The sequence below is a fragment of the Bombina bombina genome, chromosome 1, assembly GCF_027579735.1.
Source record: "Bombina bombina isolate aBomBom1 chromosome 1, aBomBom1.pri, whole genome shotgun sequence".
NCBI lineage: Eukaryota > Metazoa > Chordata > Amphibia > Anura > Bombinatoridae > Bombina > Bombina bombina.
Genome location: NC_069499.1, coordinates 1,408,489,708 through 1,408,633,886, shown reverse-complemented (window position 1 = coordinate 1,408,633,886; position 144,179 = coordinate 1,408,489,708). Strand labels below are relative to the sequence as shown.

At 37.5% G+C, this 144,179-nt stretch overlaps 1 protein-coding gene across 1 annotated transcript; it reads left to right on the top strand.

The window, feature by feature from the left end:
- Nucleotides 1–35,897: 35,897 nt before the first annotated feature.
- On the top strand, nt 35,898–137,111 carry RHBG (Rh family B glycoprotein). Its single transcript, XM_053705234.1, has 10 exons — nt 35,898–36,184; nt 97,198–97,384; nt 103,071–103,221; nt 106,018–106,165; nt 108,018–108,184; nt 109,341–109,478; nt 110,852–110,985; nt 111,112–111,233; nt 126,490–126,563; nt 127,797–137,111. Exons 1-10 carry the CDS (start codon nt 35,992–35,994, stop codon nt 127,866–127,868), a joined length of 1,386 nt encoding a protein of 461 aa, XP_053561209.1. The 5' UTR covers nt 35,898–35,991; the 3' UTR covers nt 127,869–137,111.
- Nucleotides 137,112–144,179: the final 7,068 nt, after the last annotated feature.

Sequence of the window (144,179 nt, the reverse complement as noted above, 5' to 3'; positions counted from 1 at the left end):
CGATCCGTCCTGGCTCCAAGATCTTCATCCAACCCAAGCGGGGGCTAGACATCCACTGAAGAAGTCCAGAAGAGGGTCCAAAGTCTTCCTCCTATCCGGCAAGAAGAGGACATCCGGACCGGCAAACATCTTCTCCAAGCGGCATCTTCTATGTTCTTCCATCCGATGACGACCGGCTCCATCTTGAAGACCTCCAGCGCGGATCCATCCTCTTCTTCCGACGACTAGACGACGAATGACGGTTCCTTTAAGGGACGTCATCCAAGATGGCGTCCCTCGAATTCCGATTGGCTGATAGGATTCTATCAGCCAATCGGAATTAAGGTAGGAATTTTCTGATTGGCTGATGGAATCAGCCAATCAGAATCAAGTTCAATCCGATTGGCTGATCCAATCAGCCAATCAGATTGAGCTCGCATTGTATTGGCTGATCGGAACAGCCAATAGAATGCGAGCTCAATCTGATTGGCTGATTGGATCAGCCAATCGGATTGAACTTGATTCTGATTGGCTGATTCCATCAGCCAATCAGAAAATTCCTACCTTAATTCCGATTGGCTGATAGAATCCTATCAGCCAATCGGAATTCGAGGGACGCCATCTTGGATGACGTCCCTTAAAGGAACCGTCATTCGTCGTCTAGTCGTCGGAAGAAGAGGATGGATCCGCGCTGGAGGTCTTCAAGATGGAGCCGGTCGTCATCGGATGGAAGAACATAGAAGATGCCGCTTGGAGAAGATGTTTGCCGGTCCGGATGTCCTCTTCTTGCCGGATAGGAGGAAGACTTTGGACCCTCTTCTGGACTTCTTCAGTGGATGTCTAGCCCCCGCTTGGGTTGGATGAAGATCTTGGAGCCAGGACGGATCGGTGAACCTGGCATGGTGAAGACAAGGTAGGAAGATCATCAGGGGGGTAGTGTTAGGTTTATTTAAGGGGGGTTTGGGTTAGATTAGGGGTATGTGGGTGGTGGGTTGTAATGTTGGGGGGGGGGTATTGTATGTTTTTTTTTACAGGCAAAAGAGCTGAAATTCTTGGGGCATGCCCCGCAAAGGGCCCTGTTCAGGGCTGGTAAGGTAAAAGAGCTTGTAATATTTGTATTTTAGAATAGGGTAGGGAATTTTTTATTTTGGGGGGCTTTGTTATTTTATTAGGGGGCTTAGAGTAGGTGTAATTAGTTTAAAATTGTTGTAATATTTTTCTTATGTTTGTAAATATTTTATTATTTTCTGTAACTTAGTTCTTTTTTATTTTTTGTACTTTAGATAGTTTATTTAATTTTATTTATTTGTAGCAATTGTGTTTAATTAATTTATTGATAGTGTAGTGTTAGGTTAATTGTAGGTAATTGTAGGTAGTTTATTTAATTATTTTATTGATAGGGTAGTGTTAGGTTTAATTATATCTTAGGTTAGGATTTATTTTACAGGTAAGTATTTAGCTTTAAATAGGAATTATTTATTTAATAAGAGTTAATTTATTTCGTTAGATAAAAATTATATTTAACTTAGGGGGGTGTTAGTGTTAGGGTTAGACTTAGCTTTAGGGGTTAATACATTTATTAGAATAGCGGTGAGCTCCGGTCGGCAGATTAGGGGTTAATAATTGAAGGTAGGTGTCGGCGATGTTAGGGAGGGCAGATTAGGGGTTAATACTATTTATGATAGGGTTAGTGAGGCGGATTAGGGGTTAATAACTTTATTATAGTAGCGCTCAGGTCCGCTCGGCAGATTAGGGGTTAATAAGTGTAGGTAGGTGTCGGCGACGTTGTGGGGGGCAGATTAGGGGTTAATAAATATAACATAGGGGTCGGCGATGTTAGGGGTAGCAGATTAGGGGTACATAGGGATAACGTAGGTGGCGGCGATTTGCGGTCGGAAGATTAGGGGTTAATTATTTTAAGTAGCTTGCGGCGACGTTGTGGGGGGCAAGTTAGGGGTTAATAGATATAATACAGGGGTCGGCGGTGTTAGGGGCAGCAGATTAGGGGTACATAAGTATAACGTAGGTGGCGGTCGGCAGATTAGGGGTTAAAAATTTTAATCGAGTGGCGGCGATGTGGGGGGACCTCGGTTTAGGGGTACATAGGTAGTTTATGGGTGTTAGTGTACTTTAGGGTACAGTAGTTAAGAGCTTTATAAACCGGCGTTAGCCAGAAAGCTCTTAACTCCTGCTATTTTCAGGCGGCTGGAATCTTGTCGTTAGAGCTCTAACGCTCACTGCAGAAACGACTCTAAATACCAGCGTTAGAAAGATCCCATTGAAAAGATAGGCTACGCAAATGGCGTAGGGGGATCTGCGGTATGGAAAAGTCGCGGCTGAAAAGTGAGCGTTAGACCCTTTAATCACTGACTCCAAATACCAGCGGGCGCCCAAAACCAGCGTTAGGAGCCTCTAACGCTGGTTTTGACGGCTACCGCCGAACTCTAAATCTGGGCCTTAGAATTTTGAGAAGTTATTTTAATCTTTTTACTACCCATGTTGGCTGGAGTGGGTGTGGAAGTCCGATAAGTAAACCAGTGTCAAGTTGTTGGTAAGTGGTTCGTACCTGCATATTCCTGTTCTGGCAATCTGACCCCATAGGTGTTATGACTTATTTGGTTTATTGATGAAGGTGTTTTGGTTGTATTCTCCAGCATCCACCCAATTTAGAGAAGGAGGGAAAGAGGAGCAAGAAAGGAAGAAGAAGATGAGAAAGGCGAAACCTTTACTGTAACTGTAGGATTTCTGTAATAACAAAAAAAACATTTTAAGATAAACAACAAAAACTTAACAAGCATTGGAAAACAATTTATGCATTAAAGGACCATTATGCACTCATATATATGTAGACTGTATGAATAGATGGCATGTTGTTTTATTAATGTGGTCCAATGCAGTGTCTAAACGTAAGTTCAATCGTTGTAAACTTTTAAAATGTTACTCACATTTTGAGTTTGTCCGTCGTCATAACTCTCCGCCCTCATGGAATGAGAGAGCTAAGTAGGAGGTTTTTACTCTGACGCATCAGCCAGAGACCAATCCGGATGTTTATTCAAATTGGTTAGTTGAAGCTTCCCCCTGCAATTGCGCATGCTTTATTTCTTACGTGCACGCCTCTAGTGTGCATGGCATACTTTTGTGCATGCGCATTCTCATAGACAGTCTGACACGCTCGTGCACTGTTCCGCGATATGCACTAACGAATGTTACACAGTCATATTGATATTTATATGTACAAAGTCATATAGATATTTCTTTTCGATACACATATATGAACTACAAGAATGATAACATAATTTGTAATCTGTAATCCTACTTTTGTGATATCAAAGTGGAATGAGCTGATTCATTTTATTTACATATATACAAAGCTCATTTATTGCACTAATAATGATCCAAAAAAGACTGGGTAAAAAGTGATTGGAGAGGAGGTCAAGAATTTTTTCCTCTACATGCACGAACGAAGGTGAATTCCAAGTGCCAAAAATAAAAGCCTCTGTGTGTGCAGAATTGTAGATCGACTGACACGATGTGACAGAAGCAGTGGGTGTAATGCATGTAAATGAAGTGCAGCTTTTAATATATACACCTACCTTTCACTACTTATATATAAAAAGTATGTGTACATATAAAAACGCTGCACTTCATTTACATGCATTACACCCACTGCTTCTGTCACATCGTGTCAGTCGATCTACAATTCTGCACACACAGAGGCTTTTTTTTTTGGCACTTGGCATTCACATTCGTTCGTGCATGTAGAGGAAAAAAAATATTGACCTCCTCTCTCCAATCACTTTTCACTCAGTCTTTCTTTGATCATTATTAGCGCAATAAATGAGCTTTGTATATATGTAAATAAAATGAATCAGCTCATTCCACTTTTATATCACAAAAGTAGGATTACACATTACAAATTATGTTATCATTCTTGTGGTATATATATATGTGTATCGAAAATAAAAATCTATATGACTGTGTACATGTATGTCTGAATAAAAAATAAACACACATTACACAGTAAAATGAGTACATGCTTGTGGCATCTGTAACTATCCACCAATAGCATGCTACCTCCCAATTTCCCTATGAGTTGTTCCTGTTCCACCCAACCCATAAAATAATTGTGTCCCTCTGTATCTTGTGGCCCTGCCCCCAATAGCCTCTCTTTGTCATTGTTAGTGCCATGAATTTTTAAAGTGCCATTGTGTGTGCGTGTATGTATGTGTGTGTGTGTTTTTGTGTATTTTGATGTGTTTATAAGTGTGTGTCTGTTTGTGTATGTATGTATGTATGTATGTATATAGATGAGTGTATGTATGAGTGTATGTATGCTTGTATAATTACATGTGTGTATGAGTTTGTGTGTGTGTGTGTGTGGATTTCCCCAATGAGTTGTTCCTGTTCCACCCAACTCATGAAATAATCATGTCCCTCTGTATCTTGTGGCCCTGCCCCCTATAGCCTCTCTTTTGAACATCAAATAGGGATGAGCACCCTCCAAAAAGTTCAATACCCTCTCCATTCCTGAAAACCCTCATGAAAAAGTTATGTTCTTTGCAGCCAGTGAGCAGCGGGAATGTCATTATTAGTGCCATGAATGTTTAAAGTGCCATTGTGTGTGCGTGTATGTATGTGTGTGTGTGTTTTTGTGTATTTTGATGTGTTTATAAGTGTGTGTCTGTTTGTGTATGTATGTATGTATGTAGATGAGTGTATGTATGAGTGTATGTATGCTTGTATAATTACATGTGTGTATGAGTTTGTGTGTGTGTGTGGATTTCCCCAATGAGTTGTTCCTGTTCCACCCAACTCATGAAATAATCATGTCCCTCTGTATCTTGTGGCCCTGCCCCCTATAGCCTCTCTTTTGAACATCAAATAGGGATGAGCACCCTCCAAAAAGTTCAATACCCTCTCCATTCCTGAAAACCCTCATGAAAAAGTTATGTTCTTTGCAGCCAGTGAGGGGTAAATAAGTGTAGGTAGGTGGCGGCGACATTGTGGGGGGCAGATTAGGGGTTAATAAATATAATATAGGGGTCGGCGGTGTTAGGGGCAGCAGATTAGGGGTACAGAAGGATAACGTAGGTGGCGGCGCTTTGCGGTCGGCAGATTAGGGGTTAATTATTGTAGGTAGCTGGCTGCGATGTTGTGGGGGGCAGATTAGAGGTTAATAAATATAATATAGGGGTCAGCGGTGTTAGGGGCAGCAGATTAGGGGTACATAAGTATAACGTAGGTGGCGGTCGGCAGATTAGGGGTTAAAAAAATTTAATCGAGTGGTGGCGATGTGGGGGGACCTCGGTTTAGGGGTACATAGGTAGTTTATGGGTGTTAGTGTACTGTAGAGCACAGTAGTTAAGAGCTTTATGAACCGGCGTTAGCCCAAAAAGCTCTTAACTACTGACTTTTTTCTGCGGCTGGAGTTTGGTCGTTAGATTTCTAACGCTCACTTCAGCCACGACTCTAAATACCGGCGTTAGAAAGATCCCATTGAAAAGATAGGATACGCAATTGACGTAAGGGGATCTGCGGTATGGAAAAGTCGCGGCTGGAAAGTGAGCGTTAGACCCTTTCCTGACTGACTCCAAATACCAGAGGGCATTAAAAACCAGTGTTAGGAGCCTCTAACGCTGGTTTTCACGGCTACCGCCCAACTCTAAATCTAGGCGTTAGGAAATTGTGAGATCACAAAAGTCAAACCAAAGGCAGAGAAGTATGTGATTTACTGACGGGAAAAAAGCCGCTATTAAAGCTTGAGCATATGACGGGTATCGGAGATCGTAATAGACACCAGAGGTGACGCACCACCCATAGGCCAAGGTGAATTGTTTGCTGCAGACGCCCAGAAAACTTCTCTGCTGTTCCAACAGAGACCGAGGATACAGTGAGCTGACTGCTGTTAAAAGTCAGCCTGCCTGTTTGCACCTTTTTTTGCTAAAGGTGCCTGAACACTTTTGAGTACCTGTTCATCTTTTGTTCCACATTGTTCCATATGGATTGAAATTACAACACCATGAAGCGCTGTCTCTCTGTTTTCCATTTTTAGATGTACTGACACATGATCGCTTTCAAGAGGAGCTGCCTTCTTTCCGATTGACCATTTTCTTCTAAGGACAATATCCTATATACAGTATATATTTTTTATATATTTTTCTGTTATATTTTCTGTCAATCCACACATCATTGTTATATACACATTACCATTACATTTATTTGTTTATTTATTTTTTTGTTTGGGTATAGTCTGAAGACATCCCTTATACTTAACACATTCCCTTACTATTTATTATATAATTAAGCACCCCCTATTGTATGATTATTTAATAATCATTTACTTCATATTTAGCTGTACACTTTGTAAATTGCAAAAATTACCATACACCAACTGAACTTTTCTGAAAATATTTTTTCCTAGACATTAAAAGTGTTTTTTTTTTACCACATGCAACACTAATTTTATTTTAAAGGGACAGTCAATACCAGAATTTTTGTTGTTTAAAAAGAAAGATAATCCCTTTATTACCCATTCCCCAGTTTTGCATAACCAACACAGTTATAATAATACACGTTTTACCTCTATAATTATCTTGTATCTATGCTTCTGCTGACTGCCCCCTTATTTCAGTTATTTTGACAGACATGCAGTTTAGCCAATCAGTGCTCACTCCTAGGTCACTTTACGTGCATGAGCTCAATGTTATCTATATGAAACATGTGAACTAATGCCCTCTAGTGGTCAAAATGTATTCAGATTAGAGGCAGTCTTCAAGGTCTAAGAAATTAGCATATGAACCTCCTAGGTTTAGCTTTCAACTAAGAATACCAAGAGAACAAAGCAAAATTGGTGATAAAAGTAAATTGGGAAGTTGTTTAAAATTGCATGCCCTATTTAAATCATGAAAAAAAAATTTGGACTTGACTATCCCTTTAAGTTCTACTGTGATTCTAAAATGTATGCTAGAAAGAATAGGAATCCCACTTCTGTTTAATTTACATCATGAACAAATTAACAAATGAACCATAAACCCACCTCACAGGTGCTGAAAACTCAACAGCAGTCTTCAGAGTATCAGGGCAGGTGCAAACTGAACTTGAGTGACTCTACATTATTGAAGCAGAAAAACAAGTTAGTTTAGAGAGAAAAAAAAACATGCACAAAGGGAAAGGAATAATTTACCTGAACAGACCCTCTAAAATTTTACTGAAATGCATTATTACACAGTAATTAAAAGTTACTATTTTCTTCTGTGCAAATGATCTACCAATACCCACCAACTACTGCACCTCATTTAGTAGATACTGTAGTAAGCCCTGTGAACTTAAAGCGACAGTCAAGTCCAAAAAAAACCTTTCATGATTTAAATAGGAAATATCATTTTAAACAACTTTCCAATTGGCTTTTATCAGCAATTTTCCTTTGTTCTCTTGGTATTCATAGTTGAAAGCTAAACCTTGAAGGTTTCAAATGCAAATTTCTTAGACCTTGAAGACTGCCTCTAATCTGAATGCGTTTCATATAGATAACATTGGGCTCATGCATGTGAAGTTACCTAGGAGTGAGCACTGATTAGCTAAATTTCAAGTCTGTCAAAAGAACTGAAATAAGGGGGCAGTTTGCAAAGGCTTAGATACAAGGTAATTACAGAGGTAAAAAAAATATTATTACAACTGTGTTAGTTATGCAAAACTTGGGAATGGGTAATAAAGGGATTATCTTTCTTTTTGAACAACAAAAATTCTGGTGTTGACTGTAACTTTAAGTTTGGCTCCTTGTGTATGAGCAGTCAGTGCTGGTGGTGTTAGTGTAGGGGTTAAATGTGCTTTGTGCAGGTATAAAGCTTACTAGATAATGCACTGATGATTTTACAGTATTAAAGGGACACTGAACCCAAATGTTTTCTTTTGTAATTCAGATAGAGCACGCAATTTTAAGCAACTTTCTAATTTACTCCTATTATCAATTTTTCTTCGTTCTCTTGCTATCTTTATTTGAAAAATAAGGCATCTAAGCTATTTTGTTTTTCAGAACACTGGACAGACGTTGTTTATTGGTGGGTTTATTTATTTACCAATCAGCAAGAACAACCCAGGTTGTTCACCAAAAATGGGCCAGCATCTAAGCTTACATTCTTGCTTTCCAAATAAAGATACCAAGAGAATGAAAGAAATTTGATCTATTTGCTCTATCTGAATCACGAAAGAAAAAAATTTGGTTCAGTGTCCCTTTAAGAAAAAGAGCCTGATGATCTAAAGCTCTCCGCTCAGATGAGATATTATAAATGATCCTCCAGCACTGCGAGATACCTCACAAGATTCCAAAAAGGCATACGGCTAGATTTAGAGTTTGGCGGTAGCCGTCAAAACCAGCGTTAGAGGCTCCTAACGCTGGTTTTGGGCTACCGCTGATATTTAGAGTCAGTCAGGAAAGGGTCTAGCGCTCACTTTGCAGCCGCGACTTTTCCATACCGCAGATCCCCCTACGCCAATTGCGTATCCTATCTTTTCAATGGGATCTTTCTAACGCCGGTATTTAGAGTCGTGGCTGAGGTGAGCGTTAGAAATCTAACAACAAAACTCCAGCCGCAGAAAAAAGTCAGTAGTTAAGAGCTTTCTGGGTTAACGACGGTTTATAAAGCTCTTAACTACTGTGCTCTAAAATTCACTAACACCCATAAATTACCTATGTACCCCTAAACTGAGGTCCCCCCACATCGCCGCCACTCTATTAAAAATGTTTAACCCCTAATCTGCCGCTCCGTACACTGCCGCCACCTACGTTATCCCTATGTACCCCTAATCTGCTACCCCTAATACCGCCGACACCTACGTAATATTTATTAACCCCTAATCTGCCGCCCCCGCTATCGCTGACACCTGCATATTTTTTTTAACCCCTAATCTGCCGCTCCGTACACCACTGCAACCTACATTATACCTATGTACCCCTAATCTGCTGCCCCTAACACAGCCGACCCCTATATTATATTTATTAACCCCTAATCTGCCGCCCCCAACGTCGCCTCCACCTACCTACAATTATTAACCCCTAATCTGCTGACCGGACCACACCGCTACTATAATAAATGTATTAACCCCTAAAGCTAAGTCTAACCCTAACACTAACACCCCCCTAACTTAAATATAATTTAAATCTAACGAAATAAATTAACTCTTATTAAATAAATTATTCCTATTTAAAGCTAAATACTTACCTGTCAAATAAATCCTAATATAGCTACAATATAAATTATAATTATATTGTAGCTATTTTAGGATTAATATTTATTTTACAGGCAACTTTGTATTTATTTTAACCAGGTACAATAGCTATTAAATAGTTATTTACTATTTAATAGCTACCTAGTTAAATTAATTACAAAATTACCTGTAAAATAAATCCTAACCTAAGTTACAATTAAACCTAACACTACACTATCAATAAATTAATTAAATACAATACCTACAAATAAATAAAATTAAATAAACTAACTAAAGTACAAAAAATAAAAAATAACTAAGTTACAAAAAATAAAAAAATATTTACAAACATGAGAAAAATATTACAACAATTTTAAACTAATTACACCTACTCTAAGCCCCCTAATAAAATAACAAATCCCCCCAAAATAAAAAAATGCCCTACCCTATTCTAAATTAAAAAAGTTCAAAGCTCTTTTACCTTACCAGCCCTTAAAAGGGCCCTTTGTGGGGCATGCCCCAAAGAATTCAGCTCTTTTGCCTGTAAAAGAAAAATCCAACCCTCCCCCAACATTAAAACCCACCACCCACATACCCCTAATCTAACCCAAACCCCCCTTAAAATAACCTAACACTAATCCCCTGAAGATCATCCTACCTTGAGTCGTCTTCACTCAGCCGAGCAGCGATGTAACCGAAGTGGACATCCGGAGCAGCATAAGTTATCCTCCAAGGGGCGCTGAAGAAATCTTCCATCCGATGAAGTGATCCTCCAGTCGGCGCTGAAGAAGTCTTCCATCCGGGCGATGTCATCTTCCAAGAGGCGCTGAAGAAGTCTTCTATCTGGGCGATGTCATCTTCCAAGCGGGGTCTTCAATCTTCATCCCGCCGACACGGAACATCCTTCTTTACCGACGGACTACCAACGAATGAAGGCTCCTTTAAGGGACGTCATCCAAGATAGCGTCCCTTCAATTCCGATTGGCTGATAGGATTCTATCAGCCAATCGGAATTAAGGTAGGAAATTTCTGATTGGCTGATGGAATCAGCCAATCAAATTCAAGTTCAATCCGATTGGCTGATCCAATCAGCCAATCAAATTGAGCTTGCATTCTATTGGCTGTTCCAATAGAATGCGAGCTCAATCTGATTGACTGATAGAATCCTATCAGCCAATCGGAATTGAAGGGACGCCATCTTGGATGACGTCCCTTAAAGGAGCCTTCATTCGTCGGTAGTCCGTCGGTAAAAAAGGATGTTCCGCGTCGGCGGGATGAAGATTGAAGACCCCGCTTGGAAGATGACATCGCCCAGATAGAAGACTTCTTCAGCGCCTCTTGGAAGATTACATCGCCCGGATGGAAGACTTCTTCAGCGCCGACTGGAGGATCACTTCATCGGATGGAAGATTTCTTCAGCGCCCCTTGGAGGATAACTTCTGCCGCTCCAGATGTCCACTTCAGTTCCATCGCTGCTCGGCTGAGTGAAGAAGACTCGAGGTAGGATGATCTTCAGGGGATTAGTGTTAGGTTATTTTAAGGGGGGTTTGGGTTAGATTAGGGGTTCAAAGCACTATTGTGGAGGGCTCATATGATATGGTGGTTCCTTTTTTGTCCCCTGTTACTTTTTCTAACACATGATATCAGTGTAGTTACCTATTTTTGACACCCATAGGAGCCCTCCACAATAGTGCTTTTATATATTCTGATCCACGTTATACAAGACATATGATAAATATGTCCTTTAGATCTATGTAGTACCCCCCAACAGAATAGGTAAGTAGGGAGGTTACATATTGATACGACTTTGCGCCAGAGAGAATTCCCAATTATTAGGATCTATTTTTATATACAAAACATAGAATATATTTTTTCTCTAGTTTGCCTTTTGTAGGTTTTTGGTCTATGACCTAATACAAGTAACAAATACTACACGAGACACATATTATTAGAGTACAATCGTTTCCACTCTTCTTGCAATCTGTGATTGTTATCCTTTGCATACATGTTTTAAACGTTCTACAATAATACTAAATCAGTTACTTTTTATATTGCTCCTAGTCTTAGTCTACTCATACATAGATCACAATACACCCATAGAAAAATCTGAATTCCATCTGTTAGAACGACAAATGCACTTTTTATCATTTTTTTAGGATAATTTATTATTTATTGAGGCGACATTTGGATTTACTTCTCAGATCAAACGCATTTTAGTTAGGATCGAATACTCTTTGTTATATGTATATAGATACATTAGATATTTCATGTTTTCTATTTGTATCGTCAATTTTATACTATGTCTAAACAATGTTACTTTTTGATTGACATTATCTTGGTATTGGTCTGACATTGACCAATCACACATCTTGGCAGGCTTTTTAAATGTGTTTTGCAACCGCATGTGTAATATATTTTGCTTGATGAAACGGCCAGGAGCTTGTGGCCAAGAAACGCGTCTAAAGCTCTTGTAATAAATTGTTTTTATTCTATTACACTATAGCATCATTTTCGTCAGCTTTTTATTTTGCCTGCCAAGTCTATCCTGTCATTTGTAGACAGTTTTACTTTTTCGATCGTTTTGAGGACTGCTCTTTCAAACACACTTGTCTTTAGTGTTTGTTACACGCAGAGATTAGCCGCTCGCTGTTTTCCCATACAGCACGGCACCAGAGGATCCTGACTCTACCCACGGAGGAGAGCCCACAGCCGCCCGCCTGGGAACCTGGATACCATCCGCTACAGCGTACTGACTGCTGAATTAAATGTCAGTCTGCATATTCGCACTTCTTTCAATAAGGGTGCCAATACTCTTGTGAGTATACTACCATCTGTAATTGTCTTATTGTGACTCTTTTTGTCTGGAACCTACTTGCACTATGAGGCGCTGTCTTTCTCTTCACAATTTATTAACCCCTAACCCTAAGTCTAACCCTAACACCCACTAACTTTAATGTAATTAAAATAAATCTAAATAAAACCTACTATTAATAACTAAATAATTCCTATTTAAAACTAAATACCTGTAAAATAAACCCTAAGCTTGCTACAATATAACTAATAGTTACATTGTATCTAGCTTAGGTTTTATTTTTATTTCACAGGCAAGTTTGTATTTATTTTAACTATGTAGACTTATTAGTAAATAGTTCTTAAAGTGTCAGTAAACCTAAAAAATAATGTTATATAATTCTGCACATAAAAAAAACTTAACACTAACCCCCGACAATCCACTTAGTTGTTGAAGTCCCGCTTGCAGGATCTTCATCCAGCCGGCGAAGTCATCATCCATGCGGCAAGAAGTCTTCATCCAGGCGGCCTCTTCTATCTTTTTTTTTTTTTTTTTTTAATTTCAAATTTTTATTCATTTTTAAAAGGTTAAAAGTAACAATTGGGGACACGCAGGACCCCTGATCTGATAAACACAAACGGGAAATTTGATTACACATGCCTAGGAATAATGAACATAAATTTAGCACAAATAGGTGTAACCATATGCAGAATCAAAAACATCCACTCAAAAGGTAAATAAGATAATTCTAGCAATGGGAAGATTATGTTCCTGCGAAGTAAAAGGGTTTGTGGCGAAAGATAGTCCGCCTAATTTGAGCCCTGGTGTGGGCTCTATAAATGTGTGGGGGGGGAGGTAACTAGTACAGAATATCCAATGTAGCTGAACAGAAAGGGTGAATAGGCAAACCATAGTATAGGAGTTAACAATAAACGTTACTTAATCTACTTACAGTATCATTACCTTAGTTGACCTTCATGTATATCATGACCTAGTGAATTATGGGTAACGTTGCTATGGGCATCTTACAGAGTTAAGGACCCAACTACCATGCTATGGGGTCTTGTCGTGTTCTCCTCGCTATATGTGAGAGTTTATATTAGCTGATCCTTGGTTGGCGTGCTTGTGGGCTATACTACCTTTATGCGGGATCCCTCCAGACCCTGGCCACTGGTCCAGAAGGGGGAACGCATATAATGCAAGAAATGCTTCGAGTGATAGTGAAAGGAAAATGATACATAAAGCTGTAATGGCAAAATATACCTGTCCCATTTGAGGGCCCCCACAAACCCCCAAACTGGGCATACACGTATACATGATTTATCAGCATCATTGAAGGTATGTCAGAAACCCATGTATGACACGGTTATTACGCAATCACTGCGGCAGTCGTTTCACGTACACTTGTACAAGTGTCTCTCCCGGGGCTCCCCTCTTAACCCGCAGGAGAGGTGTAAAGACTAGATGTCCGCAGCAGTTAACATATAAAACGTCAGCCAACCACATGATAAAAACATATAGCAAGTTAAAATAACATTAGGGACCCACAGCATTATTAAACAGGGTTGTCTTTAAACATCTCTTACATGCATCTCCTTGGAACTACAGACATTAAGGTAGTGGTGTGGCCTAGAATATAGATTTTAAAAGGCGTGGTGCCTGATTTTGTGCGCTTTATATTGGCAACCTACAATATATAAAAATGTACACATTGGCCCATGTACTTTGTGTAATAATACAAAGGAACACTAACTGTAGGTGTGAAACATCCTAAACCCAGGTTAACAAGAAATAGCTAGGAGAAAGAAAAAAAAAACAGGGGTTGCAAACGTTCCATTCAGCAAAGGAATGTCCTTATGGTGTAGGGTTCAGTTTACTCTGGGGTATACGTGGAACTTTCAAATAGAGTACCTTGAAGGGTATGTCATTGAATAGAAGGCCGAATTGTCCTTTTCAAAAACAGTAATGGGATAGTAAAGTCTAGGCCTCAGAACAATCCCCTTCTTCTATGTAAATTAAATCTTAACCCACTCCGGCCCTGATTTTTATTGCGAGCTGTGGGCTAAGCTTAGGCATGGACAAGGAGCAGAATTTGCTTGAGAGAGAATTATGAGAAAGGCAAGAGCAGAGTCTCATATCAGTAAAGGTGTATATGCTCACCGGACCAGACTGCAGGCCTGAATCTGCATAGTGAACTACAAGTGCCATGTGATTCAATGCAGCGGCATGCACCCGCCGCCGGTCCGACCTCCGTACACCCAGGAGTGAGATCCCGACATCCAGCAGCGCCATCTCAAGAGCCTGGACCTCCGCCGCCCGCTCTGATGCACAGAATATGTCCCGATTTTGGGTAAGTTCGAAGATGAGATCCCTGTATGTCTTCGGTGGCCGGCTCTTCAGGTGAGTTGGGACCTGCCGCCCCGATGCCATTTTTGTTGGTGCTAAGGGTATCCCGGCCCTCGGGTGTGACCCCTCATTGGGTCTCTGCATAAGCGTTTGTGCTTCACCTCCGAAAATGCACCCAGAAGGAGCTAAAGGGTCATCAGCAACCCACAGCGCATCAGGAGCCAATTCTTGCTGGGTCAGCTGTGAGTTTGTAACACTCCACTCCGGGTCGATCGTATCCCTCAGGTTCCCCCATTCTGTCTGAATCACCGTGCAAAGCTGTTGAAAGTGGTGTTTCAGAATGTCTTCCACAACCCTTAGGAGGAGCCGGGTGGCGTCCGCCATCTTGGCGGGGGGGCAGTCTGTAGAAAACATTTAATTGCAGGTAAAATCCTGCAGAGAGAATGTTAGTGGGTTGCAGAAATATTACCAGCTGCTGGGTAGCGGTTGCGGCTTGTCTTAGATCAGTGCAGCAGTAAGCTCAATCTCCAAACAGCTCTTGTTGTTCGCCCACTGCAGTACTATGCAAAGTATCGTGGCGCACTATATTGGGCCTCCGTGTTAAGGTCTTGTCCCCCCTCACTCAGTCTGAGCGGCAATGACCCTGAAATTTAGATTCCTCGAGTTTGATGGTTACCAGGGTCAGTTATGAGTGTTAACTCCATGGTAAACCTCTTCAAAAATGCCTTTTTGGTGCTATTTTAAGCAGAGCTCATGGTGTATGCGACCATTCTGTTCAGCGGTTGGCTCCGCCCCCCGGCCTCTTCTATCTTCATCCAGCCGGCGAAGTCCTCATCCAGGCGGAAAGAAGTCTTAAATCAAGGCGGCTTCTTTGATCTTCATCCAGCCGGCGCGGGTCCATCCTGAAGACATCCGGCACAGAGCATCCTCTTCATATGGTCCCCGCCGTACGTATTAGCCAATAGAATGAGAGCTGCTTAAATCCTATTGGCTGATATGAACAGCCAATAGGATTTTAGCAGCCCTAATTCCTATTGGCTGATTCAAATTTTTCAGCCAGTAGGAATGCAAGGGACACCATCTTGAATCGTGTCCCTTTGCATTGAAGATTTAGTGTACAGAGGCGACTGTATGAAGAGGATGTCTTCAGGGTGGACCCGCTCAGCGCCTCCGGGATCAAGAAAGAAGATGCCGTCTGGATGAAGATTGAAGAGGCTGCCTGGATGAAGACTTTTCACCGCTTGGATCAGGACGCCACTGCCAGGATGAAGATTGAAGTGGCAGCCTGGATGAAGACTTTTCCGGGGTGAAGATCGTTCAAGCGGGACTTCAAAAACTGTAAGTGGATCATCAGGGGGTTAGTGTTAGGCTTTTTTAAGGGTTTACTGGGTGGGTTGTGTTTTTTAGTTTAGGGTCTGGGCAGTAAAAGAGCTAAATGCCCTTTGAAGGACAATGCCCATACAAATGCCTTTTCTAGCGCAATAGGTAGCTTAGATTTTTCATACAATAGGAATGCAAGGGACACCATCTTGAATCGTGTCCCTTTGCATTGAAGATTTAGTGTACAGAGGCGACGGTATGAAGAGGATGTCTTCAGGGTGGACCCGCTCCGCGCCTCCGGGATCAAGAAAGAAGATGCCACCTGGATGAAGATTGAAGAGGCTGCCTGGATGAAGACTTTTCGCCGCTTGGATCAGGACGTCACTGCCAGGATGAAAATTGAAGAGGGAGCCTGGATGAAGACTTTGCCGAGGTGAAGATCGTTCAAGCGGGACTTCAAAAACTGTAAGTGGATCATCAGGGGGTTAGTGTTAGGCTTTTTTAAGGGTTTACTGGGTGGGTTTTTTTTTAGTTTAGGGTCTGGGCAGTAAAAGAGCTAAATGCCCTTTTAAGGACAATGCCCATACAAATGCCCTTTCCAGGGCAATAGGTAGCTTAGGTTTTTTAAGATAAGTTTTTTTTTTTTTTGTGGGTTTGGGGGGGTGGGGATTTGTAATGTTAGTGGGTCTTTGTAATATTTTTTTTCCAATAAAAGAGCCGATATCTTTAGGGCAATGCTCTACAAAAAGTCCTTTTAAGGGCCATTGGTATTTTATTCTAGATTAGGCTTTTTATTTTGGCGTGTTTTTTTTATGGGTATTAGAATAGCAATATTTTTTTTATTTTTGATAATTTGTTTGTTATTTTGTGTAATGTATATTTTTAGGGGGGTTAGCTAAAGAGCTGTTTATCTCAGGGCAATGCCCTACAAAAGGCCCTTTTAAGGGCCCCCCAAAAGGCGCTTTTAAGGGCCCTTGGTAGTTGGGGGGTGGGGGTTTGTTTAGTGTTAGGGGGTGTTTGTATTTTGTTTGGAGCAAAAGAGATGTTTAATGTTTATCTCAGGGCAATGCCGTACAAAAGGCCCTTTTAAGGGCCCTTGGTAGTTTATTCTAGAGTAGGGTTTTTTATTTTGGGGTAGTTTTTTTTAAGGGTATTAGAATAGGATTAATCTTTATTTTTTGGATAATTTTGTTTTTGTTTTTTTGTAATGATAGGTTTTTTTTGTAATGGTAATTTTTTTTATTGTTTGTAATGTTAGGTTTTAGTGTAAGGCAGGTTAGATTTTATTTCACAGGTAAGTTTGTATTTATTTTAACTAGGCAGTTAGTAAATAGTTAATAACTATTTACTAACTAGGCTACCTAGTTAAAATAAATACAAACTTACCTGTGAAATAAAAGTAAAACCTAAGCTAGCTACATCATAACTATTAGTTATATTGTAGCTAGCTTAGGTTTTATTTCACAGGTAAGTATGTATTTAGTTTTGAATAGGTATTATTTAGTTAATAATTGTAAATTTAATTTAATTATGTTAGTTAGGGGGGTTAGGGCTAGGTTTTGGGGTTAATATAGTTTAATTTAGCTTCTTGCGATGTGGGGATGGCGGGCAGTTTTTGGGGTTAATAGGTTAATTTAGTTAATAATTGTAAATTTAACTTAGCTATATTTTCATTATGTTAAAGTTAGGGGGTGTTAGGGTTAGGTTTAGGGTTACGTTAGGGTTACATTAAGGGGTTAATAACTTTAGTATAGTGGCAGTGATATCGGGAGTGGCAGATTAGGGGTTAATAATTTTATTTAGGTAGCGGCGATATCGGGAGAGGCAGATTAGGGGTGTTTAGACTCGGGGTTTATGTTAGGGTCTAAGGTTTAAACTGTATTTTTATTTCCCCATAGACATCAATGGGGCTGCATTACGGAACTTTTGTTTCTGCAATCGCAGGTGTTAGTTTTTTTTTGCCGGCCCTCCCCATTGATGTCTATGGGGAAATCGTGCACGAGCACGTCAAACACAGCGCTTGTTTTGGGTGCGGTATGGAGCTCAACGCAACCATATCACACACAAAAGGCGTATGTTTGAAAACTTGTATTGGCAGCGTTATAGGAAATTAAATAACGCTTAAAACTCATAATCTAGGTGATAGTTATTTATAACAATGTTGCCAATACAGCTTTTAATATGGAGCAACTTTACCATCACTTTAAATGAGATTGTGCCTTTGTGACCAGGCTTTTATAGGGGATGGGCCTCCATGCACACTAAGTCCAAACTCATTCATGAGAGTGCCTATCAAAGTGCTTAAGTTATACCTACTTTATTGAACTCATGGTCACAAATGCTTGTTCCAGTTTACAAGTTCAATAATGTAGACTGGGTCACTAGCGCTAAAATCACATGCTCTAACAAATTGGAATGTGTCATTTTTCAACTATAATGATCCTTTAAATCATTGTTTCTACTTCCTCAAAAAAAAAAATACAAATCAAAAAGATAAGTTGAAAACATTCGGCTAGATTACGAGTTGTGCGTTAGCCTTTAAAAGCAGCTTTGGCGGGTCCCAACTGGTATTACGCCCGCTGGTATTACGAGTCTTGCAGGTACAGGTGTACCGCTCACTTTTTTGGCCAGACGCGGAAATACGGCAAATCCACTTACGTCAATTGCGTATCCTATATTTTCAATGGGACTTGCATAGCGCCGGTATTACGAGTCTGACCAAAAGTGAGCGGTAAACCCTCTCTTGTTAAGACTGGTACCGCATTTAAAAGTCAGTAGTTAAGAGTTTTACACTACAACGCCGTAGCATAAAACTCTTAACTAAAGTGCTAAAAAGTACACTAACACCCATAAACTACCTATTAACCCCTAAACCGAGCCCCCCCCCACATCGCAAACACTAAAATAAAAATTTTAACCCCTAATCTGCTGAACCGGACATCGCCGCCACTATAATAAACATTTTAACCCCTAAACCGCCACACTCCCGCATCGCAAACACTAGTTAAATATTATTAACCCCTAATCTGCCGTCCCTAGCATCGCCGCCACCTACCTACATTTATTAACCCCTAATCTGCCGCCCCCCAACGCCGCCGTCACTATAATAAAGTTATTAACCCCTAAACATAAGTCTAACCCTAACACCCCCTAACTTAAATATAATTTAAATAAATCTAAATAAAATTACTACAATTAACTAAATAATTCCTATTTAAAACTAAATACTTACCTATAAAATAAACCATAAGCTAGCTACAATATAACTAATAGTTACATTGTAGCTAGCTTAGGGTTTATTTTTATTTTACAGGCAACTTTGTATTTATTTTAACTAGGTATAATAGTTATTAAATAGTTATTAACTATTTAATAACTCCCTAGTTAAAATAAAGACACATTTACCTGTAAAATAAAGCCTAACCTAAGTTACAATTACGATAGAAGATAAGTATCTCACAGCGCCCTCCCCATAAAAAATCTTTATAGCTTCTTAGAGTAAGGATACCTAGTATATCCTGAAAAAATACATTTTAGGAGTAAAGAATCTAAGGAGCGCCTCAGGTTGGGCAAAGGATTCAATTTATAGTATATGTGTACACTAAAACATTTATTATACAATAAAACAATTTAAACAATTTAAAATATTATTATTCGCTAATCATAAAATCAATCATGGATCCATGTGATGTATAACCTGTCATGTAAGACAATTTAAAACCAAATAAAACAAATATAACAAATATAAGAGTAAATTCAGTCAGGTCTTGATTAAATATAATATATCCTGTTGTATGCAAAAGATATCTGTATAATTGTCTCTCAGTCCAAAATAATGTTTCTGATGATTGTATGTAGATCCTCAAAAATAAAGTAAAACCTTACTTAAATAGTGCAAAAAGGTGTCAATAGTGATAGTCCAAAGTCCTGTGAATTGGCCAAATCCAAATGTCAAAGATAAAATGTCAAATAAATCTCAAAAATTTCCTCCAAAAATCCAAATGTGAGTGTGAATGAAAAAAATGTGTTTGCAAACTTCAAAAATACCAAAAATATCAAAAATATAAAAATATGAAAAATATAAAAAATATAGAAAATGTTAAAAATATATAAAATACAAAATAAAAAATATATGAAAAATAAACTATATGGTGCTCCTGATTGGGTGAGTTCTAGTGGAATATGTGATCCAAAAAGAAGGTAGCAATTATCCAAAGTTCTTGATTATTCAAAAATAGATACATTTTTCTCCAGTCAAATCCTGTGAAATGAAAAACACAACATAGTGCAAAATTGCTAAATGATAACAAAATGTGATTGAAATGAGGCTTACCATAAATTGCCAGTCTTGATAAAGGCCTAAGGAAGGGCCGAAACGCATTGGCAATTTATGGTAAGCCTCATTTCAATCACATTCTGTTATCATTTAGCAATTTTGCACTATGTTGTGTTTTCCATTTCACAGGATTTGACTGGGGAAAACTTTATCTATTTTTGAATAATCAAGAACTTTGGATTATTGCTACCTTCTTTTAGGATCACATATTCCACTAGAACTCACCCAATCAGGAGCACCATATAGTTTATTTTTCATATATTTTTTATTTTGTATTTTATATATTTTTTATATTTTATATATTTTTTATATTTTTCATATTTTTATATTTTTCATATTTTTGGTATTTTTGAAGTTTGCAAACACATTTTTTTCATTCACACTCACATTTGGATTTTTGGAGGTAATTTTTGAGATTTATTTGACATTTTATCTTTGACATTTGGATTTGGCCACTTCACAGGGCTTTGGACTATCACCATTGACACCTTTTTGCACTATTTAAGTAAGGTTTTACTTTATTTTTGAGGATCTACATACAATCATCATTAGAGGTTCCAACACTGCTTTTTAATGCCCACTGGTATTACGAGTCTGACAGGTACAGGTATACCGCTCACTTTTCTTCCACGACTCCAGGCTACCGCAAATCCCTTTACGTCAATTGGGTATCCTATCTTTTTAATGGGACTTGCCTAACACTGGAATTACGAGTCTTGGAAGAAGTGAGCGGTAGACCCTCTGCCGTCTAGACTCCTACCGCATTTAAAAGTCAGTAGTTAAGAGTTTTATGGGCTAACGCCGGAACATAAAACTCTTAACTAAAGTGCTAAAGAGCCAATAGGATTGAGCTTGTTCCAATCAGCCAATAGAATGCAAGCTCAATCCTATTGGCTGATCCAATCAGCCAATAGGATTTTTCCTACCTTAATTCCGATTAACTGATAGAATCCTATAAGCCAATCGGAATTCAAGGGATGCCATCTTGGATGATGTCATTTAAAGGAACCTTCATTCTTTGTTAGGACGTTGTTTGAAGAGGATGGCTCCGCGTAGGCTGGATTGAAGATGGACCCACTCCGCTCTGGATGGATGAAGATAGAAGATGCCACTTGGATGAAGACTTCTGCCGCTTGGAGGACCTCTTCTGCCCGGATCGGATGAAGATTTCTGCCCCTCTGGAGGTCCACTTGTGCCCGGCTGGGTGAAGACGGCTCAAGGTAGGGAGATCTTCAGGGGGTAGTGATAGTTTTTTTTTTAAGGGGGGATTGGGTGGTTATTAGAGTAGGGTTGGGTGTGTAGGTGGTGGGTTTTAATATTGGGGGGTATTGTATTTTTTTTTTACAGGTTAAAGAGCTGATTACTTTGGAGCAATACCCCGCAAAAGGCCCTTTTAAGGGCTATTTGTAATTTAGTATAGGGTAGGGAATTTTATTATTTTGGGGGGATTTTTTATTTTATTAGGGGGATTAGATTAGGTGTAATTAGTTTAAAATTCTTGTAATTTACATTTTTTTTCTGTAATTTAGTGTTTGTTTGTTTTTCGTAATTTAGTTTATTTAATTTAATTGTATTTAATTGTAGGTAGTTTAGGTAATTAGTTTAATGATAGCGTAGTGTTAGGTGTAATTGTAATTTAGGTTAGGATTTATTTTACAGGTAATTTTGTACTTATTTTAGCTAGGTAGTTATTAAATAGTTAATAACTATTTAATAACTATTGTACCTAGTTAAATAAATACATAGTTGCCTGTAAGATAAATATAAATCCTAAACTAGCTACAATGTAAATATTAGTTATATTGTAGCTAGCTTAGGATTTATTTTATAGGTAAGTATTTAGTTTTAAATATGATTAATTTATTTAATTATGTTAAATTTATTTCGTTTAATTTAAATTATATTTAAGTTTAGGGGTTAGATTTAGGATTAGACTTAGGTTTAGGGGTTAATAAATTTAATATAGTTGCGGCAACGTTGGGGGAAGCAGATTAGGGGTTAATAACTATAATGTAGGTTTCGGCGATGTTGAGGGCAGCAGATTAGGGGTTCATAAGTATAATGTAGGTGGCGGTGGTGTCCGGAGCGCCAGATTAGGGGTTAATAATATAATGTAGGTGTCAGTGATAGCGGGGGCGGCAGATTAGGGGTTTATAAGTGTAAGATTAGGGGTGTTTAGACTCGGGGTTCATGTTAGGGTGTTAGGTGTAGATATAGATTTATTTTACCCATAGGAAACAATGGGGCTGCGTTAGAAGCTGGACGCTGCTTTTTTGCAGGTGTTAGTTTTTTTTTTAGCCAGCTTAGCCCCATTGTTTCCTATGGGGAAATCGTGCACGAGCACGTTTAGCCAGCTTACCGCTATCGTAAGCAACGCTGGTATTGAGGTGAGATGTGGAGCTAAATTTTGCTCTACGCTCACCTTTTTGTGGCTAACGCCGGGTTTAAAAAAACCTGTAATACCAGCGTTGTCTTAAGGGAGCGGTAAGAAAAAAAGGAGCGTTAGCCCCGCAAGCCTAACTGACAAAAACTCGTGATCTAGCCAATTATTTTGGACTGAGACAATTATACGGATATCTTTTGCATAAGACAGGATATATTATATTATTTAGTCAAGACCTGACTGAATTTACTCTTATATTTGTTATATTTGTTTTATTTCGTTTTAAATTGTCTTACATGACAGGTTATACATCACATGGATCCATGATTGATTTTATGATTAGCGAATAATAGTATTTTAAATTGTTTAAATTGTTTTATTGTATAGTAAATGTTTTAGTGTACACATATACTATAAATTGAATCCTTTGCCCACCCTGAGGCGCTCCTTAGATTCTTTACTCCTAAATTACAATTACACCTAACACTACACTATAATTAAATTAATTACCTAAATTAAATACAATTAATTACAATTAAATAAAATTATCTAAAGTACGGAAAAAAAACACTAAATTACAGAAAATAATAAAGAAATTACAAGATTTTTAAACTAATTACACCTGCTCTAATCCCCCTAACAAAATAAAAAGACCCCCCAAAATAAAAAAGCCCTACCCTATACTAAATTACAAATAGCCCTTAAAAGGGCCTTTTGCGGGGCATTGCCCCAAAGTAATCAGCTCTTTTACCTGTAAAAAAAATTACAAACCCCCCAACATTAAAACCCACCATCCACACAACCAACCCTACTCTAAAACACACCTAATCCCCCTTAAAAAAAAAACTAACACTAACCCCGACATAGGGGGCGGCAGATTTGGGGTTAATAAATAAAATGTAGGTGTCAGCGATGTTGGGGGCAGCAGATTAGTGGTTCATAAGTATAATGTAGGTGGCGGCGGTGTCCGGAGCGGCAGATTAGGGGTTAATAATATAATGCAGATGTCGGTGATGTTGGGGGCGGCAGATTAGGGGTTAATAAGTGTAAGATTAGGGGTGTTTAGACTCGGGTTCATGTTAGGGTGTTAGGTGTAGACATAACTTTTATTGGAATCAATGGGGCTGCGTTACGAGCTTTACGCTGCTTTTTTGCAGGTGTTAGATTTTTTTCAGCCGGCTCACCCCCATTGATTCCTGCTCACCGCTAATGTAAGCAGCACTGGTATTGAGGTGAGATGTGGAGCAAAATTTTGTTCTTCGCTCACTTTTTTGCGGCTAACGCTGGGTTTGTAAAAACCCATAATACCAGCGTTGTCTGTAAGTGAGCGGTGAACATAAACTGCTCGTTAGCACCGCACAGCCTCTAACGCAAAACTCGTAATCTAGGTGATTGTTAGTACTTCTGATAATAATGTTAATGGCTTCCAGAAAGTTTATCCCTTCTTCTGCTTTCTATCTTCTCACCCCATTTGGACACAGCATAACTTTGTTATCTTCTAAAATAATTTAGCAAATTTTTTTATCTATCAGAAATTCCTATGGTATTGTGGTATGTGGAAGCCATCACCTTTCCGTATGGAAATTTAAACAAAGCCTTGAGTAAGAGGTTTTTTTTCCTGAAATGCATTCAAATTATTTTTTATTTGACTGTGAGAAAGAAATTACGTTATCCAATGTTTTTGAACATTACTACTCCAGAAATGTTATTGTTTAAAAAAGATATCCCTTTATTAACCATTCCCCAGTTTTGCATAATCAACACGGTTATATGAATATACTTTTTACCTCTATGATTACCATGGGCTGATCACATATGCAGCGTCGGTCGCAAAAGCCGGCATCGCCTATTTTTAGTCGGATCTAGTGATCACATATATGGCCCCGCATACAAGTTACACACGTATATATTTTACCTGTCGCCCACTGTTTTTACTCCCATAAACTAACATAGAACCTGCGTCGCAAGTCAGTATCACATATTCATCGCATTCACCTCGCCACACATAGGCAGGCGCAGCAAGCCTTGCACTGACTATGAAAGTACCGTAACTCCATAGAAGCCTTAACAAACACCTAACGCATGCGCAATATCCACCCCTAATCCGCCATCCCCCACCACAATAACTACTTAAATGTATTAACCCCTAATCCGCCAATCCCCACATCGCAAAGTACCTAATAAAGTTATTAACCTCTAGTATGCCAACCCCCCACAAAGCAAAGTACCTAATTACACTATTAACCCCTAATTCGCCAACCCCCACAATGCAAAGTACCTAATTACACTTTTAACCCCTAATCCGCCAACCCCCCACAATGCAAACTACCTATTTACACTACTAACCCCTAAACCGCTACCCCACAATGCAAAAAATACTAACGTTTACAAAATAAAAAAAATTAAATTAAAAATAATAATAAATTACTTTAAAACCCCTAAAATTACTGAAAATAAAAAACCTAACAGTACGCTTAAAAAAACCTAAAATTACAAAAAATAACAAACTAAATTATACAAAATCAAAAAGTTATTCCTGTTCTAATACCAACTTAAAAACAAAAAAGCCACCGTAAAATAAAAACACCCCCTAATCTAACAATAAACTACCAAAAGACCTTTAAAGGGCCTTTTGTAGGGCATTGCCCTAAAGAAATCAGCCCTCTTTGAAAAAAAATAATACAAAGTCCGCCAAAACAGTACAACCCCCTACCCATCCAATTCCACAAAATAAAAGACCTAACTAAAAAAAAAAAAAAACTAATCTACACAAAGGGGCATTTGTATGGACAATCAGCTCTTTTAGTGCCCATGAAAATAAAAAAAAAATCCTTAACCTAAAAAAAAAAACACCCCCCCAAAAAAAACAAAAAACTAAGACTAACCCCAAAAAATGTACTCACCATTCCTGAAGTCCGGACATCCATCTTTTTCCAGGAGATTTAGGGGTTAAATAGTGCAATTAGCTAGATTGTGTTGTGGGGGGTTGGCAGATTAAGGGTTAATCGTGTAATTAGGTACTTTGTGTTGTGCGAGGTTGGCGAATTAGGGGTTAATAGTGTAATTAGGTACTTTGCGTTGTGTGGGGTTGGTGGATTAGGGGTTAATAGTGTAATGGGGTACTTCGTGTTTTGGGGGGTTGGCGGATTAGGGGTCAAGAACTTTATTAGGTAGATTGCGATGTGAGGGTTGGCAGATTAGCGGTTAATAACTGTAATGTAGGTGGCAGCGATGTTAGGGGAGGCAGATTAGGGGTTAATAACTTTAATGAAGGTTGCAGTGATTTTAGGGGCGGCAAATTAGGGGTTAATAATAACTAATGTAGGTGGCGGCGATGTTAGGGGCAGCAGATTAGGTGTTAATAACTGTAATGTAGGTGGCGGCGATGTGAGGGGCAGCAGATTAGGGGTTAATAACTTTAATGAAGGTTGCAGCGATTTTAGGGGTGGCAAATTAGGGGTTAATAACTAATGTAGGTGGCGGCGATGTTAGGGGCAGCAGATTAGGTGTTAATAACTGTAATGTAGGTGGCGGCGATGTGAGGGGCAGCAGATTAGGGGTTAATAACTTTAATGAAGGTTGCAGCGATTTTAGGGGTGGCAAATTAGGGGTTAATAACTGTAATGTAGGTGGCGGCGATGCTAGGGGCAGCAGATTAGGGGTGTTTAGACGTGGTTTTTATGTTAGGGTGTTAGGTTTAAACTTTTTCTTTCCCCATAGAGATCACTAGGGCTGCGTTACAGAGCTTTTGTTTCCGCGATCGAAGGTGTTAGGCTTCTTTTTTTGCTGGCTCTCCCCATTGATGTCTATGGGGAAATCGTGCACGAGCAGGTCTAAGCAGCACTTGTATTTCGGTGAGGTATGGAGCTCAACGCCACCATATCGCCTGCACAAGCCTGCTTTATACAAACTTGTAATAGCAGCACTATAGGGAGGTGAATTAATGCTGCTTTTGTGGAGGTCGTTAATTTCCCTATAGCGCTGAAAACTCGTAATCTAGCTGTATATTAGGTAGATTGTGATTTGGGGGGTTGGCGGTTTAGGGGTTAATACTTTTATTAGTAGTTGCGAAGTGGGGGGGGTGACGGATATAGGGGTTTTGACGTGTTGGCTACATTGTTTTGAGGCAAGTTAGATTTTTACGTGCGATTTAAACTTTTTTTGTTTTTTACTTAGGCGCCAGCAGATCATATACTGCTGTAAGTCACTGGCGACACCAGATATATCTATATCCGCACGTTTCTGAACGTCGCTGGTTTATTCGACTTAAGGAAGTATATCATCTTTGCGGTTTATGTGATTCACCCGATGTGCAAGGTGAACTTACTAGTGATGGGGGTTTCAGCATTTGCTCTGAAATTTACGCTGTATATGTAATCTTGCCCCTTGTATCTAAGCCTCTGTAGACTGGCCCCTTATTTCAGTGATTTTGACAGACTTGCATTTTAGCCAATCAGTGCCCTCTCATAAGTAACTCCACGGGCGTGAGCACAATGTTATCTATATGGCACACATGAACTAATGCCATCTAGCTGTGAAAAACTGTCAAATGCATTCATATAAGAGGCAGCTTTCAAGAGCTTAGAAATTTGCATATGAGCCTACCTAGATTTAGCTTTCAACAATGAATACCAAGAGAACAAAGCAAATTTGATGATAAAAGTAAATTGGAAAGTTGTTTAAAATTACATGCCCTATCTGAATCATGAAAGTGTAATTTTGACTAGACTGTCCTTTTAAAAAAAATCTGTATCATGCTTCTTAAAAAAACTCAGGATACATTTTTTTTAAAGTCTATGCGGATTTCTGTAGTTAAATTATTTGCTAAGCTTTTCTAAAGAATAGTGATTGATCCCATAATGGACCATTTTATACAGTAGCACAATCAATAAATACATAATAAAAAAACAGTGCAAAATTTCTTGTTTACAATTGTGTGCTCTATCTGAATTTTTAAAGTTTAATTCTGACTTAGTGTTCATTTAAATCCTGGAAAAAAAGAAGTTCTTCATCAAAGAAAAATGTCAGTTGAAAGTTTAGATTCATTTTTGGACTTTACATAAACATTATAAAAAGTGATGTCGCGAAAAGTTCCCGGCGAACATAGCATGTTCGTGTTTGCCACGGACGGCGAACATATGCGATGTTCGGTCCGCCCCCTATTCTTTATCATTGAGTAAACTTTGACCCTGTACCTCACAGTCAGAAGACACATTACAGCCAATCAGCAGCAGACCCTCCCTCCCAGACCCTCCCACCTCCTGGACAGCATCCATTTTAGATTCATTTGGAAGCTGCATTCTTAGTGAGAGGAGGGACAGTGTAGCTGCTGCTGATTTAATAGGGAAATCGATAGCTAGGCTAGTTTATTCAGTGTCTACTACAGTCCTGAAGGACTCATCTGATCTCTGCTATAAAGACAGCACCCCAAAAAGCCCTTTTTAGGGCTAGAACATCAGTCTGCTTTTTTTTTTTTTTCCTGTGTAATCTAATTGCAGTTGCCTGCCTGCCAGCGTGTGTGTCAGGCTTGCAGCGTATACTGTGCCCACTTGCCCAATGCCACCACTCATATCTGGTGTAACAGTAGTGTACATTTAAAAAAAACAACACTTTTTTAACTGTGAAATAATAGTAGACAGCTGCCAGTACCCAAGATGGCCGCCAATAAGGCAGATGGGGAGGGTTAGAGAGCTGTTTTGGGGGGGATCAGGGAGGTTGGAGGCTACACCACAGCATATGTAAATATGCTAAAAAAATATTTAAAAACCTTTTATTTTAGTACTGGCAGACTTTCTGCCAGTACTTAAGATGGCGGGGACAATTGTGGGGTGGGGGAGGGAAGGGAGGTGTTTGGGAGGGATCAGGGGGTCTGATGTGTCAGGTGGGAGGCTGATCTCTACACTAAAGCTAAAATTAACCCTGCAAGCTCCCTACAAACTACCTAATTAACCCCTTCACTGCTAGCCATAAGACACGTGTGATGCGCAGCAGCATTTAGCGGCCTTCTAATTACCAGAAAGCAACGCCAAAGTCATATATGTCTGCTATTTCTGAACAAAGGGGATCCCAGAGAAGCATTTACAACCATTTGTGCCATAATTGCACAAGCTGTTTGTAAATAATTTCAGTGAGAAACCTAAAATTGCGAAAAAAATTGTTTTTTTTTTAATTTGATCGCATTCGGCGGTGAAATGGTGGCATGAAATATACCAAAATGGGCCTAGATCAATACTTTGGGTTGTCTACTACACTATACTTAAGCTAAAATTAACTCTACAAGCTCCCTACATGCTCACTAATTAACCCCTTCACTGCTGGGCATAAAACACGTGTGGTGCGCAGTGGCATTTAGCAGCCTTCTAATTACCAAAAAGCAATGCCAAAGCCATATAAGTCTGCTATTTCTGAACAAAGGGGATCCCAGAGAAGCATTTACAACCATTTATGCCATAATTGCATAAGTTGTTTGTAAATAATTTCTGTGAGAAACCTAAAGTTTGTGAAAAAGTGAAAAATTGTTTTTTTTATTTGATCGCATTTGGCGGTGAAATGGTGGCATTAAATATTCCAAAATGGGCCTAGATCAATACTTTGGGTTGTCTACTACACTACACTAAAGCTAAAATTAACTCTACAAGCTGCCTACATGCTCCCTAATTAACCCCTTCACTGCTGGGCATAAAACACGTGTGGTGCGCAGTGGCATTTAGCAGCCTTCTAATTACCAAAAAGCAACGCCAAAGCCATATAAGTCTGCTATAATGGCATGTCTGGCACACAGTGTTGGGGCAAGGGTCCATCTGACCACTAATACCTGTTCTGCAAAGCATGGTCAGGGCAATTTATATCACCTACACTGCGCACTGTGAAGCGGGCGTAACCCTTACACTACCTGATCGATACAACATCATACCTGATGTTTTAAAGCACGTTATTCCAAACAATTAAGGAATGTTAGGTGATTTATGCCCTTTATGGATTAAAACCAGACTCTGCATCAACTATGTAATTTTCCATGGGAGTTTTGCCATGGATCCCCCTCCGGCATGCCACAGTCCAGGTGTTAGTCCCCTTGAAACAACTTTTCCATCACTATTGTGGCCAGAAAGAGTCCCTGTGGGTTTTAAAATTCGCCTGCCTATTGAAGTCTATGACGGTTCGCCCGGTTCGCGAACAGTTGTGGAAGTTCGCGTTCGCCGCTCGCGAACCCAAATTTTTATGTTCGCAACATCACTAATTATAACTTTTTTATTATATAGTCTGTGTTTCGTTAAACCTTTTGAGATGCTTTCTCTTGATATACATTGGCTCTGAGGGACCTTTCTTCTCACTGTTTCAAAAACTTTTAACATCTCAGTACTTAGAATTGTAAAGTGCACATTATTCTATGGTACTTTTGTAATATCACATGGTTTTATGCTATACCAAATGGGAAATCAAGTTAATCATTCTAGAATGTAGAATCAAATCAAGCCAAAGGTACAGCTACAGTTACATTTACAAGAGAAGGGGGGGAATTATTTTTGAAAACAAATGCCCAATATGTATTAGCGTCTTATTGAAACCAATAGTATGTTCTCTTTTCTGAAAAAGGTCCGTCTGTGGCATACAAAAAAGTTTCTCCTTTACCCTAAAACTAAGGACAAGTTAAACTGCACATTAACAAATATTATTGCACTATTTGCTGTGGAGTTCTGTGTTTTTAATCCCCACAACATGCATAAACACATAGATAAAGTCCCACTTGGGAGTTGCTGGTCTAAATCAAGACACAGTCAGTGAGCCAATTGACAGCAGCAGTCAAGTAACCCTATAATAACAGCTGTGTTCAGCTTGGGAGTTGCAAAACTTGTAGCTCCCAAGCAAAGTTTTACCTATGTGTGTAACATCTTGGCGGGCATTAAACATCTATAATTGCCAGTAAAACAAAAATGACATGTTTTATTAGATTAGAGCATGTAATTTCTAGTAATGAAACTGTGTCTAAACTGTACACACAAACTGTGGATCTCTTTGTCTGAGGATGTAGGGACTGGCAATACAATAGACAACTTTGAAAGGGGCTTAGATATATTTGCTTCTATGATTAGAATCCAAGGTTATGATGGCTTATGTTAAAGGGTCAGTCAACTTGTTTAATATTAAAAAGATAGATAATCCATTTATTTCCCATTCCACAGTTTTGCATAACAAACACTGTTATATAAATATACTTTTTACATATATGTTTACCTGTATTTAAACCTCTCAGTGCTTTTTACAATCTTGCATTTTAGCCAATCAGTACTGGTTCTTGTATAACCATTATAATTCTCCACGGGAGTGAGCACAATGTTATCTATATGGCACACATGAACTATCACTGTCTGACTGTTGTACAAGATTTAAAAAGCTAAAGAAAAGCACTGAGATAAGGGGCTGCCTGCAGGGGCTTAGATACAGGTAATCCTGTAAGCAAACTTAGAGGTTTTAAAGTATATTAATGTAACAATGTTGAATGTGCAAAGCTGGGAAATGGACAATAAAGGCATTATCTATCTTTTTAAACAATGAAAAATGCATCAATAGACTGTCCCTTTAAATGGCTAGGTTTTTTAATGTATTAATGTCAATTTATCTGGTGTTTTTTTGTTTTATTATTATAAATAAAAAGAGGGATCAATGAAGATCTTTAAAGGTTGAACACAATTACTTTTTGTCTTTTTTTAAAACTACCTGAACTATACCCACAATTAACCCCCAGATCCAATATGCCCATCTGAATCACTAACCCACCAAAAAACCCTGACATTATTTGCCACTTAAAGGGACATGAAACCCAAACATTTTCTTCCATGATTTAGGTAGAGCATACAATTTTAAACAACTTTCCAGTTTACTTTTATTTTAAAATTTGTTTAATTCTCCTCGTATTATTTGTTGAAGGAGCAGCAATGCACTACTGGTTTCTAACTGAACACATGGGTGAGACAATGACAATCAGTATATATATATGCAGCCACCAATCAGCAGCTAGAACCTAGGTTCTTTGCTGCTCCTGAGTTTACCTAGATTAACCTTTCAGCAAAGGATAACAAGAGCAGGAAGCAATTAAACAATTGAAGTACATTGGAGAGTTGGTTAAAATTGTATGCTCTGTCTAAATCATGAATGTCTCATTATGACTTTTGCTGTCCCTTTAAGTCACAGCTGTTTTGTATGCTGCTCCCACTCTAAGAAGCATGTTCTTATTGCAAGATCCACAATATATCAAACAAATTGTCCAGCACCAGTATGTGATAAGATGTGCAACTCTGTGGTCACAACCTGTAAAAACACAAAGGAGAGATGGACCATCCAATTGTCATTCAACTTAATCCATTTTTATTCCATAAGGACAAGACTCAAAAGACTGCTTACATGATTTAATTAGCAAAAATGCTTCTGGTAAAAGTTACTGGTATTTCAGTGGCATACGCACATATGCTGGGAGGACCCGTGCACCAGTACTCAAACACCACAACATTTCAGATAGTAAGCAGTGACTTGTATGACACAAATTATGTCTTCAGAAGCAATACACAGCACCACCAGCTTTTTGAGCAGACATGTGGTGTTTGAACACTGATACACGGGCCCTCACAGGATATGTGCATATGCCACAGAAAAACAGTAATATCTTTTACGAAAAGCATTTTTGCTATTGAAAGTACATTGCAAAAAATGCTTCTATTTCAAACTGAAATGTACCCATGCACATTTCCTTTTTGACCACTCTATCCCTTTATGGGCTGTGTCCAGAAACTTTGCAGTCTTTTACTTCATGTCCTTATGAAATGAAAATGGATTAAGCTAATGGTCCGTCTCTCCTTTGTGTATCAATTAATTACAAGATCCCCTCTCTCAATTAATCCAACAAATAACATCCACACTGTTATTTATCATCAATAACAAAAAGACCATAGCCAAAAGTAAATGAGATGTGCAATACATGAAGAGTTAAAAAAAATCTGAATGTCACTGATGTGAGATATGCAGGATTCATAAATGTGATATTTGGGGTATTATCTGTTGAGTGAGAAGTGCACTAGCAGCTGATGTTGGGGTGGGGAGGTGTCACACTGGGGAGCTCTTAAGTTAGGGAGTTATAGTTGGGGTTCCTTTTAAGGTACAGCTGGTCAAAGTCACATATTGGGTTACCAAGGGCTAAGAGAAGAGTTAGTGCATGAGGAAAAACAGGAAAACAGGATTTATGGGTGTCAAGGGTTATTTTCGGGGGGAGGGGCAGAAATAAAATGTCCTGAGCACAATTAAGTGAAGCAACTTAAAGGGACATAAAATCCATTATAGAGCATACCATTTAAACAACTTTGCAATGTACTTTTAGTATCTAATTTGCTTCATTCTCTTGGTATTATTTGTTAAAAAAGCAGCAAAACACTACTGGGATCTAGTTAACAGTTAGTTAACACAATGGATGCTCCAATAATATGAGGCAAGTATGTGCAGCTACCAGTCAGCAACTCCTGAGCCTACCTAGGTATTATTTTCAACAAGGGTTAACAAGGCAATTTAACAAATTAGATAATAGAAGTAAAATGGGAAGTTGTTTAAAATCACATGCTCTATCTCAATCATGAAATAAAAAAATGGTGGTTTTATGGCCCATTAATGTACAATTTAGATACACATTATTTTAAAGGGACATTAAATAATTTGAGATGGTAATATAAAATAACAAACAGTATAAATTAAAAAAAAAACTCTGCAATATAATTTCATTATTTATTTTGTACCCTTTTCCTGTCATTCTAATCTGAAATATTGAGCTTTTCAGTTCCTGTTAGAAATGGAAGTGCAGAACACTGTTATATTACACACAGCCATTGGCTGCACACTCTAGTGACCTATTTATAACTGTCCTTAATTGGCCACAGCAGAGAAGGTAACTTAAGTTACAACATGGCAGCTGCCATTGTTTAATAGACGCTAAAACTTTACACTTATTTTGTCAAAACAGCTATTGAAATACAGCTACATGATATTCTTTGACATCTTTTCTTTGAATGCATTATTCTATCCAGCATTTATTTGGTGTTTAATGTCCCTTTAAATCTGATAGTTTGGCATCAAAACAGTGAATCATGTAGGCGCTTACATTTGGATCCAAAGAGCGAAATTTAAGGAGGGCATTTGCCCCTCCTACCCCCCCCCCCCCCTATTACTGTCATTATTTGAGGAGTGTGATTTTTTTAGAGGCTTGGTTAGTAAGGAGTTAAGTGTACTATGAGATCATTGTGAAGTGGGACTAGTTGCAGTTGATAGATCTAATGATTTAGGGATCTGTAATGAAAGAGAGGAATAGAAACGTCAAGATTCAAATACTTATAAATGCAATTTAAAAAGCAGTATGCTCCCATTAGCAAAAATACTAGTAAAGGGTATTACTGTTTCAGCTGCATACACACATATGCAATCACAACATACTTGCTCAGAAAGCTGGTCAGTAAAGACTTATTTTGCATCAGTGAAGACTAATTTTGTGCCATACACAACAGACGTGGCACTCACAACATATGTGTGTTTACCAGTAAAAAAACAACCATAACTAACTTCAAAATACGTTTAGTAATGGAAGAATATTGCAAAATCTATTCTTTTTAAAATTTAAAGGGACATGAAACCCACATTTTTTATTTCATGATTCAGAAAGATCATACAATTTTAATCAACTTCTCAATTTACTTCTATTATTTAATTTGCTTCTTTCTTTTGTTGTCCTTTGCTGAAAGGTTTATCTATGTAAGCTCAAGAGCAGCAAAGAACCTAGGTTCTAGCTGGTGATTGGTAGCTTCATATATATGCTGATTGTCATTGGCTCACCCATGTAATCAATTAGAAACCAGTAGTGCATTCCTGCTCCTCCAACAAATGATACCAAGAGAATGAAGAAAATTTGATAATAGAAATAAACTGGAAAGATGTTTACAATTGTATGTTTTACCTACATCATGAAAGATAAAGTTTGGGTTTCATGTCCCTTTAAATGCAACCATGCACATTTCAATATGGAGCTTTCTATCCCTTTAATGCAGCATGGGGTTCCGGGAGATCAGAGGTTACCCCTATATATAAGTTTTAGTAGCTACCTAGGCTTATTGGTACCAATGTTACATCAAGTCCAGCAGATGTTACAGCCATTGTATTTACATTGACTTCCCTGAATTATGCCAGATTTATGTCTGATATGAGATCATTTTAATTATAGGGAGTGAAGAATATTTTGAAGTCAATCATAGGATTAGGGTCTTTTGTGCACATTGATTTTGACTGGATACAAGTTACTATTACAAGCAATGATACATATATATTAATAACAGAACAAGAAATAGTATCATTTTAATTTGCACGCGTCTTGTTTCACTTCTATTATATATTATTGTTTTAAAAGACCAAGATTCCCTAAGATTTTTGAGGGAGTATCAAGTAAGACTTAATCATTTCATGCAACTAACTTGCTACTGATTTATAAACGGATTGAGCTCTTCACTTTTAGTGAATAATTGAAACAACCTAAAGCAGAAATTGGAAATATTTGTGTTCAATGTAAATTTAACGGAGGTCACTTTGCTAATTTATTTGATTGACATTTAGGTGACAATTTGTGTATGAGCAAATAAAAAAGGCATTCTATGCAGTTCCAAAGCTCACTGCCTCAGGGCAGAATTTACAAGCGTTAAACACATAGCTATGCTCTAATACATTTTTTTGCATCAGAATGTCCCTTTAAGTACTACATTGCAAAAATCTCAGTACAAAGCAAATATTTGAAAAGCATATAAACCTGTCATTTTGTTAGCACAATTTGTCCATGGGGCATATATGTAAATCCTTTGTTTATCTTATCTTTGGTGTGTCCAGTTAGATACTGATACAAATAAGCTTCTGGGCTGATCAAGTAATCACTGTCATATATGTTGCAGCCTGTAGGGCCACCTTTGTAATAATGTAGGATGCCACTGACAGCAACAGGAAAACATACATTTTCAAAGCCAAATTTAAAAAAAATAATAATAATAATAATAATAATAATAATAATAATAATAATAATAATAATAATAATAAAGTGCATTGTTATTTTTTTTATTGTCTTGTTTGTTTCTTCATAATTTTCTTTGGCATTAAATACATGTAGACATGTCACCTGGATGATACCTCTAAATTCATTTATCGTTATTTACAGTTTTGAGAAGTAAATAAATCATTTATCCCATCTATAATCTCCCCTAAACTTTCATTTGTCCCTCCACTTTGTGTGTCACAAATATGTTTACAAGTTGGAACTACATTTAGTATTTAACGTTTTGTGGCTGTGAAATTCTATGACATATGGATAATAAACAGATTGCTACATCTGTCAGGGAGACCTTTGGAGCTATGAATGTGCCAGTACACGTTCAGTCAGGTGGGTGTGATACTAAAGGACAGGGAAGTCTTTATTGCAGGAGGGCGGGATCTGTGTCTGCAATTACATTAAGTATCAGCTAAAATACAGCTTAGAAATTTACAGCTCACACTTTAGTTCCTCAGTAGCCAGTCTAGTCCTTTCTTATCTCTGGCTCCCTTCTTCTTTCGCTCTCACAGCCACTAACCATGAGTGGCTCTGTGTCTACCAATATGAGGGTCAAACTCCCTGTTTTCTGCTTTCTCCTGCAAGGTATCACTATTCTGCTATTTGCTGTCTTTGTAAGATATGACACTGAGACTGATGCCAGCGCCTGGCACGAAGAAATGAAGAATCACAACTTGACCAATGCAGACAATGACTTTTATTTTCGTTACGCAAGTGAGTATAGCCATCAAAATGTCCCTATTTATTCAATGCCAAGCAACTTCTGATCCTCAACAGGTTGTCATTTTGCATAGTCAGTGGCTATTCTTACAAGGACAGAATACTTAGCACAGAAAGGGATTAATCTTTTCAACATCTCTCCTCCAGCTTCATGTATCAGCACTGGATTGTAAGCTCTTGGAGCAAGAATCTGTATGCACCTGTGAATATTTGCAATTGCTCAATTAATTTGCTAGCTACATTAGTCACTCCCTAAAGTGTTGAAGTTTATTATATATTGCTGAAGCATGATTTTATATATTTATATATATATATAAATTATATGTATTGTATATTGCTGAAGCATGATTTTATATATTTATATATATATATAAATTATATGTATTGTATATTGCTGAAGCATGATTTTATATATTTATATATATATAAATTATATGTATTGTATATTGCTGAAGCATGATTTTATATATTTATATATATATAAATTATATGTATTGTATATTGCTGAAGCATGATTTTATATATTTATATATATATATATATATATATATATATAAATTATATGTATTGTATATTGCTGAAGCATGATTTTATATATTTATATATATATAAATTATATGTATTGTATATTGCTGAAGCATGATTTTATATATGTATATATATATATAAGTTATATGTATTGTATATTGCTGAAGCATGATTTTATATATGTATATATATATAAATTATATGTATTGTATATTGCTGAAGCATGATTTATATTTCTGTACTGTATTACAGAATAAAAGGCAATTCTGTTTTGCTGTTTTACACGTTATATGTATGACCTCTGCTGCAAGCTAAGCTGAATGAGTAGAAATAAAATATTTAAGAAAATGTTGTTTTTTTTGTTTGTTTGTTTTATTGGACTGATTATGTGGCTCTCTAGTGCTTATTAAATCAGTACCTTAGGATAAAATAAGGAAGATTATTCTTGCATGAGAATTCTTTTAACTGAATCCAGGAAATGAACTTTTATGAATGTTTTCGTTGTTTTGCAGATACTAAGTTTAGTCTAAATATATTTTGCTGAATTGTGAATGAAAGGGAGAGATTTGGTAATAATGAAGCAGTTCTTGTCCATGGTCCTTAAAATATAATATTAAATATAATAAAAACAATATCCCTTTGTATAATGATAATCGAATCCCATATGTAATGGTAACTAACATAGGCAAATCATAGTATATTAATCTCTCTCATTAATAAGGTTGCTTATCTGATATGGGTTTATAATGGAGAAAGTAAATGGAGATGCCTCTTCAGAAGGTCACAGTATTGTATTCATTATTCAGAGTATTTGGCAGATTTAGTGGAAATTCTTGTGTTAGATGTGACCTAATTCCCAGATAAAGTGGGATGCTATCTGAGTCTGAATTGTTGCACAGTGTCTGTGAAGTTGCGTGATCTGTGATTTAGTAGAGGCGTGTCAGCAATGTATGTGTGTGTAAATAAATTAAACTGTCCAGTAACATGAGTTACTGTGGTTATGTCTCCTTGTTTTGAGCGTTAGAAGAATCTTGCAATAATTACTTTAACAAACACTAACTCTGATAAAGTTAGTTTTCCTCTGCCATTTTTCAGTCATGGAGGGCTAGATATATAATTTTTTGTTAATTAATTGTCCTCTTTATCTGGTTATGTCAATTAAAATATACATTATTAGCAATAAAATGATATACATATTAAGGAGCCCAGCCCATATATAATAGCTATTGTTGTGTTTTAGTTTCTTAAAGGAACCTTACATTCAACTTTCCCATAAATGTTTATATTATGGCTCTGAGGCTGCAGACATCAATCCTATACGATCGGGCTGATTGACACCCCCTGCTAGCGGCCGATTGCCCGCTAATCTGCAGGGAGCGGCATTGCACAAGCAGTTCACAAGAGCATTTTCTTTTTGCACTTTTATGTTCCTTTAAGTACATTTTGTGTTTGCATACGCATGTCTATGTCATACCTCCCAACATTTTCCAGAGGCTTAACAGGACAGGGAGGTGAGGGAAATTTGTGGGCGTTGGGCTGTAGGTGTTTTGTTGGCAAAGCTATATATATATATATACATATATATATATATATATATATATATATATATTGCTTGCATTAACTACAAATCAAGAATGATTTACTGCTTTAGTTGAATATATATTTACTATGGTTTACACAAGTACAGAAGTGCAAATATTTGCCTGGAAATGTTGAGCATAGATGTGCTGAAATGTAAAAAATTACTAACATCCTGCTAGATTACGCTGCTTTTTAACGCCAGCTGGTATTGCGAGTCTTGCAGGTACAGGTGTACCGTTCACTTTTTCGGCCAGATTCGAAAATACCGCAAATCCACTTACGTCAATTGTGTATCCTATTTTTTCAATGGGACTTGCATATCGCCGGTATTACATGTCTTCCAAAAAGTGAGTGGTACACCCTCTCCCGTCAAGCCTGGTACCGTATTTTAAAGTCAGTAGTTAAGAGCTTTATGGGCTAACGCCGTAGCATAAAACTCTTAACTAAAGTGCTAAAAAGTTCACTAACACCCATAAACTACCTATTAACCCCTAAACCGAGGCCCCCCACCCACATCGCAAATGTAAAAAAAAAAATAACTCCTAATCTGCCGAATCTGCCTCTATAATAAATATATTAACCCCTAAACCACCGCACTCCCGCATCACAAACACTAGTTAAATTTTATTAACCCCTAATCTGCCGTCCCTAAAATCGCCGACACCTACCTACATTTATTAACCCCTAATCTGCCGTCCCCAACGTCGCCGCCACTATATTAAAGTTATTAACCCCTAAATCTAAGTCTAACCCTAACCCTAACACCCCCTAACTTAAATATAATTTAAATAAATCTAAATAAAATAACTATCTTTAAAGGGACAGTTTACTCAAAAAAAATTCTCCCATTTAATTTGTTCCCAATGATCCACTTTACCTGCTGGAGTGTATTAAATTGTTTACAAGTAGCTCCTTTACCCTTATATTGGCATTTGAAATTGTTAATTTAGCATGTGGTATCCCCACCTATTCTGAAAGTTTGTGGCCGCGCGTACCAGCTATAGATAAGCTTTGTAAACACAGCCAGCAGAAGAAATTACACTCCCAGTGTGATAAAGCAGAGATAAGGTAATAAAATGTTGATTTTCCATTGTTCTCTCAAAGCATTGGTGATTGTTTTAAGGACAGATATAAGATAAAGAAGCAGGTATATGTGCACAATGTGATACAGTAATGAGATCGGATAATACCTACAAGCTCAACCCATTTTATTAGGCTGTGGCTTCAAAACACAAAATCAGAGCTTTAATATACAGAAATAAACCTTAAAAAGTTAATTTTCGGGGGCGGAGCCGGTAGCGACTAAGATGGTCGCATAAAATCCGAGCTCCGTGCAAGCCACTATCACCTCGAGGCATAAATGCCATCACACTCAGGCTAATTATCTAAATTTTATTGGAAGAAGTAAGGCTCAACATATACCAGCTATATTGAGCAAGCTCTTCGGCATTGGGGCTAACGGAGGACATTGAGAAGGCAAAAAACACGCAGTGACACGTGGCTCTCATAGCGGCCTAACATGAATCCAGCTCCGACATAAGTGCAGATCTGTTGGCTATGGAATAAAGACAACGGCCTGGATTACACAGAATAACGAGGCACATAACAAGGAAGCGGATCGTAAGTTTAGAGGCCTATAACGGAGCGGTAATCAACCCACATGACATATATAAAATAAACGCAGACTATAGCACAATAAGCTGGTGCAACATTAATGATAGTGTGGATATTCATGGGACAAGACATCATTTATTACTGTCAATACTCAGAGAAGCAGGCGCATAGGAAAATAACAGACATTTATTGGGATGTAAGAAAAATAGGCGCTCAATACACGCTTCTGAAAGCCCAGCAGTGGGATACATTTTTTTTTTACGCACTATTCAGTGACATAAAACTATATAACTTACACGCTGTTTTACCGTGGCATACACCATAGCCACGTTTAAGAGCGCTCTTATTACATTGACTTACGCGATATAGTTACAGCAACTCTACCAAGTCAAATGGCCTCTAGACGGAACACTAAACCAGACAAAATGTCAAAGCCACAACTAAACAAGAATTCCACAGTGGCCTCGTACTTTAACCCCACTGAACATCCTAACGTTCAGACAAATGGCACACCTCAATCAACAATGGCGTCTCCACAATCACAGTCTACGCAAGTAGACACACAACAGTCAAATTTACTACAGATCCCCTCAGATGTATTGGCAACACTCCCATCTAAACAAGATATAGCGGACATAGTCCGGGCATGTGTCCGTGAAGAACTAGCGGACCTAAAGCAAGACATCAATGCTATCGGGTTTAGAGTGGAAGCCCTTGAGGAAAACAATGATACCATGAGGGAAGATATAGACGGTCTACAGAATCAAACAGATAATATTACTTCAACCATTGAAGCCTTGCACTCAAAAATTGAGGACCTTGAGAACAGAAGCAGAAGGAAAAACCTCAGGATCAGGGGAGTACCTGAATCAGTCTTACCCAAGGACCTACCTACATACCTGCCTGCCTTGTTTCATCACTTACATGGCAATACATCAAAAGAAGAAATCCCATGGGATAGGGCTCACAGAGCTCTGAGAGCTAGGCCACCAGATTCAGCCCCACCCAGGGATATTATTATTAAATTAAAAAATTACCGGGATAAAGAGGAGATCCTGAACTTATCCAGAAAAAATCAGCCTATCCGCTTTAGAGGCACAGTGATACAATTTTATGCAGACTTGGCGCAAAGAACCCTTCAGAAGCGCAAAGAATTTCTACCACTGACACAGCTCCTACGCAACAAACGAATTCCATACCGATGGGGATTTCCCACTCATCTTGTAGTTATACATGAAGAAAGGAGAGTGATATGTGATGACATATCAGAAGCCACAAGATTTTGTGAAATACTTCATTTAGAGCCACCGGAACTTCATAACCCCACCACCACAGGACCGACAAACACCAACCATCAAAGTCCGCAAAATAACTGGTCCCTTACCCCAGCTAAACCACAGAAACGTCCCGTAGCCGCAAGAACCTTGGCTATTGAAGCCTGAGCAGCTGAGGGCTTCAAATTATCTCAGTTACAGCATGGCTTTGGGGACTCTCAACCACCATGCATGGAGTTAACACTGCCAAAGTCTACTACTCTGAGAATTAGTGGAATCATCTTCCACAGATTATGAACCTGACCGTAAACAACGGATCCGTGAGTATATCAACACTGTCAGGGACTGTATTTAACCTACTAGTAGATTTCCAGAGACTGTCTGAAGAACTCAAGATAGACAAAATCCAGCTAATGACTGTTAAGAATTCTTTGATTACACTAGTTACCCTAAATATTTTAACATACTAATACTTATGATGTGTTAATTGTTATGTGTTGACAAAGCCTTTTTGCTTAGTAATACAGGCTTACACCTATTCCCCCCTAGTTAAGTATCTATATTGGTGTAAAGGTAGTAACTCTGCCTGCGCTAATGGTTTGTACTCTTAAGCCCAAGCTATTTAAGCAAGGACTAAAATTTTATTGTTGTATTTACAGTTTTTTATGTTATGTTCCTGAATACAGGTTGCCTATGATAATGAAAGCTAAAATAATGTCCCAGTACCTGAAATATGTTTATCTTATATGTCTAAGACCCATGACAGAAGTACACTACCCTATTAATTTATACAATGAACACTAAACGAACAGCTGTTCCAATTACAATATTAACTCAAAATGTGAAAGGGTTTCTTTCCCCATGTAAAAGGTCAAAAGCTCTATCGGATCTACACAAGAGAAAAGCTGACATATTGTTTCTACAGGAGACACATTTCAAAAAAACACAAATTCCCAAATACTTTGGTAAACATTACACTCAACACTTTCATAATACCGCGCCAACCAAACACTGTGGGGTTAGTATTCTAGTTCGCAAACATATCCCTTTTACAGCTCTACAGACAGTCAAGGATAGTGAGGGTAGATTTCTAGGCATAGCAGGGCTAATGTATGGTAGACCAATCACTTTAATTAACATCTACGCCCCTAACACTCAACACATGCCCTTTTTTAAAGCAATGTTCCGTAGACTGCTAGACATCACTAAAGGACCAATTTTTCTTGGAGGTGACTTCAACTTCCCCTTTCAACCCTCCATGGACACCTCTAACCCTCAATTTAGGACATCAAAACGCACTTTGACTTATTTATGGAAAGCTCTACGAGATTACAATTTATATGATATCTGGCGCTTCTCTCACCCCTTGGTAAAAGATTACACCTTCTATTCCCACCCCTCACAATCCTACAGCAGAATAGATTATTTGCTCACAAATCAAGCAGGCCTCTCTTTAATAACTAGCTCCACAATTACCCCCACATCTTGTTCCGATCACTCGGCGGTTACAGTGCAAATCAATTGGTCTAACACTCCTACCAGTCCTTTTCTCTGGAGACTTGATGATTCCCTACTAACACACCAGCCCCTTGTAGACCACCTTTCAAAGGTTATGGAGGAATACTTTCAGATCAACAACAATTCAGTAGACGACCCATATATAATATGGGAAGCCCATAAATGTACTCTCAGAGGAGAACTTATAAAATATAAAGCACAACTTCATAAAACCTCTAGACAACTTTATACCACATTGACCACAAGACTAGGGCAACTAGATTATTCACATAAAAAAGATCCCCAAAACACCTCAATTCTAGACGAAATAAGTAAGGTTAGAGAACAGCTGGATACATTCCTAGCCCTAGAACATCAGAAAACGGCTATGAAAATAAAACAAATATACTATCATGAAAGTAATAAAGCGGGGAAAATGTTAGCAAGACATCTTAAAAGAGCTAGGTTAAAAACTTTCATCCATGAACTAAAGACTCCTCACAACACCACCATAAATACAACTCCAGACATACTAGACCAGTTTTATAACTATTACTCAAACCTCTATAACCTGCGGGATAATACCTCAGTTCCTGAAACACAATTTGTGGAAGACATACAAACATATTTAGACTCCTGTCAACTCCCCTCAATCTCATCAGAACAACGAGAAGAGTTAAAATCAACAATTACCTCCAATGAAATTCTAGCAGCCATTAAAGACCTGGCACCGGGCAAAAGCCCAGGCCCGGACGGTTTTTCCGCCAAATATTACCAGACATTTGCCCCTATCCTAACCCCCGCTTTGCACAATTTGTTCAATAATATGTCACTTATTAATCCTCCTCCCCCCTCAATGTTAGCAGCATATATTATAGTCTTGCCAAAACCGGGCAAACCCCCTGACTCACCAGCTAATTTTCGCCCTATTTCCCTACTTAATATCGATATCAAAATATATGCCAAAATAATAGCAAATAGGTTGAACAAATTACTTCCCCAACTAATCCATTATAATCAGGTCGGTTTTACCCCATATCGTGAGGCTAGAGATAATACTATCAAAATACAAACCCTGATCGACTATTCCTCAAAGACAAAAATCTCTGCAATCTTCGCGTCCTTGGACGCGGAGAAAGCTTTTGACCGTCTAAATTGGGCCTTTCTTAAGCAAATATTAGTCAAATTCGGTTTCCCCGATGAATTTATATCTAAGATTATGTCCCTATACAGTTCCCCAAATGCAAAAATTAAACTAAACGACTCCATATCCCAATCTTTTACTATACATAATGGCACCCGACAGGGATGCCCCCTGTCCCCACTGTTGTTTGCCCTAACCATGGAGGCCCTGGCAGCACGAATAAGGAACAATAAGGATATCACTGGCATAACTATCCATGAAAAAAATTATAAAATCTCAATGTATGCGGATGATATTCTGATATCCATTACTGACCCGCTTACTTCCATGCCTGTACTTCACAGTGAACTCCACACATATGGTAAATTATCAAACTTTAAGATTAATGCCTCAAAATCTGAGTTTATAGGAATAGGGACCCCACAATCTGACTTAAATTACATAACGTCCATGTACCAATACAAATTCCAGAAATATTCTTTAAAGTATTTGGGAATCAATATTACGAGCGATCCCCAACAAATGTTTAAAGCAAATTATACCCCCCTTCTAAACAATATACAAAAAGAGCTACAATCCTGGCACAACAAGACTTTATCATGGTTAGGTAGGTTACACGCCATAAAAATGACTATCCTACCTAAAATTTTATATACCTTCCAGACTATCCCACTAGCGCTATCCAAAACATTTCTGAACAAACTTCAAAACTTGCTAAACGCCTATTTGTGGCTTAACAAGCGCCCTAGAATTGCAAAAAACTTAATTTATCGTACTAAATCCCAAGGAGGGTTGGGTATGCCAAATATACACTACTATTCTATAGCATGTACATTAACACGAATAATAGACTGGTGTAAACATGGCACTCACAAGGAATGGGTAGGACTAGAACACGACCTAGCACAAAATGCACAACTAGGAGCAAGCTGTTGGATACCACACATTCACAGACCTATCAGTTCCAATACATCGGAAATCACCAGGCTCACATTTAAAACTTGGGACACATGTCTTATCAACTTCCCACTGATTTCGAGCACACCCTCCCCTTTAACACCTCTGAAATATAATCCTGAAGCTCAGGGGTATCAAATCAATCAATACGTAAGGGACTTAAAATTAAGAGACACCATACCATGTAGTTTTGCCATGGACAACAAATCCCTCAAACCTAGGAATGTTTTGCAAGAAGCATTTGGAAATTATTTTGACGCATGGTTCAGATATTTCCAACTAAATCACTATCTTACCACTCATATCAAACGCACCCACTTTAACAGACCATTATCTCCCTTTGAGTCAATATGTAGTATGGAGACATACTCAAAGGGATCACTCTCGGCAATATATAAATTATTATTAGAATATCATTCCAAAGACCTTCCACCCTACACAGACAAATGGTCGGAAGAAATTCAAATCCATATAACCCCAAAACAATGGGCAAGGATATTCAATAACATGTGCTCACACACCTCATCAGCCGCGCAATTGGAATCAAATATAAAACTGTTATGTAGATGGTATAAGACCCGAGTTAAAATAGCTGCAATATATGGCATTAAAGATAATAGATGTTGGAGAATATGTGGAGGAGAGGGAAATTACCAGCATATCTGGTGGTCATGCCCACACCTTGGCCAATTTTGGAATGACATTCACAGGGCCATCACAAAGGTAATTCATATCGAGATACCCTTAGACCCTATCATATTTTTATTTAATAACATACCAACAATTAAATGTAAATTGAGACAGCGACTTATAATCATACTACTTAATTGTGCCAGAAGGTTAATACCAAGAAAATGGAAATCGACAGTACCCCCCTCAATTCAGGAATGGCGCTCATTAGTTAATCACACGTTAGCAATGGAAAAATTTCACTACCATATTACAAAAAGATTAGATGATTTCTTAGCAATGAACTTTCTGTGGGAAGAATATTGTCACTCTACACAAAGTAGCGCACACAACACACCAGACAGAGGGAGAAGTAGACCTACCATTATACAAGATTTGACCTAAGTGACCAAAAGGAATATATTATGTCATGTACTGTGGATATAATTAAGGGGACCAGATTGTATTGTGATTGACTCCACTTTATACGGAATCACTCCCCGCACTATATACTATTATATTGTATTGTATTATTTTGTATTCTATTACGTATACTGTAACCTGTATTGTTGTTTTATTAGTTTCAATAAAAACTTTATAAAAAAAAAAAAAAAAAAAAAAAAAAAGTTAATTTTCATACATGTTTTACTCTGCAGTTGGTAAAAAAAGCAATTGTAAACACATTAAGGGAAAAACTATTTTACAGTATACTGTCCCTTTAACTAAATTATTCCTATTTAAAACTAAATACTTACCTATAAAATAAACCCTAAGCTAGTTACAATATAACTAATAGTTACATTGTAGCTAGCTTAGGATTTATTTTTATTTTACAAGCAACTTTGTATTTATTTTAACTAGGTACAATAGTTATTAAATAGTTATTAACTATTTAATAGCTACCTAGTAAATAAAGACAAATTTACCTATAAAATAAAACCTAACCTACGTTACAATTATACCTAACATTACACTATAATTAAATTAATTACCTAAATTAACTACAATTAAATACAATTATCTAAAGTACGGAAAAAAAGACTAAATTACAGAAAATAATAAAATAATTACAAGTTTTTTAAACTAATTACACCTAATCTAATCCCCCAAAATAATAAAAAGCCCTACCATATACTAAATTACAAATAGGCCTTAAAATGGCCATTTGCGGGGCATTGCCCCAAAGCAATCAGCTCTTTTACCTGTAAAAAAAAGTACAATACCCCCCCAACATTAAAACCCACCACCCACTCATCCAACCCTACTCTAAAACCCACCCAATCCCCCCTTAATAAAACCTAACACTAACCCCTTGAAGATCACCCTACCTTGAGAAGTCTTCACCCAACCGGGCCGAAGTCCTCAACAAAGCCGGCAGAAGTGGTCCTTCAGACGGGCAGAAGTCTTCATCCAAGCCGGCCAGAAGAGGTCCTCCAGTCGGGCAGAAGTCTTCATCCAGGCGGCATCTTCTATCTTCATCCATCTGGTGCGGAGCGGCTCCATCTTCAAGACATCCGACGCGGAGCATCCTCTTCGTTCTTCATCCGACGACTGAATGAAGGTTCCTTTAAATGACGTCATCCAAGATGGCGTCCCTTCAATTCTGACTGGCTGATAGAATTCTATCAGCCAATCGGAATTAAGGTAGAAAAAATCCTATTGGCTGATGCAATCAGCCAATAGGATTGAACTTCAATCCTATTGGCTGATTGGAACAGCCAATAGAATGCGACCTCAATCCTATTGGCTGTTCCAATCAGTCAATAGGATTGAAGTTCAATCCTATTGGCTGATTGCATCAGCCAATAGGATTTTTTCTACCTTAATTCCGATTGGCTGATAGAATTCTATCAGCCAATTGGAATTGAAGGGACGTCATCTTGGATGACGTCATTTAAAGGAACCTTCATTCAGTCGTCAGATGATGAACGAAGAGGATGCTCCGCGTCGGATGTCTTGAAGATGGACCCGCTCCGCGCCGGATGGATGAAGATAGAAGATGCCGCCTGGATGAAGACTTCTGCCCGTCTGGAGGACCTCTTCTGCCCAGCTTGGATGAAGACTTCTGCGCATCTGGAGGACCACTTTGCCCGGCTTTGTTGAGGACTTCGGCCCGGTTGGGGGAAGACTTCTCAAGGTAGGGTGATCTTCAAGGGGTTAGTGTTAGGTTTTATTAAGGGGGGATTGGGTGGGTTTTAGAGTAGGGTTGGGTGTGTGGGTGGTGGGTTTTAATGTTGGGGGGGTATGGTCCTTTTTTTTACAGGTAAAAGAGCTGATTACTTCGGGGCAATGCCCTGCAAAAGGCCCTTTTAAGGGCTATTTGTAATTTAGTATAGGGTAGGGCTTTTTATTATTTTGGGGGCTTTTTTATTTTATTAGGGGGATTAGATTAGGTGTAATTAAATTAAAAAACTTGTAATTATTTTATTATTTTCTGTAATTTAGTGGGGGGGGTTCCGTACTTTAGATAATTGTATTTAATTGTAGTTAATTTAGGGAATTAATTTAATTATAGTGTAGTGTTAGATGTAATTGTAACTTAGGTTAGGTTTTATTTTACAGGTATATGTGTCTTTATTTTAACTAGGTAGCTATTAAATAGTTAATAACTATTTAATAACTATTGTACCTAGTTAAAATAAATACAAAGTTGCCTGTAAAATAAAAGATGGCTACAATCTAACTATTAGTTATATTGTAGCTATCTTAGGGTTTATTTTATAGGTAAATATTTAGTTTTAAATAGGAATAATTTACTTAATGATAGTTATTTTATTTAGATTTATTTAAATTATATTTAAGTTAGGGGGGTGTTAGGGTTAGACTTAGATTTAAGGGTTAATAACTTTAATATAGTGGTGACGACGTTGGGGGTGGCAGATTAGGGGTTAATAAATATAATGTAGGTGGCGGCGGTGTCCGGAGCAGAAGATTAGGGGTTAATAATATAATGCAGGTGTCAGCGATGTCGGGGAGCGGCAGATTAGGGGTTAATAAGTGTAAGATTAGGGGTGTTTAGACTCCGGGTTCATGTTAGGGTGTTAGGTGTAGACATAAATGTATTTCCCCATAGGAATCAATGGGGCTGCGTTAGGAGCTTTACGCTGCTTTTTTGTAGGTGTTAGGTTTTTTTTTCAGCTGGCTCTGCCCCATTGATTCCTATGGGGAAATCGTCATGCATGAGCACGTTTAGCCTGCTCACTGCTACCGTAAGCAGCGCTGGTATTGAGGTGAGATGTGGAGCAAAATTTTGCTCTCCGCTCACTTTTCTGCGGCTAACGCCGGGTTTGTAAAAACCCGTAATACCAGCGCTGTCTGTAGGTGAGCGGTGAGCATAAAGTGCTAGTTAGCACCGCACACCATTACCGACAAAACTCGTAATCTAGGTGATCTTTTGTTTCTGAGTTATGCTTTATAATTATTATCCTAATGAGCATGGTAATTATTATTCCAGGAATTGCAGCAGCCCTAAGTACACGCATGCACACACACACCATTACACACACTTGCACTGACACATACACACACATATATGCATACACACTTACACACTTACACACACACGTACACACACACACATATGCAGCCATACACACTTACATACACACACACATATATGCATACACACTTACATACACTCACATATATGTATACACACTTACACACATTTACACACACATATATGCATACACTCTTACACACACACACACACACACATATATATGCATACACACTTAAATACACACACATATATGTATACACACTTACACACACACACATATATGAATACACACTTAAATACACACACACACACACACATACATACACACATACACACACATATATGCATACACACTTACACACACACACACACATACATATATGCATACACACTTATACACACACATAAATGCATACACACTTACACATACACACACATATATGCAATTGCATACACATCAGAGACGAAAAAGCAAAAGCTGGCACATCTCCATAAGGTTAAAAAGTCATTTATTAGAAGTCGCTTAAAATAATAAGGAGGTTTGCAAAGCCAAAGAAAAACGCCTTACATGTTTCGGCAATTAAGCCTTACTCATAAGCATAATTCACTCTAAGAACGCATTAAAATAAATAGGGCTTGCCCCTCACTCATAGGTTAATTCAAATCATGTGACTGGCCATACCTGTTACCTGAATTAAGGTGGAATGAGGGAAAAAGGGGGGTCTAAACTAATTTAAGGAAGTAACATTTAGAATATCAGAACCATATGACTGGCACAAACAGGAAACAAAAGCTTGCTATGGTTGATCACTTAAAGCAGCAGGTATATGGTACAATATTTAATTTTATACTAATGAAATCTTAGATTTGAGAATAATTAAATTCATAAATATAGAAAATTGTAGAAAAATAGAAAAATAGAAAAAATGGAAAAAAACTCATAAATAAAACAAGTTCATTGTAAAATTTAGTTATAGTAATTTCTGTATACACTTAATATTCAATGATAAATGGGACAATTATTCCCAAAAATTAATCAAATCAAAGGATGAATTGAAACCTTTTGGTATCCGTGTGTCAAGATTAAAAATCCAAAAGGCTTCACGCTTGAGGAGTAATTTGCCCATATTACCCCCACGTTTGGGAAGTTTAACCAATTCAATGACCATCCATCTAAAAGTCTTGTCAAATATAAAATGGTTGGCCAGATCAGAACAGCCATCTTGTCATTTGATGTCAGAGAGGTGTTGTCTGACCTCACGTGTCGTGCAACATATGTACTGTTTGTAATTACATGTGCACCAAATCATGTACACTACATTTTTGGATCTGCAATTAACACAGGTGTCAAGTTCATATCTTTTGCCATTGATGTTGGACTCAAAAGTTTTAGACATATTTCCAACGCCACAAGGGATGCAGTGGCTGTAACCGCACTTATGCATCCCCTTGACCTGGAGCCAAGAGCTAGTAGGCCTATCACCCTTGAGTTCACTTGGTGAGAGTACATTACCTAAGGTAACACCTTTGCAATAGGAAAAATTACAACCCTGTTTAACCACATCTTGTAATCTGTCATCGGCCGATTACATTGGAAAATGTCTTTTGACCACATTGCAGATTTGATGGTATTCAGATGAAAACTGAGTAACAAAACTTACTCTATCTGGAGAAAATTTAGAATGATTCTTTCTCGACTGATCTCTAAGAAGAGAGTCACGACTGATGCCATCAACCTCTGCCTTTGCTTTGTGAATCATATTTATGTTATACTCTCTCTCTAGGAATCTTCTAATGAGGTCTTTACTCTGAGCTTCAAAATCAGTTTGATCACTACAGTTACGTTTGGCCCTAATGAATTGCCCTTTGATGATAGAATAGGGGACCTGTTTGGGGTGGTTACTCTTGCCATGGAAAATGGTATTGCCTGATGTAGGTTTTCTGTACATCGTTGTCTCAACTTCATTGTTAAACATTAAAGTGATGTCTAGAAAATTAATTTTCTCAATGTTGTACTCGTGGGTGAACTTAAGGCCACAGGGGTTATCGTTAAGATAACTTATAAAGTCTCCAATTTGTCGTTTGTCACCACACCAGACCAGCAAAAGGTCATCTATATATTGATAATAAGTGTGAATATCTGAAATAAAAGGATTTCTGTCACCATAAACAAAAAGAGACTCCCACCAACCCATGGTCAAATTTGCAAATGAGGGGGCAAATTGCATACACACTTACACACCTACACACACACACACACACACATATATGCATGCACACTTACACACACACACATATATGCACACACACTTACACATACACACACTTTCTCACACACACTCAGACATTGGGGCTGATTTATCATTGGTATGTCCGACATGATCCGCTCATCGATGAATGCCGATAAATGCCATTTATCATTGCACAAGCAGTTCTTATGAACTGCTTTTGCTATGCCGCTCCCGGAAAATTTTAGCAGGGGGTGACAATTAGCCTGATCGTATAGGATCGGGCGGATTGATGTCTGCAGCCTCAGAGCAGGCGGACCAGTTATAGAGCTTGAAATGGGGGCATCAAGCTGCATTCGGAGCTTGATAATTCGGCCCCATTGACACACATATACACATACTCACACACACAAATATGGTCTCCTCCAATAATCTGTCTTCTGCACCTATATTTTACACCTCCAGTAGCTATAATGTCTGGAATTGCCCTTTATTTCGGTATTATAATGAATTTGTATGGAAGGGGTGCACTCTGTCCTTTCCTGTAAGGCTTAAGGAGGGTGTGAATACTTTGGATGTTATGGCAACTGATTGTAGATGGGTAATTTCTTTGAGTGATGTGATGAAGTATGTTGGATAATGTGACGAGTACTAAGGCAATACATTTAATGTACGTGAAATGCATAAATTATTGCTGACAAATTGGTAAATATGAGTGTGTGAAGGTGTAAGACAAAGGGGGCAAATGCCCCTAGTAATTTTGCTCTTTATATCTAAACAAAAGCGTTCACTTGAGTTGCATATTTGATGCTAATGAGCCACAAATTTTAATATAATGTGCAGCACATGTGTACAACAAATAACTTTCTTATGCAGAACATGTACCCACTGATATTTTTTCACTTTATTCTTAAACCCCAACCCTAGAAACATTTGTGGCATTTGTGTGGACATCAATAATAGAACATATGCAAGGAAATGCTGAGTGTTTTCATGACATTCTTTTAACACAGAGATTAAATAAAAATACCTGCCTATCATAAAAATGAAAGAATAGTTCAATACAGTAGATGAGAACATTATTGTAAATTATAACTGGATAAACCAGATCTGTCCTCAATTTTTTTTTTTTTTAAACAGCAAACAGAGGTCATTGAAATAGAGAAGCTAGTGAGTCATCTATTATTCTAGGATGTTAAATCAAAAATTGCAAAGGGATAGATAAGATATATATATATATATATATTTATTATACTTTAAAGGGGTTTTCTAATTAAATTCCAATATATAATCTGCATGCTATTTTTGAACTAGAGAAACTTACTAACTTGTAAAGGGAATCAACACATAGCTAAAGTATTACTCAGGAGCTGCAACACACAACAATGAGTATGTTTTTGGTGAGAAGGGTTAAACGCATTGGCCTTAATTCCATGTTCAGTGCTAACCTGCAGTACAAGCTTTGTGCCAATGCCAATATCATATGGCTGTCCTTGCAATACATGTATTATCTGCTACAGCATTGTAGTGATGGTAACACATGGACACCACTATAATTCTACCTTCTGGAGCTGCACTTTTTATTCTACATGTGCTTTAAGAGCTGACACCACCCTATTAAAGGACCTAAAAAGAAATTAAAAAAACACTTTAAAAAAAAAAAAAAAAAGCTTAGCTAACCCGTCATAAACCTTAAAGGGCCATTATACACTCATTTTTTCTTTGCATAAATGTTTTGTAGATGATCTATTTATAAAGCCCATAAAGGTTTTTTTTTTGTTTTTTTTAAATGTATAATTTTGCTTATTTTTAAATAACATTGCTCTGATTTTCAGACTCCTAACCAAGCCCCAAAGTTTTATTTGAATACCGTCAGCTACTTTCTCCAGCTTGCTCCTGTTTGTGTAAAGGGTCTTTTCATATGCAAAAGAAGGGGGAGGGGGAGTGTCTTATTTCCCACTTGCTTTCCAGCTGCCTTTTCAACAGAGCTAAACTGAAAGGTTCTAAGTACGTTTTTAAACCATTTTATACTGGATTTTTATATCAGTATCTGTGCATCTTATTCTTTATAGTAGTGTCTATTACATGCAGTTACCAGTATATGAAAATTAGTGTATACTGTCCCTTTAACCACAAGGCCCTTAAAATCTTCCAGCTTTAGTAACCCTAACTGCAAGATCCCTGAGATCTCCTGCTATTAACCCTTTACCTCTATGACTTCCCCACAGAATTAACCCTAACTCACAATTTAACTCTTACCCCATGCAAGTTAATCTAACATCTTCATTAAGCTCTTTAAACACAAATGCCACATTTATTAAACACACCCATTAGTTTTATTTGAATTTCATATCTGCAAAGCTAAAGTTTTGGTTGAGCTGGTAGCGGCCATGAGGTGGAAGTGGGGAGAAACACCCATGAGTCTCTTGGGGATGCTAAACCAGGAAGCCAGGGCCTAATTTTAAGGCACCAATGGTCCCCTGGCACCTGGCTTTGCCAAGCCCTGCTCTTAGAACATGCTATCTACCCCCACTTTAATAAACCCAATCATTTTCTTTATGGCAAACTATCTTAAAAGGACAGGAAAACCTAACAATTTCTTTTATGATTTGGATAGAACATACAACTTTCCTATTTACTTTGATTATCAAATTTGCTTCATTATCTTGTTATCCTTTGCTGAAGGAACATCATTGCACTACTCGCAGCTAGCTGATATATCTAGTTAGTCAATAACAAGATACAAATTTGTTCAGGCACCAATCAGCAGCTTGCCCCCACTAGTGTAGGATATGTGCATATTTTTGCCTACAATGGATACCAAGAGGACAAAGCACATTTGAAAATAGAAGTGAAGTTAAAAGTATATATATATATATATATATATATATATATATACACACACAGTCGTATGCAAAAGTTTAGGCACCCCTGAAAATTTCCATGATTTTCATTTATAAATAATTGGCAATTTGGATCAGCAATTTAATTTTGATCTATCAAATAACCGAAGGACACAGTAATATTTCAGTAGTGAAATTAGGTTTATTGGATTAACAGAAAATGTGCAATATGCATCCAAATGAAATTAGACAGGTGCATAAATTTGGGAACCCCAACAGAAATATTGCATCAATATTTAGTAGAGCCTCCTTTAGCAGAAATAACAGACTCTAGACGCTTCCTATAGCCTGTAATGAGTGTCTGGATTCTGGATGAAGGTATTTTGGACCATTCCTCCTTGCAAAACATCTCTAGTTCAGTTAGGTTTGATGGTTGCTGAGCATGGACAGCCCGCTTCAAATCACTCCACAGATTTTCAATGATATTTAGGTCTGGGGACTGGGGTGGCCATTCCAGAACATTGTACTTGTTCCTCCTTATAAATGCCAGAGTAGATTTTGAGCAGTGTTTTGGGTCGTTGTCTTGTTGAAATATCCAGTCCAGGCGTAACTTCAACTTTGTGACTGATTCCTCAACATTATTCTCAAGTATTTGCTGATATTGAGTGGAATCCATGCGACCCTCAACAAGATTCCCAGTACCAGCACTGGCCACAGAGCCCCACAGCATGATGGAACATCCACCAAATTTTACTGTGGGTAGCAAGTGTTTGTCTTGGAACACTGTGATCATTTGCCGCCATGCATAACGCCCCTTGTTATGGCCAAATAGCTCAATCTTTGTTTCATCAGTCCACAGCACCTTCTTCCAAAATGAAGCTGGCTTGTCCAAATGTGCGTTTGCATACCTTAAGCGACTCTGTTTGTGGCGTGTGTGCAGAAAAGGCTTCTTCCACATCACTCTCCCATATAGCTTCTCCTTGTGCAAAGTGTTCTGAATTGTTGAATGATGCACAGTGACACCATCTGCAGCAAGATGATGTAGGTCTTTGGAGGTGAGCTGTGGACTGTTTTTGACCGTTCTCACCATCCTTGGCCTCACTTCTGGCCTTAACAAGAACTGTGTATGTGGTCTTCCATGACCTCACTATGTTCCTCACAGTGGACACTGACAGCTTAAATCTCTGTGATAGCTTTTTGTAGCCTTCCTCTAAACCATAATGTTGAACAATCTTTCTTTTCAGGTCATTTGAGAGTTGTTTCGAGGCCACCATGTTGCCACTTTTCAGAGCAGAGTCAAAGAGAACAACAACTTGCAATTGGCCACCTTAAATACCTTTTCTCATGATTGGATGCACCTGTCTATGAAGTTCAAGGCTTAATGGGTTCACCAAACCAATTGTGTGTTCCAATTAATCAGTGGTATGTAGTTACAGGTATTCAAATCAACAAAATGACAAGGGTTCCCAAATTTATGCACCTGTCTAATTTCATTTGGATGCATATTGCACATTTTCTGTTAATCCAATAAACCTCATTTCACTACTGAAATATTACTGTGTCCTTCAGTTATTTGATAGACAAAAATTGCTGATCAAAATACCCAATTATTTATAAATGAAAATCATGGAAATTGTCAGGGGTACCTAAACTTTTACATATGACTGTATATATATATATATATATATATATATATATATATATATATATATATATATATATATATACATATACATACAGAGAGTAATGCACTAACAGGAATGAGCAACAAGCTCCATACCATTGTTAGCCTGTTTATTGGCAATTTACCACCTGGGTGCAACTTCTTTTTAGCCCAGTAATGCTTTTCACAGAGTAGAACTTTCCTGTAGTATATCAGTCTGATCCCGCCTAATACGGTCAGTCCAGCACCAAAATACCAGGCCATTCCTCTCTGAACAAGGAACACAGCAACCCCAGATGATCGTTTCGGCCTTCATTGGGCTTCGTCAGTGAGGTTTAGCCATATTCCTCTAAGCACACTGAGCAAGGAGTCCACGTCTGATTGCCCTTTTTTTCCTTTAGGCAGACTAAATACATACAGAGAGAAATGCACTCACAGGAACGAACAACCAGCTCAATACCATTGTTAGCCTGTTCTATGGCGATCTACCACCTGGGTGCAACTTCTTTTTAGCCCAGTAATGCTTTTCACAGAGTAGAACTTCCCTGGTGTATATCAGTCTGATCCCGCCTAGTAAACCAAAAATTACTAATGGCACTGCACAATTTTATAAAATAGGGTAGCCTATTATTCTCTGGATTAATTTGTAGAATATAGTAATGTGAATTTGTTTATAATCCAGATTTAATATCTTGCAAGGTGGCTGAGGTGCTGTGTACTGGTTATTAGAGACAAAAGATATCAATCCTGAGATTGATGGAGTGTACACCTGAATAGCACTCTTCCCCTATTTAGTAATGGCAAAAATTGGAGCAGGTGTAGAGGTCAGGATTGGGAGGAGTATGTGACGATATATTAAAATATAACTTTTATTAGACAATTAAAAATAAAAAGCAACAACACACACAATAAACATATATACTTTATTAAAATCACAGGATAGGGTCTGGGTAAGTTCTCTCCGTGAATCACGGGAGATAGGAGTGGTTGTGATAAATGTTTAAGAGAGCCTGAATGTCAATGAGACATCAGGGTATTCTCTTAAAAATATATATTATTTCGATATTGGTAGCACTGGCTCAGTATCAGTAGATACGCTAATTGGCTTGGATATTCTGTGTGTAATTTATAACTTGCGGTGGAATTCAATTTTTATATTTATAAAATTGAATAATGGTAGTGCAACTTTCAAATATTCTCTTAGAAATCTGTCTGAAATTTATATAGAATCAAGTATTCTTGGCTTGGAAACATAGGATAGTTGCTTAATGGTATAGTGCTGTTCGTGCTATATTTTTATGTTGGATGTAGCAACTGTAGCTTGTTCAGACCCAAATTCTGTTGCAATAATTTTCCAAGTTATTGAATTTATATCCCCCTATGTTTGTTTCATTTGCACACTTATCACTGTCTTATATATTTTTTGGTTACAGTACTGCTGCAAGATAGCTGCTCCTCGTAAGGCTGGCTTAGTATTGCTTATGCTGATAGTTTTCTGTTTGAACGTATTATCGTATTCAATACTCGATATTTTTAAAGGCTATATGCTGGTCTTAAATAGACCGTTTGCAATATTGGTTATATACTACAGCTCAATGTTTCTTAACCGCCAGTTTGTGGTCAGCTTAGTCAACTTAGTCTTGCTTCAGCTGATGGTTGTCTGGTTTAAACGTATTTACCGTATTCTATACTGAGTATTTTCAAAGGCTGTGTGCTGATTTTAAATAAACATTTACACACTTATCACTGTCTTATGTATTTTTTGTTGGAGTACTGCTACAAAATAGCTACTGCTCATAAAGCTGGCTTAGTATTGCTTATGCTGATAATTTTCTGTTTGAAAGTATTATCGTATTCGATACTAGATATTTTTAAAGGTTATGTACTGGTCTTAAATAGACCGTTTGCAATATTAGATATATGCTAAAGCTCAATGTTTCTTAACCGCTAGTTTGTAGTTGGCTTTATCTGCTTCGTCTTGCTTCAGCTGATGGTTGTGTGGTTTGAACGTATTTGCCGTATTCTGTACTGAGTATTTTCAAAGGCTGTGTGCTGATTTTAAATAAACAGTTTGCGGTTTTGGGTATATGCTAGTTGCGGTTCCTTATTTCTTACCCGCCTGTCTATAATCAACACTAAGCCCTTGCTGAGAGTGCTAGTACAATTTTAAATAACGTTACTGGATTAACCCCCTTCAGAGGTTAATATACTAAATATTGTGCACAACCACAATTGTAATAGCTATAAAGACTACCATTGCCTACTAATTGAAAAAATGCTAACATGCATTGAACAAACGGTTCCCTCAATATTAAATATGTGCTAAAGCTTTGTAGTCAGCTTAGTCAGCTTGGTCTTGCTGCAGCTGATGGTTATGTGGTTTGAACGTATTTACCGTATTTTATGCTGGGTATTTTCAACGGCTGTGTGCTGATTTTAAATAAACAGTTTGCGGTTTAGGGTATATGCTAGTTGCGGTTCCGTATTTCATACCCGCCTGTCTATAATCAACACTGAGCCCTTGCTGAGAGTGCTAGTACAATTTTAAATAACGTTACTGGATTAACCCCATTCAGAGGTTAATATACTTATTATTGTGCACAACCACAATTGTAATAACTATAAAGACTACCATTTCCTGCTAATTAAAAAATGCTAACATGCATTAAACAAACGGTTCCCTAACATGTTTCGCCACTAACGTGGCTTTTTCAAACCCTTTGAAAAAGCCACGTTAGTGGCGAAACATGTTAGGGAACCGTTTGTTTAATGCATGTTAGCATTTTTTAATTAGCAGGAAATGGTAGTCTTTATAGTTATTACAATTGTGGTTGTGCACAATAATAAGTATATTAACCTCTGAATGGGGTTAATCCAGTAACGTTATTTAAAATTGTACTAGCACTCTCAGCAAGGGCTCAGTGTTGATTATAGACAGGCGGGTATGAAATACGGAACCGCAACTAGCATATACCCTAAACCGCAAACTGTTTATTTAAAATCAGCACACAGCCGTTGAAAATACCCAGCATAAAATACGGTAAATACGTTCAAACCACATAACCATCAGCTGCAGCAAGACCAAGCTGACTAAGCTGACTACAAAGCTTTAGCACATATTTAATATTGAGGGAACCGTTTGTTCAATGCATGTTAGCATTTTTTCAATTAGTAGGCAATGGTAGTCTTTATAGCTATTACAATTGTGGTTGTGCACAATATTTAGTATATTAACCTCTGAAGGGGGTTAATCCAGTAACGTTATTTAAAATTGTACTAGCACTCTCAGCAAGGGCTTAGTGTTGATTATAGACAGGCGGGTAAGAAATAAGGAACCGCAACTAGCATATACCCAAAACCGCAAACTGTTTATTTAAAATCAGCACACAGCCTTTGAAAATACTCAGTACAGAATACGGCAAATACGTTCAAACCACACAACCATCAGCTGAAGCAAGACGAAGCAGATAAAGCCAACTACAAACTAGCGGTTAAGAAACATTGAGCTTTAGCATATATCTAATATTGCAAACGGTCTATTTAAGACCAGTACATAACCTTTAAAAATATCTAGTATCGAATACGATAATACTTTCAAACAGAAAATTATCAGCATAAGCAATACTAAGCCAGCTTTATGAGCAGTAGCTATTTTGTAGCAGTACTCCAACAAAAAATACATAAGACAGTGATAAGTGTGTAAATGTTTATTTAAAATCAGCACACAGCCTTTGAAAATACTCAGTATAGAATACGGTAAATACGTTTAAACCAGACAACCATCAGCTGAAGCAAGACTAAGTTGACTAAGCTGACCACAAACTGGCGGTTAAGAAACATTGAGCTGTAGTATATAACCAATATTGCAAACGGTCTATTTAAGACCAGCATATAGCCTTTAAAAATATCGAGTATTGAATACGATAATACGTTCAAACAGAAAACTATCAGCATAAGCAATACTAAGCCAGCCTTACGAGGAGCAGCTATCTTGCAGCAGTACTGTAACCAAAAAATATATAAGACAGTGATAAGTGTGCAAATGAAACAAACATAGGGGGATATAAATTCAATAACTTGGAAAATTATTGCAACAGAATTTGGGTCTGAACAAGCTACAGTTGCTACATCCAACATAAAAATATAGCACGAACAGCACTATACCATTAAGCAACTATCCTATGTTTCCAAGCCAAGAATACTTGATTCTATATAAATTTCAGACAGATTTCTAAGAGAATATTTGAAAGTTGCACTACCATTATTCAATTTTATAAATATAAAAATTGAATTCCACCGCAAGTTATAAATTACACACAGAATATCCAAGCCAATTAGCGTATCTACTGATACTGAGCCAGTGCTACCAATATCGAAATAATATATATTTTTAAGAGAATACCCTGATGTCTCATTGACATTCAGGCTCTCTTAAACATTTATCACAACCACTCCTATCTCCCGTGATTCACGGAGAGAACTTACCCAGACCCTATCCTGTGATTTTAATAAAGTATATATGTTTATTGTGTGTGTTGTTGCTTTTTATTTTTAATTGTCTAATAAAAGTTATATTTTAATATATCGTCACATACTCCTCCCAATCCTGACCTCTACACCTGCTCCAATTTTTGCCATTACTAAATAGGGGAAGAGTGCTATTCAGGTGTACACTCCATCAATCTCAGGATTGATATCTTTTGTCTCTGATCCCGCCTAGTACAGTCAGTCCAGCACCGAAATACCAGGCCATTCCTCCCTGAACAAGGAACACAGCAACCCCAGACAATTATTACGGCCTTCATTGGGCCTCGTCAGTTAGGTGTAGCCATATTCCTCTAAGCAATTACTGGTCTTAAAGAAGCTGCACCCAGGTGGTAAATCGCCACAGAACAGGCTAACAATGGTATTGAGCCAGTTGTTCATTCCTGTGACTGTGCTTCTCTCTGTGTGTGTGTCTGTGTGCGTATGTATGTATATATATATATATAGTTTTTTCTTTCATTTTCACTAAAAGGATTCTTGTATTTTAAATACTATTTTAATGGATATATATATATATATAGTTTTTTCTTTCATTTTCACTAAAAGGATTCTTGTATTTTAAATACTATTTTAATATATATATAGTTTTTTCTTTCATTTTGACTAAAAGGATTCTTGTATTTTAAATACTATTTTAATATATATATATAAATATATATATATAGTTTTTTCTTTCATTTTCACTAAAAGGATTCTTGTATTTTAAATACTATTTTAATGTATATATATATATATCCATTAAAATAGTATTTAAAATACAAGAATCTTTTCAGTGAAAATGAAAGAAAAAAAACTAAAAACTTAAAGTTAGGCATCTTCATACTGGGGAACTTTGTGGTTAGGGTGTGCTAGCACATATGGTGTTCAGCAGTATAAGGGTTAATGGTATTTGGGGTTAACATGTGCTGGGGATTTAGGGTTTAATCTCTGTTAGATGGCTTAAAAAGTGTTTTCACATTGGGGAGGCTCAGGGTCAAAACTCTGTAAAAGGTACCTAGCATACAGGTGATTGCAATCTAAAAATGGTGATAACCTCTTTAATGTTAGGGTTACTGTGTGTATGTGTGCTGTATGCTGTCTATAGGGCACAGGGAGTCATTTGGAGCCACCGGCCCCATACAAAAAATATATTAAGTAGGTAATTTCCTTTTTAAGGGTTGCTACTAATGATAGGAGTTTGACACCCAACATTGGTAGAAGGGAATAAAAAAAATTTCCCACTGAATTATTTAGCTAATTCATATGTCACACATAACCCTTTCATTTCTAGGAAAGACTGCAGCACACATATGCAATGCATAAAAGCTATATTTGCTCTCATTGAGACTCATTGGGCCAGATTACGAGTGGAGCTCTAATTAACACTCCTGCTCAAGCATTAATTGTGAGAGTTAAAACTTTTTGTACGCATCGGGTTCCACTCGTATGACGAGTTGAAAGCAAAAAGTTGTCACTTTCGCACTAACCCTGATGTGCGCAAAAAGCTGAGCTTAAGATATCACACACACAATTACCTATTCCCCCATAGATGTCAATGGAGGAAAAAAAGTGAGAAAAAACCCCAACTCACGCACAAACCCATATTCTCAAGTCCATTAACCACATGAAATTATGAATATTTCAGATTCCATTTATCGCCACATAGCAGAATATGTTCTATTTATTCATAAATACATATTTCTATATATATCTGATGGTATTTTGGTACAATATATTTCTATACCTATCAGGGGCAGAACTACCACTGCACCAGGGATAGGGGCTGAGGGGGGCCCAGAGTCAGTGCAGCTAAAATTGTGCTTTATTATTATTTTTTTAATTGTGCTCTACCGCTGTGTATAAGTGTCACATGGGTCTGAGCAGGTCACGGTGAGGGTCATGGAGTGTGGAAAGCTGGAGCGCACGCTGCACTGCGTGTGAGTACAAAGCCCTAGCTACAGGTTATCCCTCAGTCTTCATTTTCCTGGTTTATCTGCAGTGTGTTTGAACCTTCCAAAACTTAAAGGGACACTCAATAAAAATTAAACTTTCATTATTCAGATAGAGCATGCAATTTTAAACCACTTTCCAATTTACTTCCATTAACAAAATGTGCACAGTCTTTTTATATTTACAATTTTTGAGTCACCAGCTCCTACTGAGCATGTGCAAGAATAAGCGTGTATGCATTTGTGAATGGCTCATTGCTGTCACATGGTACATGTATGCATTTCTGATTGGCTGATGGCTGTCACATGGTACAGGGGGAGTGGAAAATGACATAACTTTTAAAATTGTCAGAAAAAAATCTACTACTCATTTGAAGTTCAGACTAAGTGCTATTGCATTGTCTTGTTATATTGCATTTGTTCATTATGCAAATCTAGTGTGTTGACCTTGTAGTCCTTTAATTTCTGGAACTGTCACTGCATCATTTCAATACATAGGCACTTACCTTACAAAAGCACACTTAAGCCATGGGTGGTTTTTAGCTTCCTTTATATGATTTTAAAAAATGCATTTGAAACAGCAGCATTCAATCGCCTAGATTACGAGTTTTGTGGTAACAGGGGTGCGGTGCTAACAAGCCTTTTTTTTAATGCTACCTTAAGACAACGCTGGTATTACAGGTTTTTTTCAACCCGGCGTTAGCCACAAAAAAGTGAGCGTAGAGCAGAATTTAGCTCCACATCTCACTGTAATACCAGCGCTGCTTTTGGTAGTGGTAAGCTGGCTAAATGTGCTCGTGCACGATTTCCCCATAGGAAACAATGGTGCTGAGCTGGCTGGAAAAAAACCTAACACCTGCAAAAAAGCAGCGTTCAGCTTCTAACGCAGCCCCATTGTTTCCTATGGGGAAAGGAATTTTATAGTAAGGGTTTGTGTGTAAATTCAATCAAATGCTTCTCCAATATAAATGAACAATGATTATATGTCAATTGGCAAATGCTTTAACACGCCAAACAATCCTCCAACAAGGCAGAGACACTGCAGCACAACTTAAGTAAATTGCAATACACACTTATCGGTAGACTCACGCTTCTGTCGTGGTAGGAAGACCTCCGCTATTCCTGTGGTGCGAAGAGAGCAATACTCCCTACCTCCCTCACCATCTGTAACGGCGTGTCTCCAATCTCTGTTAGCTCCGTGTCAGCTCATGCCCGATTCCTTGGCGCTCTCAGTGACGTCAGCACTGGTGCCTGAGACCTGAAGCCTGTAAGAGGAATCCGGTGGTACCGGGGCAAAATATCGTTCTGTGCCTTGAATTGAGTAAACGGATCTGCTGAGAAGTTCAAGATGCAAAGAATGGAAAAGTCAATCCACTCCCAAAAGGTAAAAACATTAAAACTTTAATCAAAATTTTTTTTTAAAAACAGATGATGCCGGGGAGCACCTTACAGAGTATAATCCTGGCAGACATAGCACTGGGCTTACGCGTTTCGGCTTAGTAAGCTGTAATCATAGCCTGGTGTGCTAAGCCTTGTCATACATTTTAAAAGGCAAAGGTCTACTATTGGCTAATAGTTTGAACCTATTAAAACAATTGAACGTCTGCTATGGATGATTTAACCCACTCAATACTGCATACAGAAAAAGAGCACAAAGCTGTATTATCTAAATTCTTGATACAATGTTATGCTATTGAAGCCTTAGATATTATTACCTATGTATTTCTATTACAACAAACCTATTAAAATTGTGATAAGTCTTTCCATGGTACACATATCAATTTTATAGGTATATTATAGATTGTAAACTTTTATCACATTTAAGGAATTTTATGTCTACACCTAACACCCTAACATGAACCCCTAGTCTAAACACCCCTAATATTACACTTATTAACCCCTAATCTGCCGTCCCTGACATCGTCTCCACCTGTATTATAATTATTAACCCCTACTCTGCCGCTCCGGACACCGCCACCACCTACATTATACTTATGAACCCCTAATCTGCTGCCCACAACATCGCCTTTTGTGGGGCATTGCCCCAAAGTAATCAGCTCTTTTACCTGTAAAGAAAAATACAATACTCCCCCCCAACATTAAAACCCACCACCCACACACCCAACCCTACTCTAAAACCCACCCAATCCCCCCTTAATAAAACCTAACACTACCCCCTTGAAGATCACCCTACCTTGAGCCGTCTTCACCCAGCCGGGTACAAGTGGACCTCCAGAGGGGCAGAAGTCTTCATCCGATCTGGCCAAAAGAGGACATCCAGACCGTCCGAAGTCTTCATCCAGGCGGCATCTTCTATCTTCTTCCATCCGGAGCAGAGCGGGTCCATCTTGAAGACATCCGACGCGGAGCATCCTCTTCCATCCGACGGCGACTGAAGAATGAAGGTTACTTTATGTGACGTCATCCAAGATGGCGTCCCTTCAATTCCGATTGGCTGATAGAATCCTATCATCCAATCGGAATTAAGGTAAGAAAAATCCGATTGGCTGATGCAGTCAGCCAATAGAATTGAGCTCGCATTCTATTGGCTGATTGGAACAGCCAATAGAATGCGAGCTCAATCCTATTGGCTGATTTAATCAGCCAATAGGATTTTTCCTACCTTAATTCCGATTGGCTGATAGGATTCTATCAGCCAATCGGAATTGAAGGGACGCCATCTTGGATGATGTCACTTAACCCCTTAATGACAACTGACGTACCAGGTACATCATGCAAAAACTAACAGTTAATGACAATGGACGTACCTGGTACGTCAGTTGTCTAACAGAGTGCTGGAAGCGATCACAAATGCTTCCAGCAGCTCTGAGGGTATTGCAGTGATGCCTCGATATGGAGGCATCCTGCAATACCACTTTACAAGCCTCCGATGCAGAGAGAGCGTGCGTGCATGCGCGTGCACGTGCACCCATTAGCCACACTGACACCAATGAATAAGGGCAGAAAGGGGAAAAAAAAGGAATTTTTTTTTCTTAAATATAAAAGGATCTGGGAGGGGGTGGGGGTGGGGGTATTGTGGGGGACTGCTACACTACAGAAATAGTTTTTAAGTAAAAAATAAAATAAAAATACTTTTTGGGGGGTTTTGGGGCCAAACTGGGTACTGGCAGACAGCTGCCAGTACCCAAGATGGCGGTAATTAGGTAGGGGAGAGGGTTAGAGAGCTGGAGAGCTGGAGGGGGGATCAGGGAGGTTGGGGCTAAGGCAGAGGTCCATCACAGCTAAAATATTTTATTATTTTTATTTAAAAAAAAAAAAAAAAAACTCTTTTATTTAGTACTGGCAGACTTTCTGCCAGTACTTAAGATGGAGGGAACAATTGTGGGGTGGGGGAGGGAAGAGAGCTGTTTGGGAGGGATCAGGGGGTGGGATGTGTCAGGTGGGACGCTGATCTCTAAAATTAACCCTGCAAGCTCCCTACAAGCTATCTAATTTAACCCCTTCACTGCTGGGCATAATTAACGTGTGGTGCGCAGCAGCATTTAGCGGCCTTCTAATTACAAAAAAGCAACGCCAAAGCCATATAAGTCTGCTATTTCTGAACAAAGGGGATCCCAGAGAAGCTTTTACAACAATTTCTGCCATAATAGCACAAGCTGTTTGTAAATCATTTCAGTGAGAAACCTAAAATTGTGAAAAATGTAAAGTTTTTTTTTTTATTTGCTCGCATTTGGCGGTGAAATGGCGGCATAAAATATATCAAAATGGGCCTAGATCAATACTTGGGGTTGTCTACTACACTACACTAAAGCTAAAATTAACCCTACAAGCTCCCTAATTAACCCCTTCACTCCTGGGCATAAAACACGTGTGGTGCGCAGCGGCATTTAGCGGCCTTCTAATTACCAAAAAGCAACCCCAAAGCCATATAAGTCTGCTATTTCTGAAAAAAAGGGGATCCCAGAGAAGCATATACAACCATTTGTGCCATAATTGCAGAAGCTGTTTGTAAATAATTTCAGTGGGAAACCTAAAGTTTGTGACAAATTTTGTGAAAAAGTGAACTTTTTTTTTTTTTATCGCATTTGGCGGTGAAATGGTGGCATGAAATATACCAAAATGGGCCTAGATCAATACTTTGGGTTGTCTTCTAAAAAAAAATATTTACATGTCAAGGGATATTCAGGTATTCCTGACAGATATCAGGGTTACAATGTAACTAGCGCTAATTTTGAAAAAAAGTGGTTTGGAAATAGCGAAGTGCTACTTGTATTTATTGCCCCATAAATTGCAAAAAAAGCAAAGAACGTGTAAACATTGGGTATTTCTAAACTCAGGACAAAATTTAGAAACTATTTAGCATGGGTGTTTTTTGGTGATTGTAGATGTGTAACATATTTTGGGGGTCAAAGTTAGAAAAAGTGTGTTTTTTTCCATTTTTTCCTCATATTTTATTATTTTTTTTAGTAAATTATAAGACATGATGAAAATAATGGTATCTTTAGAAAGTCCATTTAATGGCGAGAAAAACGGTATATAATATGTGTGGGTACAGTAAATGAGTAAGAGGTAAATTACAGCTAAACACAAACACTGCAGAAATGTAAAAATAGCCATTGTCATTAAGGGTAAGAAAATTGAAAAATGGTCCGGTCATTAAGGGGTTAAAGGAACCTTCATTCTTCAGTCGCCATCGGATGGAAGAGGATGCTCCGCATCGGATGTCTTCAAGATGGACCCGCTCCGCTCCGGATGGAAGAAGATAGAAGATGCCGCCTGGATGAAGACTTCTGCCAGTCTGGATGTCCTCTTCTGGCCAGATCGGATGAAGACTTCTGCCCCTCTGGAGGTCCACTTGTGTCCGGCTGGGTGAAGACAGCTCAAGGTAGGGAGATCTTCAAGGGGGTAGTGTTAGGTTTTATTAAGGGGGGATTAGGTGGGTTTTAGAGTAGGGTTGGGTGTGTGGGTGGTGGGTTTTAATGTTGGGGGGTATTTTATTTTTCTTTACAGGTAAAAGAGCTGATTACTTTGGGGCAATGCCCCGCAAAAGGCCCTTTTAAGGGCTATTTGTAATTTAGTATAGGGTAGGGTATTTTTTTATTTTGGGGGGCTTTTTTATTTTATTAGGGGGATTAGAGTAGGTGTAATTAGTTTAAAACTTTTGTAATTATTTTTTTATTTTCTGTAATTTAGTGTTTGTTGTTTTTTGTATTTTAGTTTATTTAATTTAATTGTATTTAATTGTAGGTAGTTTAGGTAATTAATTTAATTATAGTGGTAGTGTTAGGTGTAATTGTTACTTAGGTTAGGTTTTATTTTACAGGTACTTTTGTATTTATTTTAGCTAGGTAGTTATTAAATAGTTAATAACTATTTAATAACTATTGTACCTAGTTAAAATATATACAAAGTTGCCTGTAAAATAAAAATGAACCCTAAGATAGCTACAATGTAACTATTAGTTATATTTTAGCTAGCTTAGGGTTCATTTTATAGGTAAGTATTTAGTTTTAAATAGGAATTATTTATTTAATTGTAGTAATTTTATTTTGTTTTAAGTAAATTATATTTAAGTCGGGGGGGTTAGACTTAGGTTTAGGGGTTAATAAACTTAATATAGTAGCGGCGACGTGGGGGCGGCAGATAAGGGGTTAATAAATGTAGATAGGTGTCAGCGATGTTAGGGACGGCAGATTAGGGGTTAATAAAATGTAACTAGCGTTTGCGAGGCGGGAGTGTGGCGGTTTAGGGGTTAATATATTTATTAAAGTGGCGGCGATGTCCGGTCGGCAGATTAGGGGTTAAATAATTTATTAAAGTGTTTGAGATGTGCGGGGGGGGGCTAGTTTATGGGTGTTAGTGTACTTTGTAGCACTTTAGTTACGAGTTTTATGTTACGGCATTAGCCCATAAAACTCTTAACTACTGACTTTTAAATGCGGTATTAGTCTTGACAGGAGAGGGTGTACCGCTCACTTCTTCCAAGACTTGTAATACCAGCGTTAGGCAAATCCCATTAAAAAGATAGGATATGCAATTAACGTAAGGGGATTTGCGGTAAGCTCGAGTTGCGGAAGAAAAGTGAGCAGAAGAAAAGACTCGTAATACCAGCAGGCGTTAAAAAGCAGCGTTTGGACCTCTCAACGCTGCTTTTTAAGGCTAACGCAAGACTCGTAATCTAGCCGAATGTATTTAAACTGAATTATATGTGTTATGTATCGGGAATATTTTCCTATACTCAGAGTGCTTAAACAGTAAAAACTATTATAAACAGGCATTTTTCAGAGAGTTTTTCTAGGGGTTGATGCAAAATAAACAAAGAAGCAACATATATAACTGCAAAGTAACCTATGGCAACTGCCTATAATTCCTAATATGCAGACTTGTTTTCACTAATAATAAAATCAACACCATAATCTCAAGTGTTCAATTAGTAATTTCATATAATTTTCTGTCATTTTATAATTAACATTTTTATAATGTCCATGAAGATTTGGAAGATCTTATTTTAGTTATGTATACATTTCATAGTTAAAAATACATGTTACATAAACTGTTATTATACAGTGCAGCATTTTTACTTTAAGTATATAGATATTATACAGAGTAGAATTTATATTATTATTATTATTTAAATTGTTACTGAATAACGTTTGGTGGGGGGAGGGGGGAATTAACATGCTTTCATTTACTTAGCTGCAAAAGTCTCCAATGCACTTATATTTATGTCTATATATGTGTGCATATGTATGTGTTTATATGTGTAAATATGTCTGTAAATACTTATATACACATATAAATACATATGTACGCATATATAGACATATATCTATACATATATTTACATCTTTAGGCATTTATATGTATGTATATCAATGTTAAAAAATGTCCAATGAAAAAATATTGTCAGGAGCACCAAAAAGTGAGTTGAAAAGACTTACTTTATTATTTTTGCAAACAAAACAAAAAGGGTTAACTAACCCCCAGGGTAAGAGTGATAAATAACCTTAGAAACACAGAAAACAAAAAGGCTGACCAGTTTCGGCGTCTGCCTTAATCCTAGCCTGCTTAAAAATTGTGTGTGAGATTCAAGTTTAAAAACCCACCTCTGTGATTCAATTGGTTAGAGTGTACACACCCATGTCTTATTTCACCAAAGATAACTTTCTATGGTCATTGAAGATTCAAACAAACACCTGTGTTCCCAAGACAACTGAAAAGCTATCGTGTATATTTCTAAAGACACCAGTGAAAGCTGTGTTAAAGCCTCATATCTTATATCTTTGAGCCTGTATAGCTTTTTGGTGCAATAATATTTGTATTCATTTTTATTAGATATTGTTATTATGAGTGTAACTGTACTTTGTAATGTGATTTTGATGTGTTTAGTGACATTTTTTTGTTTTGCAAAACAATTAACCAGAGCTCTGAGGTCGCGCTAATCCAATGAGTGTTAACTTGTATTACACTCAAGTGATCACATTATCTTTCAATTTTTAATACCAGAGCAATTTAACCTGTGCACGAAACCCGAAACATTTGCGCTCCATTCATAATCTGGTCCATTGTCATTTGTACTGTTAGCTCAACAATAGCTGTCATTCTGTTAAAGGGACAGTACATTCAAAATTAACCTTTCGTGATTGAGATAGAGCATGCAGGTTTAGCAAACTTTCCAATTTACTTCTGTTATCACATTTACTTTGTTCTATTGGTATCCTTTGTTGAAAAGCAAAGCTGGGTAGGTTTCGGAGGAGCTACCCTGGGAGCTAGGAATGTCAGCTGTTCTCCTCAAAAATACTGGATAAGCTGTAGGTGAAAGGTTACAGGTGGTAGATGGGGTTATACAGTGCCCCATCCCCAAAGCTCTATCATTGTACCTCTATGACTGCCAGCAACATATACACATTAGCTATTTGACCCACCTTTAGCTGCCAATCTATACATAGATCAGAATTACCCCAGTGGTTACATTACACATCACAAAAAAAGTGATTTTGACAATTCAAAAACTCCCAGTAACCCATAAGACAGTGATTTTTTGTTTTAAAAGGGACAGTCTAGCCAAAATTATACTTTCATGCAACTAACTTTCTAATGTATTTTTATCATCAAATTTGCTTCTCTTGGTATTCTTTGAGGAAAGCTAAAGCTAGCTAGGTTCTAATTTCTAAACCCTTGAAGGCCGCCTCTTATCTGCATTTTGACAGTTTTCATAGATAGACAGTGCTAATTCATGTGTGCCATATATATTACATTGTACTTACACCCCTGGAGTTATTTATGAGTCTGCACTGATTGGACAACATGCAAAGCTGTCAAAAGAACTGAAATAAGGGGGCAGTCTGCAGAGGCTTAGATACAAGGTAATCACAGAGGTAAAATGTGTATTAACATAACAGTGTTGGTTATGCAAAACTTTGGCATGGGTAATAAAGGAATTATCTATCTTTTTAAACAATAACAATTCTGGAGTAGACTGTCCCTTTACATATTGGACTCCTGGCAATCCTACTGGGAGCTAGCTGAACTCATTTAGTGAGCCTATGACAAAAGGCATATGTGCAGCCTCCAATCATCAGCTAGCTCCCAGTAGTGCACTGCTGCTGCAGAAAATATGTACATATGTGTTTAAACCTAATATACCAATAGAACAAATCAAATTTGATAACAAGTAGATTGGAAAGTTTTTTAACACCTTAAGGACAGTCAACATAACCTGTATGTTGACTGACATTTTTCTTTGAAGGGGTTAAAAAGCATGGCTCTCGCCACCATGGTTCTAGCAGATGCCTCCAGGTGTGAGACATGTTGAAATAGTGCGTCTTGCCACTTATATATTAATCATAAAAGTTTAATTTTGACTTTACTTGAGAAACAACTTATCTTTCCTGGTTTAGTAACTACAGGTTGTTTCATGAAGCTCATTAATCACCCAGATGGTTATATCTGAGGTTAAGATAATATATTGTAATTTGTTTTTGTCCACAGGCTAAAAGTTATATATTATCAAATTCAATATAGTTTGTTAGAATACTGCAAAAATATAAAAGTAAATTTGTGATCTGAGCTGCTAATTCTGGAGTGCATCTCCTAGTGAGTCGGTGAGAGAGTTTACATGTAATTCATGTTAGTCATTGTGTCCTCTAACTGTATGAGGGCAATTACCCATTTTGACTAACCAGTAATTTAATAGTTTTCTAAGAGAGTCTTATTAGTGATACTTGAGGACAATGTTGAAAAACTAGAACATATATTTTTTTTTTCACTGTGAAACCAAAAAAACTAAAGTGGGGCGCCTCCTAGTGCAAATATCCTACAGTAGACCTCCACTATAAAATACTGTAATGAGATATACTCCCCAAATCACGTACCCTGCTGAAAGATCACAGTGTTCCAGCTCACTGCTTCTGTTCAAATCAGCCAATAGGATTTCAGTGGCTCTCATACTATTGGCTGTTTTGAACAGCCAATAGGATTTCAGAAACTTTCATCCTATTGGCTGATTTGAATTTGAAGAGTCAAATCAGCCAATAGGAATGCAAGGTACGTCATTTTGAATTGGCTACCTTGCATTCAACTTCAGTGTACGGCGGTGACCGTATGAAGAGGACGTTCCGCACAGGATGGGATCGGCTTCCAGGATGGCTCTGCTCCACGCCGCCAGGATGAAGATAGAAGACACCTGGATGAAGACTTCTCGCCGCCTGGATGGAGATGTATGTCCGGACTTGAGGAACCGTGAGTAGATATTCTGGGCTTAGGTTTTTACAGCTTTGGACTTTTGGAAAAGAGCTGAATGCCCTTTTAAGGGCAGTGAAAAAGAGCTGAATGCCCTTTTAAGGGCAATGCCCATACAAATGCCCTTTAAGGTAAAATGGGTAGCTTAGGTTTTTTTTAGAGTTAGGTTTTTTATTTTGGGGGGTTGGTTGAGTTGTGGGTTTTACTGTTGGGGGGACTTTGTATTTTTTTACAGGTAAAAGAGCTGTTTAACTTAGGACAATGCCCTACAAAAGTTTTATTGTAGGCTAGGGGGTGTTTTTATTTGGGGGGCTTTTTTATTTTTATAGGGCTATTAGATTAGGTGTAATTTTTTTTATTTTTGATAATTTCATTTATTATTTTTTTGTAAGCTTTTTGTAATTTTAGATGTTTTTGGTTTTTTTCGTAGTTAGGTTTTTTACCTTTGTAATTTAGATTTTTTAATTGGTAGTATTTTTTTATTTTATTAGAATAGTAATGTTAGTTTAATTTAGTTTAAGTAGCAATAGCTAGCAACCAGACTAGATATATAAAAGGTGCGCCAACAAATATAACAGGTACCTAAAAAATGAGTACAATTAGTTTTTGTCTCTATATCTATATATTATAATTATTTATTATTATTATCGGTTATTTGTAGAGCGCCAACAGATTCCGCAGTGCTATAAACAAAGGAGGAGTACAACAAAACAATTATAGGTATCAAATGGGTAGAGGGCCTTGCCAAGAGTTGCACTGTTATAGTCAGCTCTTAAGAAGGTGATCTACTAACAGCTGGACTCTTAGGCTTACATGCTAAGGGGGTTCAGGGGATAGCAATGGGGGAGTGGAACTGGTATAAATTAAGGTTAGCATAGGTTGTATGCATCCCTGAACAGTAGAGTCTTTAGGGAGCGCTTGAAGCTTTTGAAACTAAGGGAGAGTCTTGTGGACCAAGGCAGAGAGTTCCACAAGATGGGAGCCAGTCTGGAGAAGTCCTGTAAATGGGAGTGCGATGAGGTAACCAGAGAGGAGGAGAGTAGGAGGTCATGAGCAGAGCGAAGGGGACGGGAAGGAGAGTATCTGGAAACAAGGTCTGAGATATAGGAGGGAGCAGTGCAGTTGAGGGCTTTGTAGGTAAGAGTGAGAATTTTGTGTTTGATCCTAGAGGCAAGAAGGAAGCAAGTGAAGGGATTGGCAGAGAGTTGCAGCAGATGAACAGCAACGTGTAAGGAAGATGAGCCTGGCAGAGGCATTCATTAGTGATTGTAAAGGAGCTAAGTGGCAGGTGGGAAGACCAGAGAGGACAGAGTTGCAGTAATCGAGGCGGGAAAGAATGAGAGAATGGATTCAAATCTTAGTTGTGTCTTGTGTAAGGAAGTGTCTAATTTTAGAGATGTTTTTAAGGTGGAAGCGGCAGGCTTTAGCCAAGGACTGAATGTGAGGAGTGAAAGAAAGATCTGAGTCAAATGTGACCCAGAGACATCAGCCATGCTGGGTAGGGGTAATGATGGAGATGTCAACAGTTTCATAGAGAGTGGGGTGGAGATTTTGGAAGAAGGGGGAACATTAGGAGCTCAGTTTTGGAGACAATTAGCTTGAGGTAGTGAGAGGACATCCAGGAAGAGATGTGAGAAAGACAGTTAGTGACACAGGTTAGCAAGGAAGGAGATAGGTCTGGTGCAGAGAAGTAGATTTGGGTGTCGTCGACATACAAATGATATTGGAAACCGTGGGACTTTATTAGGGAACCTAGTGATGACCCATCCCCAAAGCTCTATCATTGTACCTCTATGACTACCAGCAACATATACACATTAGCTATTTGACCCACCTTTAGCTGCCAATCTATACATAGATCAGAATTACCCCAGTTGTTACATTACACATCACAAAAAGTGATTTTGACAATTCAAAAACTCCCAGTAACCCATAAGACAGTGATTTTTTTTGTGATTTTTTTGTTTCATGCAACTAACTTTCTAATTTATTTTTATCATTAAATTTGCTTAGTTCTCTTGGTATTCTTTGAGGAAAGCTAAACCTAGCTAGGTTCATATGCTAATTTCTAAAACCTTGAAGGCCGCCTCTTATCTCAGTGCATTTTGACAGTTTTTCACAGATAGACAGTGCTAATTCATGTGTGCCATATATATTACATTGTACTTACACCCCCGGAGTTATTTATGAGTCTGCACTGATTGGACAACATGCAAGACTGTCAAAAGAACTGAAATAAGGGGGCAGTCTGCAGATGCTTAGATACAAGATAATCACAGAGGTAAAATGTGTATTAACATAACAGTGTTGGTTACGCAAAACTTTGGCATGGGTAAAAAAGGAATTATCTATCTTTTTAAACAATAACAATTCTGGAGTAGACTGTCCCTTTAAATATTGGACTCCTGGCAATCCTACTGGGAGCTAGCTGAACTCATTTGGTGAGCCTATGACAAAAGGCATATGTGCAGCCTCCAATCATCAGCTAGCTCCCAGTAGTGCACTGCTGCTGCAGAAAATATGTACATATGTGTTTAAACCTAATATACCAATAGAACAAATCAAATTTGATAACAAGTAGATTGGAAAGTTTTTTAACACCTTAAGGACAGTCAACATAACCTGTATGTTGACTGACATTTTTCTTTGAAGGGGTTAAAAAGCATGGCTCTCGCCACCATGGTTCTAGCAGATGCCTCCAGGTGTGAGACATGTTGAAATAGTGCGTCTTGCCACTTATATATTAATCATAAAAGTTTAATTTTGACTTTACTTGAGAAACAACTTATCTTTCCTGGTTTAGTAACTACAGGTTGTTTCATGAAGCTCATAAATCACCCAGATTGTTATATCTGAGGTTAAGATAATATATTGTAATTTGTTTTTGTCCACAGGCTAAAAGTTATCTTATTAGTGATACTTGAGGACAATGTTGAAAAACTAGAACATTTTTTTTTCACTGTAAAAACAAAAAACAAAAGTGGGGCGCCTCCTAGTGCAAATATCCTACAGTAGACCTCCACTATAAAATACTGTAATGAGATATACTCCCAAAATCATGTACCCTGCTGAGAGATCACAGTGTTCCAGCTCACTGCTTCTGTTCAAATCAGCCAATAGGATTTCCGTGGCTCTCATACTATTGGCTGTTTGAACAGCCAATAGGATTTCAGAAGTGCTCATCCTATTGGCTGATTTGAATTTGAAGAGTCAAATCAGCCTATAGGAATGCAAGGTACGCCATTTCGAATTGGCTACCATGCATTCAACTTCAGTGTACGGCGGTGACCGTATGAAGAGGACGTTCCGCACAGGATGGGATCGGCTTCCAGGATGGCTCTGCTCAACACCGCCAGGATGAAGATAGAAGACACCTGGATGAAGACTTCTCGCCGCCTGGATGGAGATGGATGTCCGGACTTGAGGAACCGTGAGTAGATATTCTGGGCTTAGGTTTTTACAGCTTTGGACTTTTGGAAAAGAGCTGAATGCCCTTTTAAGGGCAGTGAAAAAGAGCTGAATGCCCTTTTAAGGGCAATGCCCATACAAATGCCCTTTAAGGAAAAATGGGTAGCTTAGTTTTTTTTTAGAGTTAGGTTTTTTATTTTCGGGGGTTGGTTGGGTGGTGGGTTTTACTGTTTGGGGGACTTTGTATTTTTTTACATTTAAAAGAGCTGTTTAACTTAGGACAATGCCCTACAAAAGGCCCTTTTAAGGGCTATTGGTAGTTTATTGTAGGCTAGGGGGTGTTTTTATTTGGGGGGCTTTTTTATTTTTATAGGGCTATTAGATTAGGTGTATTTTTTTTTTATTTTTGATAATTTCATTTATTATTTTTTGTAAGCTTAGTGTTTTTTATTTTCCGTAATTTACTGTTTATTTTTTTTTGTAATTTTAGATGTTTTTATTTTTTTTCGTAGTTAGGTTTTTTACATTTGTAATTTAGATTTTTTAATTGGTAGTATTTTTTTATTTTATTAGAATAGTAATGTTAGTTTAATTTAGTTTAAGTAGCAATATCTAGCAACCAGACTCGATATATAAAAGGTGCGCCAACAAATATAACAGGTACCTAAAAAATGTGTACAATTAGTGTTTGTCTCTATATCTATATATTATTATTATTTATTATTATTATCGGTTATTTGTAGAGCGCCAACAGATTCCGCAGTGCTATAAACGAAGGGGGAGTTCAACAAAACAATTATAGGGATCAAATGGGTAGAGGGCCCTGCCAAGAGTTGCACTGTTATAGTCAGTTCTTAAGAAGGTAATCTACAAACAGCTGGACTCTTAGGCTTACATGCTAAGGGGATTCAGGAGATAGCAATGGAGGAGTGGAACTGGTATAAAGTAAGGTTAGCATAGGTGGTATGCATCTCTGAACAGTAGAGTCTTTAGGGAGCGCTTGAAGCTTTTGATACTAGGGGAGAGTCTTGTGGACCGAGGCAGAGAGTTCCACAAGATGGGAGCCAGTCTGGAGAAGTCCTGTAAACGGGAGTGCGATGAGGTAACCAGAAAGGAGGAGAGGAGGTCATGAGCAGAGCGAAGGGGACGGGAAGGAGAGTATCTGGAGACAAGGTCTGAGATATAGGGGGAGCAGTGCAGTTGATGGCTTTATATGTAAGAGTGAGAATTTTGTGTTTGATCCTAGAGGCAAGAGGAAGCAAGTGAAGGGATTGGCAGAGAGGTGCAGCAGATGAAGAGCGACATGTAAGGAAGATGAGCCTGGCAGAGGCATTCATTATGGATTGTAAAGGAGCTAAGCGGCAGGTGGGAAGACCAGAGAGGACAGAGTTGCCGTAATCGAGGCAGGAAAGAATGAGAGAATGGATTCAAATCTTAGTTGTGTCTTGTATGAGGAAGATTTCATTTATTATTTTTTGTAAGCTTAGTGTTTTTTATTTTCCGTAATTTAGTGTTTATTATTTTTTGTAATTTTAGATGTTTTTATTTTTTTTCGTGGTTAGGTTTTTTACATTTGTAATTTAGATTTTTTAATTGGTAGTATTTTTTTATTTTATTAGAATAGTAATGTTAGTTTAATTTAGTTTAAGTAGCAATATCTAGCAACCAGACTAGATATATAAAAGGTGCGCCAACAAATATAACAGGTACCTAAAAAATGTGTACAATTACTTTTTGTCTCTATATCTATATATTATTATTATTTATTATTATTATCGGTAGATAGTAGAGCGCCAACAGATTCCGCAGTGCTATAAACAAAGGGGGAGTACAACAAAACAATTATAGGGATCAAATGGGTAGAGGGCCCTGCCAAGAGTTGCACTGTTATAGTCAGTTCTTAAGAAGGTAATCAACAAACAGCTGGACTCTTAGGCTTACATGCTAAGGGGGTTCAGGGGATAGCAATGGAGGAGTGGAACTGGTATAAAGTAAGGTTAGCATAGGTGTTATGCATCCCTGAACAGTAGATTCTATAGGGAGCGCTTGAAGCATTTGAAACTAGGGGAGAGTCTTGTGGACTGAGGCAGAGAGTTCCACAAGATGGGAGCCAGTCTGGAGAAGTCCTGTAAACTGGAGCGTGATGAGGTAACCAGAAAGGAGGAGAGGAGGTCATGAGCAGAGCGAAGGGGACGGGAAGGAGAGTATCTGGAGACAAGGTCTGAGATATAGGGGGAGCAGTGCAGTTGATGGCTTTATATGTAAGAGTGAGAATTTTGTGTTTGATCCTAGAGGCAAGAGGAAGCAAGTGAAGAGATTGGCAGAGAGGAGCAGCAGATGAAGAGCGACATGTAAGGAAGATGAGCCTGGCAGAGGCATTCATTATGGATTGTAAAGGAGCTAAGCGGCAGGTGGGAAGACCAGAGAGGACAGAGTTGCCGTAATCGAGGCAGGAAAGAATGAGAGAATGGATTCAAATCTTATTTGTGTCTTGTGTAAGGAAGTGTCTAATTTTAGAGATGTTTTTAAGGTGGAAGTGGCAGGCTTTAGCCAAGGACTGAATGTGAGGAGTGAAAGAAAGATCAAATGTGACCCAGAGACATCGGCCATGCGGGGTAGGGGTAATGATGGAGATGTTGACAGTTTCATAGAGATTGGGGTGGAGATTTTGGAAGAAGGGGGGAAAATGAGGAGCTCAGTTTTGGAGAGAATTAGCTTGAGGTAGTGAGAGGACATCCAGGAAGAGATGTGAGAAAGACAGTTAGTGACACGGGTTAGCAAGGAAGGAGATAGGTCTGGTGCATAGAAGTAGATTTGAGTGTCGTCGGCATACAAATGATATTGGAAACCATGGGACTTTATTAGGGAACCTAGTGATGACGTGTAGATTGAGAAGAGAAGGGGAACGAGGACAGAGCCTTGCGGTACTCCGACAGAAAGTGGTGATGGGGCAGAGGAGGCCCCAGAGAAGGCTACACTAAAGGTACTGTTTGACAGGTAGGAAGTTAGCCACGAAAGGGCTGTGTCACAGATGCCAAAGGATTGGTGGTTAACAGTGTCAAAGACTGCGGACAGATTACGGAGGATAAGCAGAGAGAAGTGGCCTTTTGATTTTGCTGTAAGTAGGTTGTTGGTAACCTTAACAAGAGCTGTCTCTGTGGAGTGATGGGGATGAAATCCAGATTGCAGTGGGTCAAGAAGGGAGTTTAACATAAGGAAATGGGATAGGCATGCATATACTAGTTTTTTGAGAAGCTTTGAGGCAAGAGGGAGGAGGGAAATAGGGCGGTAGTTGGATGGGGAGGTAGGATCAAGGGAAGGTTTTTTGAGGATAGGTGTGACAAGTGTATATTACAGCAATGAGGGAAATATGCTGGTGCTGAGGGAGAGGTTGAAAATGTATGTTAGTATAGGGGTAAGGGTAGCAGAGAGGGAGGAGAGTAGCTGTGAGGGGATAGGGTCAAAGGGATAGGTAGTGAGGTGAGAGTGCAGTATAAGTGCCGAAACTTCTTCCTCAGTAACAGGGGAGAATAACCTAAATTTAAGGTTATATGGGTTGTGGTTGAGTGAGAGCATTAGAGGGGAGGAGAGAATGGAATTATGTTGAAAGCTGATTTTATTTCTGATGGAGTTGATTTTGTTATTGAAGTGGCTGGCAAAGTCTTGCGCTGACAGAGAAGTTGTATTAGGAGGTGCTGGAGGGCGGAGGAGAGTATTGAAAGTGGAGAACAGACGTTTTGGGTTTGAAGAAAGATTAGAGATAAGAGTAGCGAAGTAGTGTTGCTTATCGAGATTAAGGGCAGAATAGTAGAAGTTCAAGATGAATTTGTAATGAAGAAAATCAACTGAACTCTTTTCTCCAGTGCCGCTCAGCAGTACGGGAACATCTGCGTAGGTACCGTGTCAGAGGAGTATGCCAGGGCTGAGGATGAGTGTGTGATTTCCGAGCTATGGTAAGAGAAGCGAGATTGTCAAGGACGGATATAAGGGTGAAATTATAGTGGCAGATAGATTGTTCAGGGCAGGAGGAGAAGGATGAGAGGAGAGGTTTAAGGGAATTAGCAAGCTGTAGCTGATCTAATGACTTAATGCTTCTGTGAAGTTTGGTGTGAGGAGTAGAAGGAGGGAGAGTTGTAGGGAGGGATGATATGTTGCAAGTAAGGAGATGGTGATCAGAAAGAGGAAAGGGGGAGTTTGTGAAGTTTGAGAGAGTGCATCGATAGCTAAAGATCAGGCCAAGAGAGTGACCGTCTTTGTGAGTGGGAGAATCAGTCCATTGTGACAGACCAAAAGAGGAAGTGAGTTGCAGAAGTTGTTTTGTAGATAAGGCAGTGGGATTGTCAAGAGGGATGTTGAAGTCACCAAGAATGAGGGCAGGGGTGTCTGAGGAAAGGAAATAAGGTAGCCAGGCAGCCAAGGGATCTAGAAATTGAGTTTAGGAGCCAGGGGGTCGGTATATGACTGCAACACGTACAGAGAGAGGGGAAAAGAAGCGAATCATGTGGGTTTTGAATGAGGGAAATGTGAGGGAAGAGATGGGATGTATTTGTTGAAAGGTGCAATGAGAGGAAAGTAAAATACCTACACCACCTCCTTGTCTATTACCAGACCTAGGAGTGTGGCTGAAGTGGAGACCCCCATGTGACAGAGCAGCAGTGGATGCTGTGTCTAGAGGAGAGATCCAGGTTTCTGTTACGGCCAGAAGGTTGAGGGAGCGGGAGATGAAGAGGTCATGTATAGAAGTGAGCTTGTTGCAAACAATATATATAAATATATGATAAATATATTTAATAAATCTTAAGTAAATGAACAAAAAATGATAATAAAAAATAAACAATAAACTGAAAAAAAATACAATAAATTAATGACTACAATTAATACTTGCAAAATATATATACCAAATGGTGTCTAAAATAAATCACAATAAGTCCATTGTGTGCCAAACAGTCCCTGCAGCAGATGCTCACAGCAGGGTTCACTAAGACGCTGTGGGATAAGAAGGCAGCACTCTTCAAAAAATCGTATAGATATCGCAAGCAGTGTCCTATAAGACAAGGAAGAGAGAGGTGCCAAATAGTGTGACAACTTAACAACTCCGGTGTGAACGTGAGGATGCACAAATAAATACTCACAAGAGACGTTGCACATCCAGTGCAATAGTAGGCGGACCGAGACTTCTAATCTGCTCGGCTGACTCTGAAGATCAAGCAGGAAAGCTGGATAACCACGGAGCTCCTCTCCGATATCGTATCTCAACCTGGGTCACACGGCTAGTACAGGTGATCAAACGGGACAGCTGGGTTACCACGGAGGTCCTCTCTGATGACGTATCTCCACCTTGATGGAGCGTGCCAGTCAAAATGTAGCTCCTACGATAGGTCTACTAAAAAAATGGCAATTCGTACCACAGGACAGAGAACAAGGTATGGTAGCTATAAAAGATTTATTCCATTAAACATAAAAACAATGGGTTGCACAGCAACACGTTTCTCGGCCACAGTGCCGTTTAATCAGGGCCTGATGAGTAAAAAAAAGTGGAAAAAACCCTACTAGCACATAAACAGGGTTGCATATTCTAAAGTATGCTAACCCAACATGAAAATATGAATATTTCACATTCCAATGTTCTTCATATATATGAATATGTTCTATTGATTTTTAAATACATATTTTTACATATCTGATGGTACAATATATATCTATACCTATATATATATATATATATATATACTGTATATATGTATATATATATATATATATATATATATATATATATATGTGTATATATGCAGATATATATATAGGAATATCTATTTTAAAATATATAGAACATATTATGTGCAGAACATTGCAATGTGAAATATTTACAGTACATACACAGTATAACACTTTATTAAATATGAATACTGCATAAATATGTTTTTACATGTTTTCATTTACTTGACTGTAAAGGGCTCCAATGTATGTCTATATATGTCTATATATGTATACATATTTATTTATGTGTTTATATGTTAATATATGTCTGTAAATACATATAAATACATATGTACAAACATATAAGTATATATTGGGAGGTATGCTAAAATTAATGTTCTCGCTCGCCTGCTAACTCCACTAGAAATAAGCTTTATGCATGTGTTGGAAGGAAAAAGTTTGGCTCTAGCGATAACTGCGTGCAAAAAGCCGAAGTTAGAATATTGTGAACGCGTTAACATATTCCCCATAGAAGTCAATGAAGCAAAACAAGTGGAAAAAAACCCGTGGACAAACCCAATCCAATCTTCTTCACATAGCAGAATCTGTTCTATTTATTCATAAATACATATTTTTATATATACCGTATATATATATATATATATATATATATTTTATTGTATTTTTGAACAATATATATATTTACTTATATATATGATCATATATACATATATATATATATATATATATATATATATATATATATGTATATATATATATATGAATATCTCTTTAAAAATACATAGAACATATTTTAATATGTGCAGAACATTGGAATGTGAAATATTTACAGTAAATAATACATAGTATAACACTTTATTAAATATGAATACTGCATAAATGTGTTTTTACATGTTTTCATCTACTTAACTGGAAAGGGCTCCAAAGCACTTCTATATATGGCTATATATGTATACATATGTATTTATGTGTTTATATGTGTATATATGTCTGTAAATACATTTATACACATATACCATAAAATATATATGTAAACATATATATACATACATACATACACATATTTAGACATGTATATTTAGGTATTTCAATGTTAAAGTCCTTTGCCTGCCTTTTTTTCTAACACCTGAGACCTCATATCCTTAAGCCCTTATAACTTTTTGTGCAATAATGTTATTAATAATTTTATTAGACAGTGTTATTATGAGTGTTACTGTACTTTGTAATGTATTTTTTATGTGTTTTTCATGAAACAATTAACCAGAGCTCTGAGGATGTAGTAATTGTTCAAGCATGAATCTCAAATTTCGCTCACTTGATCGTGTTGACTTTCAAATTGTAATACAAGCGGTAAACCCAACGTGTGCAAACGCTGACGATAAACCCCTTTTCACTTGCGCATAATTGTTAACACGTCACTTGCAATCTGGCCCTAAATGTATTTTATGCACCTCCCTCAAATTATGGATCTTAGGTTTCACTCCGGGTATCTGATGGAGCACAGCTGTACATGTGCCAACACGTCAACACCGCAATGCAGTGAAAGACAGATGTTAACATGGCAGCACCCATGACTAGCGGGAATAACCTCAATGCTTTCCTTATAAATTTTATTTTTGGTTTTAAAGGGACACTGAACCCAATTTTTTTCTTTCGGATTCAGATAGAGCTTGAAATTTTAAGCAACTTTATAATTTACTCCTATTATCAATTTTTCTTCATTCTCTTGCTATCTTTATTTTAACAGCAGGAATTTAAATATTAGCAGCATGCCCATTTTAGGTTCAGCACCATGGATAGTGCTTGCTTATTGGATGCTTACATTTACCCACCAATAAGCAAGCATAACCCAGGTTCTCAACCAAAAATGGGCCGGCTCCTATGCATCGCATTCCTGCTTTTTAAATAAAGATAGCAAGAGAACGAAGAAAGAAGGATAATAGGAGTAAATTAGAAAGTTGCTTAAAATTGCATGCTCTATCTGAATCACAAAAGAAAAAAATTGGGTTCAGTGTTCCTTTAAAATGTCATGCTCTATCTGAATCACGAAAGAAAAAAATTGGGTTTAGTGTCCCTTTAATGTCCCTTTAACAGTATGTTCTTATAAACAAATTCTACAGATATCATTTCTTGTAAGAATGTATGTGGCTAAATCCTGCAAGCCACTTCTAGACGCAGCCCATATTTTTCAGCCCAGGGATTTTTGTGGTCAGCATTTGAAAGCGATACCTTTTAATGATTCTTACTAACAGCATCAGTGTTACTGGGATTATTATTCATCAAACCCACATTAAAGGTTGATCTACTGGAAAAACTTAAAGCTTTGGCATCCATGGACATTTTTCCAGGAGGGATCTATAAAATAAAAAGTCCCAAGCAGAATAATATCAGGGGAGTAAGTACCAAAATGTTTAATTCTAAAGCAAGTACCTAGTGAGCAGGTAGGTTATTGGCATTTTACATCAAACATATGGTACCTAGACCCATTATTTCAAGAAAAATACTCTGCTCCCTATAATGTGAGGTTTCTGCTGTGATCTGTTTTTGTTTTATTATTTTGTTAGAGAGAATGATAAAGTTCCTTAATCAATCTATTTTATTTCTCTGTACCGTGACAAATGGATTCAACCATATGTTATATAGAGGTTCATGACACTACTCGTTTTAATCATAGATGTATGGATTCTATGTTGGCCAAGAAAGACACAGTTTCAGCAGACTCCTCTTTTTGATACTCTGGTGCATTTATAAATCAGCCTTTTTACATACAAAATAATCTATCATTTGAAAGAGGAGATTATTTTCTTTTAATTAAGTGACCTCTGAAATTTAAAAATTCATTTTGGTTAGTAAAAGGAATTGTGAAGTAAAACTTACATTGTCATACTAACCATGTGAAACCCAGAGGCATAAGTGACCCCTTCAGTTGAAAGTGGATATTCTCAAAAAAAGGATTTTATTGGGATTGAGTTATAGAGGCCGATTTACTAATGTCCGCCGCACAGGGCCGTCTTTAATATTGACTGGACCCTGGGCAAAAATTTTCTTGGGCCCCCCCCCCCCCCACATGCAATTACGCTCTCCACCCAACATTCCAAAAAACAACTAAATCATTTTTTTTTTAATTATTAGTCCAGCAGTGGATTATCCACTGCTGAGCTAATCATTTTAAAAAATTAAATAAATTGCAATATGTGAAACTGGACCTAAGCAGTACTAATAAGTAAATAAATATATAAATCCCTCCACTGTGGATTCATTTAATATTCTTTTGAATGTGATTCTGGTGTGAGGTTAGCTGGTTAAAGAGATTTAGGGCAGCAACAGGAGCAAAGCAAGGTAAACAATGAGGAGGAAGCATGGAGGTGCAGTATAAGTTTACTGACTGGAACAACAGAACTACTATGGGAAGCTGTAAAATCTGAGACAGAGAGAAAACATAAACTATAAAAATAAACCTTACATTAATGTGTGAAGTATCAGCATGACACTATACATCAGCCACAGCAACACATGTCACTTCTTTGCTAGAAACAAGTTCCCTCTCACTCTGCACTAGACAATGCTGCATGGGGAGGGGTATGTGTGCACTCACTTATTCTTCCCACTGACACCTTTCTACAAAGCACTGTTCCTCTAACAAACTTCAGTTAGTTGATCTTAGGGCCACAGCAGAAAGAGCAGGGCTAAGGGGACCAGCAGACTGGATGCTGTCTGTCCAAGACTGCATGGATACAGTGTGAGATGAGTCACACAGCCTCAAGACTGAATAGAGCAGTGTATGCAGCTGCACAGATGCTCAAATCCTCATGTGCTTGCCGCACCAGCTTTCTGCTGCATGAGCCTACAGTCAGCCCTACCCAGAAACAATCCCTACCACCAGAGCAGTTACCTGGTAACATTGGTAACCCCAGTAGGACCTTATATGATGCTGTGGGAATGGCTGAATTCCGAGTTAGGACTTTGCATTCAGTGCTGCACAGTGCACATCTAAAACAGCACATGGCAATAGCTTGGCATGTCACATGACACCGGCACGGTCTGGCACAGTTTTAAAAAAATAAATAGAAGCAGAGTACTTTTGACTGTGACAGTATTAGGACTGAATGTGTGTGTTCCCCATGTCACATCCATCAGCAGTCTGGTATGACCATAAAAAAAAAAAAAATTTTTTTTTTTTTTTTTTTTAGGACTCTTGGGCCCCTCAACAGAAACTGGGCCCTGGGCAGCTGCCCCTTTTGCCCTGTGTTAAAGACGGTCCTGCCGCCGCACATTGATAAATGCAGCCAGCATAGGCTGTTGGCATTTATCATTGCACAAGCATTTCTACTGAAATGCTTGTGCTATGCCGCCCCTGCACATTCGCGACCAATCAGCCACTAGCTAGGGGTGTCAATCATCCCGATCATATCTGATCGGGCTGATTTTTGTCCGCCGCCTCAGACTGGTTATGACCGCTGCTTCTTTACTTCCGCTTCAGATGGTCCTGAAGCGATGAGGGTCGGAAGCAGCATGCACTGCTTCATAAATCTACCCCATAGGGGTTTTTTGCCATCTATTCCCAAAGTCAGGCTACCTCTTGAATCCCTTGTAAAAGCCAATGACCAAAAGAATGAATTGCAGCTAAAAGCTTTTATGATAAAATATCTTTCTCATAAAATCCATTCTGTAGAATAAATGGCTATGACAGGTTTTGAATAATTCCCAATGCATAAGTTTTTTGGAAGAGTGAGCTTTACAGTTGAATTTTGGTAATCCCTTTCCTCTTTCAAATAAAGATAATGAATGACCCTGTAGGCTTCAGAATTTGAACATCCAACATTCTAAACAGTGATTGCTTGATTAGTGCAGGAGCTCAGTTATACCAGACCTCTCAAACATTTTCTTGATGGTTTGATGGACAATCGTTTTCCGCAATCTTATAACCAAGTTATTTTTTTCTTCAGTTAGGTCAGCTGGCACTTTTCTGTTGTCTTGAGAATTTTTGGGTGCTTGGTGTTAGTTCTTAGGGATATCACAAGGACACTAGTGTGATGGATCTAATAGGTTTCATATGACATTTCTTCAGTTGGTTGTTCTATGTCTGAAATTCATACTCAACACTAATGCTGATTTATTGGTCAATAAATGTCAATTATACTTACACAATGAATTTCATTTGACTGCCTTTGAGCCTGTAAATGTGAGTGTCATTGACATGACAATAATGTATCTATCACACTATAGCTGAATGCAGTGTTACGGTTCTGTTTAGTCTATGTATATCAAACATTTTCTGTAATGTTAATTGGTGCTTTTTTCAGTAAAGAAACAAAGGGGTGAATACAATCTTGCACTTGTTTTAGGTAAATACTGATGTCTGAATTTCAGCTGGTATTGTCAGTGTTTTGCTAATGGAAGTATATTGCAAAAATGCTTCTATTTAAATTGAAATGCACCTATGCCCACTTCAGTTTTGATCTTTCTATCCCTTAGAAATAGTGTGTAGTGATGCTAATAAGGGATATGTGTGCAATTAACCTGTTGTGTTCCAAAACCAGATATGTGTGTCCTTTTACAGGATCTGCACAGGGGCATTGTGGGTACAGTTGGTATGTGAGTATAAAAGTGCTTATTATGCATTTTTTAACTTTAACTGATAGAACACCTAGTGTATCTGTTTGATTAATTGTTTTCTAACATCATCCAATATTGGGGTTAAAGGGACAGTCTAGTCAAAATTAAACTTTCATCATTCAGATAGGGCATGCAATTTTAAACAACTTTCCAATTTTCTTTTATCATCAAATTAGCTTTGCTCACTTGGTATTCTTTGTTGAAAGCTAAACCTAGGTAGGCTCATAATGCTAATTTCTAAGCCGTTGAACTGCCTCTTATCTGAATGCATTTTACAGTTTTTCACAGTTAGACACTGCTAATTCATGTATGTCATATAGGTAATACTGAGCTCAATCCTGTGGAGTTATTTAAGATTCAGCACTGATTGGCTAAAATGCATGTCTGTCAAAAGAACTGAGGTAAGGGGACAGTCTGCAGAGGCTGAGATACAAGGTAATTGCAAAGCAGTGTTGGTTATGCAAAACTGGGGAATAAAAGGGATTATCTGTCTTTTTAAACAATAACAATTCTGGAGTAGACTGTCCCTTTAATGTCAGTTTCTTTTCCATTCCAAAATGTTTTGGGGAACTACTAATTGGAAAAGTGTTGTATGAAGTTTATTAAGTTTTTTAGCTATGGAATTGGATAAATGAAAACAATCATTGCCATTTACCCCTGTGTAAATAACAGCAACTGTACTATACTGCTCATCTCTTTGGTAATAGAAGGTAGGTCTGTTATATGTTTCCTTTTGCTTCCTGTGCATCAATCAGTATGATCTTACTTATAGCAAAGATCCGCATCCTGCAGCATTTCTGTAAATAGATATATTATATGTTTTCCTCATTAATCCAAACTCAGTGACGGTTCTAGTAGGGGGGGTGCAAAGCGCCCGTAACCTTCTACTTTGTATCCCCTTTGGGCTGAGGAGGATTTGGCAGGCCACATACCACAATTGCCTAACTACAACCCCAGAGTCCACCTAGCTCTGCTCAGAACACTTGCAACTCGAAAGAAAGAAAGTTTAAACTAAATTGAGGATTAGCAAGGCTTTGACAAACTTTCAAATATGAAAGGTTGTAAGTTTAGAGACTATACAGATGGATTACATTGTGTGTTAATGCCTAAAACAAGACATTATTGCATTGTTTTTGGCTGAACATGACCTTTACTGGGACCTGTTTACATTGTTCAGGCATCTTATGGGGCCTCAGATTTATTACTTATATACTAACATTCCTGCCGAACCTTCAAAATATCATTATATTCTATTTTGGTCCATTGTAAACACCTAACTGTAACTATATATGTTACTAACATTTCTAACAAGATTTATTGACTTTCTTGTTAATATAATTTCATGATGTGTTATTCTATCTGTCGGCCAATGAAAGGAGTAAAGATCTTTAAATTCTTGTGTGCTATAATAATATTTAAGTTTTCTGATTTAGTAAATTTACATTTGTAGTTAGAGACTTGACCACAGTAAATCATTCCTTCATTAAAAAAGATTAGATAAAATACATTAGTTATATATATTAGAATACTGTCAACAAACACAACTATTTTATGTCCCATATAATTTAATAAAGCCCAGACATTTCTTTGTGACCTCATATCTGAAGCAGGAGATTATATTGCCAGTGTATCCGAAGAACGGGGACAACCCTGGTGTATCCTGTTATTATGTAGTGCATAGTCTCAGAGAAATCAAATATTGCATATATATTATGAGGTCATGTAATACCCTATATATAAATCCTTTTATATATATATATATATATATATATATATATATATATATATATATATATATATATATATATATATATACGTACATTGGAGCCCTTTGCAGTCAAGTAGGTGAAAACATATAAAAACATATTTATGCAATATTCATATTTAATAAAGTTTTATACTATGTATTTACTGTAAATATTTCACATTCCAATGTTCTGCACATACCAAATATGTTCTATTTATATTTAAATAGATATTCCTATATATGTATTTGTATATAGTTATAGATATATATATTGTACCAAAATTCCATCATATACTGTATAGATAGAAATATGTATTTGTGAATAAATAGAACATATTCTGCTATGTGAAGAATATTGGAATGTGAAATATTCATATTTTCATGTTGGGTTAGCGCACTCCAGTATATGCGATTGGGTTTGCACGCGAGTAGGTTGTTTCCTTTTTTTTTTCTTCATTCACACCATCAAACATGTAATGTTTGTAGGTCATTGTTAGTGTTGTTTTAGCTTTGCTTATTATAGGAAGAAGGTAAAAACAAGAGGGGCGCCTCATGTGTACATCAGTATATCAAGCTATATACAAACATCAATAGCCAAATGGGTACTCACATTTGGCACAAGTACACTTATGTAATGGTAGGTGCCGGCTGGTAGCTTCAGGTGTACCAGCTAAACCTCTCCAGGTGTAGATGAATCAGTACAGGGGGATCCTGTCACATTAGCTGCTGGTGAATAGTCAGTAGCAGAGCGTATAACTGCTAAAGAAGTTAATGAACCAAAGCTTGTGTAAAACAAGTTTAGTTTATTAAAACAAATATTAAAAGCATTGACAAGCAATGGTTAACAATACAACGCATTTCTCAGCCCCAAGATCCTCCTGTACTGATTCATCTACACCTGGAGAGGTTTAGCTGGTACACCTGATGCTACCAGCCGGCACCTACCATTACATAAGTGTACTTGTGCCAAATGTTAGTACCCATTTGGCTATTGATGTTTATATATAGTTTGATATACTGATGTACACATGAGGTGCCCCTCTTGTCTCTTACCTTCTATCTAGCTCTGAATCATTCTGTGAGGAGGAGAGCAGCCACTCTATTGTACTACTGTTGGATTACCTTGCCATATTGTAAAGGGTTAGCTGGTACACCTTAGTTTCCAGCCTGCACCGAATAGTAAATAAGTGTACTCGGGCCAAATGTGAGTACCCACTTGGCTTATCATCATTATCCTTATTGTCTGGCATACTGATATACACATGAGGCGCCCCTCTTGTTTTCTATCGCTTATTATAGGATTCTGTTAATGCATATTAATACATGTTAATGCAAAAAGGTCATATCTAAAAGCTGAGGTACAAATGAATTATTAGTAGATGGTGTGACGGGGGTTTACTTTTTTAAAATACTAACATTTGGAACCTGGCCAACATTAAAGGGATATTAAACTCAAACTTTAAAACCCCATAAAAGTTTAAATTACATTCAATGACAATTTTTTTTGTGAATGTACTTTCCTTAAGTACTTTCCCTTAAATGCTTAGCGGTGAACAAATGCTGAGTGCACATGCCTACATTACACACACACACTGTATTATCAAACTGACTAGTTGGTTCTGAGAAACACAAAACAAAAATGGTCAGCACACCATGGAATATGGAGTATCACATTATGTATCCATAATATATAAAATAAGGCTTACAGGTCACGGGCGAGAGGTGGAAAACAAAATGGTCCTAGGACTGGCAACAAACTGGTTAATAAAACGTTATTAAAGGGATATGCAAGCCAGAAATACAATTTTTTTTAAAAGTTTCCAGTTTACTTTTCTAAATTTTGCTTAGTTCCCATGGTACTCTGTGTTGAAGAGATACCTAGGTAGGCATCTGGAGCACTATATGGCAGGAAATATTGCCGCCATCTACTGCTTTTGTAAATGGATAATAGTCTTGCAAAGCTGCTGCCATATAGGGCTCCAGACAAGTGCGCGCTCCAATTTAAAGTGCCATAAAACTTGTTGAGATCTGTGCATATTCTAAAAGGGCTAAGAATAGTTTGCATAAAAAATGTTTCAAAATTGCAGGCAAACATTTTAAAATCATTTTCAAAAATAAGCAAAATTACTTATAAAGCTGTGCTTTCTGGAGTAGACGATCCATCCCCCTCCTTATCAGTGTTTAGTATCAGAAACACAAGCATTGGCCTCTAGTTATCAAAGTCTGGCGGACCTGATCCGACAGTGCAGATCAGGTCCGCCAGACTTCGCTGAATACGGCGAGCAATACGCTCGCCGTATTCAGCATTGCACCAGCAGCTCACAAGAGCTGCTGGTGCAACGCCGCCCCCTGCAGACTCGCGGCCAATGGGCCGCCAGCAGGGGGGTGTCAATCAACCCGATCGTACAAGATCGGGTTGATTTCCGGAGATGTGTGTCCGCCTGCTCAGAGCAGGCGAACAGGTTATGGAGCAGCGGTCTTTGTGACCGCTGCTTCATAACTGCTGTTTCTGGCGAGTCTGCAGGCTCGCCAGAAACACGGGGCATCAAGCTCCATACGGAGCTTGATACATATGCCCCATTGTATTTTAACTGAGTCCCAGCAGCTTATTTGCTTCTAGGCATGCTCCAGCAGATAATGACTGTTAAAGTATTGCATTCTACAATATCAATGGTGGATATAGAGGCAGCCATAAAAGGAATTCTGTGGGGGAGTTAGAGCTGTACAATTCGGACACTTAAAAGAAAGGGTTAATGGTGAGGCGCTGCAGTATAAATTTGCAGATAAAGTAATTAAAGTACATATTATTATATGTTGCCTCTATCCTAACTTGTTTTATGTCCCTTTAACAAAAGATACCAGAAGAATGAAGAAAATTTGATAATAGAAGTAAATTAGAAGAAAATTTGATAATAGAAGTAAATTAGAAAGTTGTTTAAAACAGCATGCTGTAGCTGAACCATGAAATAAATAAATTGGGTTTAGTATCCCTTTAACTAAGAAACCTGTTGACACACTAGTAGTCTGCATTCGATTACTGGTTATCGTTTTAAATGTTTTTCTAAATCATTATGAATGGTTTTCCCAATGTACTTTCTAATCACTACAGTTAAAACCACATAATGAACTCAGGTAGCATGAAGCCCTTAGAACAAGTTGGTAGACTTTTATAATTTACACAAGGTGAAACTCTTCAATGTGAAAATGATCTGCAAGTTTGTTCAGTTGAAAACAAATAAGCAGAACTCTGTCCCCGGTCTTGGTCACACCTCACCTGTTCTGTTGTTTTTTTCCTGTGCTGGGCACTTTACGCTTCACAGGTTATTATGGGTTCTGTTACAGGGTGAGAGGGGAACTGCACTGCCTTTTTCAGCAGGAGTAACAAGTATAGTATAGAAATGATTAATTATACCACATAACTTGCACACAGACAGAATCACGGATATAAATAGACAGACAGGCATACAAATAGACAGAATAAATAGATTAGATAGATAGATTAGATAGATAAATTATATAGATTAGATAGATAGATAGATAGATAGATGATAGATAGATAGATAGATATATAGATAGATAGATTAGATAACATAGATTAGATAGATAGATAGATAGATAGATAGATAGATAGAGATACCTAGTTAGATAAATATGCAGAGATACCTAGGTAAATAAATATATTTTTAATTAGATAGATAATAGATAGATAGATAGATAGATAGATTAGATAACATAGATTAGATAGATAGATAGATTAGAAAGGTTAGATAGATAAAATAGATTAGATAGATTAGATAGATAGATAGATAGATAGATAGATAGATAGATAGTTGCCCTCTATCTCCTCACTAATATCATTCTCACCTCTGCAGTCCCCACCTCCTGTTTCCAATCCTCCTACCCATCTAGATTGTAAGTTCCCACAGGAACAGGGCCCTCAATTCCCCCTGTATTTGTCTGTAAAATGTTGTGTCTTATCGTATTGTTTCTCCACTGTACTGTTATCCTTGTGCCCATGGGCAGCGCTGCGGAATCTGTCGGCGCTTTATAAATAAAGAATAATAATAATAATAATAATAATAATAATAAAAATATATATATATATATATATATATATATATATATACAGAGATACCTAGATAGATAGATAGATAGATAGATAGATAGATAGATAGATAGATAGATGGATGATAGATATACAGATATATAGATATGCAGAGATACCTAGATAGATAGATATATGTTTCATTAAAAAAATAGATAGATAGATAGATAGATAGATAGATAGATAGATAGATAGATAGATATGCAGAGATACCTAGAAAGATAGACATATTGTTGACTAGATAGATACATATGCAGAGATACCTAGATAGATAAATATATTTTTGATTAGATAGATAATAAGATAGATAGATAGATAGATAGACAGATAGATATGCAGAGATAACTAGAAAGATAAATATGCAGAGATACCTAGATAGATAAATATATTTTTGTTTAGATAGTTAATAAGATAGATAGATAGATAGATGATAGATAGATAGATAGATAGATAGATAGATATGCAGAGATAACTAGATAGATAAATATGCAAATACCTAGATAGATAAATATATTTTTGATTAGATAGATAATAAGATAGATAGATTGACCTTTAGATATGCAGAGATACGTAGACAGATAATTACATTTTTGTATTAGATAGATAGATAGATAGATAGATAGATAGATAGATAGATAGATAGATAGATCGATAGATAGATATGCAGAGATACCTAGACAGATAATTATTTTTTTTTATTAGATAGATATATAAATAGATAGATAGATGATAGATAGATAGATAGATAGATAGATAGATAGATAGATAGATAGATAGATAGATAGATAGATAGATAGATAGATAGATAGATAGATAGATATGCAGAGATACCTAGACAGATAATTATATTTTTGATTATATATTATGAAATTCAACAGGGGTAAGTCAGAATACCCACAGGCTATAATTTGCATTGCACCATATGGAGTGGCATTGTTAGTTGTACTAATAAAATATTTATAATAACAGATATGCTATTATTGTACATTGAAATGTATTTCTGTGTTTTGGAAATTAATATATTTCTGTTAACATAAATGTAAGAAGACAAAGTGTACCTTCACTGTCTACTTAGGGCTAGATTCCGAGTGGCGTGATAACCATTGCGTGCGAGCGAAAAGGGGTTTATCGCGGTTCTAAGGAAGTAGCGTGCATATTACAGGTTGAAAGTAAACGTGGTCGCTTGAGCGCAATTGAATTAAATGCGCGTGGGGATAACACAACTTCAGTGTTCTGGTTAACTGTTAAGCTTGTCTAAAAAGTTGCTCAAGAAACATCAAAATTACATTTAAAAGTACAGTGTGTGATTGTGTACAGATGTATTTAATTATTTATGTGTATATATGTATTTGCAAACATATATACACATATAAACACATATATACATATGTATACATATATAGACATCTGTGAGTGCATTGGAGCCCTTTGTAGTCAAATAGCTGAAAACATGTAAAATTTCACATTCCAATGTTGTTCACATAGGATAGGGGAATATAAAATAGATATTCTTATATTTTTTTAATATACATTTTTATTTACAGTATATATATATATATATATATACTGTATACAGTATAAATATATATATATATATATATATATATATACTGTATATATATACATATATATATATATATATGTGTATATATATATATATATATATATACGCAGCACACAGAGAAAGTCCAGCACTCACGTCAAGGTCCCTTCCAAAACCTGGGTCCCTAAAGCAGCTAAACAAACTGGGAACAAGTGAAGGGTGCACAGGCTTATTTAATCACCCTAGACATATACAAAACACGGAAGGGGACTGCACTCTCAGGCTGGACTGGGTACACATCCCATGACCCTGCAACATGCTTAGCCCTGGGTGCTCAATGGCACTCACAGGAAGCTCTGCTGTCCCCAGAGTCACAGGCAGTTAACCCCAGACAGGTCTGGGTGCAAGGCCCATAGGAAAAATTACAAACAAATTAATACAACACACAGAGAAAGTCTATGGGGGAATACGTTAACGCAGTCACAATATTCCACATTCGGCTTTATGAGCATGTCTCATTATCTCTTGAGCAAAAACATTTTACTTTCAACTTGTAATATGCGCGCTACCCAACGCGCGCATAAAGCCTCCATCTAGCAGAGTTAATGCATGAGCAGGAGCGCAAACAACCGCTCCACTCATAATCTAGCCCTAAATTTATAACCCCTTTGTGTAATTTTATGTAGTTCATATTTCAGTAGCTCTCATCCTATTGACTGATTTGAAAATGTCAGCCAATAGGAATGCAAGGTACCCCAATATAAAATGGGTACCTTGCATTCAATCTTAAGTGTGCGGCGATGATCACATGAAAAGGATCCTCCACGCTGGATGTCTCCGCGGCCACCGGTCCTGCTCTGCGGCCGCCGGTCCTGTTCAACACCGCCTTCGTTTTGCGCCACCTTCGCTCCGGATGAAAATAGAAGATGTCCCCACGCTGGATGAAGATGGAGCCGCCTGGAAGAAGACCTTCACCGCTGAACTTCAGGAACAGTGAATACCTATTTTGAGGGTTTTTTTGGGTGATTTTTTTTTAGATTAGGGTCTTTTTATTTTAATGGACAGCAAAAGAGCTGATTGCCCTTTTACGGGCAATGCCCATACAAATGCCCATTTAGGGCCAATGGGTAGCTTAAGTTTTTTTAGAGTTAGGTTTTTTTTATTTTGGGGGGTTGGGTGGGTGGGGGGTTTTATTTTTAAGGGGGTAATTTGTCATTTTTAACAGTAAAAGAACTAATCGCTTTAGGGCAATGCCCTAGAAAAGGCCCTTTTAAGAACTATTGGTAGTTTATTCTTAGATTAGGGGGTGTTTTTATTTTAGGGTGGCTTTTTTGTTTTTATAGGGGTATTAGATTAGGTTTACATTTTTTTATTTTGGATAATTTCATTTTTTCTATAATTTTAGATTTTAAATTTTTTTGTAATATTAGATTTTTTTATTTTAATTTAATATTAATTGTTTTATGTAATGTTAGGTTTTTTATTTTAATTTTAAGTTAGGATTTTTTTATTTTTGTACTTTTTAAATAATGTATTAGTAAGGAAGTCTTTTTTATTTTAGGTAATTGGGGTTAATTTAGGGGGTGTTAGTGATTAGATTAATTATTTGCATTTAGGCAGTTTAGGGGTTAATTAGGTAGATTGCGTTGTGGGGGGTTGGCGGTTTAGGTGTTCATACTTTAATTATGTTATTTGCGTTGTGGATGAATGGCGGATTAGGGGTTAATCACTTTATTAGTTAGATTGTGATGTGAGGGGTTGGCAGATTAGGGGTTAATAACTGTACTAGGTAGATTGCTATGTGGGGGGGTTGGGGATTAGGGGTTAATACTTTTGTTAGTAGTTGCGATGTGGGGGGATGGTGGTTTAGAGGTTAATACACTTTATTATTAGTTGCGATGTGGTGGGATGGCAGATATAGGGGTTTTGATGTGTCAGGTTTCTTTTTGGGAGGCAGGTTAGACTGTTACATGCGATACATTTTTATGTTTTTTTCTTACGTGCCGGCAGATCATAAACTGCCGTAAGTCACTGGCGACTTAAAATTTGCAATATACTTTCATTATTTATTTTGTCCCCCTTTTCTGTAATTTAAAGGCTTCACTGGCCTCATATATCTCTCCATAATTTTCAGTTTGTTCTTTTCCCTTTTCTGGTGAAACCAACAATGGTGATATGGTTAACACAATGACATAGGCAAGCCATGTCACCTCTAGACTCAAGTTGTTTCTCCAAATAAGTGGTGGGTGGAGCTTGGCTATTAAAATACAATTGCAGCAAACAAGGTTAACCTATTCTAATAACATTCAGACTCTGCTGATTCAGCTATAGGAAGAATGCAGAAAAATATTGTAAGTGCAAGGTGTTTATTGTCTCCTTAAAGAGACAGTCTAGTAAAAAATAAACTTTCATGATTCAGATAGGGCATGTCATTTTAAACAACTTTCCCATTTACTTTTATCATCAATTTCACTTTGTTCTCTTGGTATTCTTACTAGGTAGGCTCATATGCAAATTTTTTAGCCTCTTTTCTGAATGCATTTTGACAGTTTTTCACAACTAGAGGGCGTTAGTTCATGCAAGTCTGTCAAAAGAACTGAAATAAGGGGGCAGTCTGTCTGCAGAAACTTAGATACAAGGTAATCACAGAGGTAAAAAGTGTATTAATATAACTTTGTTGGTTATGCAGAACTGGGAAATTGGTAATGAAGGGATTATCTATCTTTTTAAACAATAACAATATTGGTGTAGACTGTCCCTTTAAATTTAAATTGAAATGAATACTGCTGTATTAGCCGTGATATGCTCATTGACTAATATGGATGACCTTCACAGCTTTTTGCGACAAAAATTAAAAAAAAATCCTTCACAGCACCGTTTATCTATAAAACATCCTTTTTATTTCAACAGCACATAAAACAGCAGTTTTGGTGGAGATGGTTATGTCTCTGCAAGAAAACTTTGGCCAATTTCTGACAATGATGTAAAAAAAAAAAAATTCCAAAAGCCCTTTTTAGATAAAACAAAGAAAAAATGAATTATAATCTTGTCTCTTTGCTGACCCAATTATACATAGATCTGTAAGAAAATTGCATTGATAATGTAGATAGTTATTTATGAGAATTGTGTTTATTAATAAAACTATATATTTTTTTGTTAAGATATAAAATAAGATTGGTCTCTGGTATTTTGCAGGTTTTCAGGATGTCCACACTATGATATTTATTGGTTTCGGATTTTTGATGACATTTCTGAAGCTTTACGGTTTCAGCAGCGTAGCCTTCAACTTCCTAATCGCTGCCTTTGGTCTACAGTGGTCTACACTCATTCAGGGTTTTTTCCACGGCTTCTCTAATGGTAAAATTCATGTTGGGATAGAAAGGTTAGTGGGACAGATCAATATCTGGCAATATGCTGCGGTGTGATTATTTGTTCTTTGTGATTATTTGTATTTCTTTGTAGCTGAGGCCAAATTTAGTCAGATGTTCAGATGTGAAATAACAAAGACGAATCTGCTGCAATCAAGTCTGGCAGATAAAGCAATTATCAAAGTCCACTATAGCATACTATTAACTAATGGCGTTCTGATGCATTGTACTACATCCACTGTTAGACAGAATACATTTAATATTAGGTTCAAACTTTAAACTTTATATATATATTGGGGCATATTTAACAATGTGCGAGCGAACATGATATGAAGCAGCGTATCATGTCCGCTGCACATCGATAAATGCCGACAGCATACGGAAAAAAGGGGAGATTGATAAATATGCCCCTTAGTCTTGTAAAAGTAACCCATTAGCTACAAATAAATAAATATATAAAACAATAGGGGTCAGCCTACATTTTTAGAATTATAAGGACTTGTTTAGAAAAATAAACCTCAAGTCCTATGTTTTTTTCTATTGATCAGATTCAAGCTACAGTATACTGTAACATTTTCTTAATGTATTTTCAATGACCAGCTGCAGAGTATAAAATGTTTAAAAAATTAAATTTTTAGGTTTATTTGTGTATATAAATTAGCTGTTTTGTGCTTTTAAACCACAGCCTATTAAAATGGGTTGAGCTTCCAAGTAAAATCAGATCTCATTATGTTATCACTTTGTGTACAGACACTTGCTTCCTTATCTTATATTTGTCTGTAAACCAAAGCTCAATACTTCAATAGAACAATGGAAAATTAACATTTTATTGCTTAACTATCCTGTACCCCAATGGGAATGTAATTGTCAATAGCCTATACTTAAGTATAGAAACTTTTAGTATAGGTGTGGATACCACAGGTTAAAATGGCTATTTCAAATGCCAAAATAGGTGTAAATGAGTTATTTGTAAACAATTTAATACACTTCAGCTGGTTAAAATGGATCATTGGGAACAATTTAAAGAGGAGAACATTTTTGGGTAAACTGTCGCTTGTTCACTAATTTATGAGAGATTTCATCCAAATCTGCACAGATTAGTGATACAGGATAACATATGGATTGTACTGGATATCTAATTAGAGCGCTATAATCAGTAATGAATCCAGCCTGTTAATAAGTAGCTACTTGAAAACTGAGTTTCTTGAATGTCGATACAGAGAATAATTAATTTTTAGGCATTTTGCAATATTCTTTGTAAGTTATAAACCTGGGCTATGGTCTTGGTTCTATCCCTCGCCTGAAATTGACTGTGATAGCTATGGGCTAATTGTCCTTGCATGCAAAAGGTATACAACATAAGACCAATTCACAAGCTCAGCAATGTATCCTACAAAAGATGGCAGCTGTGAAACACACATATTCATATATTTATTTACTTTTATCAAGCAGATATAAAAAAAAAGTTGTCAGGGCACACCATCTGGGTAAAATTTAAGCCAATATTAAAGTAACATTAGCAAATACAGATTTTTTTTCAATATTTGTTGCACAAATTATCATTAAATCATTTTACGTTAAAATATGCAATTAATTTGTGCTTTAGATACATTAAGGGATAGAAAACTTGTTATCAAACGTTACAATATTGGATTAAACACATAAGATTAATGGATAAAAAAAACGACATGCTGTAATACATTAGTAGAAGTACCGCTTGTGACCTGCAGAGCATTTCTGGTCCCAAGATGAAAACTTTGCTGATCCAATCACTAGCACTAGTTCCACAACCATCTAAGTATTCCACATCAGCAGTGTTTTCTTCTCTGGACCAGCAGTACTTTTACTGTGTGTTTCCACATTTGTTGGGGTTAAACACTCAGTAGTGCAGGGTCCATAGTCTTAAAACAACATACTCTAATGAATTCTGTGTAAGCATTTAATTATGAATAGTATTTAGCTGAAACAGATGCCCCAGACCTCCAGAAATGACTTACAACTTTTAATCAGTGTAATTGTACACACCTATCATTTAGAATACAAATGGTCACCGACACACGTGCATTGCAATCCTTACACTGCAATGTCACAGTAACACTATAAGTTGCATCACGGGGTGTAAAGGATTGCAAGTTCTTGAGCAACTGAACACAGAAACGCTCTCATGCACGCTCAATGGGCCATTCAGCGCTAAAGTGTGCACACAAGAGCTGAGACAGAAAATAATTCGTGATTGGATATCAGCAAAAATTACCAAAGATCTTAAATGTAACATTTTTTATAATTAGATTTGATGAGGTTCAATTTTTAAATGTTGATATGTATATCAAGGTCTTGACATGTATAGAATATATCTACATATGTCACTCTAAGAAACATAATTTTCTATTCCTCTAAGTAGGATTTAAAATATTGAAAAATATTATACTGTCCCCACCCAGCTACTTCATAATGCCACCGGCTGGCAATATTTTCTGTGTAGAACATTAATACTTCACAGCTATTCTGTACACAACTGCAGCCTGGGATTGTGTAACTTTTATGTGATAAAATTATTTTACAATGGATACACTGTCAGGTATCCAGTTCATCAGGACCGTCTTTAACACAGGGCAAAAGGGGCAGCTGCCCAGGGCCCAGTTTCTGTTGAGGGGCCCAAGAATTCTAAAAAAAATACCAGACTGCTGATGTGACTACTGTCACAGTCAAAAGTACTCTGTTTATATATTTTTGTTTTAAACTGTGCCAGACCGTGCCGGTGTCATGTGACATGCCAAGCTTTTGCCATGTGCTGTTTTAGATGTGCACTGTGCAGCACTGAATGCAAAGACCTAACTCGGTATCCAGCCATTCCCTCTGCATCAGAAAAGGTCCTACTGGGGTTACCACTGTTACCAAGTCACTGCTTTGGTGTGGGGATTGTTTCTGGGTAGGGCTGACTGTAGGCGCATGCAGCAGAAAGCTGGAGCGGCAAGGGCGTGAGGATTTGAGCATCTGTGCAGCTGCATACACTGCTCTCTTCAGTCTTGAGGCTGTGTGACTCATCTCACACTGTATCCATGCAGCCTTGGACAGACAGCATCCAGTCTGCTGGTCCCCTTAGCCCTGCTCTTTCTGCTGTGGCCCTAAGATCAACTAACTGAAGTTTGTTAGGGGAACAGTGCTTTGTAGAAAGGTGTCAATGGGAAGAATAAGTGAATGCACACACACCCCTCCCCATGCAGCAGGGTGAGAGGGAACTTGTTCCTAGCATGTGCTGCTGTGGCTGATGTAATAGTGTCATGCTGATACTTCACACATTAATGTAAGGTTTATTTTTATAGTTTTTGTTTTCTCTCTGTCTCAGATTTTACAGCTTCCCATAGTAGTTCTGCTGTTCCAGTCAGTAAACTTATATTTGTCTGCACCTCCATGCTTCCTCCTCAGTCTTTACCTTGCTTTGCTCCCTAAATCTCTTTAACCAGCTAACCTCACACCAGAATCACATTCAAAAGAATATTAAATGAATCCACAGTGGAGGAATTTATATATTTATTTACTTATTAGTACTGCTTAGGTCCAATTTCACATATTGCAATTTATTTCACTGCTGGGCTAATAATTAAAAAAAAAAAAAAAAAAAGATTTAGTTGTTTTTTGGGATGTTAAGGTGGAGAGCGAAATTGCATGGGGGGGGGGCAAGAAAATGTTTGCCCAGGGTCCAGTCAATATTAAAGACGGCCCTGCAGTTCATATAAACCCTGGTCCTAATAATTAGATAATTTTCATTAACTTATAGGGCACAGGGTAAAAGATTTTCTATAACTCTTTTATCTAGGGAAAATCTTTCACAATGTTACTCAGAGAACAGTCTGGGTACATTGGTCTTTGATCTAAATTTCATAATGGAACATGAAAGTACAAAGACATAAATCAATAAAATCCAGGGTGCTGTAATACTGTATATGTAAGGTGTGTGTGTGTCTATATGTGATGTGTGTGTATATGTGATGTGTCTGTGTATATGTGATGTGTGTGTATGTGTGTATATGTGATGTGTGTGTCTATATTTGATGTGTGTGTGTGTATATGTGATCTGTGTGTTTGTATTTATGTGTGTATGTGTGTGTCTATATGTGATGTATGTGTGTGTGTATGTACAGTATCTCACAAAAGTGAGTACACCCCTCACATTTTTGTAAATATTTTATTATATATTTTCATGTGACAACACAGTGTAAATTTGCTGTCCCCTCAAAATAACTTAACACACAGCCATTAATGTCTAAACCTTTGGCAACAAAAGTGAGTACACCCCTAACTGGAAATGTTAAAATTGGGTCCAATTGGCCATTTTTTCTCCCCGGTGTTATGTGACTCGTTAGTGTTATAAGGTCTCAGGTGTTAATGGGGAGCAGGTGTATTAAATTTGGTGTTATCGCTCTCACACTCTCTCATACTGGTCACTGGAAGTTCAACATGGCACCTCATGGCAAAGAACTCTCTGAGGATCTGAAAAAAAGAATTGTTGCTGTACATAAAGATGGCCTAGGCTATAAGAAGATTGCCAAGACCCTGAAACTGAGTTGCAGCTTGGTGGGCAAAACAATACAGCGGATTCACAGGACAGGTTTCACTCAGAACAAGCCTCGCAATGGTCGACCAAAGAAGTTAAGTGCACGTGCTCAGCGTCATATCCAGAGGTTGTCTTTGGGAAATAGACGTATGAGTGCTGCCAGCATTGATGCAGAGGTTGAAGGGGTGGGGGGTCAGCCTGTCAGTGCTCAGACCATACGCCGCACACTGCATCAAATTGGTCTGCATGGCTGTCGTTGCAGAAGGAAGTCTCTTCTATGATGCACAAGAAAGCCCACAAACAGTTTGCTGAAGACAAGCAGGCTAAGGACATGGATTACTGGAACCATGTCCTGTGGTCCGATGAGACCAAGATAAACTTATTTGGTTCAGATGGTGTCATGCGTGTGTGGCGGCAACCAGGTGAGGAGTACAAAGACAAGTGTGTCTTGCCTACAGTCAAGCATGGTCGTGGTAGTGTCATGGTCTGGGCCTGCACAAGTGCTGCTGGCACTGGGGAGCTACAGTTCATTGAGGGAACCATGAATGCCAACATGTACTGTGACGTACTGAAGCAGAGCATGATCCCCTCCCTTTGGAGACTGGGCCACAGAGCAGTATTCCAACATTATAACGACCCCAAGCACACCTTCAAGGTGACCTCTGCCTTGCTAAAGAAGCTGAGGGTAAAGGGGATCGACTGGCCAAGCATGTCTCTAGACATTGGCCTCATTCAAAAGCTTTCTGCCTTTCCAGGAAGCTCACTCCAGACCACTGTGCACTGCATGCTGGACAATAAACTGTCATGGCGCAACACTGGAAGTGAAACAGTAAACTACAACTTCCAGAATACTGTGTTTGTTCCATTAAAATGGAGTCAGTTATTCAGAAGGATTAAAAGAAATAAATCATACATTCAAATTCCTCCCTGTGGGTGCCCATGTTAATACACCCTATTTTATTGTATATATTGCATGCAGTCTGAATAAATATGCATCTAGCTACTGCATTAACCTATTTGACCAAGGACCTTATATCTGTCAATTAAAGTCCAATACCTAGCATTTTCACCTATTCCTACTGTATTTGCCTCTGCTGACATACACATTCTTGTTATTCTTTAATAACCAACTTTCTATATTACAGCATGATCAATGCAGATTTCTGCACGGGAGCAGTTCTCATTTCCTTTGGAGCAGTTTTAGGAAAAACCAGCCCCGTCCAGCTCATTATAATGACCCTGTTTGAAGTGACTCTGTTTGGAATTAATGAATTCATCATTCTCAATATTGTAGGGGTAAGTTCCACTGTGAAGAAGGTCAGATATTTTCATGCCATAATTATTAAATAGGGAATATAATTTAATGATGTATGGCAGAAAAACTGTAGTCATTGTAAGATTATTTGTGAATATGTCAATATACTAAAAAAATAAGTAAGCACTTTGTGTGTCGATTAGCGCTTGCATTACAAGTTGACAGTAAACTGTTTTCAAACCTGATGCGTATAAATAGCCGAACTCGGAATATCGTGCATGTGATAACGTATTCCCCCATAGAAGACAACGGAGCAAAAAAAGTGAAAAAACACCCTATTCACATGCAAATATGATCGCATATTTTTAAGTGTGCTAACCAGACATAAAAATATGAATATTTCACATTCCAATGTTCTTCACATAGAACAATATGTTCTATTTATCATAAATACATATTTCTACATATATCTGATGGTATTTTGCACAAATATATATCTATACCTATATATATATATATAGATGATTATAGAATATCCATTTAATAAAATACCATACCCTATTGGCGGAACATTGGAATGTAAAATATTTACAGTAAATACACAGTATAAAACTTATGAATATTGCATAACTATGATTTGACATGTTTTCATCTACTTAACTGCAGAGGGCTCCAATGCACTTAGAAACTGTATATATATATGCCTATATATGTGTACATATGTATGTATGTGTTTATATGTGTATATATGTCTGTAAATACATGTATACACATATAAATACATAAATACCTAGGTACACATATATAGTTTTATATATATATATATATATATATATATATATATATATATATATATATATATATATATACATATATACTGTATACAGGGCCGCCACTAGAACCATTAAACATTAATCAGGGCCCCCTTTGATATGTGCAATTTTTGACCAAGTTACTAAAACATATATGCACTTTAAGTGTAGTCAAACTTGGAAATGTTGTAAAGGTAGTAACACACAAACACACGCATATACTGAAACACACACTCAAACATAAGGATTCACATATAGACACTCTAGCAGACACGAAAAGAAACGCACACTCAGACACAGACACCCAAACAGACACTAAGCACTTGTTTACATTGACCTGACAAATAATGAGGTAGACTACAGTTTTGACAAAAAAGGAGATTTGCAAAACAAAATATGGAGTTCTGATGATCTTTTAGACAAGGAAGATGCCAACTATATGATGACAACAGCATGCAGTGGCTGAATGTAAGGCCCTGAACTGCCTAAACAATAATTTAAAGGTTAAATGGTGGATTGGTGACTTCCAGAAAGGTCTCATTAGTCTCAAGGTCTGTAGAAAGATGTGAATAATCAGTAGTAAGGTCAAAATGGCCTAAACCAGACATGGGACCCACACACACAAAAACTCAAACACAAACTTGCACATACACCCAAGGAAACACCGACAGAGAGAGCCTCGGAAAACACACAAAGGCATACACACACAGAGATAGAGAGAGACACCCACAGAAAACACACAAAGACATACACACACACAGAGACAACCACATAAAACACACAAAGACATACATACACACACACCCTCACTGAGACATCCACAGAAAACACACAAAGACATACACACACTCTCACAGAGACACCCACAGAAAATGCACATATATACACACACCCTCACAGACATCCATAGAGAATGCACAAAGACATACACACCCACCCTCACAGAGAGACCCACAGAAAAAAAATACATACCTACTCATAGAGACACATACAAAGACATAAACACAGACACCCACAGAAACACTCACAGGAGGTAACTTTTCTGCACATTACATCCCCTAAATCAATAGTGTGTGACATACATGATAAAAAAAATTGCAGAAATTAAGAGATAACTTTTTAAAGAACCATATTTGTAAATGTGCAAACAAAACTACTTCTGTGAATTCAAAATTGTACATTAATGATCTGGGTAGATGGCTAGATGAAGAAAAGTATCCTTTGTCCTTCAGTTATTTGATAGATCAAAATGAAATTGCTGAGCCAAACACCCAATTATTTATAAATGAAAATAATGGAAATTGTCAGGGGTGCCTAAACTTTTGCATATGACCGTATATATAAATATGTATTTATGAATAAAATAGAACATATTCAATTATGTAAAGAACATTGGAATATGAAATATTCATATTTTCTTGTTGGGTTAGTGCAAATGAGAATTTGCGTTTTCTCAAGAGTGTTTGCGTGAGAGTGGGGTGTTGTTTTCCACTTTTTTTTCTCCATTGACTTCTATGGGGGAATACGTGAACGCGCGCGTTATTTTCTGACTTTTGACTTTTTCGCTAGTCGGGTTACTGCTAGAGCGAAAACAGATTACTTAAACTTGTAATACTAGCGCAACGCGACTAGCGTAAAAAACTTGAATCTAGCGGAAGTGCAAAATACTGCTCCAATTGTAATCTAGCCAAAAATTTGTTATACACACCACCTGCCAGCTCTCTGAACAAGCAATTGTGTTTGCAGAGGCCCTTGCAGCATATGTGTATATGCCGCTGAAAAACAGTAAATAACTTATACTAGAAGCAGTTTTGCTGTTAATATTTTGCACAAATGTTTCTATTTAAAACTGAAATGCACTCATGCACATTTCATTCTGACATTTCTATCTCTTTAATCTTCTCTCAATGCTGTCAATCAATGTACATATTAGTATCTTTAAAACTATAATTACGTTAAGTGACTCATCTCCTCCACTCATTTCTTTCATATAATTTTCTGCCATGTCCTGTTTCATCTCTTCAGGCTAAAGATGCTGGAGGATCCATGACCATTCATACATTTGGTGCATATTTTGGCTTAATCGTTTCTCGAGTTCTTTACAGACCTCACCTGGATAAGAGTCGTCAGAGAGAAGGCTCTGTATATCAGTCAGACCTTTTTGCAATGATAGGTATGGAAATAACAATTTAGCTAGTGAGCCCGCCCCAGATTTATTTTTACAGCAAAGGGACATTGTGCTATAAAGTCCATTTTAATGTGTTCCCAGTAATCCATTTTAACTGCTAGAATGTATTCAATTGTTTACATATAGCTCCTTTACCATTATGTTTAATTTAAAATAGCTACTTTTGCCTGTTGAAAACACTGCCAATACTAGAAATGTTAAAACTGCTGTATTTGCTATAGAAAAGCTTTGAAGACAAGAGGCAGCAGCATAATCAACCTAACAGTAGAAGGTGAAAGAAAGAGATCACAGACCATTTGAATGGGTGGTCCTACAACTGCTTTGAATACAATGATCTCTTACCAGCTGTTTGCCTGAGCACATTGTCCCTATGGGGCCAATTTATTATAGTGCGAGCGGACAGGATCCTGCCGCACATCGATTTATCATTGCATAAGCATATCACTAGAAATGCTTGTGCAATGCCGCCCCTGCACAATTGCTGCCAATCGGCTGCTAGCAGGGAGTGTCAATCAACCCGATCGTATATGATCGGGCTGATTGCTGTCCGCCGCCTCAGAGGTAGTGGAAGAGTTAAGGAGCAGCGGTTAAGACTGCTGCTTCTTAATTCCTGTTTCCGGCGAGTCTGAAGGCTCGCGCTGATACAGCTGCATACCGATACAAATAATGTACCTCGGTCTCTTGGTATCATTGGACCTTATCTTCTTTAAATGAAAACATATCTAGTGACTTAAAAGGACATGAAACCCCCCAAAAAAACTTTTATTTTTCAGATAGAGCATACAATTTTAAACAACTTTCAAATTTACCTCTATTATCAAATGCTCTTCGTTTTCTTGTTATCCTTTGTTGAAAAACAGGCAGGTAAGTTCAAGAGCGTGCAGGTGGCCTGAGTACTATAAGGCAGCAATTTTGCAACAATGTTTTACATTAGCAAGAGCACTATTTCTTGTTATGTAGTGCTCCAGACATGTGCACACTACCTACCTAGGTATCTGTTCAACAAAGAATAACAAGAGAACAAAGCAAATGTGATAATAGAAGTAAATTTGAAACTTTTTTTAAATTGTATTTTCTATCTGAATCATGAAAGAAAAAAATTGGGTTGTATGTCCCTTTAAAGGGACATAAAACATGAAACAAAACTTTGCATGAATTAAATATTCAGTAGGAACAAGCAATAATTAATCTCTAACAGTTTGTAGTATCTGCATTTGTTCATCTTAACATTACCGGCATCAAGACACATGCATGCTCCTATAGTTCTCAAGACACATGCATGCTCTTGAGTCAGCCTATTTAGGTATGCTCTCATGGAAGTGAGCTAAGTCTAAACAAAGGATATCCAGAGAATGAGGTTCATTTTATAACAGACATAAACTGGAACTATTCTATTGGCACTCTTCAAATAACCGATAATAAAATAATAACATTTATTGTTAATAGTAGATATGGGCAAAATTTCAGGATTCAATATTTGTTTGCAAAACAAATTCCGAATATGGCTGCAGGCAGAGCGATTCGTTTTGTTTTGGCGCCAGATATATCAGTGTGAAAGAGTAACTCAGATCTTTGTGTATTGTACTTTCACACTGATATATCCGTCACCAAAAACGAAACTAATGTCACAGCCTGCAGCCTTATTCTACATTTGTTTCACAAACAAATGCCGAATACCAACATTTTGCCCATGCCTAGTTAGTAGTAGGCTTTTTCGGAGTCATAAAGTTTAATTTTGACTCTCCAAAGCCAGCGTAGATTTGATTCTGTAGATCAGAAAGGTGTAAATGACCATGTGACCTTCCATCACTAATATGATACTGTTTTGCAAACACAGGAACTATATTCCTTTGGATGTTCTGGCCAAGCTTCAACTCAGCCATCACAGCTCACGGAGATGACCAGCACCGTACAGTGATGAACACCTATTACTCACTTGCTGCCTGCACATTGGCCACCTTTGCCATGTCCTCTCTGCTAAATGGGGAAGGAAAGCTGGACATGGTAGGAAGCACAAGACTGAGGGCCAGCAAGATTAGTTTGAGGGAGTCCATGCAGTATACAGCAGTTCAGCCCTTTAAGGCTATCAGTATATCAATTAACAAATAACAATTAAAGGGACACTAAAGTCAAAATTAAACTTTCATGATTCAGAGAGAGCATGTCATTTTAAACAACTTTCCAATTTACTTCCATTAACAAAACATGCACAGTCTTTTTATATTTACACTTTTTCAGTCACCTGCTCCAACTGAACATTTTTGATTGGCTGATGGCTGTCACATGATACAGGAGGTTTTGGAAATAGACATAATTTCAGACTAAGTGATATTGTATTGTCATTTTATCATGCATTTGTTGATTTTGCAAATCTACTGTATTTATTTTATTACAAAGATAAGCACCTACATTAAAAAAAGATATATCTTGCACTACTTATTAGGTTAAAGTCACTCTATAGTCACAATATCATACAAACCCATTTTGCTGGTAGACACGGACCTGAAGACCTATGTAGTTTGCTCATATACTTGAGTATAATTACACTTTACATTAAAGAAAAATAGAACTGACATTTTTTGTTTCATGATTTAGGTAGAACATACAATTTAATTATATTATAAAATTTGCTTTGTCTTCATTAAAAGCATTCTTGCAAAACTACTGCTATATAGGGCTCCAGGCACATGCACGCTCCTAAACCTATGTACCTGATTTTCAACAAAGAATACCTAGAAAGCAATCTACATTTGATAATAGAAATAAAGTGAAAGTAAGTTGTGAATTGTGTTTTCTCTGTCCATTAATTAATTATAGTGTTATGTATTTACCAGGCATTACTGTATTCTTGTATTGTTTTTGTCCCCACTTATGCTAATGAAGTCTACACCATGTATCAATTACCCTTTCTGTAAAGAACCTATTATCCTCCAATTTAGAATACATTCTCTTTGTTTTTTACTAAACCAACAAAATATAGAGCTAAGATTCCATTGCCTTAGCAAATGGTTACATAAGATTTTATTGATACTGTACAAAATATAGATAAGTTGTTATGTCATCTCATGCACGTTTAAACCTATGGTATGTAAGTTGTGTAAGAATTATTTCCAGATGTTATAGGTCACATGACATTAATCACCATGGGCTATGTCTTCAGGTGCACATTCAGAATGCAGCATTAGCTGGAGGAGTAGCTGTGGGAACCTCAGGTGAGATGATGTTGACTGCCTTTGGAGCCATGATTGCAGGGACCGTAGCTGGGATTATCTCAACCCTTGGATACAAATTCTTGACGGTATGTCACAGTAGCTATAGATACTTCTTTACTGAACATCTCTTCAATATAGACAGATTATATTTTTAATAGGAACATCAAACACCCCTCACTATAGAAACCTATGGTCATATTTTTAATTTCTTTCACACCTATATTTTAATAAAGTCACCAATCAAAATCACATAACTTAATCAATCTTGTAAACTAGCTGGACATAAGATACTCTTTTAATAGCAGAAAATGTTCTCATTATGGATCATTTGACCAACTGAAACGTCTCCATACAGCTTTCTTAGCTATAAAGAATTTTATGCAGCCAAATTATAAATTTTAAACAAGGTGTCATTACCATCTGGATATCTGATGTCAATGTAAAAATAGCAATTACATACACCATTACATCTTATAGTGATCAAGGGAGGATGCTAAATCTGTTTTTCTTTTTCAACAAAAAAAAGTCACTCCCTACTTCTATGAGGCCTTGAAAGAAAAGGGCTTCTTATTTTAAATGACAATTAGATAAACTATTATACATTAACCTACAGTGTTAAAGAGTAGGGTTGTGTTTATATGTCTCTTTTCCAGCTAAAAATAAATGTATATTCCCGGGAGACCTCTGATATGAAAGATAAGGAGCTCCTGTTTCAACATTATACTTTAGATGTTGCATGATTGGAAGAAAAACAGAGAAAACTAAATTATCAACATGTTTACAGAAATAAAACTGGGTAGACAAGAAAACTGTGAAAAATAAACCAACTCACACCTGAGTGTATGATAGTAATCATTATAATTATTTATTTTAAATGATGAGTCATATAATAGTTTAGGTATATTGTGGTAATGTGAATGGCCATTATTTTAGTTGCTGGATAATTGCTTTACAATTACAAAACTGTGACCATATATGGCATTTGTTTGTCCACAAAGAAAGCATGAAAATAATTTGCAAAAAAAGTAACAAAAAATATATACATGTGATACCTTTAATGCAACTGCAATCTTTCAGGATATTTCCTTTTTCCGATAATCATAAAAGGTATTAGCTATATATTGTTTTTGTTACTATTTTTTAATACACTGGCTAACATAGTACTGTACTACCTTTTTATATTTGTCTACAAATAAATTATTATTAGTGTTGTGAAAATATCTAACCCCATCCTTATTGATCATTTCCTATGTACGTCCATGGCAAGATAACCCAGTTATTGAAACCTTGATTCTTTTTACTAAAGAAAATTAAAATGCCAACATTAGTGTAATTCATGTTTTGTGCCATTGCTTGTAAACAACTTGAATACATCTAAGATGCTTTTCGTAGAATTTGTTCCCAAAAAAATTATATAATTTAACTCTTATTTCCTGCTTTAATTGTGTATTTTTTACAGCCAGTTCTGGATTCCAAGTTAAAAATTCAAGACACTTGTGGTGTTCATAATCTGCATGGCATGCCTGGCATACTGGGTGCTGTCATTGGTGCGATTGTTACATGTACTGCTACAGCAGATATTTATGGAGATGGGTAAGTCACCGTCCCTCATGACTATGTTTTCTATGTTTTTGGTTTTTTATTTTGTTTATTTTGGGGGGGTTTTGTAATACTGATCAATGCAGAAATTGTCTTACACCCCCTTCTGGTCATTCTTAGGATGGAAGATGTCTTTCCGTTGATATTTGAAGGGAAGCGCACTGCAAGCTCCCAGGCTATTTACCAGATTGTGGCCCTCGTAGTGGCTTTGGGATTTGCTATTATTGGAGGGGCTATTGTAGGTAAGTCTTTAACAGAATAAATACAAGGGTAAAGTAAAAAAAAACTGACAAATTGTGAAACACATAATTTTGCCAAACAAATTTAAAAAAAATGCATCAGCTAGATAAAGCTAAATATTAATAATGGTTCAGAAAACTAAAAATATCACTGATGTAGCTTCGGATTTACCTTTTATATGTTTCTATTTAATTCAAATATTTATTAGATGGATCTAAAATAAATATTTATATTTAATCATATATGTTTTTACTGTTACATACACCCTGGCATGCAAATTATCCTCCACACAAATACAATTTACCAAGTATTCAATGTTCACCAAAAATTACATTTCAGTTAAACACTGGTTTACATTTATATAAAAAGTTCCTAATTTTTTTCCTCTTCCTCCTCTTCCTCCTCTTCTTCCTCTTCTTCTTCCATTTGATTTTATGAATAACAAAAGAGAACTGATTAAATATTAAAGCACGTTTGAAATTGTGTTAGGCACATTTCTACTTTAACAGTTCAGACCAATTCTCATGCACTTTACCTGGTGTTGACCATGTTTCAGAAGTGCTTATCCAACTGATGTCATGAGTGTTGTCAGCTGTTCCTCTTACCCCTGCATACAAGTACTCCCCAGCACACTAGATCACAGCAAATGTAAATAAATAGCAGTGTAATTTGGGCTCTAGGGCAAAATATGAGGCATAGTCCTAAAGATATTTTTACACAGCTTGTGCATAATCAATCATGCATAGAAACATACCCATACATACATGCAAGTACATATATATATATATATATATATATATATATATGTACAGTATATATATATATGTACAGTATATATATATATGTACAGTATATATATACACACCTTTGAGCCCTTTCCAATCCTATACCTTGTCATATGCCATATTCCTTTAAAACATGTTTATAGCAGTGTAATTTGGGCTCTAGGGCAAAATATGAGGCATAGTCCTAAACATATTTTTACACATATTGTGCATAATCAATCATGCATAGAAACATACCCATACATACATGCAAGTCCATATATATATATATATATATATATATATATATATATATATATATATATATATATATATATATATATGTACAGTATATATATATATATATATATATATATATACACACCTTTGAGCCCTTTCCAATCCTACACCTTGTCATATGCCATATTCCTTTAAAACATGTTTATAGCAGTGTAATTTGGGCTCTAGGGCAAAATATGAGGCATAGTCCTAAACATATTTTTACACATCTTGTGCATAATCAATCATGCATAGAAACATACCCATACATACATGCAAGTCCATATATATATATATATATATATATATATATATATATATATATATATATATGTACAGTATATATATATATATATATATATATGTACAGTATATATATATATATATACACACCTTTGAGCCCTTTCCAATCCTACACCTTGTCATATGCCATATTCCTTTAAAACATTTTTAAACATTTACTTTAATGAAAAACAAATATATTTTTACTTTTAATACGTATAGATATGATGAAATACATTATTTTAATGTTTTACATTTGTTTGGTTCTACTTTTTTTTTTAGCTCTAACACTTTACTTCAGGGATCCAGTGTAACTTTTTTTTAGCGCTGTTATGTGTTGCACTCAAGCGCCAAGATATCCATTGAAAGTACAGCGTGAACTAAAAAAATGTCAGTCATGCTAACATTTTCTGTTAATTCTTTGTATCATGGACTTTTAATATCAAATTGTGTGCTATTTTTTGCGTGGGCCACCCTACATTATCAATAGTGTTCCACTTGTATTCTTGTATGTTAAAAAAATCCCCATTTAACCCCACATCCCACAGAATTTATTAATGTAATATAAAAATATATTCTTTGGTAGTTGAGTGCTTCCGTAAGTTTAATAATGTAATATAATAATATATTCTTCGGTAGTTGAGTGCGTGCATGCGTAAGTTTAATATTGTTTAATATAATAATAAATTCTTTGGTAGTTGAGCACGTGCATGCGTAAGTGAGTGCATGCGTGTGTGTGTCTGTGTACACACTAGTAAGGCTTTCACTAGAAAGCCTGCAAATTGAAGGGGAGAATTGCCAATAAAGACTGTCGGCTAGATTTAGAGTTTTGTCGGTAATGACCCGCGTAGCTAACGCTGGCTTTTTTTCTCCCGCACCTTTTAAATACCGCTGGTATTTAGAGTTCACAGAATTGCTGCGTTAGGCTTCAAAAAGGGAACGTAGAGCATATTTACCGCCACTGCAACTCTAGATACCAGCGTTGCTTTCGGACACTGCCAGCTTCAAAAACGTCTGAAAAAAAACCTAACACCTGCAAAAAAGCAGCGTTCAGCTCCTAACGCAGCCCCATTATTTCCTATGGGGAAACAGTTTCTAAGTCTGCACCTAACACCCTAACATGTACCCGAGTCTAAACACCCCTAACCTTACACTTATTAACCCCTAATCTGCCGCCCCCGCTATCGCTGACACCTGCATATTATTATTAACCCCTAATCTGCTGCTCCATATACCGCCGCAACCTACATTATACCTATGTACCCCTAATCTGCTGCCCCTAACACCGCCGACCCCTATATTATATTTATTAACCCCTAATCTGCCCCCCACAACGTCGCCTCCACCTACCTACAATAATTAACCCCTAATCTTCCGACCGGATTTCACCGCTACTATAATAAATGTATTAACCCTAACACTAACACCCCCCTAAGTTAAATATAATTTAAATCTAATGAAATAAATTAACTCTTATTAAATAAATTATTCCTATTTAAAGCTAAATACTTACCTGTAAAATAAACCCTAATATAGCTACAATATAAATTATAATTATATTGTAGCTATTTTAGGATTAATATTTATTTTACAGGCAAGTTTGTAATTATATTAACCAGGTACAATAGCTATTAAATAGTTAATAACTATTTAATAGTTACCTAGTTAAAATAATTACAAAATTACCTGTAAAATAAATCCTAACCTAAGTTACAATTAAACCTAACACTACACTATCAATAAATAAATTAAATTAAATACCTACAATTATCTACAATTAAACCTAACACTACACTATCAATAAATTAATTAAATACAATATCTACAAATAAATACAATGAAATAAACTAACTAAAGTACAAAAAATAAAAAAGAACTAAGTTACAAAAAATAAAAAAATATTTACAAACATTAGAAAAATATTACAATTTTAAACTAATTACACCTACTCTAAGCCCCCTAATAAAATAACAAAGACCCCCAAAATAAAAAAATGCCCTACCCTATTCTAAATTAAAAAAGTTCAAAGCTCTTTTACCTTACCAGCCCTGAAAAGGGCCCTTTGCGGGGCATGCCCCAAAGAATTCAGCTCTTTTGCCTGTGAAAAAAAACATACAATACCCCCCCAACATTACAACCCACCACCCACATACCCCTAATCTAACCCAAACCCCCCTTAAATAAACCTAACACTAAGCCCCTGAAGATCTCCCTACCTTATCTTCACCACACCGGGTCCCGATCTGTCCAGAAGAGCCTCCGAAATCTTCATCCAAGCCCAAGCAGGGGCTGAAGAGTGACGTCCATCCTCCGGCTGAAGTCTGGATCCAAGCGGCAAATGAAAAAGTCAATCTTCGTTGAAGAAATCTTCATCCTATCCGGGCAGAAGAGGACATCCGGACCGGCAAACATCTTCATCCAAGCCGCATCTTCTATGTTGTTCCATCGGATGACGAGCGGCTGATCTTGAAGACCTCCGGCGCGGATCCATCCTCTTCGTTCGATGTCCAACTGAAGAATGAAGGTTTCTTTAAGGGACGTCATCCAAGATGGCGTCCCTCGAATTCCGATTGGCTGATAGGATTCTATCAGCCAATCGGAATTAAGGTAGGAAAATTCTGATTGGCTGATGGAATCAGCCAATCAGATTCAAGTTCAATCCGATTGGCTGATTGGTTCAGCCAATCAGATTGAGCTCGCATTCTATTGGCTGATAGGAACAGCCAATAGAATGCGAGCTCAATCTGATTGGCTGATTGGATCAGCCAATCGGATTGAACTTGAATCTGATTGGCTGATTCCATCAGCCAATCAGAATTTTCCTACCTTAATTCCGATTGGCAGATAGAATCCTATCAGCCAATCGGAATTCGGAATTCTTGGATGACGTCCCTTAAAGGAACCGTCATTCTTCAGTTGGACGTCAAACGAAGAGGATGGATCTGCGCCGGAGGTCTTCAAGATCAGCTGCTCGTCATCAACAACATAGAAGATGCGGCTTGGATGAAGATGTTTGCCGGTCCAGATGTCCTCTTCTGCCCGGATAGGATGAAGATTTCTTCCCGAAGATGGACTTCTTCATTTGCCGCTTGGATCCAGACTTCAGCCGGTGGATGGACGTCACTCTTCAGCCCCTGCTTGGGCTTGGATGAAGATTTCGGAGGCTCTTCTGGACAGATCGGGACCCGGTGTGGTGAAGACATGGTAGGGAGATCTTCAGGGGCTTAGTGTTAGGTTTATTTAAGGGGGGTTTGGATTAGATTAGGGGTATGTGGGTGGTGGGTTGTAATGTTGGGGGGGGGTATTGTATGGTTTTTTTTTACAGGCAAAAGAGCTGAATTCTTTGGGGCATGCCCCGCAAATGGCCCTTTTCAGGGCCTGTAAGGTAAAAGAGCTTTTCTATTTTAATTTTAGAATAGGGTAGGGCATTTTTTTATTTTGGGGGTCTGTTATTTTATTAGGGGGCTTAGAGTAGGTGTAATTAGTTTAAAATTGTAGTAATATTTTTCTAATGTTTGTAAATATTTTTTTATTTTTTGTAACTTAGTTCTTTTTTATTTTTTGTACTTTAGTTAGTTTATTTCATTGTATTTATTTGTAGGTATTGTATTTAATTAATTTATTGATAGTGTAGTGTTAGGTTTAATTGTAGGTAATTGTAGGTAGTTTATTTAATTTATTTATTGATAGTGTAGTGTTAGGTTTAATTGTAACTTAGGTTAGGATTTATTTTACAGGTAATTTTGTAATTATTTTAACTAGGTAACTATTAAATAGTTATTAACTATTTAATAGCTATTGTACCTGGTTAAAATAAATACAAAGTTGCCTGTAAAATAAATATTAATCCTAAAATAGCTACAATATAATTATAATTTATATTGTAGCTATATTAGGGTTTATTTTACAGGTAAGTATTTAGTTTTAAATAGGAATAATTTATTTAATAATAGTTAATTTATTTAGTTAGATTTAAATTATATTTAACTTAGGGGGGTGTTAGGGTTAAGGTTAGACTTAGCTTTAGGGGTTAATAAATGTATTATAGTAGCGGTGAACTCCGGTTGGCAGATTAGGGGTTAATACTTGAAGTTAGGTGTTGGCGATGTTAGGGAGGGCAGATTAGGGGTTAATACTATTTATTATAGGGTTATTGAGGTGGGAGTGAGGCGGATTAGGGGTTAATAACTTTATTATAGTAGCGGTGAAATCCGGTCGGCAGATTAGGGGTTAATAATTGTAGGTAGTTGGCGGCGACGTTGGGGGCGGCAGATTAGGGGTTAATAAATATAATATAGGGGTCGGCTGTGTTAGGGGCAGCAGATTAGGGGTACATAGGTATAATGTAGCTGGCGGCGGTGTACGGAGCGGCAGATTAGGGGTTAAAAAATTTTAATAGAGTGGCGGCGATGTGGGGGGACCTCGGTTTAGGGGTACATAGGTAATTTATGGGTGTTAGTGTACTTTAGAGCATGGTAGTTAAGAGCTTTATAAACCGGCGTTAGCCCAGAAAGCTCTTAACTACTGACTTTTTTCTGCGGCTGGAGTTTTGTCGTTAGATTTCTAACGCTCACTTCAGCCAAGACTCTAAATACCAGCGTTAGGAAGATCCCATTGAAAAGATAGGATACGCAAATGGCGTAGGGGGATCTGCGGTATGGAAAAGTCGCAGCTGGAAAGTGAGCGTTAGACTCTTTCCTGACTGACTCCAAATACCAGAGGGCGGTAAAAACCAGCGTTAGGAGCCTCTAACGCTGGTTTTGACGGCTACCGCCCAACTCTAAATCTAGCCATCAGTTATTTGGTTTGGGTTTATTTGATCATGTTTTTTTGAATTCTAATATTTTTAAATGAATTCCCATTTGTAATTTCCTCCACACACACTTATTTTTGTGAGCAAAAGAAGAAAGCAGGCAATGAATATCCTCTTTAGAGTAATTGTGATTATGGAGCAAAACTCTTTTTAACATGATTTTTAATCACACTGATTATACACTTTGATTATACACTTTGATTAAAGCAAATTGCTGATTGGCTTCCGAGCTCTTATTTTTAATTTATTAAATTACTGGAAGCTTAAACGGTGGGTATTTTTGCTCTTAACTCATATTTATGCTCGGAAAAAATTATTATTATTACAAAAGAAAGTGTTGTGGCTTTATATAAATATACAGTTGTAATCAAAATTATTCAACCCCTATTGCAAATCAGGTTAATTGTCAAAATTTACAGACTTTTAGCTGTTTGCAATGAGCAAATCAGACAAAAACAATTTGAGATAGCTCAACACAATGAATGCTTCAAGTGATTTCCCCAAATTCAACTGAAAATGCAACGTTTAATGAATACTGCCGTCTCAAAAGTATTGAACCCCTTTATGGCAAACATCTTTAGTACTTAGTAGAGCACCCTTTTTCTGTTAAGACCCGCTGGAAACTAGATGCATAGCCAGACACTAGCTTCTGGCAGCGTTCGAGAGGAATCTTAGCCCAATCCTCATGAGTAATGGCCTCCAGTTCAGTAATATTCTTGGGTTTATGTGATGCAACCACCTTCTTTAAATCCCACCAGAGATTTTTTTATGGGGTTCAAGTCAGCTGACTGTGATGGCCACTGTAGAATCTTCCAGGACTTCTTCTGCAACTAAGCCTTGGTGGAATTTGAGGTATGCTTCGGATCATTGTCCTGTTGGAAGGTCCAATGACGCCAAAGCTTCAGCTTCCTCACAGCAGGCATGAAATTTTCTGATACTTCACTAAATCTTGCCTTCCAGACGCTGCAGGTTTCCAGTGCCATAGGATGCAAAGCAGCCCCAGAGCATCACCGATCCCCCACCATGCTTAACTGTAGGCAGAGTGTTCTTTTCAGCGTATGCTTCATTCTTCTTCCTCCAGACATACCTCTGATCCATCAACCCAAAAACTTCCAGTTTTGTTTCATTGCTCCACAGAACAGAATTCAAAAACTTCTGTGGCTTATTTATATGATTTTGAGCATATTGGAGCAGTCTTGTGCTTTTGCTTTTGGGTTAGTAGTGGTGTACGTATCGGAGTTCTGGCATGGAAACCTTTTGCGTTTGATACATGCCTTACTGTGCAACCAGAAACCTCTATGCCCGTGGCCAACAAATCTTGCTGAAGGTCTTTTGCGGTCACTCAAGGGTTTTTCTCAACTGGCCTGCTGAGAAATATGGTTGCAGCCATTGATAGCTTCCTTTTCTGCCCTGTCCAGGTAGTGTAACTACTGTTCCTTTAACTTTGAACCTGTAAACTATGCTTCCAACGGTGTCTCTAGGAACATTCAGTGCCTTCGCTATCTTTTTGTATCCTGTTCCTTGTTTATGAAGGGGAATGATCACTTATTTTAACTTTTTGGACCATTCTTATGACTTAGCCATATTTCTAACATGCAGTCAAATGTGACTGGGGGTTGAATAATTTTGATTACAACTGTGTATATATATATATATATATATATATCTGTAATCATAGTAATTCAGATGTTTTGTTAGCATCCAAATTCAGAAGAAGGTGACCACTCATGGTGGTGCCAGATTTCTTCTTGTGAAAGTTGAACACACTAATTCTGGATTTGTACAGGAAGAAGGAATCCTGCTCCGAATTGAGCAAACGCCACATGCGACCACTTTCTTCCACATTCCGATGTTAACGAAGCATCCGAATGCCTATGCCTAAGATTCTGTATTTTTATATATACGGTTTTGTGACTAAGGTGAATTGGTGATGGTATAAAGGAGTCAGGTATGTGTTTTATTGTTTGTATGGTCTGAAGACGTGGATAATATCCACAAAACATCACTGTTATGAAATAAATTTGTTTACTAATGCTATAAGACGTGGAGAGTGCTTCCTACATTTGTTGTTTTGCATTGCGCTTTAAATGCACCCTGGGCAGCTGTTATTTGAAAAAAAAGTGAGTGCAGAGCCCTCAGGAGGAAGGTATATACATATATATATATACTGTATCTATATATATATTGTATGCATATATACGTTTGTATATATATATATATATATATATATATATATATATACATTTGTATGTATATATTTATATAATGCAACTCGAAAAATTTTACTTTTTTTTTTAGAAAATTAAGTAATATCAGGATAATATTTACCAAACAAAATTAGAAAATTGTTTTTTATCCTCAATGCAGAAACTGGAATATGCATGCAAGAGCAGAAATCACAATGCTGTATTAAATTCATTTTATACAGACAATATTTGATAAAAGCATCCCAGTAATCAGCTAAAACATTGAGGGCAAGCTTACAAGTGCGCTCGAGCGTAACCTTCGCTATAAGTAAAGTTTTTGCATGCGTCGGGTAGCGTGCATATTATAAATTGAAAGTAAAAAGTTTGCGCACAAGCAAAACCCGGTATGTGCTTCTCTGTGGATTATTTAAACATTTTTACAGTATCTATAATAATTTTTATTATTATTAATATTTTTAAATATTTTATATGTAATATTTCAATAATGCACCTTAAGATAACTAAGTTTTAGGTGCGCTAACCTGAGACCGTGTTAGATCTAAAGCGCGAAATCCAAAGCGCATTACACATATTTTGCATTCCTATGTTCATTACATAGAAAAATGTTGTTGTTTTTTATTATTAAATATAAATTTCTATATATATTTGATAATGTTAATGTAAAATATGAATAGATATACAGGTGTAGATATATAGATAACATTGGAATGTTAAATGTTTACAGTAAAACACATTATTAAATATCATTATAAAATTATTATTTAGACTATATATATATATATATATATATATATATAGCCCTTTACATACCAATTACTTTGGAACCCTTATAAATATTTTGTATTAATATTTATGTGCATATTTTTTATCAGATAGTGTTTATATGAATGTAACATTTGCATTCACTTTGCACCCTTAAATTAGCGCACCACTTGTAATCTAGCCTTTAAACATATTTTGTATGTATGTGGTACTTGTAAAGCACGGCTAATCACCAGTAAGGGTCTCAAGGCACTGCTCATTTTATCAACCTCGGGAGGATGACAGGCTGCGTGTACCTCGCCGGGGATCGAACCTGAAACCCTTGGGTTGCTACAGAGCTCAGCCACAGTGCCTTAGCATGCTGAGCTATCTGTTGCTTTTGTGTAAAAATTGCACTTGTCCCACACTCCCAAGGGAGGCCAAAAATCAAACATAGTAACGTAAGTTTTCTTCAAAATGGGGTTAAACATATAAATTCAAGCAATAGCACAATAATAAAATGCTTTAATACATATGAGCATTTTCTTTTTACACTTTTATGTCTTTTTTAATGTTCCTTTAGGAAGTCTGATAACCCAAAATCAGAACATTTCATTCTGATGCCCTAGTGATTTAGTTAGAGAGATCTTTGCGTGAAGTTAGGTAACATGGGGGTGGAGCTGGGCAAGTAGTGGGCGGGGTTGAACAGTGAGCTGGGTAGAGAGTGGCTGGTCAGAGGCGTGGCTAGGTAGCCCTCAGCAAACCAGGACTTTTAATAGGTTCAGGAGGAACACCAGACCCCAATACTGTGACAGTTCTGCAAAATACAGGTTGTTGGAAGCCCTGTTTTTGGCACAGCAATTTCTAGATGCCCATCAATTCTACACAATAACCATTGTATTAACATTTTTATATATATATATATATATATATATATCTTTATAAAAGCTGTAGGATAATTCTTGGATTCAACAGAAAGTTAAAAGACTGTAGACTCTACCTATTACAGTGGAAACTATAATAATATGTACATTCTGTTAAGGTTTATCTGAAATGATTAACTAAAGAAAGTATTTAGTAAATGAATAATTGATAGAATTACTGCTTATTAACTAGGGATAAGGAAAATAAAATCTGCAAATAGACATTTAAATGATAGAATGAGTGCCCTTGACTTTAATACTCTCGTTCATATGTATAAAAAGAGGAGCAGCGTAAAATCAGAGCATAATGCTTTACTATAACTGTTTCAAATAAGCAGTTGAGGGGGCATGCTGTCGCCTACAAAATATTTAGCAGTAAGCAACTAGGAAAAAAATAAAAATATTGTAAGGATCCTTTTATGGTCATGACAAACATTGATCGATAGACAAAATTAGAAGTCAGAATTGTAGTTAGTTTAAAAATCTAAAATGATCTTATATATATACAAGCACACACACACTACAGCACTGCATGGTTCTGTATTAAAGTGGAATGCAGTGATCTCACAGCACCTACCCAGACCTGGCCCTGAGAGAACTCTGTGACAGACAGTGAAACAGTGGTGCAGTGTGCAATTCAGTAAAAAAAAATATATTTATATATATATATATATATATATACCGTCTATATATATATATATATATATATATATATATATATATATATATACATAGTGTGTGTATATATATATATATATATATACACATATAAATATATATATATATATATATTTATTTATATATATATATATATATAGCAACTATAAATATATATATATAACCAGCTGCACCAACATTAATTTTAGCGCTAAGGGCAGACCAGGGGGCAATCGCCGCTTGCTCCCTGGCTCAGTCTATCCTGGTCACAGTGTGTAATTGAATATTACATTCAGTGTAGTGAAGTGTAACATCAGTTTGCAGTACAGTGAATGTCCATTTTCTGCCAAATATATTGAACATTTATGTAGACAGAGGAAATGTGGCAGACAATCATTATATGTAATGCATGTGCCTGTGCTTTTACCTATCACCCAGTATTAACCTATTGTTAACAAGAATACACGTTATAGCTGCAAATATACTGATACTAAAGGGCAGCATACAAAATACTACCGACAACACACAAGGTAACAACTTTGTCTCTATTTTGAGACATTTGTCAGTCAATATTGCTATTTTAACCCTCTGCAGTACAGATGGAACCATGATATACAAAAGCAGGAAAGATCCCTGCTTACAAGAAGATATCTGATGCACCCATGAGGTGCCTAGCACTACATTACAATTAACAGAGGATGTGGTGACGTTAGATAGGTAGGTAATGCACCTCTGTACAATATTAATGTAACTGATCAGGCTGTGTGAGAGAAATAGCAATTCCCCAAAATTATAAATATTGTACTTAAAGGGACAGTACACTGTAAAATAGTTTTTCCCTTAATGTGTTTACAATTGCTTTTTTTGCCAACTGCAGAGTAAAAAATGTATGAAAAATAGCTTTTTAAGGCTTATTTGTGTATATTAATGCTCTGATTTTGTGTTTTGAAGCCACAACCTAATAAAATGGGTTGAGCTTGTAGGTATAATCTGATCTCATTACTGTATCACATTGTGCACATATACCTGCTTCTTTATCTTATATCTGTCCTTAAAACAATCACCAGTACTTTGAGAGAACAATGGAAAATCAACATTTTATTACCTTATCTCTGCTATAGCCCACTGGGGGTGTAATTTCTTCTGCTGGCTGTGTTTACAAAGCTTATCTATAGCTGGTACGCGCGGCCACAAACTTTCAGAATAGGTGGGGATACCACATGCTAAATTAACAATTTCAAATGCCAATATAAGGGTAAAGGAGCTACTTGTAAACAATTTAATACACTCCAGCAGTTAAAGTGGATCATTGGGAACAAATTAAAGGGGAGAAATTTTTTGAGTAAACTGTCCCTTTAATTTAAAAAAATTGGAAAAATAATGGGTTGGTACAAAGATAAGAGCAGTGAATGGGGGGGAATTTGCCAGGTATGTAACTCCCATACAAAAATATATGGCATCAGAAAATACTGTATATTAGCTTACCTGTTATTTGTTGTCATCAGCCCATTCCTTGTGGTCTCTAGTTACATTTTATGCTATTTGTGAACAGGTTAGGACAACTACATGTCCAGTTCAAACAAAACCAATAGATTGTTGAGTGAATAATTCCCATAACGGTAGAGCTTAGTTTAGGAATGTGGCATAACACAGTAAATATGTTTTTGTTTTTTTTAAGCGTTTATCTGGGACTTTTTTGTTCCACATATTTAAAAGACAGGTCCATTTTTCTACATTACATTGTATTGTTTTAAGGAAAGAAAAACACATTGTTGTTTCATAGCAACTAGTAATATTTCTACAAAACTTAGCTAGATATAAAATGATAAAAAAGCATTGTTTTTCAAGAAAACATAGCATAACATCTAATACTGTCACATGTTATACTGCACTACAGGCATAGGGGCTGATTTATTAAGCCCTGTATTGGCCCCAATGCCTCTGTTTCCGCGCGAGCCTTCAGGGTTTCCGGAAATAGGAATTAAGAAGCAGCGGTCTTAAGACTGCTGCTCCTTAACTCATACGCCTCCTCTAAAGCTGTGGACAGCAATCCGCCCGATTGCATACGATAGGGTTGATTGACACCCCCTGCTAGTGGCCAATTGGTCGCAAAAGTGCAGGGGCGGCATTGCACAAGCATTTCACAAGAAATGCTTGTGCAATGATAAATGCAGACAGCGTATGCTGTCGGCATTTATCAATGTGCGGTGGACATGATCGGAACAGCGGATCATGTCCGTTCGCACTTTGATAAATCAGCCCGAATGTATTTGCAGTAACTGAGCATTCATTTTAAAAACCAGAAAATAGTTTTAATTTATCCATTGCCCTATAACTAATGCATCCATGATATATGTCCAGGGGCGAAACTACAGGGGGTGTAGAGGGCGCAATTGCAACTAGGCCCCCAAGGGTGGGGGCCCAGCTTAAAAAAAAAATCTTTTTTTTTTTTTTTTAAATAAAAAACGTTGACCTGCCACTGCCTGCACTGATATCTTGTGAGTGTGACATGATGCTTCACTAGTGTCTCTGACTACAGGGGTTAGTCTTTCTGTTTTACCCATTGGTGTTTATGTGTGTGTGTTTATGTGTGTATGTATGTATGTGACTGTGTATGTATTTATGCATGTATGTGTGTGTGTGTATGTTTGTGGAACCAGCAAATTACAGACCTTGTTACTACAGCATGGGGGGGGGGGTAAACAGTGTCACTAAACAGTACCACTATATACAGTACGGGGGGACTGGACCATGTCACTGACTACTGTGGTCACTTTATAAAGTACTGGGGCGGGTAGGGTCAGGCCAGCCATCTTACCGGCAGATTACAGACTGTGTCACTGACTCACTATATACAGTATTGGTGGGTTAAACAGTGTCACTATGTGCAGTAATAGGGGGTCAGACCATCTCACAGACTGTGGGCACAGGGTACCTCCTTTTGCAGACATGTAATCTGATTCACTTTTTTTCTGTGTTAAATGTTAAAAAAAAAAAAAAAGATATCTATCAAATTCACTTTTTGGGGTGGGGGGCCCTTCTTAGATTCTTGCACCTGGGCCCTGTGAATTCTACACCTCTGTATATGTCTAATGTCTGAGAATCTTTTGTAAGCAAGGTGGAGCTGTGAATTGCTTATAATGTTTGAATTTAGATCACTAGTTTTCATGCAAGTTCTCTTTCCAGTGCATAATAGTACATTTAGATGAGTATATTTTCCCAACAAACAGGGTTAAAAATAGCCTCAAATCAAAACAGCAGTGTTTTCTAGAAGTATATTTTGCAATGAATATGTATTGCAAAAAATATTAGAACATCCCAATATGGAAAAGCTTAACTTTCCTAAAAACTTAAAGGGATAGAATAGTCAAAATGAAACCTGCATGATTCAGATAGGGAATGTAATTTTAAGACACTTTTAAATTTACTTCTATTTTCAAATGTGCTTTGCTCTCTTAGTATCCCATGTTGAAAAAGAATGCACACATATCCTACACAAGTAGAAGCTAGCAGCTTATTGGTGCCTGCACACATGTATCTCTTGTGATTGGCTAACTAGACGCGTGCAGCTAGCTGCCAGTGTTCCTTCAGCAATGAATAACAAGCGAAGGAAGCAAATTTCATAATATGAGAATATTGGAAAGTTGATTAAAACTGTATGGGGTTTCCTGTCCATTAAACCCTGAAAACTTCACAAAAGATTAGATCCTATATGATCTATAGTTTGGGCATTAAAGCTTTATAACTGGAACAGTCCCTCCCATCTTTCTAGCTGCACATGACCTGTTTACAGCCAAGTTTAAAGGACATATTTCCTGTTGACCGTCATATCCTATGGTATTTGTGATCCAACCCTCCCTCCAATGATTCTCTTTGTGTCTATCGTCAGTGTATCAATCTCTAGCACATCATCTTACAATTCATCACTATATGTTGTGGGGGGCACAACACTTGTTTCTTGCCCTCCTTCTCTTTAATAAAGTCCTTCAGGTTTTGGTATCAGGTATGAGGATGATACCCATTAATTAATTAATTAAGTTGTTCATTCATTATTTAAGGAATATAGAACAATTGTATCATGCATATGAAAGAGTACTATGTAAACATGCTAAAATATTTTTTGGATGACAAATGTAAAGTTAAGACTTTTTATTTTGCAGCGCATGTCTGTGTAAAACTGGTCCTAAAGGACTTGTGGCTTACTGGCTGATAAGCAGAACTTCTACTGCTTTATTGGTGTATACTCCTTATAAGTATAAGACAAAAAAATGTTCTCCGTACAAGAGCATCCGTTTTACAAAACAACTGCATATCAAAATGCCATATATTAGAAACAAAGATAAAGGATGACTTCTGTATTCTTTAAATTAATCTTCCAAATCTAACAGCCTAATCCATCGTGTATAGATTCATCTTGAATTACAGCATTATAACAGTTACTTGACGTATTTAAAGGTTGTTTTTTTGGGGGGGTTTTAAATAAACTGCTGATATATATGTATATATATTTTTATATATATATATATATATATATATATTTACCTGTATATATATTTTCAATTTTGAATGACCTGTATAATTTTGTGCACTAGGTTTCATACTGAGGATACCCATATTCGGTTCTCCTGCTGACACTCAGTGCTTTGAAGATGCAATTTATTGGGAGGTATGCGATTGATCATGTGTTTAAAGGGATATTAAACACTTTAAGATTGCAATATAAAATGTATTATGTTTAGTAAAAAAAATAACAACAAACTTTGCAAAATACCTTCATTTTTTTCCCTCTACTTTTCCTGTAATTAAATTATGAAAATGGTTAAATTGGAAGTGCAGACTCCAGGCCTAACAGTGCTATATTGTACACAGCCATTGGTTGCACACAGTAGTCACTCAATTAAAACTGTCCTAAATTGGCCTCAGCAGACAAAAGCAATCCTAGATTACAACATGTTGAAAAATTTTACAATCATTTTTTTCAATATTTAAACAACTACTATTGTAATTTAAAAAAATATAAATTAGAACTAAATGGTGAATTTTGCAAAGAATGTTACCTAGTGTTTGTTTAAAAAAAATGTTTACAAGGGTAAGTGCTTGCTTTACATCAGAAATTGCAGAAGGTGAATTATGACTACATGTCTGTGCTTAGAGGCATATTAAAGTAGCCTCTGGTGGGTAGGATAAGCTTTTTACATTTACATTTTGAGTTAATTTTATATTTATTTGTAAAACAAAAAGGCAAAATATTATGGGCAAGATTACGAGTGGTACGCAAAATATCGCTTACGTGAGCGCGATATTTGTGCTCTAGTCAGTAATACCAGCGCATGTAAATGTGTGCTGGTATTACAAGTAAAGCACAATGCAAACTCGTCCTGGCGTTCACATTGCATGGAAGCTGTCTTGGAAAGCAGTATAGATTATTGCCAGTAGATGGCAGCTAAACTTAAGTTATTGAGGAGTGTTTCCAAAATTAGCAATGCATAGAACAATCGCCTGTATATCTATTAGAACTGCAGAGACCAATAGTTCACCAACTAGCGCTAAACATGAGAGAAGATAGTATGAGGATAAATGCATGAAGTGTTCGTTAGTTGGATTGTGTGTAGGTCTGTGTTTAAAATATTTTGAATAAAAGATCAAAAATGACAGAGAACTGACAGAGATTTTTTTTTTCTTTGCAAATGTACATAACATTTTCCTATAGAGTCCAACCCTGTATTCAATATGCAAATATTGCATTTAACATAGTGAAATTTAATATTTTTTCAAACAAGAAGAAATGTTAATTATTTTGTCTTCTTTGAGATATATTTTTCACTAGTTTTGGAAAACCATAGTAATAAACAATTACTGTAGTGGATATTCACACGTTTGCTCTCTCATTTGCGCACAGGTTCCAGAAGAAGATGGACATACTCATGTGATTGTAAATTCAGATGACCATGAACAACAGACTCAAGCATAGACCTTTACCCTGGGAAATAAACAGGAGGATATTCATGGTGGTCTACTTGACTACTGGACCACTGCTTCAAGCTGGTGACCCATAAATGTGAACTTATCCAGTGGTGGGATTCAGAAATTTTAGCAACGGGTTCTCTTATTTCTCTATATGATACAAAAAGTTAGGACATTTGCGTTGTGATATTAGAACTTTCACACTTCCAGCCTCACTGGTTTAACGCCTTAAAAACAGTTGTCTATATCAAATGACAAGACTGTAGCATGCATTGATTGAAATAAACCTAAAGGAGCAATTTCCCATACATTTTACACTCTGATGCTGGTACAACAAGAAATTGGAAACACATTAAGGGAAAAACAATGTCACAGTATACTGTCCCTTTAAGGAAGATGGCATCACCCAACCACTGGTTCTGGAGAACCTTGGGACATTTTAGGAACAGGTTTTCAAGAAGTAGTGAGAACCGGCAGAATCCCACCACTGAACGTATTCCATTATCAAGACCTTAGGGAACGGGGTACAGAACTACCTGCAGGTTTTTTAAAGTGTACTTATCTCTTGCTGACAGTAATAACCTGCAGCTACTTCCTTTATTTGTAGACACACTCATTTAACAGAACTGAACTCTAATGTTGCATGACTAAAATATTTTTTATATAACTCACTTTTATTTTTTATGTAATAGTTTTAGTATATTATTCAACAGCAGCTTTTTGACTTGGAATATAATGGGGGCTTTTTTTTTATGAACAACAATACTTAACAAGTTAATGCTAGATTGTAACATGTTTAGTTTTTAACTAAACTAAAAAAAACAACACATTTTTTGTATGAATGTATACAGCAGGGGTCAGCAACCTTGGAACTCCAGATGTTTTGGAACTACATTTCCCATGATGCTCAGCCAGCCTAAATAATGTCTCAGCATCATGGGAAATATAGTTCCAAAACATTTGGGGGTGCCATCCCAGAGTTTTTGGAACTACATTTAACATGATGCTCATTTAGCCAAAAGAGTGTCTCAGCATCATGGGAAATATAGTTCTAAAACATCTGCGGGTACCAAGGTTGCTGACACCTGGTGTACAGCAAGTTTTCTAGTTATTTGTTTGTGATTGATGTGAACTAGTAGTATTTCTCTTGTGCAGTACAAGAGACCTATTAAATGTGCTGTTTATAATAACAGTGGTTGGTATTGTTTGTTGCTACCAATTTTTCTTGGTATTTTTGAATGGCGGAGACAGATTGTGAAGAAAAACGTTTAACAAATTGTTATGATAACTGTAACCGCAAACACAGTAATATATTAACATAAGCAGAACCCAGTTGGTTATTGCATGGGGAAAGTTCTATAAAGTGCATATAACCTGTTTGTTGATGTTTTGGTATGACAAGACCTGTTTGCATTTTAGCATGAGGGGAACTCTATCCATGCTTTGCGTGAACTAAAAAAAATAATTCCAATTTTAACATTACAGTTAAAATAGAAAGATACGTTGATGATATAAATTCCAAAGTGTTGCTATTTGCATTTTTTTATACAGGAACTAAGATGGTTCATTTGAAAATAAGGATAAAGGTTTTTGGTTAAAGGTGCAGTATTAAAATGTTAGAAACTTTTCCATTAATAATCTGCTGTTTTGAGATACTCACATATAGTATTAATAATAAAACAGATAATGTAGACAAAAATAGGTGTTGCTAATAGGTTATTGAGCTGTGAAAGCCAAGAACCTTCTACTTAAAATACCAGCATGGGCCTTTCAGCATTCCTGTCAGAGGTAAATTCAGAATTTGTCACATGGTGATAACATGTGACTGAAAAGGAGTCTCGAATTAGAAAAAAATGACACCTGCCCAGACTTCAACATTTTATTGTCTTAAATTTATTACATCAAAGTGTTTATCGGCACCAATGGTAGACAAATCATAAAAATGCATGTTTAAACGCCTATGCCTAGAAGTACTTAGTGCTGCCCACTTCCTTAGTCAAATGAGAAAACACTATTTAAAGCTAAACAGGACTCTCTAGGTACAAATCCATCCAAACAGTTGCTCTAGATAGAGAGTCAGATTAAAAAAAAATAAACGTTAATAAACTTCTGTAGTCAATCAGGCCTGCAAGTGACAAATTTTAGAAACATTAGTGAACCATAATATACTAAAGCCAGAAATAGTAGTAATTGAATTAGATAAAGTACAAACAAGAACAGTTGCTATACAGAACAGTATATTTTATTACTATATTTTATAACAGTATTATGGTGTAAAAGGTTAAAGAAACAGTAAACATTAGATTTTCATGATTCAGATAGATGTAATTAAACAAATTCCCAATTTACTGCTATTATCAAATTTGCTTTGTACTCTTGCTATTCCTTTTGAAGTGTAAGCTCGGGAGCAGGAATGCACTACTGGGAGCTAGCTGAGCACATGGGTGAGCCAATGACAAGAGGCGTATATGTGCAGCTAACAATCACCAGCTAGCTCCCAGTGGTGCATTGCTGCTCTGGAGCCTACCTAGGTATGTTCTTCAACTCAAGATACCAAGAGAACAAAGCAAATATGATATTAGAAGTAAATTGGAAAGTTTAAAAATGTTTATCTGATTTGTGGAAGTATAATTTTGATTTTTACTGTCCAGTTAATGAATCTGAGAGCATTAACATCTGCTCAAAGTATTAAGAAAGATATATCATGACTCTGTCTTAAAAGAGAGTGGGTCAGTCAAACTTCCACAGTCAGTAGCAACCGATTGTTAACCAATAGAGGAATAGGAAAAACATAATTTATGCTTACCTGATAAATTTATTTCTCTTGTGGTGTATCCAGTCCACGGATCATCCATTACTTGTGGGGAAATTCTCCTTCCCAACAGGAAGTTGCAAGAGGATCACCCACAGCAGAGCTGCTATATAGCTCCTCCCCTAACTGCCATATCCAGTCATTCGAACAAAACTAGCCGAGAAAGGAGAAACCATAGGGTGCAGTGGTGACTGTAGTTTAAAATTTAGACCTGCCTTAAAAGGACAGGGCGGGCCGTGGACTGGATACACCACAAGAGAAATAAATTTATCAGGTAAGCATAAATTATGTTTTCTCTTGTTAGGTGTATCCAGTCCACGGATCATCCATTACTTGTGGGATACCAATACCAAAGCTAAAGTACACGGATGAAGGGAGGGACAAGGCAGCTACTTAAACGGAAGGGACCACTGCCTGTAGAACCTTTCTCCCAAAAATAGCCTCCGAAGAAGCAAAAGTATAAAATTTGTAAAATTTTGAAAAGGTATGAAGCGAAGACCAAGTCGCCGCTTTGCAAATCTGTTCAACAGAAGCCTCATTTTTAAAGGCCCAGGTGGAAGCCACAGCTCTAGTAGAATGAGCTGTAATCCTTTCAGGGGGCTGCTGTCCAGCAGTCTCATAGGCTAAGCGTATTACGCTCCGAAGCCAAAAAGAAAGAAAGAGAGGTTGCCGAAGCCTTTTGACCTCTCCTCTGTCCAGAGTAAACAACAAACAGGGAAGATGTTTGACGAAAATCTTTAGTCGCTTGTAAGTAAAACTTTAAAGCACGGACTACATCCAAATTATGTAAAAGACGTTCCTTCTTTGAAGAAGGATTAGGACACAATGATGGAACAACAATCTCTTGATTGATATTCTTGTTGGAAACTACCTTAGGTAAAAACCCAGGTTTTGTACGCAGAACTACTTTATCTGTATGGAAAATCAGATAAGGAGAATCACATTGTAAAGCTGATAACTCAGAGACTCTACGAGCCGAGGAAATAGCCATCAAAAACAGAACTTTCCAAGATAAAAGTTTGATATCAATGGAATGAAGGGGTTCAAATGGAACTCCTTGAAGAACCTTAAGAACCAAGTTTAAGCTCCATGGAGGAGCAACAGGTTTAAACACAGGCTTAATTCTAACCAAAGCCTGACAAAATGCCTGGACGTCTGGAACCTCTGCCAGACGCTTGTGCAAAAGGATAGACAGAGCAGAAATCTGTCCCTTTAAAGAACTAGCTGATAATCCTTTATCCAAACCCTCTTGGAGAAAGGACAATATCCTAGGAATCCTAACCTTACTCCATGAGTAATTCTTGGATTCACACCAATGAAGATATTTGCGCCATATCTTATGGTAGATTTTCCTGGTTACAGGCTTTCGTGCCTGTATTAAGGTATCAATGACTGACTTGGAGAAGCCACGCCTTGATAGAATCAAGCGTTCAATCTCCAGGCAGTCAGTCTCAGAGAAATTAGATTTGGATGATTGAAAGGACCTTGTAGTAGAAGGTCTTGTCTCAGAGGCAGAGGCCAAGGTGGAAAGGATGACATGTCCACCAGGTCTGCATACCATGTCCTGCGTGGCCACGCAGGCGTGATCAAGATCACCGATGCTCTCTCCTGTTTGATTTTGGCAATCAGTCGAGGGAGCAGAGGAAACGGTGGAAACACATAAGCCAGGTTGAAGAACCACGGTGCTGCTAGAGCATCTATCAGCGTCGCTTCTGGGTCCCTGGACCTGGATCCGTAACAAGGAAGCTTGGCGTTCTGGCGAAACGCCATGAGATCCAATTCTGGTGTGCCCCAACGATGAACCAATTGAGCAAACACCTCCGGATGGAGTTCCCACTCCCCCGGATGAAAAGTCTGACGACTTAGAAAATCTGCCTCCCAGTTCTCTACACCTGGGATATGGATCGCTGATAGATGGCAAGAGTGAGTCTCTGCCCAGCGAATTATCTTGGAGACTTCTAACATAGCTAGGGAGCTCCTGGTCCCCCCTTGATGGTTGATGTAAGCCACAGTCGTGACGTTGTCCGACTGAAATCTGATGAACCTCAGGGTTGCTAACTGAGGCCAAGCTAGAAGAGCATTGAATATTGCTCTTAACACCAGAATATTTATTGGGAGGAGTTTCTCCTCCTGAGTCCACGATCCCTGAGCCTTCAGGGAATTCCAGACTGCACCCCAACCTAGAAGGCTGGCATCTGTTGTTACAATTGTCCAATCTGGCCTGCGAAAGGTCATACCTTTGGACAGATGGACCCGAGATAGCCACCAGAGAAGAGAATCTCTGGTCTCTTGATCCAGATTTAGCAGAGGGGACAAATCTGTGTAATCCCCATTCCACTGACTGAGCATGCATAATTGCAGCGGTCTGAGATGTAGGCGCGCAAATGGCACTATGTCCATCGCCGCTACCATTAAGCCGATTACTTCCATGCACTGAGCCACCGAAGGGCGCGGAATGTAGTGAAGAACACGGCAGGAATTTAGAAGCTTTGATAACCTGGACTCCGTCAGGTAAATTTTCATTTCTACAGAATCTATCAGAGTTCCTAGGAAGGAAACCCTTGTGAGGGGTGATAGAGAACTCTTTCCATCGTTCACTTTACACCCATGCGACCTCAGAAATGCCAACACTATGTCCGTATGAGATTTGGCAATTTGGAAGTTTGACGCCTGTATCAGGATGTCGTCTAGATAAGGGGCCACTGCTATGCCCCGTGGTCTTAGGACCGCCAGAAGAGACCCCAGAACCTTTGTAAAAATTCTTGGGGCTGTAGCTAACCCGAAGGGAAGAGCCACAAACTGGTAATGCCTGTCTAGAAAGGCAAACCTTAGGAACCGATGATGATCTTTGTGAATCGGTATGTGAAGGTAAGCATCCTTCAAATCCACTGTGGTCATGTACTGACCCTCCTGGATCATAGGTAGGATTGTCCGAATAGTTTCCATTTTGAACGATGGAACTCTGAGGAATTTGTTTAAGATCTTTAGATCCAAAATTGGTCTGAAGGTTCCCTCTTTTTTGGGAACCACAAACAGATTTGAATAAAATCCCTGTCCTTGTTCCATCTGTGGAACTGGATGGATCACTCCCATTATTAGGAGGTCTTGCACACAGCGTAAGAATGCCTCTTTCTTGATCTGGTTTACAGATAATCTCGAAAGGTGAAATCTCCCTTGTGGGGGGGAAGCTTTGAAGTCCAGAAGATATCCCTGAGATATGATCTCCAACGCCCAGGGATCCTGAACATCTCTTGCCCACGCCTGGGCAAAGAGAGAAAGTCTGCCCCCTACTAGATCCGTTGCCGGATAGGGGGCCGTTCCTTCATGCTGTCTTAGAGGCAGCAGCAGGCTTTCTGGCCTGCTTGCCTTTGCTCCAGGCCTGGTTAGATTTCCAGGCCGGCTTGGATTGCGCAAAAGTTCCCTCTTGTTTTGTAGCAGAGGAAGTTGATGCTGCACCTGCCTTGAAGTTTCGAAAGGCACGAAAATTAGACTGTTTGGCCCTTGATTTGGCCCTGTCCTGAGGAAGGGTATGACCCTTACCTCCAGTAATGTCAGCAATAATTTCCTTCAAACCAGGCCCGAATAGGGTCTGCCCCTTGAAGGGAATGTTAAGTAATTTAGACTTTGAAGTCACGTCAGCTGACCAAGATTTAAGCCATAGCGCCCTACGGGCCTGGATGGCGAATCCAGAATTCTTAGCCGTTAGTTTAATCAAATGAACAATGGCATCAGAAACAAAAGAATTAGCTAGCTTAAGTGTTCTAAGCTTGTCAAGTATTTCAGTCAATGGAGTAGCTGTCTGAAAGGCCTCTTCCAGAGACTCAAACCAGAACGCCACAGCAGCAGTGACAGGAGCAATGCATGCAAGGGGCTACAGGATAAAACCTTGTTGAATAAACATTTTCTTAAGGTAACCTTCTAATTTTTTATCCATTGGATCTGAAAAAGCACAACTGTCCTCGACAGGGATAGTGGTACGCTTTGCTAAAGTAGAAACTGCTCCCTCCACCTTAGGGACCGTCTGCCATAAGTCCCGTGTGGTGGCATCTATTGGAAACATTTTTCTAAAAATAGGAGGGGGGGGGAACGGCACACCGGGTCTGTCCCACTCCTTAGTAATAATTTCTGTAAACCTTTTAGGTATTGGAAAAACGTCAGTACACACTGGCACCGCGTAGTATTTATCCAGTCTACACAATTTCTCTGGCACTGCAATTGTGTCACAGTCATTCAGAGCAGCTAAAACCTCTCCAAGCAACACCTGGAGGTTCTCAAGCTTAAATTTAAAAGTAGACATATCTGAATCAGGTTTCCCCGAGTCAGAGACGTCACCCACAGACTGAAGCTCTTCCTCAGCTTCTGCATATTGTGACGCAGTATCAGACATGGGCCTTAAAACATCTGCACGCTCTGTATTATGTCTAACCCCAGAGCTATCGCGCTTTCCTCTGAATTCAGGCAGTCTGGCTAATACCGCTGACAGGGTATTATCCATGATTGCCGCCATGTCCTGCAAAGTAATCGCTATGAGCGTCTTTGATGTACTTGGCGCCATTTTAGCGTGAGTCCCTTGAGCGGGAGTCAAAGGGTCCGACACGTGGGGAGAGTTAGTCGGCATAACTTCCCCCTCGTCAGAATCCTCTGGTGATAATTCTTTTAAAGATAACAGCTGATCTTTATTGTTTACAGTGAAATCAATACATTTAGTACACATTCTCCTATGGAGTTCCACCATGGCTTTTAAACATAATGAACAAGGAGTTTCCTCTATGTCAGACATGTTTATACAGACTAGCAATGAGACTAGCAAGCTTGGAAAAAAAAAAAAAGTTAACAAGCAATATATAAAAAAAAAAAAAGTTACTGTGCCTTTAAGAGAAACAAATTTTGCCAAAATTTGAAATAACAGTGAAAAAAGGCAGTTAAACTAACGAAATTTTTACAGTGTATGTAACAAGTTAGCAGAGCATTGCACCCACTTGCAAATGGATGATTAACCCCTTAATACAAAAAAACAGATTAACAAAACGAAAAATACATTTTTTAAACAGTCATAACAACTGCCACAGCTCCTACTTTTGAAGCCTTTTGAGCCCCTTCAGAGATGTCCTATAGCATGCAGGGGACTGCTGAGGGAAGCTGAATGTCACAGTTTGTAATTTTAACTGCACCAACTGTAACTTTTATACTATAACAGTGGAAAGCCTAGGCAAAAATAAAGCCAGCCATGTGGAAAAAACTAGGCCCCAATAAGTTTTATCACCAAAGCATATATAAAAACGATTAAACATGCCAGCAAATGTTTTATATTGCACATAAATCAGAGTATATACCTCTGATAGCAAGCCTGATACTAGTCGCTATTAAATCACTGTATTTAGGCTTTAACTTACATTAATCGGGTATCAGCAGCATTTTCTAGCAAATTCCATCCCTAGAAAAACTTAACTGCACATACCTTATTGCAGGATACCCTGCACGCCATTCTCCCTCTGAAGTTACCTCACTCCTCAGACATATGTGAGAATAGCAGTGGATCTTAGTTACTTCTGCTAAGATCATAGAAAAACGCAGGCAGATTCTTCTTCTAAATGCTGCCTGAGATAAAATAGTACACTCCGGTACCATTTAAAAACAATAAACTTTTGATTGAAGAAAAAACTAACTATATTTTACCACTTTCCTCTTACTACCTCCAGCTATGTTGAGAGCTTGCAAGAGAATGACTGGATATGGCAGTTAGGGGAGGAGCTATATAGCAGCTCTGCTGTGGGTGATCCTCTTGCAACTTCCTGTTGGGAAGGAGAATATCCCCACAAGTAATGGATGATCCGTGGACTGGATACACCTAACAAGAGAAATGTAAATTATAAATAAAAAATTATGTGGACTAGTTAAGCTTATAGCTCCAAAATAATTCAGAAAACAAATGTTAAAAAGCAAAAGCTAAAACCTATGTTACCCTCACAAAATTGGACTACAAGGGCATAAATCCTCTTTTAACAATAATAATGTATAGCATTTATCAGTGGCATATAAAAGAGTCTTCCACCCAATCAAGAAACATTAATATAGCCATAGGTATTAATCATTAATTAAATAAATTATACAAGGTTCAGCGCTATATATGGCTAACTGTAATGGGGAGCCAATGGAATGGATAGACATGGGGAGCCATGATTAAAATTTTACCCTGGTGCCAGTAGAGCTCAGTATCATATATAAGGATATTTTATAACATAGTGGAAAAATGTTACACACCGGCCTTCAATAACATTTCAGGACAGAAAGCTACATTCACTTTATTTTGCTTATTTTTTTGGAGTCAGAGGACATTTCCATATTTCTTGGAATAAAGTACCTACTCAAAATGTGTTTCTTTTTTGTGTTTATTCTTTGTATATTTCATTAGCATACAATAAACACGATAATACGTTTTTTATGACTTATTGATGATTTCTGTTGGACTGAATATCACTAATCAAAAGACAAACATTGTACACACTCAGCAGCAGTGAATTAACAAGATTTATTGATGAGAATTCAAATAAACAATGGTTGCACCAAACTGTTGATGGGAAGGGACCATGAAAAGTAGAGTGATTTGGATAGGTGGAATCAATAAAGAAAGAGTGCAGACGAAAGGAGAAGCAGAGAGGTGAGGCATTAAAGAGAAAAGTGGTCAGTGTCAGGTGGGAGGATGGATAAGAGAAATAATTAAAGAAGAAGAGGAGAGAAAGAGATATACAGTAATTAAAGGGACACAGGGGCATAACTAGACCTCACTGTGCCGAAAGGCAAAGACTGTGGTGCCCCCCCCCCATTCAACAGTGCCCTTGTTTGGCTGTTTGCAATCAACAGAAGCTAATCAGGAAGCCACATAGAAGAAATAAGAGCTGCTTCTCTGAACCTGTGGATCATTCTTCCCCCTGGTTAGTCTCTGCTAGAGGATGTGCACATCCTGTAAAAATATGGTGACAGTTGTTTTTGTGCAAGGGGGCACAGAAAGAGGCCGGACATAATGCAGGTAGAGCTTAGGCCAGAGACGCCCTTCTATCGGTTAGGGTCCAGTCTCAAAAGTTCTGAGAACAGATTAATGCCTTGTTTGCCATAATTGTTTTTTTTTATTGGTCAAACTCCACCCCACCCCGCCCCCCACAATTTCCTTATTTGGAGTAGCCAATCTGCTGGAGAAGACAGGGATTGCCTGCCATTGTGAAAACAAAATCTCCATTGTTTGGCCTCAGCAGAAGTGATAAGATAACAAACTGCAAAGTAGTGACAGATATGTTGCAAGGTTAGGTTTGTAAAGTCTGCTATGTGCTCTTTCCATTTTCAAGAGTGGAAAAAACACAATATTTAGACTTATGTGACAGAAAGGGGGTGGGAGTAAATAATGAAAATATATACTTGCACAATTAAGAATTTGTATTACCATCTCAAAGATTACTGTCCCTTTAAGTGTATCCAGAGAAACAGATAAGGGGGAATATAAAAGCAAATGAGGCAGAGGAAGAAAAAAAGGAGGTGTGGAGAATGGAGCAGAGATAAACAGAAAAAGAGTATTATGGAGTAATAGAGGGCAAAGTCACCAAGAGGAGCGAAGAACTGGAAACCCATTCTAATGGCTTGAGCAATGGAATTATTACATTATTCTGAAGGACTTGGAAGTGATGTGTAAGAATTGAATGGATAGGAAAGTCAAAATTAAAGGGACATTAAGCACTAATATATTTTATAAGCATAGTATTGAGGTTATTCTGCCGCCTCCCTCTAGTCATGGGTACCGCCATGTTGAAATCTAGCTTTCACTGCCTTCCAGTGCTGATGTGTGTGCACGTGTGCATGAGCTCTCCGTCAGATACCAAAACTGCGGCTTCCATGATTAGAGGGAGGAGAATTAAATGTATTTAGTGTTTAATGCCCCTTTAAACTTACGTGATTCAGATAGAGTATGTCATTTTAACCCCTAGGCGCCATTAGGATGTTCCATGCTGTCCTAAAGTGCTGGGCTTTAATCCTGCTAGAATGGTATGGGACGTCCTAATTTGTGCTGCGTCCTGCTCCCACGCTGTGACAAAATGAGCACTTTCTCTGCTTACTCTCTAGCGTCACTGCGATCTGAGGTGAGAGAGGAAGAAGGATCAGTGCTACAAAGTATCCCACAGTACTAACTGCTATAATATAAACAAAAACAATTATATTTAAAAAAAATAACCCTTTGTAAATTGGGGGTGAAGTGGGAATTGGTGAGTGGGTTGAGGGATTATTAGCTAGGAGTTAAAAAAAACCCTCCTCTTTTGCATCATACTATACCGCATTAGAGGCTGACTCCATTCTCGCACGGGATTCAGAGAGTGACAACTTTGCTTTATCTGATAGTGAAACTCTAGCAGCATTAGAGCCACTAAGTGACACTTCTAGTGATGGTGCTCCCAGCAATTTCAGATGAAAATTGGCTACCACCAAACTTAACTGCCCCTGAAATACTCCCATTTACGGCAACTCAGTTTGTGAGCCAATAAATTATTTTAACCTGTTTCTCACTGACATTGGGCCAGATTATGAGTGGTGCGATAACAGTTGCACACGAGCCAAAAAAAAAGGGGGGGTTTCACTCGTATTATAAGTAGAATGTAAACGCTATCACTTGAGCGCAATTGTTAACATGCGTCGTGTTAGCGCGACCTCAAAGCTGTGGTTAACTGTTTCGCAAAACAAAAAAGTGTCATAAAACATATAAAAATAAATTACAAAGTACAGTTGCACTCATAATAACACCAGCTAATAAAAATATTTTTTACAAAATATTGCGCAAAAAAGTTATAAAGGCTCAAAGATATGAGATCTGAAGTGTCAGAAAAAAAAGGTAGGCATATATGTGTATATATATATATATATATATATATATATATATATATATATATATACAGTATATATATATATATATATATATATATATATATATATATATATATATATATATATATAGTGAATCCAGGTAGTGCACTCTAACTTGCCAACCATAAACTCAGACCAGGGTGCTTAGAGTAATATTCAATTAAATCAGATAATAAGCACTCACTGGATTTAAGCACAGCACACTTTTATTAGGCAGTGACGTTTCGGGGCATTCACCCCTTCTTCACCTGGCACCATTCTGAGCTAACAGAAATGAAAATGTTTTGGGCACTGACCATGGCAAAGGGTACAGTGAATAAAAACAGCATACGTTACTATTGGCACCAGTACTCCATCTTGGCTACACTTCTTTTCCCAGGGATTATGAAAAGGGGTAGATATGAACAGCTGCTGCGGTTTCCGCATTTTAATTATCATGCCAAGTGTCTCCCTAGAAGCGACCCCTTGCATGACAAGCTAAACAAGATAAGGCCTCTGATCAAACACCTGTCTGAAAATCCCTCATGAAATTTAAGGGAAGACTGCTTTCTTAAGGGACACTCAAGTCAAAATAAAATTTTATGATTCAGAAAGACCATACAGTTTTAAGACACTTTCCAATTTACTTCCATTATCAAATTTTGCACAGTCTTTTTATATTGACACTTTCTTGGAGAACAAGATCCTACTGAGCATGTGCACAAGCTCACGGGGTATATGTATACTAGTCTGTGATTGGCTGATGTCTGTCACATGATACAGGGGGCCAGCAAATGAGGGGAAAATACATTTGTCAGAAAAAAATCTACTGCTTATTTGAAATTCAGAGTAGGTAATAAATTGTTGTCTTTTTATTATGCTCTTGTTAATTATGCAATTCTACTGCATTACGTGGTCCTTCAAACAATTTATTCCATCTGAGCGTTCCTGCTATGGAAATAAATTTAATAAATTGTGTGAATGCATAGAGGTTATATCAGGGAATTTTGCATTAATGAAGATAAACATCCCCATCTTGATCCAACGGGTTGCCCGGATTCTATTGGCACAAATGGCAAGATGGGATCTCCTCCTACCCTTGCTGAACAAAGGCTACATCTATGGCTGGAAGACTACTATACAGCATAGATTTGTTTAAAATGTTATTTTGTTTTGAAACCCTAGCCTGTGACACAATCACATCATAATGAAGTTCTGGCCCTTTGGTACACTGACAAAAAAGATGTGTACATGCTGTCCACAATGCACAATGAAACTACAGTGCCAGTGTTTGTCAGGGAAAAGGATGCACAAATCCAAAAACCAACGTGCATTGTTCAGTACAGCAAATATATGGGGGGAAGTAGATTTAGCTGATCACTGCCTACAATTATATATTGTTTAGCGCAAGACAAAAGCCTGGTACAAAACATTAGCCATATACTTAATACAGATAGTAGTCTGTAATTCAAATGTGCTGTACAAAACAAGCAGGCACAAGGAAGCCATACACTTTCCTGGTATTTACACTAAAGATTGTATCAGATACTTTGTTTAAACAGACCCCCTAATCCTCCCACATTTGAATCAGACTGCAAAAAGTCACCCCAGAAAAACTGCAGTCTGATAGGAGGGACTCTAGCTACTATTTCCCTTCCTGCCCATCTCTACCTGGCCTACCAAAGACAAACATGATTACTTTAGAGACCATCCTGGAGTCATTTGATAATCATCAAAACTACTTTAAGTCATTTGCACATCATCAGACATCACCAGGCTTGTAAAGTCATAAGCTAAGGTAAAACATTCTGGGTGATGATTTCAGAATGATTAGCAGATTACCTTTCTGATTACTTCCCAAGCATTAACAGCGGGTGAATTATTATAGAGTCAACTCATACAAATATTTTGGCCTGTGGGCATACTTCAGGATGGCTTCTGATGACTATTTTGGAGTCATCGATTACTTCAGAATTACTTTAGGAAGATCATCCTTTTTAGCTAGGGTATATGTTACAGACTATTTCTGAATCTTCCATACAGAGTTAAACTATTAATTCAAATGGCTCTGTATGTCTTCTTGATTTATTTTATTATTCCTGACCTGTGCTTGTCCTGATTACACTTGGTCCTAACTTATTGGCTTGTTATAACGACTACTCTGACTTCATGGATCTCTGACTTTGGCCTGTCCCTTTTTACATTAAGTCCAGCCAATCTAAAGTCACGATAAGTAAGATACACAAAACAACTCAAAATATCTCATTTAGAATACCATGGGTTATCTACTTTTGCAAATGGTATGCAATGATGGGGGAAATCTTATTTCTGAAGGCTGCCATACTGTCTCAAAGGCAGAGAAGGCCCAGAAAATCAATGTGCTGAATTTCCATGTATTAAGACTGAAATGGGCAGGGGGTGGAGCATAGCTGTGCAGGAATATGGCTACACTTTGAAAAAGCTCCATGGCTTGTCATTAGTTTTAAACCCTAATCAAGTGCCTTGCCGGGAGAACTATCACCATCTAGATGTAAACCATCTACATTTAGCCTGTAGGAGCCTCTAAGAGCATACTCACACCTCTACCAAGTTTGCCACTAACAACAAGGAGTGATAACCAAATTGGGCCTTCCCGCCATGCACCATCTAGGAGCCCAAGTGGCGTCCAACCGGGAACTGGGAGCCAACCGCAAACCGATCGAACCAACGCGACACCTCATATCCAGAAGAAGTTGCGGTCAAACCTACTTATCACTCCAGAAGTCCATAGTGTAATGCTGCACACCTGATCCACGTGGCGCTGCTGCGATTGGGATACTAATAACACGGCCAGACTTCCTACTGACCTACAGTGAGTAACTAACGGTCCTGTAAAAAAACAAGAACAACGACTAAGTAGTTTAAAAGCTCCCACTAATCCTGACTATAACAGTTCTGCTCCACTATCCTAAGGCTGATGGTCACAGGAGCCCTTGCCGACCAGACCATTACTGCTAATGCAATAATAAATTAGGCTTGTGAACCCCAAACACTGCAGGCCAGTCTCACCTAAATAAGTGAACTTCTGTCTGCGCATCTCACTAGTATAGAGGAAGAGATAACTCAAGCACTATGGCACTGTTTACAAGGGATCCCGATAGAAAAGGCAACGGACCCACAGAGCACCAAACAGCAGATCTCACTCCTAACCCTTCCTAATCAGGAACCAAGTACGTCAGCTATAAAAAATCCTGAAGAGTGGACGATTGCAGCGACTAAGCCAATATCATCTTCCTGAGTTACAGCAGCAGCGGCAGCAATACACCATGGAAAATGAGGGAGCAACGACTTTGACTCCCTCCATGGGGCGGCCGACCATGGAGGGATCGGTAGACAATCTTTCAATAGCCGAGTGTATCACTGGTGATATCTGAAGACAGGAGACCGAACAACAGATGCTTTGGAAGCCGTGGCAGGCTACAGAGGAGGAAAGGATTATTCTTAAAAGAAGGATTGCACCCACAGAGATCGCAGATCAGAGGTCCATACTTACCCCAGTGTGCCGCGCCCAGCAGCAGAGACTAGCATAAGAGCTGGAAGATGGTACTGTAACATCTGAACAGGTGTGGGGTGAAGAGGACATAGAGTCACTAAGACAGTCATTAGAAACTCAGGTTCTGGCTCTCGTTCTTTGTTGCGCCACTTAATAGTTATGTTGGCTTTAGTTTCAAACCTATTGTTAGGATATTTATTCCATTTTAAAATTGATAAGACTTTACATCCTAGTTATTTACAATTCATATTTTTGTGAAGATATTTAGAAGTTAGATGCAATGTACATTCATTTACCTACCTTTGCTATAGTCCTGTACTGGACATTTGGTATTTTTGTTGCCTACCGCATGTAAAGTTAGTTGCGGTACCTTGCTGGCTCATGTACTTGAAAAATATAAATCTTTCTTTCTTGGATTATATAGTTGTTTAAGCTAAATTCAAACCCTAAGCTAATACAGGTTCCAATATACACTACTTTATATAAGTCCCCAACACCATTCAACTAGTACCCAGCTAATATTTGTTACCATTTATGTAATCATACTCCTATATCTTCACACCCAATTCACTATAATGTGTATTATGTGTCATACTGTTGTTGGTGAAAGACCTCATATAAGAGTTCTGTCTACCTCATATAAGAGTTCTGTCTACCTCATATAAGAGTTCTGTCTACCTCATATAAGAGTTCTGTCTACCTCATATAAGAGTTCTGTCTACCTCATATAAGAGTTCTGTCTACCTCATATAAGAGTTCTGTCTACCTCATATAAGAGTTCTGTCTACTATGGTGTATATAATGTTGCAAATTGAGTGTTATCCCAGAGCTTATTTTGAACAATGTGTTTAATACCTGGGTCCGTACCTGGCTTCATTGATTATAGTTCGGGCTAAAAAGTTGTAAATATGCTTGTGCTATACTATTATATACCATATTCAGCACACCCAACTTATAATATTTCTAGTTATTTGCCTGAGAGCTGCAGCTTTCTATACACTACCCTCTTCATTGCTGTATTAAAACTGTAACTATATGGTTCATTGGGATTGTTCACTATCCTAGTTAAATGTTCATAGGGGACACCCATCCAT

What these genes read in the sequence shown, in the direction of transcription:
- RHBG (XM_053705234.1), top strand. Translation starts at nt 35,992, where the DNA reads ATGAGTGGCTCTGTGTCTACCAATATGAGGGTCAAACTCCCTGTTTTC. An exon ending in GCAGATATTTATGGAGATGG is followed by an intron (nt 110,986 to 111,111) that starts GTAAGTCACCGT and finishes GGTCATTCTTAG; the next exon opens with GATGGAAGATGTCTTTCCGT. An exon ending in AAGATGCAATTTATTGGGAG is followed by an intron (nt 126,564 to 127,796) that starts GTATGCGATTGA and finishes ATTTGCGCACAG; the next exon opens with GTTCCAGAAGAAGATGGACA.